The sequence below is a fragment of the Natrix helvetica genome (genome assembly GCF_964273705.1).
Source record: "Natrix helvetica genome assembly, chromosome: 8".
Classification (NCBI taxonomy): Eukaryota; Metazoa; Chordata; class Lepidosauria; order Squamata; family Natricidae; genus Natrix; species Natrix helvetica.
The window spans coordinates 7,278,668-7,386,267 of record NC_138559.1 but is presented as its reverse complement, the minus strand read 5'-3'; the positions used below and the strand labels follow the sequence as shown (position 1 = coordinate 7,386,267).

The 107,600-nt window shown below is 43.2% G+C and overlaps 1 protein-coding gene across 1 annotated transcript; it reads left to right on the top strand.

Moving 5' to 3' along the window:
- Positions 1–2,264: 2,264 nt before the first annotated feature.
- On the top strand, positions 2,265–62,689 carry SFRP1 (secreted frizzled related protein 1). The gene is made up of 3 exons (XM_081960816.1): positions 2,265–3,304; positions 22,586–22,663; positions 61,707–62,689. Exons 1-3 carry the CDS (start codon positions 2,743–2,745, stop codon positions 62,027–62,029), a joined length of 963 nt encoding a protein of 320 aa, XP_081816942.1. The 5' UTR covers positions 2,265–2,742; the 3' UTR covers positions 62,030–62,689.
- The last annotated feature ends 44,911 nt before the right edge of the window (positions 62,690–107,600 follow it).

The following is a 107,600-nucleotide window of genomic DNA, read 5'->3' as shown; positions in this document are numbered from 1 at the left end:
TCCAATTCCTTTAATATATATCCAGCATATAGGTCAAATAAATAAGGGGAGTGTATGAGGCCTTCTTATTGCCTGTTCTATTCTATTCCTATTCCTATTCCTATTCCATTCACTCCACTCCATTCCATTCTTTTTTCATTCCATTCCACTCGACTCCACTCCACTTCCTACTCTATATTCTATTCTGTTCTGTTCTATATTTATTCTACTCTATTGTTATAAAATTCAATTCAATACTTCTCTTCTTCTCTCTTCTCTCCTCCTCCTCTCCTCTCCTCTCTTCTCCTCTTCTATTCCATTTCCTATTGCTATTCCATATTCTATTCTACTCTAATTATACTGTTGTAAATTGGAATGGAATGTCCCATCCCATCCTTATCCTTATCCCTATCTATCCCTTTGCCAATATGGAGCCAGTCTGTCTTGCTGTGTCCATACTGTGGCTTCCTGATTTCGATACTAGTTTCTCAGGAGGACAACGAGATGTTCCCAGGATTCCCATTTTTTTGAACACTGTCTACATCTTGACACAAATGACACAACTGAAGGCCTTTCTATAACAAACAAAGTGTAGAGGAACTTCTCTTTGGTGTATAGCTTGGCTTTTCAGTGTTATCCAGCATCCATCAGCAATGTTGTCTCGTGCTCCTTGGCCTCTTCTAAAACCAGCTGGAACACCTGCCCATCTCTTTCTTTTCCAACAAGCAGGGCCCTCAATCAGCATTGGAGGATCCCAAACACTATTTTGCCGGTCTACGAAATGAAGGATAGTGTGCACTCTTGTTAAGGCTCCTTCTTTTGGGATCGGGCTCCAGCTTGAACCCTTCCAATCTGTGTCCAGAAGGCCAAGATTCGTTTGAACTCAAACCTACATAGAGTTGGGCTTAAACCAGGGGTGAAATCCAGCAGGTTCTGACAGGTTCTGGAGAACTGGTAGCAGAAATTTCGAGTAGTTCAGAGAACCAGTAGTGGAAATTTTGAGTAGTTCGGAGAACCTGCAAATGCTACCTCTGCTGGCCCCAGAGTGGGGTGGGAATGGAGACTTTGCAGTATCCTTCCCCTGCCACGCCCACCAAGCCACACCATGCCCACCACACCATGCCCACCAAACCATGCCCACAGAACCGGTAGTAAAAAAAATTGAATTTCACCATTGGCTTAAACCCAGCTTTAAGGACTCCTCAGAATTTCCTCAGTCAGTTTATATTAGCAGGGAATTCTACTTAGTAAATTAACACCTCTTACTAAGCCCTCATAAGCTTTGTTTTTGGGGTGGGGGGTGGGGGTCTCGGGCTGGCCCATGATTTGCAGCCAGGATTTATGGCTCGGCATGAGGGGTGAAGACAAGCCGTCTTGGCCCATTTACTCTGCCAGAGTGAAGCAAGCAGAGCCCAACTCGGGCGGAGGAGGGTCCTTTCGGAGGAAACTGAGAAGCAACTTGCAGGATGCTCCCACTTTCCCATCTCTCCATCACTGGAGGTTTTTAAGAAGAGTCACTTATCTGAAATAGGATAGGGTCTCCTGCTTGAGCAGGGGGCTGGACTAGAAGACCTCCAAGGTCCCTTCCATCTATTTTGTTCTTTTACATTCTATATTCTATATTCTATTCCTTCCCCTCTTCCCTTCCCCTTCTGAAATAGTATAGGTTCCCCTTCTTGAGCTGGATTGGAACAACTCCAAGTTCTATTCTATTCTATTCTATTCTATTCTATTCTATTCTATTCTATTCTATTCTATTCTTCTTGTTTTGAATAATGAGTGTAACTCTTGTCCTGCAGCAGGTAGGCTACAACTAATTGTCATAGACACCAATGTGGAATGGGAAACAATGTCACTCTGGATTCTAAAATTTGAAATTCTATTCTGTTCCATTCTCCTCTCCTCTCTCTTCCCTTTCCCTTCCCCTTCCCCTTTCCCCTTCCCCTTCCCCTTCCCCTTCCCCTATTCCATCACCCTTCCCTTCCCATTCCAATCAATATTCCTTCTTCTCTTCTCCTTCCCCTTCCCCTATTTCGTTCCCCTTCCCCTTCCATTCCATTCTCTTCCCTTCCCGAAAGGCGCTCCCTGGGCTGACCTCCGAGGCAGCCAGCTGTGGAGGAAGGAAAGAGAGAGCGCGCGGAGTGGGGGGGGGGGAGGTGGGGGGGCAGGCACAACGATCCTCCCCGCGTGCAAACCTCTCTGAAGGAGGAGGAGGAGGAGAGGGTGGGGGGTTTTCTGTGCCATCGGACGCTCCCCAAACCCCACTGCCCACCGCAGGGGGAAAGCGGAGCGGAGCCTCCGCCGGGCTTTTCCTCCCCCTTCCTCACCTCCCCCCCCAGCGCCAAGGGGGGGGGAGGGAGGGGTCCCACGCCGGAGAGGCGATTGGCTAATTGAGTGACACTTGTAGCCCGGGCTGAAGGGAAGGGAGGGAAGGAGGGAGGTCTGAAAAAAAAAGAGTGGGGAGTTTTAAGGCGGTCGCGGATTGGCTGGCGGAGGGGAAAAGGGCTCCGAAACTCCGGGGGAGAAAGTGCGCTTTCGCTCGCTTCGGGATCCGTCGGGCAGGAAAGCTGTGCTGGGCTGCCCCGACCCAAGAGGCAACTAACTTCGAGGCGGCCGGAGGAGGAGAGGACGCTCCGGGCGGGGGTCCCCCGTTTGCTCCCACTGGGGTTCGTGAGGGTCCCCCCTTTTTTGCAGCCCTCCCGAAGAAGCCAGCCGGGCGGAGTGCGGACCCACCGTCCTTTCCACCTCTCCCGTCTTCCCAGCATGGGCATCGCCTTCTACCCGCAAGGTCCCGGCTGGGGCGCCCTGAGGATGCTTTGGGCAGGTTTAGGCATGTTCTCCTTCCTCCTCCTCCTGCCTGGCTTGGCCGGGGCCAACGAGTACGACTACGTCAGCTTCCAGTCGGACATCAGCTCCTACCAAAGCGGGCGCTTCTACACCAAGCCCCCGCAGTGCGTGGCCATCCCACCCGACCTGCGCCTCTGCCACAGCGTGGGCTACGACAAGATGGTCCTGCCCAACCTGCTGGACCACGAGACCATGGCCGAGGTCAAGCAGCAAGCCAGCAGCTGGGTGCCCTTGCTCAACAAGAACTGCCACTTTGGCACTCAGCTCTTCCTCTGCTCCCTCTTTGCCCCCATCTGCTTGGACCGGCCCATCTACCCCTGCCGTTGGCTCTGCGAGGCTGTGCGCGACTCCTGCGAGCCCGTCATGCAGTTCTTTGGCTTCTACTGGCCCGAGATGCTCAAGTGCGACCAGTTCCCCCAGGACGACGTCTGCATTGCCATGACCGCCCCCAACGCTACGGAGGCGCCCAAGCCCCAAGGTAAGCTTGAGTCCCCTAAGACGAAGCATCGGCCTTCCCTTAAGAGTCAACTCAAGAGATGGCCCTGCTGGGAAGCCCAGGTGAGATGCAGCTTCTGGTGGCCAACTTAGAAGCAAAACCCAAGAAGGGCCTTCTGGACGTTGAGGGAGAACCCAAAATATCATGATCCAGCTGGGTCCCCACTGTAGAATGCTGTACTGTAGGTTAATTCTGCCAACTGCCAGGAGTTCAATCTTGACTGGCTGAAGGTTGATTCAGCCTTCCATCCTCCCGAGTTTGGTGAAATGTGGATCCACATTGTTGGGGGCAATAGGCTGACTCTATAAACTGCTTAGAGAGGGCTGTAAAGCACTGTGAAGTGGTATATAAGGCTAAGTGCTATTGCTATCTTCCTTCCTTCCTTCCTTCCTTCCTTCCTTCCTTCCTTCCTTCCTTCCCTCCCTCCCTCCCTCCCTCCCTCCATCCCTGGGTTAAAGTGCTGCATTGCAGGCTAGGAGTTCAAGAGTTCAATCCTGACCAGCTTGCCAGGAGTTCAATCCTGACCGGCTCAAGGTTGACTCAGCCTTCCATCCTTCCAAGGTGGGTAAAATGAGGACCCACATTGTTGGGGGCAATGTGCTGGCTCTGTAAACCGCTTAAAGAGGGCTGTAAACAGTGGTGGAATTCAGGCAGTTCGCACCACTTCGGGAGAAGCGGTGGTTAACTTTCTGAGCAGTTTGGCAAACTGGATGTTGGAATAAATAATTAGGGCAGAGAACTGGTTGTTAAATTACTTGAATTCCATCACTGGCTGTAAAGCGCTGTGAGGCGGTATATAAGTCTAAGTGCTATTGCTATTTTCACTTAAAGGTCTTTAATAATGAACAGAACTGTGATTCTCAACCTTGGAACTTTAAAACACGTGGATTTCAACTCCCAGAATTCCCCAGCCGGATTTTCTTAAATGGGGAATTTGTGTTTTAAAAGTTACTAAGGTTGGGAAACACCAGAATAGGACATTCCTCCAGAGCTTCACCTCTTTCGGATTATTTGCCCTTTAAGTTCCCAGAACTGTCAGCAGCGGTTACATCAAGTTGGTCTAACATCTTCTGAAGCACATCAAAGTGGGAAGGGGGATGGAGAAGACTTTTCTGGATTGAGTAACCCGGTAGCCCACCCATTCTAAATTGAGTTCAGGTGTGAGGTTAAGGAGGGGAGCAGCTAGAGCTGAGTGATTAAGGACAGATTCTGCTTGTTGAGGATTTTAGCATCAGTCCTGGGCATCTGCGAGGCAAAGAAAATTTCTGCTCCAGACTCCAGAAGGCCGATGATGTCAATAGTCATTGCAATCATGGCAGGCATTGCTTAATAGTAACAGGATTAATTGATTTGACTTGGCAGCTTCCTGAGATCTTTGCTGAATGAGTTACATGCAGTTCTGCTCCCCCTAAGCAGGCGGGAGGGAGAGAGAGAGAGAGAGAGTGAGAGAGAAAAGAGCTTCGAAGGAACAATTTCCCACTTCTGCAGCAATGTCTGTGCAGCGATTGAGTCATTTTGGAGTCTTAGTAACTCTTGGGGACCTCTGCAAAGATTTCTCTTCTCTGGCCCCATTGCCGTTTTGTGTGCGTTGCAGCTTCTCCTTGTGTTCTCAGAATGCGAGAGCAAAGCAAAATGAAACAACAAGAACAAGCAACTGATTGTGTGGCCCTTATTTGTTAAAGACAAGGGCCTCTTCACAATTTTGCTCCTTAGACCCAACCACTTAAGCCGTAGGGAAGCATTTAGTTCTGGCTAGCCAGTCTGCTGATCGACACATTGACTTTAATGCTCAACCTGGGCTAACAGTGCATAATTGCTTTGTTTATAACGCCTGCTGTGCCCAGGTGAATCAATCCTATTTAGCATCATGTGATGACCTGGTTTATGCTACATGCTGAAACCCATGGCTGGCTTCCCACAGGATGCTGAACCATAAATGACTCTGATCCTTTGGGAGCCTGGATGTTGGCAAACTCCGCACAATTTATGTGTTTGATTATAGTGTATCTAGTACTTCCTTATGGGTGGCTCAGTGGCTAAGACACTGAGCTTGTCGATCAGAAAGGTCGGCAGTTCGGCGGTTCAAATCCCTAGCGCTGCATAATGGAGTGCGCTCCCGTTACTTGTCCCAGCTTCTAACAACCTAGCAGGTTGAAAGCATGTGAAAATGCAAGTAGAAAAATAGGAACCACCTTTGGTGGGAAGGTAACAGCGTTCCGTGCACCTTCGACATTTAGTCATGCCAGCCACATGACCACGGAGACGTCTTCAGACAGTGCTGGCTCTTCGGCTTTGAAACAGAGATGAGCACCGCCCCCTAGAGTTGGGAATGACTAGCACATATATACGAGGGGAACCTTCACCTTTACCTAATTATTGAATACATGAACAGTGTGGCATCTGGGTATGGTTAGTTTTGATACACAATGATAGTGATAATATTGATAGTATTAGCTACATTAATCATACACACATAATTCTAATCATTATTCTAAGTATCAAAATTAAAATGGTTGACAAGTTGGTATTTGCGCCACCTTGTATATAATCCTTAATCATTTAATTATTCAATATTTTAATACACAATGCTAATAACCATAGTAGTATTGTTTAGGTATATATAACGCAAATATCTTTCAACTTCTGATCTTTACTTCTATATTTTAATTTTAAAGTATTATATAGAAATATGCACAATAATATTTTCCCCCTTTCTAGTTTCTACCTCTGTTTTAATTCTTAATGGGACAGATCTTATATTATTCTATTTCTATCCATCATCTCTTGCCCGTTTTAGTATTTAAATTCTTATTGATTTTTTGGCACACTTCCCATACTCCTCCTTTGGGATTTTGTATCCTCGAGCATCATTCATATTTAATCTAAATATTTCCTCCGTCTCTACCGCTATCTCTCACTGCCAGACCTTCAATGCATCTATCCGTGCCATCCTCACTTCAGGAATGTCTTTCTGTTTATCCAGTTCTATTTTTTGATCTCTTAATATATAATCTGTCTTATCTATTCCATAAGTTTTTATTGTATCTTTCTTCTCCTTGTCTTCGTGTTTCATTTGTTGTTTTATCTGCTCTATCCTTTTGGGTCCTGGGCCTTATTAGAATAGAATAACAGAATGGGAAGGGACCTTGAAGGCCTTTTAGTCCAACCCCCTGCTTAGGCAGGAAACCCTACACCACTTCAGATGAATTGATATCCAACATCTTCTTAAAGACTTCCAGTGTTGGGGCATTCACAACTTCTGGAGGCAAGCTGTTCCACTGATTAATTGTTCTCACTGTCAGGAAATTTCTCCTCAGTTCTAAGTTGCTTCTCTCCTTGATTAGTTCCCACCCATTGCTTCTTGTTCTACCCTCAGGTGCCTTGGAGAATAGTTTGACTCCCTCTTCTTTGTGGCAACCCCTGAGATATTGGAACACTGCTATCATGTCTCCCCTAGTCCTTCTTTCTCTTAAGCTAAACATACCCAGTTCCTACAACCGTTCTTCATATGTTTTAGTCTCCAGTCCCCTAATCATCTTTGTTGCTCTTCTCTGCACTCTTTCTAGAGTCTCCACATCTTTTTTTTACATCTGTGGTGATCAAAACTGGATGCAGTAATCCTGAAGGCAATCCCTAACACCAACTGCTTTTGCAGAGGTTTTATTTGGCTTTTAGCGTGAACAGCTGCTGTTGAGAAACTCCTTCAGTGATTTTGCTGGTTGGTACTTGTAACCATGTTGTACAAAAAATTGAGACTGATTGTAGGATCCTTTCCCAAACAGGTATCATTTTCCCCTTATCTCCTCCAATGTTGACTTGTGCAATTTCAGCCAGCATATCCACTTGTGCTCATTGGGAATTATACGGGAGTTGCAGTTGCAAGACATGGGAGAGAATTGATGTGAAGAAACAGTTGCTGGAACTGGGCAGCAAGCAGTTTTGTATTTGAAATAAGTCCAAGGAAGTCCTTTATGTTCTTGATGCTTGCAATGTTTGTCTGGTTAAGCGTGCATACAAGAGGATATTTAACAAACCAGTTTCTTTAATCTCCCTTTCTCAACACTATTGGGATCATAACAAGACTGAGCAAATATACCAAAATGTTGGAAAGATTTCTTTTTGATTATTTTTATTTTTTAAAATTTTATTGTTTTAATTAAACAGAAAACACACACAAAAAACACTCTTCAATACATCTTCCAGCAAGCATGTCGATTGGTTACAATTAAATTCTGTGCATTACTACAATCATTCTTTATATTTCATTCAAATTGAATTGTACATTTTAAATCAAAAATCTTTATACCGTCAATATACCAACATTCTCATTTAACTATATTTGTTTGAAAGTACTTTTATCTAGAATCATTCCTATTTATATTATAATAAATGTCATAATGGGTTAACTGCCAACAAATAAACATTTTAAAACCGACAGCATTCTATAAGAGCTACCACATTCTACTTATTTATCACCTAGAATTAACTAATTTTTTATTTTTATTTTTATTATTGTTTTTTTCCCCATTCGATTATGGTTTATTTGGGTTTCTTATTTTATCCATAACTATTATTTTTGGATTTTGTTACATTCCTTCATTGATTCTTGTTTCTTTCCTCCATCCACCTATACCATTTATCCCATATCTGATAGAATTTCTTATATAATGTTATGCATTTCTTCTTTTTCTTCTTGTGCCATATCCATTATCGGACATTGGTGATCCTATTTTTATTGACAGTCGCACGAAAAAGTGCTGCTGAGTTTTGTCCCAACCGGTCCCTTAGATTTTGAAGCCATGATGTTTTTCTGCCTGGATCTCCTTTGCCTTCAATCTTTCCTTGGAGGATTAAGGGAAGGATGCCGTATTTTTCCGGGTGTCGCATCACATGTCTGAAATATTCTAATTTTAGTTTTTTGATGGGTTTCCCCCCCCCCCCCCCGGTTCTCCTGAATAGGTGCGAACTGGCTGAATCCTACCACTGCTTCAACTCCATCACTTTGCTCTTTCCAGGCATCCATTAAAAAGCACCCCTAACAGAACCGTTGTTAAGCAGAACTGGATTTGCCCATTGACTTTGCTTGTTGGAAGTGGGCTGGGAAGGTTGCAAATGATGATCAAATGACCTTCGGGCAATGCAACTGTTGTAAAAACACGCCTATTGCCAAGTGGCCGAATGTTGAATATGTCATTGTGTGGCGGCTGCAACAGTTGTAAGTTCAAGGACCGATTGTGAGTCCCTTTTTTTCAGGGCTGTTGTAATTGGAACTATTGCTAAACAAGTGATTGTAAGTTGAGGGCTACCTGCATGCTATTGTAGCAGAAGAGGTGACCATTATGTGTGTGTGTGTGTGTGTGGGGAAACAGCTTTCCCACCCTGACACTCTCAAAAAAGGAGACTTCAATTCCCATAATTCCCTACTAGCATAGACAGAGACCGCCACCACCACCACCTCCCCCTCCTCCTCCTCCTCCTCCTCCTCCTCCTCCTCCTCCTCCTCCTCCTCCTCCTCCTTCTACTACATCCATCATCGGATGTTGGCAATCATGTTGGTGATCCTATTTTTATCAACAGCTGCACAAAAAAGTGCTGCTGAGTTTTGTCCAAATTGGTCCCTTACATTTTGAAGCCGTGATGTTCTTCTTCTGCCTGGACCTTCAATCTTTGCCTTCAATCTTTCCCTGGAGGATTTAAGTGTAGGATGCCATATTTCATATTCATTTCTGATTTTGTCAACCCAACCTATACGTAACAGCTGCCTGTAAATCTACATTTCAAATGCTTCTAGTTTTTCCAAGTGATTTTCTGTCAGAGCCGAACTCTCCACTCCATAGAGCAGGGGTGAAATTCAGCAGGTTCTGAGAGGTTCTGGAGAACTGGTAACGGAAATTTTGAGTAGTTCAGAGAACTGGCAAATACCACCTCTGGCTGGCCGAGTGGGGTTGGAATTGAGATTTTGCAGTATCCTTCCCCCAGGAATGGGAAGGGAATGGGGATTTTGCAGTATCCTTCCCTGGAGTGGGGAGGGAATGGGGATTTTGCAGTATCCTTCCCCTGGAGTGGGGAGGGAATGGGGATTTTGCAGTATCCTTTCCCTGGAGTGGGGAGGGAATGGGGATTTTGCAGTATCCTTTCCCTGGAGTGGGGAGGGAATGGGGATTTTGCAGTATCCTTCCCCTGGAATGGGGTGGCAATGGGGATTTTGCAGTATCCTTCCCCTGGAGTGGGGAGGGAATGGGGATTTTGCAGTATCCTTCCCCTGGAGTGGGGAGGGAATGGGGATTTTGCAGTATCCTTCCCCTGGAGTGGGGAGGGAATGGGGATTTTGCAGTATCCTTTCCCTGGAGTGGGGAGGGAATGGGGATTTTGCAGTATCCTTCCCCTGGAATGGGGTGGCAATGGGGATTTTGCAGTATCCTTCCCCTGGAGTGGGGAGGAAATGGGGATTTTGCAGTATCCTTCCCCTGCCACACCCACCAAGCCATGCCCATAGAACCAGTAATAATAAAAAATTGAATTTCACCACTGCTGTAGAGCAGGATAGAAAAGATCGTGTAGATGCAACATCTGACAAGCCTGATTTTCAATCTCAGGCTTCTGTCATGACTGCAGAAGACCTTTTTCATTTTGAAGAATGCGGTTTGAGTTATCTCTATCCTTGTCTTTATTTAGGGGGTCACATCCCAGTTTTCATGCAAATTAGAACCAAGGGACGTGATCCTTTCCACTTTTTCGAGCGGTACTCCTTCCGAATTCATCGGTGGTAAATGAATGGGTTGTTTGCCGATGACCATGATCTTGGTTTTTGAGCTATTAAGCTTCGGGCCGCATGCTTCAGATATTTCTGTGGATGAGGAGCTGAAGATCGAGCCCAGGACAACCCTTATGCTAATTTCCTTGACCTGGATTTTGACTCCTCAGTTTTACACGCAATTCTTTTTTTAAATCGGCGAGTTGGGAAGAGTGGTTGAAGAGGTCATCTTCACAATCTCGGCCTCTCCGTTTTCCCCATTAGGCATGAAGTCTGTGCATCTTTAAAAAGTTAACGTTCCTTAACTAGCCAAGTTTTCTGAATAAGCTGACATCAGGGTCCAAATGTAAAATAATACCTTAGCACTCAAGTGTTGCCCTCTCCTTAAAGCTTTCCCCCCTCCCTTCTTTGCATTCCATAGTAGAAGGCTGTATTTAGAACTACTGCTATGTCCCCCCCCCCCCAAAAAAAAGCTAATCTCTGGGGAGGAAAAAGTTATTTTCATAACTGCTCCATTCGCTGGAAACCAGGAGTTGATTGACGGGGAGTTTTACTTTGGCTGTTTGTCTCCGCCGTAGAGGCACCAAAATCTCCTTTAAAACAAAACACATGAAAACTTGCACATGTTCCACTCCCTCCTCACTCGTATTGGTTTCAGGTATAAGCTGCCAATTTTTGCAAATCCAGCCCTTTGTGAGAAGGAGATATTTTCTCTGATTAAAATTTTTGGTGCCAAATTAGAACAGGATACGACGAGTAAGGGGATAGTTTGCAAAAGATGGAAAGGAAAGGACTGTCAATAGGCCTCATCCAGCGTGTTTTGTTGGGGAAGAAACAACAACTTGTAGTGTTTTTTGATGGGGAGGCCTACAAGAAATCAGGCCTTTATGGTTTTTTTCCATGGCTTGGATAACATTTGGAGGGCTTTTTTATTGTTGTCATTGAAGGGGCAAGTTATTTATGCCTCAATTTTTTTTGTTTCAGCATCTAGAAGACCAGAAACTAAGTTAGATTATGATCCACTCCCTTTTGGGTGGGAGCATCTCAGGACTTTTCATGGTTGTAGGTTTGAGTGGGAAGTCCTGGACAGCCAGTTATTTATTACTAAAAGGAAACTGGCCTAGTTTATTTTCACTTTTTTAAAAAAAAAAAAAAAGGAGGAGAGGATGAGTTATTCTCCAAACCGCCTAAAAACAGGGCAAGAAATACCAAGTGGAAATTTATCTCAAAGAGAGATCCAACCTAGAATTAAAGGGAAAAAAATCCTGACAGTGAAATCAGTTCAGTGGGATGGCCTGGATTTTAGAAATTGTGAGTGCTCCATCACTGGAGGATTTTAAAAAAGGGACTGGATAGCCATTTGTCTGGAGTGGTATATGGCGGGGCTAAATGAATCAAAAGTTGGAATTAAGATTGCCGGGAGAAATATCAACAACCTCAGAACTGCAGATCATGCCACTCTAATGGCAGAAAGTGAAGAGTAACTAAAGAGCTTCTTGATGCGGGTGAAGGAAGAGAGTGCAAAAGTTGGCTTGAAACTCAACATTAAGAAAATGAAGATCATGGCACCCGGCCCTCTCCATTCCTGGCAAATAGATGGGGAAGAAATGGAGGTAGTGACAGGTTTTATTTTCCTGGGCTCCAAGATCACCGCAGATGGGGACTGCAGCCAAGAAATTAAAAGACATTTGCTCTTGGGGAGGAAAGTTATGGCAAATCTGGACAGCAGACTAAAAAGCAGAGACATCACCCTGCCAACAAAAGTGGGTATAGTCAAGGCTATGATTTTCCCAGTTGCAATGAATGGTTGTGAAAGTTGGACCATAAGAAAGGCTGAGCGCCAAAAAATGGAGGCCTTTGAACTCTGGTGCTGGAGAAGACTCCTGTGAGTCCCTTGGACTGCAATGCCATCCAACCAGTCAGTCCTAGAGGAGATCAACCCTGACTGCTCTTTAGAAGGCCAGATCCTGAAGAGGAAACTCAAACAATTTGGCCACCTAAGGAGAAGGAAGGACTCTGAGGTCAGAGGGCTGTTGACTCCCCTCAAACTGTCTTGTAGAATGGAATGGAATAGAATAGAATAGAATAGAATAGAATAGATATCGGGGGGGGGGAGAATAGAATAGAATAGACATTGGAAAGAAGAATAGAGTAGAGTAGAGTAGAGCAGAGTAGAATAGAATAGAATAGAATAGAATAGATATTGGAAAGAAGAATAGAGTAGAATAGAATAGAATAGATATTGGAAAGAAGAATATAACAGAACAGAACAGAATAGAATAAGAACAGAACAGAAAAAAAAAACAGAACAGAATAGAATTCTTTATTGGCCAAGTGTGATTGGACCTACAAGGAATTTGTCTTCAGTGAATAAACTCTCAGTACACATAAAAGCTACAAGTGATAAATCATGATTAGCGTCATCATCCTAACATAGGATACTAAATAAGCAATCGACATAAATCATACTGGGAAACTAAACAAAACAATATAAATTGTAAAGATACAAGCAACAAAGTTATAGTCATAAATAGAAAAGGAGATAGGCAATAGGAAAGACGAGAAGAAGACTAGTAACACAGTTTTACTAAATAGTCTGACAGTGTTGTGGGAATTAGTTGTTTATATGGGACAAGATACTCCCATATAACACCACTCCTGCGCGAGCTGCACTGGCTGCCTGTGGTTTTTCGGGTGCGTTTCAAGGTGTTGGTTACTATCTTCAAAGCGCTCCATGGCACGGGACCTAGTTACCTGCGGGATCGCATCTCACCTCATACATCCCTGCGACCAATCCGCTCTCACAGGGAGGGACTCCTCCAGGTGCCGTCCACTAAGCAGTGTCAACGGGTGGCGCCCAGGAATAGAGCCTTCTCGGTGATGGGCCCAACCCTCTGGAATGACCTCCGCCCCGATATTAGAACTACCACCGACCTCCGCTCCTTCCGACAGAAGCTTAAGACCCACCTGTTCCAATTAGCTGGCCTAGCTGATTTATAGTCCCATTTTAACCTCCTGGCAAACATCTTATTGGGTAGTTTTTAAGGGTATTTTAATGTATTTTAATGTTTATTTGTATTTTAATTTAAATATTGTACAGTCCACATCCCACCTCCTCCTTTTACCTATTTGTATATTTAAGTATACCCATATTTTGTATTTATACTGTTTTAATATGACTGTACACCGCCCCGAGTCCTGTTTAGGAAAGGGTGCGGTTTATAAATTAAAGTTGTTTATTATTATTATTATTATTATTATTATTATTATTATTATTATTATTATTATTATTATTATTATTATTATCAGAGGGATGGCACAGGGTGAAAACTGTCCTTGTGTCTAGTTGTTCTGGTGTGCAGTGCCCTATAGCGTCGTTTTGAGGGTAGGAGTCTAAGATGTGAGGAGTCTGTAGATATTTTCACAGCCCCCTTTTTGCCTCGTGCAGTGTATAGGTCCTCAATGGAAGGCAGGTTGGTAGCCATTGTTTTTTTTTCAGTTCTGAATCAGGGACGTGTGGTCAGGGGAGGCAGGGGAGGCAGAGCCTCACCTCTCATCATGAAATAATATATAATAATAAATTATAATATATATTTCCTCCCATCCCTTTTACACGGTTCCCGCTAAGCTCCGGTAAGGAGAAGAGCTTTTGGGGAGTGAAGAGGAAGAGGAGGGAGGAGGAGGAGGTGCACGCATGGGGCGATGCCAGCTGGGCAACCGGCGGAGGCAGGAGGGTTCTCGGAAGCGCCAATAACCTTCCTGCCTCTGCTGGACTTCGCGCGCTCCTCGCGACTTCAATAGACGTCCAGAAGTGGCAGGGGCTGTTGGGCTGGAAGCCCAAACCCCATTAGGCACAAAACCCGCTTCTGGATGTATATTGCAGTTGCGAGGAGCGCGCGAAGTCCAGCAGAGGCAGGAAGGTTCTCGTCGTTCCCCAGTCACTTTCATGGCTTTGTCATCAAGACGAAGTCCGGGAGCGCTGACAACATTTCTGCCTCCGCTGGACTTCGTCTTGATGATGTTGCCGCACGCAGCTCCCGGGACGGACGGAGGTAGCCAGAGTGGCGCCGAGGCAGTCCGGCGGGCGGGCGAGTGAATGAGGATCAGGCTGCCTGATCTTCCATCGCTCGCTCGATCACTCTTTCGTCCGCCCGGACCGCCTCGGCACCGCTCTGGAGATCCGGCCACGCCCAGCCACTGTGGCGACGTCATCAAGACAAAGTGGCTTGGAGTCGAAGTGCTTTTCAGTGCTTTTCTGTGCGTTTGGCGTTTAGGTAGATAGCTGGATGTCCTAAACGCCAGACGCTCAGAAAAGCACTGAAAAGCAGATGCTGTTGGGGACTGCGGAGCGCGAACCGGCGGAGCGTGCTCAGGAAGGCGGGGAATGGGATCACGTGTGCTGGAGGCTGAGGCAGCCTCAGCCTCCAGCACACGTGGTCCCATTCCCCGCCTTCCTGATAACGTCACCAGCCTCGCCAGCCATAAATCTCACCGCACATCACTGGTTCTGATTATCCTCTGAAGTCTGTGTCTGTCTTATTGGGTTGCAGAACCAAACCAGATAGTTATGGAGGTGCAGATGACAGACTCAATAATTCCTCTGTAGAACTGAATCAGCAGCTCCTTGGGACAGTTTGAGCTTCCTGAGTTGGCACAGAAAGAACATTCTTTGTTGTGCTTTTTTGATGATGTTTTTGATCTTAGGTGTCCATTTTAAGTCTGGAGATTTGATAGAATCTTGAAGCAGGGGAGTAAGACAGAAATTCCAGATGTAGCACAAACACAAGAACATGGTGGTGATGTTATTGAGCATTAACCTTATGCCAGAAACCTTTATTGAAAAGCAAATAATTAAATGTATATTGAAGTTGCTTATTAATGCCATATTTAGCTTTAGATGCAAAATGTAGACACCACATTGCATCAACATTAATATTTTGGAGATCACAGCTAATGTTGACATAAAGTACTTTATTTCTAAAGATTGAAGTTATTCAAGCATTAGAGTGTTAATAATCTCCAGTCAATATTATGTAAACAGCATCATATCTTTTCAAATACTTTAAATATTTAATAGAGAAAAAGCAATAAAGGTGCAATCCATCAAATGAATAATGCAAAACTATTCCCTAACAAGAACTATTAGCAAACCATTTGTGGGTGGAGCATATACTAATGTAAGAAAATTTTGCTCCTTTAAGAGAATATATTTATCTTAATTATTTAACCAGTGATGCAAATAAAAGCGACCAGAAATTTAAATAAAAGAGAGATAATCAACTGGTGGCCAAGGTCCTTGTAGGGCTGGCAACACAGAATTGAGAGGGCCAGGGTGTGTGTGTGTGTGTGTGAGGGTGGCCAGAGGGGGGCATGGCCATGGTGGGAGTGACATGGGACTTGTGTTGGGGCACCTGTGGTGGCAGGACTTTCCTAAGACCTCCCTCACTCTCATTATAATCTCCTTCCTTCCTTCCTTCCTTCCTTCCTTCCTTCCTTCCTTCCTTCCTTCCTTCCTTCCTTCCTTCCTTCCTTCCTTCTTCTCTTCTCCTCTTTTCTCTTCTCACTCCTGTGAAACTCACAAGTTTTTCACCCACATTTTGCACATATCCTTCCTGGCAGTTTTACAGAAATTTTGTTTCCACATGAAACATAAGGCAGACTTCTGTTTTTCTATTTCATTTTCAGATTGCTTGAGAATGCCTTTTAAAATTTCTTTTGGGTGTTTTGTTTTTGAATGGCCAAGGTTAAACTTGCATTTCCCAATATGAGGATGGGAGTTTTCTTCTGGTATCTTAACGCTGAAAAGTTACCATGTAATAATAAAAATGAGAAATTCTCATTTCCAGGCCCTTCGCCAACTCATCAGTAATTAAGTCCATAGCCTTTGTCCCCAGAATTTCATTAACATTCTCCTTTCATTAAAAAAAACAAACCAACCCTTTCAAAAGTAAATACTTTTCTATCAAATTGGATGAAAAGGGGTTGAAAAACACACAGACGGTTTTTACTGCAAAATGCTGAGGTAAAGTTTGTTCAGCTTTAACATGCCAAGCAGAAAAAATTATGCCATTGAGCTGTGATGTTTGCTTTCCAAAACATTGAACTGTAAGTTAAAGGTAAAGGTTTTCCTCGCACATATGTGCTAGTTGTTCCTGACTTTAGGGGGCGGTGCTCATCTCCATTTCAAAGCTGAAGAGCCAGCACTGTCCGAAGATGTCTCCGTGGTCATGTGGCCTGTCACTGCGTTAATTGTTTGCTAGCTGAACTGATGAGTTACTGCGCAGGTCATAGGCCCTTATCAGCAATGATTTACTGTGCAGGCTTCTTAACACGTTTTCATATACATCACACATTCCAGAGACTTCTTTACTTTTAATCTTCTGTTCATCTGCCAAGGAGGTGGACGATAATTTGCTATTGCCAAAATATAACAATTAGATAGATTTGTTTTATTTCTATTTTCTTATTTTTGTATTAACGCTTGTTTTTAATTAGAACATGTTCTCAGATTTTTTATTTTCGCTTCTTCTGAAGATATGCTGTTTGGAAAGTCATCGATTCTAGACCTCGTTAGCTCAGGGTGAAATTTTTCCCCCTGACATGGCCGGCATAACTAAACACTGAAGATGCTGGAATGCTGTTCCCTTCCCACCAAAGATGGTTCCTATTTTTCTACTTGCATTTTTACGTGCTTTCGAACTGCTAGGTTGGCAGAAGCTGGGACAAGTAATGGGAGCTCACTCCATTACGCAGCACTAGGGATTTGAACCACTGAACTTCCGACCTTTCTGATCAACAAGCTCAGCATCTTAGCCTATGAGGCACCACGTTGAACTGTATTACAATTTTAAAAGAGCCACCAGTTTTCAACTGTCACCATGCAGTTGTTCTCACACATTGAAAACTACTTTCACTCCCCCCCCAGTACAAATAGTTTCCAATATACAACCACTTATTCAAAGTTATGACAGCACTGAAAAAATGTGACTTTCAACCAGTCCTCGCACTTACGACCATGGCAGCATTCTCACAATCATGTGATCAAAGTCGGGTGCTTGGCAAGCCAATATGTATTTATAACGATGGCTGTGTACCGAGTGTGATTACTATCTAGGACTTTCTCAAATTATTTCCAACAAGCAAAATCAACAGGGGGGAAACCAAATTCAGTTAACGACTGCATGAATGCAATGATTTGCATAATAACCATTGCAAAAAACCAGGTTGCAAATTGGGTGTGTCTCATTTAATACTGCATCACTTAGCAATGGAAGTTCGGTTTCCAGTTGTGGTCATAAGTCGAGAACTTTGTGATTTATGCTTTTCTCCCAGTGAAGAATATTTTAACAGATTAACAGAGTTGGAAGGGACCTTGTAGGTCCTCTGGTCCAACCCCCTGTCCAAGCAGGAGACCTGAACAAATGGCAGTCCAGTCTCTCCTTGAAAACCTCCAGTGATGAAACTCCCACAACTTCCGAAGGGAACTTCTGTTCCATGGATTGATTGTTCTCACTGTCAGGAAACTTCTCCTTCTTTCTAGGTTGAATCTCTCCTTGTTCAGTTTCCATCCATTATTCCTTGTCTGGCCTTCAGATGCCTTGGAAAATAGCTTGACCCCCTCCTCTCTGTGGCAGCTCCTCAAATATTCTCTTCACTAGACTAGCCAGGCCCAGTTCCTGCAACCGTCCATCGTATGTTTTAGCCTCCAGTCCCCTCATCATTCTGGTTGCTCTTCTCTGCACTCTCTCTAGAGTCTCCACATCTTTTTTCATCGTGTAGTGACCAAAATCTGGTGCAGAATTCTAGGTGTGGCCTTACCAAGGCTTTATAGCAGGAGTGTCAAACTGACATCATCATGGCAACGTCACGTGACATACCGGAATTTTCCCACCCCCCTTTTGTTAAACTGGGCGGGAACATGGCCAGCATGTGACGCATCCAGCCCATGGGCTTGGAGTTTGGAGGTTGGAGAACCGGTAGCAGAAATTTTGAGTAGTCCGGAGAACGGGCAAATGCCACCTCTGGCTCGCCCCAGAATGGGTTGGGATTGGAGATTTTGCAATATCCTTCCCCTGCCATGTCCACCAAGCCACGCCTACCAAGCCACACCACTCCCATCAAGCCACGCCCACAGAACTGGTAGTAAAAAAATTGAATTTCACCACTGGTCCATCAGCTCATAATAAGCTCCATTACTTCTTAAATCTAATAAGATGGAAGCTGTTCTCCTGTTGTCAAAACGAGTCAAGGAGAGAAGCAACCTAGAACTAAGGAGAAATTTCCTGATAGTTAGAAAGATTAATCAGTGGAACCACTTGCCTCTAGAAGTTGTGGGTGCTCCAACACTGGAGGTTTTAAAGAAGAGATTGGACAACCATTTCTACAGAATGGTATAGGACTGGACTAGAAGACCTCCAAGGTCCCTACCAACTCTGTTATTCCGTCATTTTCTGTTCAGAAGCTCAGTGGGCTAAAAACGTAACAACTATGCTCCTTCTTTGCCCTTTGCTCTCTGTGTGTGGGTTTTTGTGTATGTGTGAGGTTGTGTTAGAGAGAGCATGAGTGAGTGCTTCCTTTCTCACCCCTGGCCTGTAGGATTATAATGCTATCTATAGGATTAGCTGTTACATCTCCACAAAAATGTACTAAATGAAAAAGTAATAAATTTGCCTTCCGCCCTCCTCAACAGGGAGAACATCTATTTATATTTACTTACCGACGTGTGTGTGTGTGTGTGTGTGTGTGTGTGTGTGTGTGTGTGTGTGTTTTCTTTCAATTCCCATCAGCCCAGATCAGCAGAATTTGTGGTCAGGGCTGATGGGAATTGTAATCCAAAGCACCTGGTTGAGGCCAGGCTGGAATGAATGAATACATGAATTTGAAAGAAATTCTTTTTCGAAAGTTGAGACCTTTGTCTGAGTTTTTTTTTAATGGTACAATGATTTCACAATAAAATACCACAGCAAATTCTTCTAGTATTTAATATTTTTTTAATATATGAAATCCATGGATGAATAGTTAAGTAAGCTGTAGGAACAGAGGGTGGAGGAAAGAGAATGGTTAAGCACTATATAACTGGGTTTATACATTGTTCTGAATCATGGATTGTTGTAGTGAAGACAATTAACAAGTGGAACTGCTTGCCTTCAGAAACCTTAGCTGCTCCATCACTGGAGGTTTTTAAGAAGAGACTGGACAGTCACTTATCTAAAATGGTACAGGTTTTCCTGCTTGAGCAGAAGGTTGGACTAGAAGACCTCCAAGGTTCCAGATTCTGTTCCATTACATATTCTATTCTATTCTATTCTATTCTATTCTATTCTATTCTATTCTATTCTTCATCCTACTTCTCTTCTCTTCTCTTCTCTTCTCTTCTCTTCTCTTCTCTTCTCTTCTCTTCTCTTCTCTTCTTTTCTCTTCTCTTCCGTTCCCTTCCCTTCCCTTCCATTCCATTCCATTCCATTCAGTGATGGGTTGCAGGTAGTGCATCTCGGTACAGGCGTACCAGAGCCTGCCCAGAGCACCGGGTACCGTTCCGGTACAGTGCCCCAGAGGGCTCATCCGCCCACCCTCACTCTTTACCTGTTCTTTAAAGCCTTCAGTGCTTCCGCGCAGGTGCATGGCACATACAGCGCCTGTGCGATGCTCCGTTGAGCAGCTGGAGCGTCACGGAGGCTTGCAGAAGCATCGCTGGCACCTATGATGCATGCACGTGCCACATGTGTGTGGCGCGCACTGCGCCCATCCATGTGGGCGATGCCGGACCCGTTCCAACCATACCGGTTAGAATGGGATCCGGAACCCACCACTGCTTCCATTCCATCTCCTATTCTACTCTGCTCTGCTCTACTGAACTCTACTCTAAACTACAATGACTAGGTTAACAACTGTGTTTAAAATGTCATAAAATGGGACACAACTCACTTAACAACTGCGTTGCTTAGCAAGGAAACCTTTGGGCTCAATGGCGATCATAAGACAAGGATTATTTTTATAATTTTACCTACATTATGATTAAGACTCTCCTAAACAGTGTTGGCCTAGAGCAGGAGTGAATAGGTGATGGATGGGCCTGCATCCCCCATCCCAGGGTCTCCTTGGTGCTGCAAGACCACCTTGCTGACTTTCTGCAGCCAAAAATTTGGATTTCAACATCAGACTTTTTGGGGGGGGCTAGGGGTGATTTTAAGGGTGGGAATGGACATTCTTTGCCTCTGAGAGGACCTCCTGCTCCCACCCCTTCTGTGGCCCTTGGGAAGGTTGGGAAGCTGAACTGTGGCTCTTAGTCCAAGTGTACCATTTCACACAAATGGTTGTCCAACCTCTTCTTAAAAACCTCCAGTGTTGGAGCATTCACAATTTCTGGAGGCCAGTAGTTCCATTGGTTAATTGTTCTAACTGTTTCTCCTTAGTTCTGAGTTGCTTCTCTCCTTGATTAGTTTCAACAACAGGACAACAGCTTCCATCCTATTATACTTAACTAGCTGGTAACCCGGCCTAGGCCGGGTATGTATTTACCCCAATCCTGTATAAGAGGGAGCCCCCTTATGGAGTACTGTGAAGCCATTGCCATGGCAACTCCACTGTGTTGTACAGTAGAAGCCATTCTAAGGCACAACAGGCTGTATCTTAACAGAACCTGAATCCAAAATGCACACTATCACTGTCAAAAGTACTGTGACTTGACACTATAGATAGAATTCAGTCCTTTTCATTTTAGCGGTCCAGGCGTTCCAGAGTTATGCTGGCACACACCAATCCACAGACACATGGACAACCCCCCCACATCAAGGGTGTTAGGGGTGACTTACCCCCACAGTATTTGTTTCCAGAGAGTAAGTCATCTGTGTACCAAGTTTGGTTGAAATTGCTTGAGGCATTCCAGAGTTATGCTGGAACACACACACACACACACACACACACAGTCATTTTTATATATATAGATAAAGAATGGAGCTTATTATGAGCTGATGGCCCCACTGTTTTGCTCATCAACTTTCATCTCTCTGTCTCTGTCTTTGTCTCTGTCTCTTTGTTTCTCTCTCTCTCCCCCCCCTCCCTCCCTCCCAGCTACCTACCTAACTACCCATCTATCCATCCATCCTAGCCACCTGCAGACACGCACAAAGAAAGATTCAGATAAGATTCCCATTCTCCACTCAACTCGCTGGAGGCTGATTGCTAAGTTTCAACTAGGAAAGGATGTTTTCTTTGGAACTCCTGCCTAGCCGACCTCATAGCTTCCCACTACATTTCTCATGGCTGACTTCAGGTGCTATGTAAACAGCTTAGGGGGACTGAACAAAGATGAAAGCTAAACACGAATGGGAGTGAGTTGCGGAGAGGGGAAAACTATTCCAGTGTCAAGAGGCAGATGAAAAAAAAAAAAAAGAAAACCTGATTTAGCTTTTGGAATCCTGTTGCTGATCTTGGCAAAGTGCGTAGGAGGGAAGGGAGGTGGCAAGCATCTGGATTTCATAGCTGAAGTTCAACAGAACAAAGATCTCGGTTGTGGATGTGGCTTTTCCAGGTTTCCCGTGAGCCTGAAAGAATTGCGCGTTGGGTAATCTTTTGCAGCCAGTGATTGATCTCAACTGTTGAGAGACCATGTTGTGGGCGCTGTCACGCAATGGCTGTGGGGAAGCCTCCCCCCCGCCCCCGTTTACCAGAGGGCTACACTGTTGGCTGGAACTAGTTACGAAACCCTCATTTTACCTCCGATATTATAAAGGAGGGATTGCATTACAACGTACTTATTAGTTTCCCAAGAGGTCCCTACTCCTATTGGTGTCTTCCTTCCGGGCAGGTGCAACGGCAGTATTGCATTTAAGCTGGACTTCATTAAAGGTAAAAGTAAAGGTTCCACTCGCACAGGTCAGCTGAAAATTTAGGAGGAATGAGTTACTCAGGATCAATCTAATGGCACCTGCAGGAGAGACTTCCCTTAAGGTAAAGGTTCCCCTCGCATATATGTGCTAGTCGTTTCTGACTCTAGGGGCTGGTGCTCATCTCCTTTTCAAAGCCAAAGAACCAGCACTGTCCGAAGACGTCTCCGTGGTCATGTGGCCGGCATGACTAAATGCTGAAGGCGCATGGAATGCTGTTACCTTCCCACCAAAGGTGGTACCTATTTTTCTACTTGCATTTTTACTTGCTTTCGAACTGCTAGGTTGACAGAAGTTGGGACAAGTAAGTGGGAGCTCACTCCATTATGCAGCGCTAGGGATTCGAACTGCCGAACTGCCGGCCTTTCTGATCGACAAGCTCAGCATCTTAGCCACTGAGCCACCAGGGACTTAAGTACAAAATAATGAACTCCACCTTAAATGCAGTGCTCTCATTGCACCTGCCCAGAAGGAAGACACCGATAGGAGCAGGGGGCTCTTGGGAGACGAATGGGCATGACTTATGAGCAGTTAAATGTGGTATATTTGCCTATATGGGCACTTGTTCTTCTTTCATAATGTTGTTACTTTCCCTTGCTTGACGTGTCCTCCTTCTCTTGTCAGGCACTGCGGTGTGTCCCCCTTGTGACAATGAAATGAAGTCGGAGGCCATCCTGGAGCACCTGTGCGCCAGTGAGTTTGGTAAGTAAACCTTTCGTTCCCTTATTTTAACTACCCTTAGAACTGGAAGTTGTCTATGACCCAAAGTAATTGACCCTCCTCTTGCCTGATGTTCTCCAGATGTGCTGGTCCATCAGTCCCAGAAATTCTTCCAGAGTGTAGTTGATGAAGAGTTCCCCAGAGTGGTCTCCTATCCATAAAAACCTCCCTTTTTACAACCCTCTAATCCCTGAGTTTGGAGTAGACTTGGGGAGACTGAATGAAACTGAGTTTACTGGTCAGATGCCCTTCCTGATTCCACGCTGTACTGACCGAAGCATGAAACAATCTCCTTGTCCCGACAAAAAACCCTTTTATTAATTGACTGTGAATTCTGCTCCTTCACAGCCAGCAAAGTTTTTCAAGGGAGGATTTACAGTCACAGACCTTATCTGGCTTGGAGAGCTGACAAGCTGATATCTGCAAAACTTGGCAAGGAGTCTCAGAGAGTCACGGACCAATTAAGCAAACCAATTGTCTCCTGCAAACTCCATTCCCCTTTCGCTCCTCTTTTATTTCCTCTGGGAGGGGCCATTCATCGTCCACCTGTGGCCTTACTCCCAAGTCAACCCCTGTTCTTTAGCTGTTCTCTTTGTCTGGTCATTCTGCGCATGCACACACTGGGAACAGGCTCCAGCTGTTCATCTACCCCACTGATGTCCGTCTCTGAAGGCAGCTGATAACTGGCATATGGCTCTGGCCCCCTCTCTGCCTCCGACACAGAGCCCTCATCAGAGCCTTCCCCAGACTCCAGGACTGGCCCATGTTCCTCCCCAACCTCCTCACTGTCTGAAGGCTGCTGGCGAGCACAACACACACAGAGTGTGCAGCAGATATCTTCTCTTTGTGCCCTAGGAGAGAACATCTGCCACTACCTAGGATTGAACTCTTCACCACTAGGCCATCACGCCGCTCAGTGGTCTCCTATCCATACAATAAGATATATGGATCTCCTTAGCCTCATGAGAATGGAAACAGTATCCCACCATAGTCAGGGACCGTATCTTATAGACTTTGAAGGGTTTTCACAAATCATACTTTATGAAGAAAGAAAACAGTGGCATCTTGTTTGTAAACCCTGCAAATTCCCCCCTCCCCTCAGTTTCCATCCAGAAACAATGGATGGAAACTGAAAGAAGCAACCTGGAATGGAGGAGAAACTTCCTAACAGTGAGGACAATTAACCAGTGGAACAGCTTGCCACCAGAAATTGTGGGCGCTCCATCAATGGAGGTTTCTAAGAAGAGACTCGATAGTCTCTTATCTGAAATGGTGTAGGTTCTCTTGCTTGAGTAGGGGGCTGGACTAAAAGACCTCCAAGGTCCCTTCCAGCTCTATTCTACTCTAACTAGCTCTGCCCCAAATTTGGGAAATTCCAGTCCTACTTCTCTGCCGATGTTACTACTTCATATTCTGCTCTCTGCAAACTTCATTTATCTTTTTCTTGACTCTTCCATCCAGTCACATTTCCAGAGGGGTTATTAAGAACATTTTTTCTTTTGTGCATGAAGGAAACATGATAATCTGTCACATCTGAATTCCTGCCTTTTTTCAAAATATTCTTGGTTCTGGCCAGGGTGAAAAAACAGAAAGGGAAATGAAAACGCATTGCTTTCAAAAAAAGACAGCCTAGCTCTCCATGGAGACTAGAGCAAATAATATTGAGTGTTAAAACCTTGTAAAATGTGGCTTGCCAGATCTTTGCATTCTGAATTCGCTTACCCCGAGAATGTCGATATCCATTGTGAGAACTTGGGGTGTGTATCTGGATGTGGATAAAGACTGTAGCTTAATGTCAGTTTTCAATCCTTTTTTTTTGCCTGAAAAGCTTTTTATTTTTTATTCTTTTATATACCATTGTAAGTATACATTCACATAGTTGTTATTCTTCTTTACATTTGTCGTTCTTATACATATGTTATTCCATTTAATAAGCTTTAATATACAATTTGGCTTGCTTTATTTACCAATACTTCCTTCAGTTGTAACACCTTCTTTTCCCTTTCTTTTCTCCCTCCCTCCCTTCTCTACTTTCCTCCTTCCTTCTCTCCTTCCCCTTCCTTCTTCCCTTACCTCTCCCCTACTCCTATTCTTCCCCTTCTTCCCCTCTCTCTTTCTCTTTCTCTCCCTTCCACCCTCCTCTCCTTACCTCTTTCTTCCTTCCCTCCTCTTCCTCTCATTCTCTCCTCCTCTCTCCCTTTCTTTTTCTGTTGTTATAGGTGTCTCTTTCAAATTTCAGTTTATGTTTCCTTGGGATGGTATTTCCGCAAACCCAAATATACTTTAGTATCATTTCTTATTCCCTTACCTTCTCTAATCTATCCTAACTATGTTCTCCCCCCCCCTTTGTATCTCGCTCTTGAATATATACTTGTATATTTAGTACGTCAGCTTTCAATCCTAAAATCTTTCAGGACAGCAAACATTTGGTAAATATTTGAAGCTGCTAAACTGTACTCCAGATTAATGATGTTAATCTTCAAAACCAAGGAAAGGCTTTCGTGCACTTCAAAGTCTTAACAAATTTAGTGGGGCATAAATTTCATTGCCTACTATTCAGTTTGACCATATATGGAGATAAATGGACGTAGCCATTTGCCCCTCATCCTTTTATGTTAGAATAGGGATGAGCCTTTCCTGCCCACAAAGATGTATGGAGATTCCTGATCCCTTTTTGAGGTATAATTGGACAAATGCTATTTTTTGCCTCTGCTGCACGACGATAGTTGGAATCAAAGTCTTCAATTTCTTCTGGAGACTACTGATTTGCAGAAGGTGGTTGAAAAATCAAACCAAATCACATTTTAGCTTTCCCTGTTTGCTCAGCCATATTTGTTCCTGCATGAAGCCCCTGTTATTATTTTTAATATTTTACTAGCTGATAACCCAGCATTACCCGGGTATTTATTTATCCTAATCCATACATTTGTCCTCAAAAATAATCCCGGGCCAAACGTAATTTCTAATGTTGGATCTTCCCCCTTACCAGAGGGAGCTCCCTTGTGGAGTACCTTGAAACCGTTACCATGGCAACCCCATTGCACTGCACAGTAGAAGCCATTCTACGGCAATACGGTAGAAGCCACTTTAAGGCACAGCAGGCTGTATCTTAACAGAACCCCCCGCCCCGTGAAGGGTGTTAGTGGTGTCTTACCCCCACAGTATTTATCCCCAGAGGGTAAGTCATCTGTGTACCAAGTTTGGTTGAAATTTCTCAAGGCGTTCCATACTTATGCTGGAACACACGCATGCACACACACACGCACACACACGCACGCACGCACACACACACACACACACACACACACACCTACATCTACATCTATTTGAACCTGGGCTGTTTTTACATGTTAGGCAGTTGTATTAGCCACTAAGCCACAAGCTCTCCTCCAGCTGAGCCAAGGAAATAAGTAAGTGTTATGTCAAAGCACCTGGTATCCCCAAATATGGGTGGGAGCAGTCCAGGTTCAAATCCCAGTAAGGGTATGGCTAGCTGATGAGAGCTAAATAGCTTGAAATAGATCTATACTAGTCTCCCTTTATTTATTTATCAGCACAAATGCAACATAAAAAATGGTTTCCTGCCTGGAAGTCTCCTAGGGTGGAGCTGAAAGGCAAAAGGGAAGCAGTATGCTCCCTCCCATATTTGGGCATACCAGGTGCTTTGACATGACATCACACACACACGCGCGCACCAGCCATTATTGAGGTTGATAATTTTGAGGCATAACACACATTTTATGATGTGCTCTCTGTTTCATCATGCACCTCTGCTGTGTCAGGCTAGAATTGGCTCTAGCTTTTCTGATGTGAAAAGTCTTTTCTTCCTCTGACACAAATCTTACCCTATGGACCATCTAAAGTGCCTTGGTAATGCTCTTGATGATATTGCAGCCAGTGGCTATAAGAGACAGAGAAAAGAATGGAAGAGAACATAGATGTCAACAGTCAAGAGGTAGCAGACAAGTCACTTAACAATTCATCTCATAAATGGAACTCGGTCCAAATGAAGAAAGATCTGGAAAAAGATCTCAAAGTACCCAAAGAGATTTGCCCTAAGGGATTCACTGTAATTGAGCTTGGAAAATTCCTAAGATAGTTTCCAATCTTCCATATTTTCCCCAGACGAGTATTAAAGACGTCATATAGAAATCTGTCGAATTCTTGCCACCTTGGTCTTACTCAGTTGTGTTGGGCCTGACAATTTCATTGCATTTAAGTACAATGACAATAAAGAGTATACTTATACATAGTTGGGAATTGTCCCGTTCTTATTGGTCTCTTAGATCTTCTTCAGGCCTGTTTGGTCACTGAGCAACTCTCACTCTTTTCTATTTTTTCTTTGGTTGAAGAGTAGACAGAACACCTGGCTTGTGCAGCTTTTGTGTATATATTAGATGTCATCTTCCATGAGTCTTTATGCCACCTAGGCTCGGGTCGGTCCTGGGGTTCAGGACCCCGGACAGCACCCCGAAATACTGGGTAGCTGGCGAAGTATTTTAATGGATATTCGGGTTAATGTCAGGGTTCCAAATAGCATCAAAAATTAAATCAGAGTCCGAGGCAAAGTATTGCTCAAAGTTCCAATTTATTAAGAGAGCCATGTTCCCACATCTGGGAAAACCCAAATCTGAAAGCTTCCTGATTTTCCCCACCCAGTTGAAAGCTCGAGATCTTGCCCCCACACCCACATGGTCCATCCCATGGTCCAATCTTCCACCCATCCAGTTCCGGTCAGGTGCGGAGGTGCAGAGACAAAGGATGATGACCTTGGCTTTCTAGAAATAATTTTGTTATGGCTTCATAACCTCTAACTCCATACAATCCCCCCTCCCATTTTCCCACAATAGAAAATGCATAGCAGAATAATGGAAAGTGTGGCAAGCCAAAGATCCAAAAGAAAAGATGGATGCAGGCCTGACATTAGAAAGGGTTGGACATGGGACCAAGTCTTATAGGAGATTGATAGTTCCAACCAATCTCACCTCTTCGAAAAGTATTGGAGCTTTCCCTTGGATTTACTAGGCTGGTCCTGTTTGCTATCTGCAGTTCAAGAGATACAGAAGCTCCCAGGATCAACAGTAGAAAGGATTACTGAAGGGGAAGGGGTGATTCATTTGGTCTTTTCTGAAGAACATTATGGAATCCCATAAACCTTAATTTTCATTCCATGTTGGTTTCTTTCTTGACAATTTCTGAATGTTTATGGAGATTCTCAGTCATCCTGGTCACGGTTGTCCCAAAGGTGCTTTTTGAAGAGCAGCTGGACTTTCTGGTTTTTCTTTGAAGACGTTTCACTTCTCATCCAAGAAGCTTCTTCAGCTCTGACAGGATGGTGGGGAATGGAAGGATTTATATTCCTTACAGACAGCGGGTCATTTGCATCCTTTTAGAGGGTCGCTGAGGCCACCTGGAGGTTTCTCTGTGTCCTCAGGGTCACCTGAGTGGTGCAAATGGTTCCTACAGTTTTTCTCTCTGGAAATCCGTTCCTCCTCCCACACCACTCAAAGGGTCTTCATCCCAAATTGTATAGCCAAAAGTCTGTAGAGATTCTCAGTCCTCCAGGTCATGGTTGTCCCAAAGGTGCTTTTTCGGGAGGCAACTGGACTTTCTTGCTTTTCTTTGAAGACGTTTCACTTCTCATCCAAGAAGCTCCTTCAGCTCTGACTGGATGGTGGGGAAATGGAAGGATTTATATTCCTTGCAGACATCTGGTCATCTGCCTCCTTTTAGAGGGTCATTGAGGCCATTTGGAGTTTTTTCTGTGTCCTCAGGGTCACCTGAATGGTGCAAATGGTTCCCGTAGTCTGCATTTTTTCCCCTCTGAAAATCTATTCCTACTCCCACACCATTCCAAGGGTGTTCGTCCCAAATTGCATAGCTAAAAGCCTATATTATCAATCATCCAGGTCACGGTTGTCCCAAAGGTGCTTTTTCAGAAGGCAACTGGACTTTTCTTTTGAAGGCATTTTACTTCTCATCCAAGAAGCTTCTTCAGCTTTGACTGGATGGTGGGAAATGGAAGGATTTATATTCCTTGCAGACAGCTGGTCATTTGCATCCTTTCAGAGGATCCTGGAAGCACTTGGAGGTTTATCTGTGTCTTCAGGGTCACCTGAGAGGTGCAAATGGTTCCTGTTGTCTGCATTTTTTCCTCTGGAAATCCTTTCCTTCTCCCACACCACTCAAAAAGGGTCTTAATCCCAAATTGTATGGCTAAAAGTCTGTAGAGATTCTCCGTCATCCAGGTCACGGTTGTCCCAAAGGTGCTTTTTCAGGAGGCAACTGGACTTTTCTTTTAATGTTGTTTTGCTTCTCATTCAAGAAGCTTCTTCAGCTCTAACAGGATAGTGGGGAATGGAAGGATTTATATTCCTTGCAGACCGCTGGACATTTGCATTCCTTGAGAGAGTCATTGAATATAAATCCTTCCTTTCTTCATCATCCTAGTCAGAGCTGCAGAAGCTTCTTGGATGAGAAGCGAAACACCTTCAAAAGAAAAACTAAGAAAGCCCATTTGCCTCTTGAAAAAAGCACCCTTGGGACAACTGCCCCTCAGATTGCCGAGTTGCAGAAAATCTCAATCATGGGAACTGCCCAACCAATGTCACTCTGAGCATCTTCGGAATGCAAACTCCATCAGGGTCTCAGTTGATCTAAGATGACCCAGACTAATTGAAACAACCCAGAGGAGTCTGGCAGCACTCCTTCTCACTCATCCGTTTTTTATTAAAAGGTGTAAAATTTTATGATCTGAAACTTACTCCCTTTTTTTTAAATAAAAAAAGCAATCTTATCAAAGATTGTAATTACAACAGTCAAAACACATGTTTATAAAGATAGAAAAATCGGGACAGTAAAAAGGGGAGAAGGAAAACAAATAGAAAGAAAAGAAAACAATAGAGCAAAGAAAAAGAAAAAAAGTTGACTTCCAAAGTTTACCTCTTCTTAAATGACAACATACATCTAACTTGTGGCTGCCTGAAGCCTGTACTATTTTTTTTTATTTTTAGTTTTAATCAACAGCCATTTCAAGGTATAAATAAAACTATCAAATAAACCAACTTTCTATTCCTTCTCGCTGTCTTAAATTTTAATCCATCCAAAGAATGAAGTCCATCCAAAATAAGTAGAACTTTTTTTTTCATTTCTTCTTTACTCTTTCTTACAAGATTCTTCAAAGCTTGTAAAAAGTCTCATTCATAAATCCAACAAGGTAAAACTATCCAGATCCCTTTCTTGATTTATTCCCTCTTTTTTAATTCAAGGTTTATTTTTTAATACAAGTTATACATATTATAGGAACAAAGCGTTGTCTGGATCTTTTCTTTTACATCCTCTCATTTACATAGTCCATTTTACACCATAGTTTTGTTTTTACTTGCGGCAAAATTATTCTCTTCCATTATTTTTCATCTTTATAGTTATTTTTTCTTAATACATAAACAATATCTTCAAAGTTACACCAAATTTGCCCCTTCAAAGTTACACCAAATTTTCATTTATTATTTTCTCCATTGGTATATTTTTCTATAAACAACGTACTGTATACCCTCTAATTCAATTTAAACAGAGAGTATTTCTTTCATTTTTTTTCTACAATTAACAATATACTATAATTTTTTTAATTTCTTAATTAGTTACATAACCATAACGATCTTACTACTATTCTCTTTAATCTACTAATGTAACTCTTTTTCCCTTTCTTCCTCTTTTAACCATTTTCTCTTGGGCTCTCAAAGATTCCAAATTTATTTATTTTTATTTCTTCTCCCCCTTTTCCCTAACTTTTTCTTTTTCCTATTTTTGTGGTGATTGTATCTTTTGTTCAGAGTATTTACTTTTATTATTCTAGTAACTTTCCCCAGGGATTTCCCTCTCCTCCTCCTTTCCTTACTGTTTTGTGGTTTCTTTTGGGGGGGGGATCTCCCCCTTTTGTCTGCTTTTTCTTTGTGACTTTAAATCCCAGTGAAATCTTCTATCTGCATTTTATTTTCAATTTTTCTTTCTTCCACTTTATCTTCCTATACCTCATTTGTGCCCTCTTTCACCCCCTATTTCTTGTTCTGTATGTTCCCTTTGATTTTCTAGCTTTTTTTTTAACCAAATAACGTTTCACGCACGCTACTCAGCATCCCAAATAATTCATCATACATCCAAATCTCCATTATGCAAGTTTAACTATTTTAACAGATTTTTAAATTTTTGGGTTATACCACATTTAATTGCAAATTTAGGGTCTTCCAAATTCTATTGCGCAATTTTAGAATTAATTCACTCCAGTCCAAGTTGACGTTTTCTTTCTCTTCCACAGGTATAGATAGTTGCAGTCAAACAATGTTACAAAAACAAATACTCCTTAAAGATTCTCACGGTTTCAAAGTATCTCTTCCTGTAACCAAGTTTGCACTTCACAGCTGCACTCTCACTTTTTTCTTTTTCTTTCATTAGCTGGTGTAGTACTTTCTGTTCACCGCTAGATGGCTCTTTCCAAACCGCAGTACAATCCAACAGCTGACTGTCAATAGCTGTCAAAATGCTTTAAATGCACAAAAAATAAAATAAAACAAGGAGAAAAAGGACTTCCCCCTGGGTTCTTTCTTTGGTTAGTTAATTTCTTCAGTTCCAAACTGCAGAAGACAAAATCCTCTGAGGCTTTGGTACTTTAACCTCCACTGCCTCTTTTTTCTTCAATAAAATTCCCTGCGAGCCAATTAGCCGCTAATTCCGCTCTGGGACCTTTTAAAGATCAAAATCAGTTTTTCTTTTTCTCTGTCAATCACTCACCTGGTTTCTACACTCTGTTCCAACACCGCTCCTTCACAAACAGCTTGATCCGGTTGCCCCAACTTTAAAGCTGTCATTTAAATATGGCTGCTGCCCCCATTGTCAGTTTTGGAGAGCTTTCCTCCAACCTACCAAGGAACTGCTTGTTCCTCTTGGTCATCTGAGGTGCCTCTCCTTCTTCCCCATCCCTCCAAGACGGTTCTGATCCAAAGATCCCCTGACAGCAGTTTGTCTGGCTTGGTTTTCGCGGAGCTCATTGGAGCTCTGCTATTTCCCAACCTGTCTTGTTGCGACGATTCTGGCTTCCCCCCTGAATTATTCCCTCTTAATTATTAAAATTAAGTGCATATAGTCAAGGCTATGGTTTTCCCACTTGCAATGTATGGCTCTGAAAGTTGGACCATAAGAAAGGCTGAGCGCCAAAGAATGGTGGCCTTTGAACTCTGGTGCTGGAGAAGACTCCTGTGAGTCCCTTGGACTGCAAGGCGATCTAACCAGTCAGTCCTAGAGGAGATCAACTCTGACTGCTCTTTAGAAGGCCAGTTCCTGAAGAGGAAACTCAAGTACTTTGGCCACCTAATGAGAAGGAAGGACTCCCTGGAGAAGAGCGTCATGCTGGGAAAGATGGAGGGCAAAAGAAGAAGGGGACGGTCGAGAATGAGGTGGCTGGATGGAGTCACCAAAGCAGCCGGCGTGAGCTTAAATGGACTCCAGAGGATGGCAGAGGACAGGAATGCCTGGAGGAACATTGTCTATGGGGTCGCAATGGGTTGGACACAACTTCACAACTAACAACAACTATTATTATTAAAACATCAGCCAGTTTCTTCTAAGACACGGTATAACATTTTTTCCTGTGTCTTTCTTGTAACTTGCCATTTATAAATCCACCTTCAACTCAGTCTCTATCTTGCAAAGTAAAATGTGTTCCTTTTCCATAACATCTTTTAGACACAGTCTATCTACAGAGCCAGATTGACATTGTTAATAGTAACTTTTGACTTCATTTTTCGAAAAGGTCTTTCAATAATTTAGAATAGAATGTTAGAATATTTTGTACCATTGTATAACTGTTCTCCAGGTATATGAGTTCTCCTTTAATTGAAATCTTTAGTTCCCTCTAGTGTCCCATTTTTAAAATCTTACTATGTTCTTCAAAAAAATTCAATTACAATTACCTGGAGTACTTGTGGGTTATCTCCTATCCTAACTTTGTCCAGAGACTTTTGAAAAGACAGTCTACTCACCAGCTGTTCATTCTTTGCCATGTTGTCAGCTCCATTTTTCATGGAACCATCTCTTCCTGCAGAAGTGACTTATGCCTTCTACTACAAATGCTACAAGACTCTTAATTTTTTGCCATCATAGATTAACATGACTCTCCTCCTCCAAGGCTTAATTGAAGAAGCCTTGCATTATCTCGTCCTCTGTCTCTGTTAACAGTGAACATGCGGGCACTGTTGAGGGTAGAGTCAATTCTTGAATGCCTAGCATATGCCCAACGTTGTCAGCATCTGGAACAGGTTCTGATCTTTCATCTCTGCAGTAAGTGTAGAGTAACTCAGAAGGATGTATATTTGTATGTGTATATGAGTAGAGGGATGCGGTGGCTCAGTGGCTAAGATGCTGAGCCTATCGATCAAAAAGGTCGACAGTTCAGCGATTTGAATCCCTAGCACTGGGTAATGGAGTGAGTTCCCATTGCTTGTCTCAGCTTCTGTCAACCAAGCAGTTCGAAAGAATGTAAAAATGCAAGTAGAAAAAATAGGAACCACCTTTGGTGGGAAGGTAACAGTGTTCCGTGCGCCTTCGGCATTGAGTCATGCCAGCCACATGACCACAGAGACATCTTTGGACAGCGCTGGCTCTTTGGCTTTGAAACGGAGATGAGCACCGGCCCCTAGAGTCGGGAATGACTAGCACAGCAATGGCGAACCTTTTTTGGCTCGTGTGCCATAAGGGGGGAGTGCAAGGGGGTCATGCATGGGCGTACCGCACCCATAATGCAATGCGCGACCCCCCAGTGCGCATGCCCTCATGAGAGGCGCTCCCCCCATTTTTTGCATGCTTTTTTTGCCCTCCCCAGGCGCCAGAGGCTTTATAGGAGCCTGGGGATGTTGAAAACAGCTTCCCCCCCCCCTGATGCCCTCCGGAGGCTTCAGGGACCTTCAGGAGGCTTCCCTGAAGCCTCTGGAGGGCTTAAACAGACCATACGAGCAAACTGGAAGTCCATTCCCAAACTTCCAGTTTGCCCATAGGGCCATTTTTTTGCGCTCCGGAGGGTGCGGGGGAGACTCTTTTCGCCCTCCCCAGGCTCCTATAAAGCCTCTGGAGCCTGGGGAGGGCGAAAAATGGCTTTAAAAAAAGCTGAACTCAGCTGGCCAGCGCGCGCATGTGTGCTGGCCAGCTGACAGGGCAACGCCTCGCGTGCCCTGACAAATTGCTCCGCATGCCATCTGTGGCACGCGTGCCATAGGTTTGCCATACCTGGACTAGTACATACAGTATATACGAGGGTAACCTTTACTTTTATCTTATGAGTATGTGTAGAAATATATATGGTGTTGTAGATACTGCCAATGAATAGGGAAGATTGAGGCCTCACAGTTGCTTATTGGGGCACACAGATTGCTAGTCAATTTGAGAAGAGACAGGCCCCAAAAAGCAGCAAAGCCGGTCAAAAAATAGAGAATGAAGCTAATCCTTAAGGATGATGAAGTGCTTTAAGGGACGTGTCTCAGAGTCCTGCAAACTAGGTGGCATTCAGATATGTGAACTGTAGCTTCTAGAGTTCCCTAGTTGGTGTAAATCTTGCAGGAAATGTTAGACATTGAAATGTGGAGAGAAGCCCAAAGGGTACTTTAGGAGCAAGGAGGAAGGATACAGTTTTGGATTTTGTATCTCAAACACAAAGCTGTCTCAACCTGATCCCGAGAAACAAGAAATTAATTCAACAGGCCATTGGGTTAACACAAAGAGAGGGGGGGGGACAGAGGGAGAGAGAGGGAGGCAGAGAGGCTGAGACAGACAGACAGAGACAGAGACACAGAAAGGTACAGACACACAGACACACACATACAGAGGCAGACACAGACAGACAGACAGACAGAGACAAGAGATACACACAGAGAGAAACAAAGAGAGAGAGAGAGAGAGAGAGAGAGAGAGAGACAGAGACAGAGACAGAGAGAGAGAGACAGAGGGGGAGAGAGACACAGATACATACACACACACAGACACACACACACACAGACTGATAGACAGACAGACAGACAGATAGACACACACACACACACACACACACACACACACAGAGACAGAGAGAGACAGAGACAGAGAGATGGAGAGGGCTTGGGATTAATCCAAAGGAAAACATCAAGAAACATTATCCACTCTTTCATCAAAGTACATTTGACCGGGGCAAGAAGAATATGCAAAGAAAGGGGCAGATTACTTCCTGAAATGAATCAGGAAGGCAAGGTATGATGTAGTTTTCGTGCAATTTCTGCAATTTCTGCAATTTCCTGCAATTGGAGCAAGGAAGAAGATGAACGTTGGGAAGTTCAGCCATTTCCTTGCCTTGATCCAGCTCTCCCTTTTCCATGGAGCTTTGGCACAGCACCTCTCAACTTCAGCACCTTTTAAGCCATTGTGTGGGCTTCAACTCCCAGAATCCCCCCAGCTAGCACGGCTTTTGGAGGACCTGCACGTCGGCAGCCAAGCCATCTGCGGATGGTTTATGTAGGACTTTGGCGAAAGGATCCAAGGAGTCAATTGGCGGACATGGCAGACTAAATACTGGGAGACCTCGTAGGACCCAAGCGCCTGGATTTGCAAGCGAGAGTTTTCCCTTACAATAAGAGCCAAAAGACAGATGCTGTGATTTGATATGTCTCGATCCCAGCCCTGGTGGGAATTTCTGCATTGGCTCATCAAACAAAAGGCAAGACAAATTAAAATACATTTTGCATCCACTTATTCATATATTCAGTCATAGGAGAGTCCTGTTCCTTTTCTTTCCATTGTCTTCGGCTTTGTTTAAAACTTGACCCAACTCTTCCTTCAAATCCAACCCAAATCTGCATCTCAAAAATGTACATTCTTAAACAAATTTTCTCTCCCACATTTTGATGCTTTCTCGGACCTGAAAGCATCAACAACCAAAGGGCAGTCGCTACGGACATCTGGGGGAAACAGGGAAATAAGTATAATCTTTATTGTCATTGTACTTAAGTACAATGAAATTGGTTATGGAAATGTCCCCATGCACAAAGATAGTTATTTGTTTTAGTTATTTATTTAGTTTGCCAAACATGTACAAGACAACATGAATAAGAACACAGGAAATGCGTACAAATAAATGGGAACATTAGGACAGGGACATTAGGCACGCTGGTGCACTTATGCATGCCCCACTACTAGTACAGGGATTGAAGATTGGTCCAGAAACCATAACTCTTTGTATTCTCGCTACTTTGTTTGACATATCCCAGTCTAGTCTGCAGCTCTGGGATTTCCTACAGGAGCCATGGTGCGGCAGTGGTTAGAATGCAGTGTTGCAGGCTAATTCAGCTCACTGTCAGGAGTTCGATCCTGACCTGATCAAGGTTGACTCATCCTTCTTTGGTCGGTAAAATGAGGGCGCAGAGGGTTGGGGGCAAGAGGCTGACTCTGTAAACTGCTTAGAGAGGGCTGTAAAACACTGTGAAGCGGTATGTAAGTCTAAGTGTTATTGCTATCCTTCCTTCCTTCCTTCCTTCCTTCCTTCCTTCCTTCCTTCCTTCCTTCCTTCCTTCCTTCCCTCCCTCTGCCCACTGCCAGCAGTTCGATCCTGACTGGCTCAAGGTTGACTCAGCCTTCCGTCCTTCCAATGTGGGTAAAATCCCTAGCGCCACGTAACGGAGTGAGCTCCAGTTACTTGTCCCAGCTTCTGCCAACCTAACAGTTTGAAAGCATGTAAAAAATACAAGTAGAAAAATAGGGACCACCTTTGGTGGGAAGGTAACAGCATTCCATGCACCTTCGGTGTTTAGCCATGCCGGCCACATGACCACAGAGACGTCTTCGGACAGCCCTGGCTCTTCGGCTTAGAAATGGAGATGAGCACCGCCCCCTAGAGTCAGGAACGACTAGCACATATGTGCGAGGGGAACCTTTACCTTATATTGTAATTCAGAATTGCAGTTCTATATTGATATATTCCCAGGTATCCAGGATTGGCTTTGTGTTGTGTGGATATTTGTTAGCTGCTCCTGCTTAGTTTCATCCATGGGTGCAATGCATGTTGTGCATTCATTCTTTCTAATCCATTCTCGTTTCAGCTGCCATGGGAACCTGTTACTGGCTGGCCTTTGGGAAACTATATAAGTGAAACCATATGGTGTTTTTTGTTGTCGAATAAGCAGCAAGCTTACTGACCATCTTATCCTAGGATCTTGGGATGGGAGGGGGGGGGAGAAAAGGGAAGCAGGGGTCATGAGCACTCGAGCCAGTTGCAAAAATAAATAAATAAGTCTGGTTGTCAAGAGGATGCCTCACAATTACACAGCTCAGAGTTAATGCTGCTCACCCTAGACACATTTACAAGGTTGACGTACTTCATTTGTGTTGAATTATTCAAGAAAGTTTGCAACTCCAGCTTTGAACAATATCAATAATATCAATGTCATTAAGGTAAAGGTTCCCCTAGTACAGGGGTGTCCAAACTTGGCAACTTTAAGACTTATGGACTTCAACCCCCAGAATTCTGGGAGTTGAAGTCCACAAGTCTTAAAGTTGCCAAGTTTGGACACCCCTGCCCTAGTACATGCGTGCTAGTCGTTTCTGACTCTAGGGGGCGGTGCTCATCACCGTTACAAAGCCGAAGAGCCAGCACTGTCCGAAGACGTCTCCGTGGTCATGTGGCCGGCATGACTAAATGCTGAAGGCACATGGAATGCTGTTACCTTCCCACCAAAGGTGGTCCCTATTTTTCTACTTGCATTTTTTATGTGCTTTCAAATTGCTTGGTTGGCAGAAGCTGGGACGAGTAACGGGAGCTCACTCCATTACGCAGCGCTAGGGATTAGAACCGCCCAACGGCCAACCTTTCTGATCGACAAGCTCAGCATCTTAGCCACTGAGCCACTGCGTCCCTTTTATCAATAACCGTACAAACAAATTAAAGAAGGAGCAAGCTGAATTGGTGCAACAGATACGCCAAACAAACAACATCTTGTTTTTTAAAAAAGAGATTATTGCAAAGTTTGTTCCAGGTTTTAAAATTAGCCAACAGTGAAATACCAGAGATGGAAGCAAAATCTAACTGGTGAGAAATCAGATCATATTTGTTGTATCTTTGCAAGCTTGGTTTTCAACTTGGTGTCCTCTTGATTTCATTAAGTTTCACATTTCATTACAGTACCCTTCTAGATAACAACATCAAAACACTGACGCTGTTACCTAGCTGGGTGCTTCCTAAAAGGTTGAGGGGCTCGATGACTTAATGGTTAAAGATCCTGAGCTTGTCAGCTGGAAAAGCAGGCAGCCCATGTTTGAAACCCAAGTGCCGCTGGATGGGGTGAGCTCTTGTTACTTTCCCCAGCTCCTGCCCACCTACCAGTTTGAAACCATGCAAATGTGAGTAGATAAATAGGTACCACTTCGAAGGGAAGATTACAACGTTCTGTGTGCCGTGGTGTACAGTCATGCCGGCCACATGACCATGGAAATTGTCTTCAGACAATGGTGGTTTTCTTGGTCAAGAAATGGAGATGAGCATTGCTCCTAAAATTGACATAACTGAACAGGGAAAACCTTTACTTTTAACGAAATGTCTGCAAGCAAACAGCCAAGCTCAGAGAGCATCCTCTTCTCTTCTCTTCTCTCCTCTCCTCTCCTCTCCTGTCCTCTCTTCTCTTCTCCCCTCCCTTCTCTTCACTTCCCTTCCTTTCCCTCTCTCCTCTCCCGTCTTTTCTATCTTCTCTCTTCTCTTCTCATCTCTCCCCCTCTCCTTTTCCCTCTCTCCCTCCTTCTCACTCTCTTTTTGCTCTCTCCCTCCCCCTCCCTCCTTCTCTCCTTCCCCCTCCCTCTGTCTTCTTTCTCTCTCTTTTCTTTTCTTTTCTCTCTTCCCCTTTCCTTCCCTCTCTCCTTCCTTCCTCCCTCTCTTTTCCCTTCCTCCCTCCCTCCCCCTCCCCCCCCCTCTCCTTCCCTCCATGCCTCCCTCTCTTCTTTCTCTCTTCTCTCTCTCCCTCCTTTCCCCGCTCTCCCTCCCCCTCTTTCTACTTCCCTCCTCTCCTTCCTTCCTTCCCTCCCTCTGTTCTCTCTCTCTCTCTCTTTGTCTCTCCCTCCCTCCCTCCCTCCTTCCCCGCTACAGCTGAAAGAACAGCAACTCCAGAGTAATGTTGCCACTGGGGAAGGCGAGGAGGGGAAGCTTCACCAAGAATGAGTTGGGGATTGAAGCCAAATTATTTCTGTTTGTCAGGATCTGGTGGTGCTTCGCCCGTCTTTGCTTCTAATTGCTGTTGGCCCGAGCCTTTTCCAGACAGGGCTGTTAGGAATTATTCAGCAATTCTGTTCATTGTTTTTCTTTTGATAGCTTCTATTGATTTTTGGTGAGGGGAAGCAGCAGACCCCTGCTTAAGCCATGCATCAGACAATGGGCTTTCTTTCCCCCGCTGTGTTTTTCTCTCCAGCTTTGGCCAGGAGTCATAGTTTTAACAGCGTGCGCTTGCCAAAAACCCAGCATGCGCCTTGCAAATCCGGAAATGCTTCTTTAATTAGTTTAAGGTATCTGAACATTGGTAGTTTGTCATTCGGGGAGTGCAGGTTGCCAGATCCAAGATTAGAAAGTAGAGGCAGTTAATTTGCAGGTCATGGAGCTTTATGTAAGTGGATCTCCAACTTTTCATTGCTGAAAGAGACATGATTTCTCCGCCTGAATTAAAATTGAGAGGCACACTTTCCTTTTGGGGTAGTTGCACACAATGAAGTCCAATCCAAGTGGGGTGGATAGGAGGCCTCCTAATCTAGACATAGGCTGTAAGACTTGTGGACTTCAACATGCTGGCTGGGGTTTTCTGGGAGTTGAGGTCCACAAGTATTAACGTTGCTAAGGTTGGGCACTCCTGGTTTAAACACTACTGAAATTACATGTTATTTGACATGTACCGTATTTTTCTGAGTATAAGACGCATCTTTTTCCCTCAAAAAAGAGGGTGAGAATCTGGGTGCATCTTATACACTAAATACAGCATTTTTGGCCTTCCGAAACCCTGTTCCCCTTTGCAAAAATGGTGGTGCATAGCCTTTAGGAGGCTTCCAGAGTGCTCCTGGGGGCTGGGGAGGGCAACAATGAGTTAAAAAAGGACTGTTTTTTGCTCATTTTTACCCCTCCAGCCCCCGGGTGTACTTTATAAGCCTCCTAAAGGCCATGCATGCCCTTTTTTTGACAAAAAATGGGGCCGTTTTCGCAAAAAACAAGCCATTTTTGGGAGGTCTACAGAGTGCAAAAACTTTTTTTAAAAATTTGCCTCTTCAAAATCTTGGTGCGTCTTATACTCCGAAAAATACGGTATATAAATGTGTTTGTGAGAGTGCGTGTGCACATTATCTAGTTTTCATCTGTTGTCATTTTGTTCTTTTTTTAATCATGGTTAGGTGCCTCAGTAGGGGCCCAGGCCTTTTAGCTAAACCAGGGGTCAGCCACCCACGGCTCTGGAGCCGCATGTGGCTCTTACATCCCTCTGCTGTGGCTCCCTATTGTCAGTCGGCGCCACAATTTTGAGTGAAGCTTCCGGTTGGGAGGGGGAAAAGCACAGCATGCCAGGAGGATACTCTATGGCAAGGGGTGGGTTTTCGCGTCAGCTCCACAATTGATAGGGCTTTTGGTTAGGACAGGTAGTGCTAGGAGACGACTCTATGGTGGGGGAACCAGATTTCTGGTCAGCAGAGGAAAATGGACTCCACACTAGGAGGAGACTCTATGGTGGGGAACCAGACTTCTGGTCAGCAGAGGAAAAAGGACTCCACACTAGGAGGAGACTCTATGGTGGGGGAACCAGACTTCTGGTCAGCAGAGGAAAAAGGATGCCATGCTAGGAGGAGACTCTATGGTGTGGGAACCAGACTTCTGGTCAGCAGAGGAAAAAGGACTCCACACTAGGAGGAGACTCTATGGTGGGGGAACCAGACTTCTGGTCAACAGAGGAAAAAGGATGCCGCGCTAGGAGGAGACTCTATGGTGGGGGAACCAGACTTCTGGTCAGCAGAGGAAAAAGGATGCCGTGCTAGGAGGAGACTCTATGGTGGGGGAACCAGACTTCTGGTCAGCAGAGGAAAAAGGACTCCACACTAGGAGGAGACTCTATGGTGGGGGAACCAGTCTTCTGGTTGGCTCCAGAATTGAACGGGGGATTGGGCCTTTGTGGCTCTTTGAGTGTTTAAGGTTGCCGACCCCTGAGCTAAACAAACATAGGTTTGGAGTTTATCATTCATTGCGTTACAACAACCCAACTGTTGACTTTACCATGTTGGGTGAATCAGGCCATCATAGGATATTGCCAAGAGGCTGTTCTGCTGGGGTACCATGTTGTAGTTAGTTAGCCCAATTTTTAGATGTAGTAGCACTAATTGAGTCTATTGAGATTATCTGGTCCATATAATAGAACCCCCATGTTAACCCATTGTCATACGGTAAACCTTGGATTACCACACTCATAGGAGAGAAAGGCGTTGTCAGGGTCCCAAGTAACAACCCCAACAAAAGAAGACTCTGAGGCTTGAAGTTTGTCAAACTTTCATTTTATTAGAGATGTCCTATTGGCACATCTGGGAAAACCCCAATCTGAAAGTTTCCAGGTTTTCCCACCCAAATGAAAGTCCAAGTCCCTGCCCAGCACCCACGTGTCCATCACATGGTCCAATCAGGCACCATCCCAACTGGAGATGCCTCCCAGTCATGCCACCCCAGGTGCAGGGCAAGATGTCCTTGACTCTCTGAGAAAGGAATGTTATTTTGACTATATTTACCCCACTCCATATAATCCCTGTTTCCAGTTTCCCGCAGCAGTAAATGTGGCAGGTCAAAAGGCCCAAATGTAAAAGATGGCTTCCAGACCTGACAGGAGTGTCCAGATTTTGTCTTCTTGCATCCAAAATATATTAAACTTTGCTCTCGTAAATCAAGAGTTGGTGTCATTTGGTTGGGAAACCTCTTAGCGATGGACCTTCCTTGGAAGGAGGTGTATCTTGAGTTGAGAGATCACATTGTGCTTATTGCAGTCACTGAATACTCTGTTCTGACCTAGGCTTCCTGAGACAGTAAAAATCACATGCTTAGTCCCAAAAACCCTCTTTGTATTTAAACCGCTGTGAATTATGTTCATTCAAAACGTAATGAGTCACAAACAGTTTGTGTGTCAGGCCTGTAATTCTGTTCCTTTTAGGATCTTTGGCCTGCCACATTTTTTTTTTAAAAAAAAAATTCTTATGCTGTTTAATTGGTATAGTAGTTGGGAGGGGAGAATAGAAAGGAGTAGGATTGTGGAATGTATTGTTATGGATTTTCTTAGAAGCTCAAGGTCGTCTTTTGTCTCCGCACCTCGACACCTGGCCGGAAGCAGAGGGATGCCAGCGTGGAAGATGAAGATTGGACCATGTGATGAATTATGGGGTGTGGGGATAGATGATGAACTTTTAACTGGGTGAACCCACAGGATGTACATTAGAGTTGAAATTTCACAGCCTAATGCCAAAATGTCTGTCTTATTAAATTGGAGTTTTAAGGATAACTTTGCCTTGGACAATGATTTAATTCTGCATGATATTTGGAACGCTGACATTGTGAAGAGTCCGACAGAAGTCTTTCAGGGTAAGGCTGATAAGCACCCACCTTTATCTCCCTTGAAATGCTGCCAAAGACCTAATTGCCAATTAATTTTGCAAAGCCAAATGAAGCACAGAGTCAAAACGGAGCTTCAGAGTTTAAACCGACCAGAACGAACAAAATTGCTTCCTGAAAAAGCTCATGTCCATTTGCTCCTCTTTTATGTCTTATGGGAGGGGCCAATCATCTCCAAGTCTTACCCCCGAGTCGCCCCTTTTGTCTTAACTGTTCTTGCCTTCTGGCAGCTCTGCACATGCGCACCCTGGGAACAGGCTCCCCTGTTCCTCTGCCTTGCTGATGTCAGACTCCGGAGGTTCTGGAGGCAGCACGTAACTCCCAGATGGTCCTGGCCACCTCTCTGCCTCCGATGCAGAGCCCTTGTCCAAGCCTTCTCCAGACTCCAGGACTGGCCCATATTCTTCCGAAACCTCCTCACTGTCCGACTGTGCTGCCTGCTCTGCCAACTGCAGGCGGACCACAACATACTCAATCGGGTTGAGTTGTGACTGATGGCCTCCTTTGTTGCATGGAGCCTTTATTTTCTTGGGGTACCACAGCCTTTCTTTTCTGCCTGGATCACTGCTTTCTCTTACTTATGTGTTATATGTCCATGTTGTGGCTCCCCCCCTTTAAATTTCAGTAATATCCTGTCATGTAGGAATGTACATACAGAGATATTTTGCAAAGCAAACTTCTGTTGTACGTCCAGTGATGCCCCAGGAGTTTACTTTGTGGCTTTTCCAACGCAACAGCTGAATTTAAGTCTACAAGAACCAAACGTAATCTCGTGTTGATCCTTTTTTCAGTGAGTGTGGGGAATTGACCGAATTTATTTCGCATTACGAATGCACGAACTATGTGTTTCGCCTCCGAGGAATAGATATGTGCAAGTTAGCAGACTTTTCCTGTGAATTGCAGTCTATTGCGGAAAATACCAACACATGAGTAATCCCAGTCCTCCTACCATCTGCACTGACCATCTTCTCTTTCACAGATTGCTCAAAAGAAGAAGGCATAATATCTACTCACAGTCATCCCCAGGGCAAACTTAACAGTCCATGTGTTGACTTCCATTATTGTAAAAGATTGTCACTGTTTTTCTGGTCTTCCTATCCAAACCTTTTAGTTCTACACTATTCCAGTCCACGAAGCGGTGGCTCAGTGGCTAAGATGCTGAGCTTGTCAATCAGAAAGTTCGGCTCCACATAACGGAGTGAGCTCCCATTCCTTGTCCCAGCTTCTGCCAACCTAGCAGCTGAAAAGCACATTAAAAATACAAGTAGAAAAATAGGAACCACCTTTGGTGGGAAGGTAACAGTGCTCCGTGCACCTTTGGCATTCATTCATGCTGGCCCCGTGACCACGGAGACGTCTTCGGACAGCGCTGGCTCTTTGGCTTTGAAATGGAGATGAGCACCGCCCCCTAGAGTCAGGAACGACTAGCACATTTGTGCGGGGAAACCTTTACCTTTATTCTAGTTCACTATTCTGATGACTGAATTTGCCCAGTTTTTAATAGTCTTGATCAGCGGTGGAATTCCAAATCTTTTCCTACTAGTTCTATGAGAGAGCACTTTGCACATGCTCACAGCACTCAAAAACCGCCGTCGGTGTCAGTGCTGGTGAGCTGAGCTGTTGTTTAGCTCAGCTGCGGCACAACAATCTGCTCTGCTTCACTAATCAGCTGAGCTAAAAAAACAAGGGACTATAGGACAGGGAATGGCGGCGGTGGGAGGGCGGGGCCAGCCAGAGGTGGTATTTGCCGGTTGTCCAAAATACTCAAAATTTCTGCTACCAGTTCGCCAGAACTTGTCCAAAGTGCCTGAATACCACCTTTGGTCTTGATGGTTTTTCCTTCATTGAGTTTGTCTTTAAGAGCTGCTTAACTCTCATGCCTTCACTTCTAACCTTCTTGCCTTCAGTACGCTTGATAATTCAGCTTGAAAATGATCTTCTTCGCTTAGTTTCCTGATTTTATTTCCATAGGGCACCTTGATTTTTTTCAGTTTTCACTATTCCCCCATCCCCGTTTACTAGCGTTGTCTTCAACTTTAGGGGGAAGCCATACAGGAAGACTGTCTTAATTCTTTTGTCACATCTTTAATCAAATGATATCTCCTGGCAGGAGTGTATTTAGGCAAAAAATTATGTCTGGCACTGCACCTAACTTTTAATCTATTCAGACTCGCAACTCGCATGGGTTTCCACCAAGGTAAACAATGTTAACTGGCAGGTAAAATTTATCTGGGGGGGAAGCCAAACCAGCGCAAGGAGAGATTACATTGTTAGGAACGGGAAGGAGTTGGCAGGGCGGGCTTTTGTCTGCCTCCCCTGTTTCCTCTCCTCCTTTGGAGAGTATCCCCAATAATGAGTCAAGTGGATTTTGCACTCAAATCTGATTGTACAAAGGGGGTGCGGTGCGAGAAACTCTGCTTGGTGCCTCTTGGTTTGGCTTATGATGGAAGCCTGGACGCCTCTTTCAGACAAAATATTGAGATAGAATAGAATAACAGAGTTGCAAGGGACTTTGGAGGTCTTCTAGTCCAACCCCCTATTTAGGCAGGAAGCTCTATACCACTTCAGGCAAATGCATATCCAACATCTTCTTTAAAACTTCCAGTGTTGGAGCATTTATGATTTCTAAAGGCAAGTTGTTCCACTGATTAATTGTTCTAACTGTCAGGAAATTTCTCCTTAGTTGCTTCTCTCCTTAATGAGTTTCCATTCATTGCTTTTTGTCCTGCCCTCAGATGCTTTGGAGAATAGCTTGACTCCCTCTTCTTTGTGGCAATCCCTGAGATATTAGAAGACTGCTCTCCTGTCTCCCCTGGTCCTTCTCTTCAGTAGACTAGCCATGCCCAGTTCCTGCAACCGTTCTTCATATGTTTTAGCCTCCAGTCCCCTAATCATCTTTGTTGCTCTTCTCTGCACTCTTTCTAGAGCCTCAACATTTATTTAACATCGTGGCAACCAAAACTGGATGCAAATATTCCAAGTGTGGCCTTACCAAGGCATTATAAAGTGGTATTAACACTTTAAATGATCTTGATTCTATCCCTCTGTTGATGCAGCCTAGAACTGTGTTGATATCCTTGGCTGCTCTTTGAAAGCAGCCATAGCTCTGATGGAAAAGAGAAGCTAGGATATTTTGGATAATATAGGGGAAAAATGCAATGTGACTCTTCAATAAGAATTGCATCCCTTGTAGGATTGTCTTCCCCATTTGAGGGCTTCCAGATGTGCTGGACCACATTTCACATCATTGCTAACCAGCTCAGATCAAGTCAAATTTGCAGGAGATAGCTGATAAAAGGTCAGGATTTGCAGGAGGGTGGCAGGATCAGTTCTTCCTGACTTGAGTACCCCTTCCACAATTTCAAGTGTCCTGTTTCCTAGACTTTTGGTTCACCTACTTTCTTGAGGGACTCGTTGGATAATGGAATAGAATAGAGTAGAATTCTTAATTGGCCAAGTGTGATTGGACACACAACGACTTTGTCTTTGGTGCATATGCTCTCAGTGTGCATAGAAAGATAAGATACATTCATCAAGAATCATAAGGTACAACACTTAATGATAGTCATAGGGTACAAATGAGCAATCAGAAAACAATCAATATCAATATAAATCGTAAGGATACTAGCCACAAAGTTACAGTCCTGCAGTCATAAATGGGAGGAGATGGGTGATAGGAACGATGAGAAGACTTAATAGCAATAGTAATGCAGCCTTAGTGAATAGTTTGACAGTGGTGAGGGAATTAATTGTTTAGCAGAGTGATGGCATTTGGGAAAAAACTGTTCTTGTGTCTAGATGTCTTGGTGTGCAGTGCCCGATAGTGTTGTTTTGAGGGTAGGAGTTGAAACAATTTATGTCCAGGATGCAAGAGGTCTGTAGATACTTTCACAACCCTCTTTTTGCCTCGTGCAGCATACAGGTCCTCAATGGAAGACAGGTTGGCAGCCATTGTTTTTTCTGCCGTTCTAATCATCCTCTGAAGTCTGTGTCTGTCTTGTTGGGCTGGGCATTGGTTTGGTCCTGTGATGCAGCAGTTGGGTAAGACAGTTTCAGAACATGGAAATGAAAGCAAGAGTATGAATTCCTAGGAAGGACCTCAAGGGAATTGGACTGGGAGCCAGAGAAATAATCCTGCGTCAAACAAGGCAGTAGAACCCTTTTTAAATTGAATTGTGCAGCCAAAGAAACAAGGGCCGCTCTCAATATCTCTTCCAACTGGAAAAGGGCTTGGCTGTGTTCATACAACACACTCAACTGTGCCTGTTAAAGAGCAGCAGCAGCATTTGCATAACATGCACATGATATGCAAATTTGATCAGGTTTGGTTGTAGAGTGTTTGTTTTGCTTAGTGATTGGTGCACATCCAGTTTGATTTGTTAGGGCTAAAAGAGTGCACAAATCCAGAAGAATACTATGATTTAGTGCATTAGGTGACTATAACCATCAGTGGTGGGTTCTTAACCTGTTTACTAACGGTTTGCTCATGCTTGCATGTGCGCTCGTGCACAACACATTTGTGCATGCACAGAAGTGCCCAGGTGGATGGGCAGAGCTAGGGGTGGATTCCGGGCACCATTACTACTGGTTCAGTAGTAAAAAAAAAAAAAACTGCTCCACGAACGTGTGTACTTGCATTTAAAACAATCTGCGCATGCGCACAACATTAAAAAAGGAATACAGATTACATTTTTTTCAATGAAGATTGTTCTGCGCATGTGCAGAACAGGAAATCAAGATGGTGCCGCCAAGGATAGAACTGGTATGGTCACCTGTCCACCGGAGTTACTACGTATTTCAGGGGTGTCCAAACTTGGGAACTTTAAGACTTGTGGACTTCAACTCTTAGAATTCACCAGCCAGCATGGCTGGCTGGGGAATTCTGGGAGTTGAAGTCCACAAGTCTTAAAGTTCCCAAGTTTAGACACCCCTGACGTATTTGGCTGAACCGGACTGAATAGGTAGGAACCCACCTCTGGGCGGAGCTTCCTGCTGCCACCACTACCAGTTCGCCCAAACCAGCCTGAACTGGGAGCAACCCACCTCTGATAACCATGATGTGGATTGGTTTGGTGTATAGTGCCATTCTGATATTTGGGAATGTAGCGAAGCCTTGAAACTAATAGTAGATCTGACGGCTTTCAGGCATGGTCCTCCTAGTTCCGTACTCAATTCATTAGATTAGATTAATAGAATTGGAAGGGACCTTGGAGGTCATCCAGTCCAACCCCCTGCCCAAGCAGGAGACCCCACACCACTTCTGACCAATGGCAGTCCAGTCTCTTCTTGAAAGCCTCCAGTGATGAAACTGCCACAACTTCTGAAGGCAACTTCTGTTCCATGGGTTGGTTGTTCTCACTGTCAGAACATTTCTCTTTATTTCCAAGTGGAATCTCTCCTTGATCAGTTTCCATCCATTATTCCTTGCCTGGCCTTCAGGTGCTTTGGAAAATAGTTTGACCCCCCCCTCCCTGTGGCAGAGAGGTCTCAGCCTGAAGAAGAAGCAATGTGTGAAGTCAGTAATTATGAACTTGGATTCTATGTCTAAGTTGTTTGGACATGATGTATAGAGACAAGTGTCTCTGTGTGTTTGATTGAGTGGTGAGGATCAAGTGAAGGAATGCAAGGCAATAGGCCTTGGATAATGCTCGTGTCAGTCCATGCAGGAGGTCTCTGGACATTTCTCCATAAGGACAAGGAGGACTGTGGTATCCTTCCCATGCCATCCTGCTGCAGGAGGAGGAGCCAGAGAGGCTTCGCAGCAAAGGCCAGTGGACATTATAAAGCCAACCAATGTGGCGAAGACCTGATTTCCACAGCAGGAGCATCCCTGAGCAATTATTTTAGGATGTTAGTCACAACATCCTCTTCCTGGAATGAAACTGGCCTCTCAGGCAAGCTGCTATTTTCTGAATCCTTAGCAGATGACTCAGTAACTTTCCCACAATGGGCAAGAGGCTGGTGATTCTTAAACTCTGGATTGTCTCTCTTGAATTGAAAGCATTCAATCCCTAAAAAACAGCTAATTACTTAGGGCAACTTTTGGAAACTTCACAAATGCTTTGGTTAGGGTAGACTTGAGACATCTTGAAGCCTCCTTCTGACCCAAAAATGCGACTTGTTGAGCAGTTCTCCTCTCCAACCATCACTAAAGAACATGCAAACTGACCCATTAAATGTCCAGTGCTTGTAGGTGATGCTGGTTTGTTTTAGGTTCTTCTTTGGGAGTCACATAATCTATTTCTTAAAACATTATTTTGGCGTCTATTGAATTAATAAAACAAAGAGGAAGAAATTAGAAAAGAAAGGAAAAAAGAACACAATATAACAACAAATGTATATATCCTTCTCATTCATATGCGCATTCACACATGTGTGTGCATGAATGGACACTCATATGTATGAAGATTTGTTCGACAATTTCAATATAAATGATATTTCATTGCAAAAAAGAGCCAGCGCTGTCCAAAGACGTCTTCGGGGTCATGTGGCCGGCATGACTAAACGCCAAAGGTGTACGGAACGCTGTTACCTTCCCATCAAAAGTAGTTCCTATTTTTCTACTTGCATTTTCACGTGCTTTCGAACTGCTAGGTTGGTAGAAGCTGGGACAAGTCATGGGAGCTCACTCCATTACGCAATGCTAGGGATTCAAACCACCGAACTGTAGACCTTCTGATTGACAAGCTCAGCGTTTTAGCCCCTGAGTCACTGCGTCCTACTAAGAGCTAAATTTGTTCGTCTTCCCTCCCTGTCTCTTTTTCCCTGCTTGTGTTCCTAGTGAAGAATCTCTGCAGCTTGGTCCTTTTGGAAGAGGGTAAGCAGGAGAAATGTTGGGTGGGGAGAGAAGGTTGTCCTCCATCTACTACAACAGCAACCATAGTTTTGAGATCTTAATTTTGGCCACTGCCCTCCCCTCAGAGGAAAAAGTTTTCATTTTGTTTCTGCCATTCAGCTCAGAAGTTGGTGGACGATTTCTTCTTCTCAGATTTCCAAGGAAGCTGAAAGTGAAATCAATACAAGGTCTTGTTTTCTCTCTCCTTTGACCTGTTGCCTGGAGCCTCCTTATATTACAGATCTAATGGGTCTCCTGGCAGCTTTCTTTCTTTGGGGGGAGGGGGAGGAGGATGAGTGAAATTTGCTCCCCAAAAACATTTCTGTTTTGACTTTTCTCCGGATCCTGTATGAGGGATTTGGGGACTCCTCACATGGCCAATAACCCCAGGTGGCTGTGAGGGCATCACTGGTCAGGAAGAATCTAAGCTGCATTAACAGAGGGATACAATCAAGATCAAGGGAGGTATTTATACCACTCTATAAAGCCTTAGTAGGACCACACCTAAAATACTGCATCCAGTTTTGGTCACCACACTATAAAATACCACTTTATAAGGCCTTGCTCAGGCCACACTTGGAAAATTTGCATTCAGTTCTGGTCGTCATGATGTAAAAAAGACGGTGAGACTCTTAGAAAGAGTGCAGAGAAGAGCCACCAGGATGATTAGGGGACTGGAGGCTAAACATACAATGAACAGTTGCAGGAACCGGGCTTGGCTAGTCTAGTGAAGAGAAGGTCCAGGGGAGACAGGATAGCATCTTCCAATATTTGAGGGGCTGCCACAGAGAGGAGGGGGTCAAGCTATTATCCAAAGTCTTAAAACCATAGTAAGGCCACACCTAGAATCCTGCATCCAGTTTTGGTCACCATACTGTAAAAAAAGATGTTGAGACTCTTAGAAAGAGTGCAGAGAAGAGCAACCAGGATGATGAGGGGATGGAGGCTAAACATACAATGAAGAGTTGCAGGAACTGGGCCTGGCTAGTCTAGTGGAGAGAAGGACCCGGGGAGACAGGAGAGCAGTCTTCCAATATTTGAGGTGCTGCCACAGAGAGGACGGGGGTCAAGCAGAGGTTGGTTGCTGTCGGTTCGGCCTGGATCAGCCGAACCAGTAGTAGTGATGGCGGGAGGCTCTGCCCACCCACCCGGATGCTTTTGCACATGCACAGAAGTGTTGTGCACCCACCCCGAACCGGTCGTAAAATAAAATAGCAACCCATCTCTGGAATCCAGCTATTTTCCAAAGCACCTGAAAGCCAGACAAGGAATAATGGATGGAAACTGAACAAGGAGAGATTCAACCTGGAAATAAGGAGGAATTTTCTGACAATGAGAACCACCAACCCATGAACAGAAGTTGCCTTCGCAAGTTGTGGGAGCTTCATCACTGGAAGCTTTCAAGCAGAGACTGGACTGCCATCTGTCAGAAATGGTGTAGGGTCTGCTTGGGCAGAGGGTTGGACTAGATGACTTACAAGGTCCCTTCCAACTCTGTTAATCTGTAATATCTGTTGAGTCAGTTATGCCATTCCCAAATGCCAAGACTTAAGCGTAGTCTTCTTGGCCCTCCAGATGTTCATTATTAAGCTTGAATCTCTCGCAGCCCCTGCTGGCAGGGCCAAGGCTAATGCTCTAGGACTGGACTTGATTAGCATCCTTACCTCTGCCTTGGGTGGCTTGCCAAGGCTTTCAAATCCAACACAAGCAAATGGGTCATCGGTCACCAAAAAAGAAATTACTTACACTCCTCCTCCGCTGAAAATGCCTCTTTGCTGAAACTCTGCGGCTGGATTTCCACATCAACCTGAACCACAATCTTTCCAGCTCCGTTTTAGCTTAGGCTAACAAGTTGTGTGTGTGTGAGAGACTCTGCCCATGATGTCTTTTGCTTCTTCTCTGTTGTGGGTCCAGGTCTGACTTCGCTTAGGGTTGTGGGCAGCCGGGACACCCACTCATTCATGCCAAAGCGTTGTCTCAGAATGACTTTTTTTCTTTGGAAGAGTTTGACCGTGGAAGAGTTTGACTCATAGCTCTCCAGGTTGCTTCTTCTGATCTTTAGCACAGACGGAACCTGGTAAAGTTTCTCCAGAAGCAGATACATCTCTTTGACTGCCCAGAACAGAGATCATGGTGAGGTGCCATGCTCTTTTTTTGACATACACTTGCACATGTAGTTGTAGTTGGCATTGTCTCATTCTCTCCTCTCTCTCTCCTTCCCTTCCTCCCTTCCTCCTTCTCTCTCTGCTCTCACTCTCCCCCTATTCTCCCCCTCCTTCCCTCTCTCTCCTTCCCTTCCCCTCTTCTCTCTCTCTCTCCTTTCTTTCCTCTCTCCCTCTCTCATCTCCTTCCCTCTCCCTCTTCTATCCCTCCCTCCTTCCCAACCTCCCCATCTCTTCTCTCCCTCCTCTCCCTCTTGCCCCCCTCTCCTTCCTTTCCTCCCTCTTTCCCCCTCTTCTCGCTCCCTCCCCCTCTTCCATCTTCTTCTCTCATCCATCTTCCCCCCTCTTCCATCTTCTTCTCTCAACTCTCTCCCTCCTTCCCTCTCTATCTCTTCTCCCTCCCTCTCTTCTCTATCTCTTCTCTTTCCCTCCTCACTCTTCTCTCCCTCCCTCCCTCCTCTCCCTCTCCCCCTCTCCTTTCCTCCCTCCCTCCCCTATCTCTTCTCTCTCCCCCTCTTCTCTCCCTCCCTCCCTCTCCCTCCCTCCATCCCACCCTTTCCTCTTCTCTCCCTCCCTCCCTCTCTCTCTCTCCTTCCTTTCCTCCCTCCTTCCCTGTCTCTCTTCTCTCCCTCCCCCCCCTCTCTCACACACACAATCACAGACTGAGAATGCCTTTACTACAGAGAGAAAACTGTCAATAGCCTCCAATTTTTAAGATATGGATTTCATTAGTCTGAAGTTTTGAAAACTCCATGGCATTAATACAGTTCCAGTAGCTAGTATTCCTGGATGCCAGCCAGCCTGCCAGCTCTGCCTGAGCACGCAGGCAAGTCCAAAAGAGTTGTTTTGGCCATCCTCTTGCCTCAAGACACCTGTGTCAGGCCTGGAAGCCATCTTTTGCATTGGGCCTTCCTGCCTGCCAATGCTCAATGCTGTGGGGAACTGGGAGGCAGGGTTTATATGGAGTGGGATAGATATGGTCAAAATAACATTCCTTTCTCAGAGAGCCAAGGACATCTTGGCCTTCATCTGGAGTGGCGTGACTGGGAGGCATCTCCAGTTGGGACGATGTCTGATTGGACCATGTGATGGACCTATGGTTGCTGGGCTGGGGCTTGGACTTTGATTTGGGTGGGAAAAACCTGGAAGCTTTCAGATTTGAGTTTTCCCAGATGTGGCAATAGGACATTTTTAATAAAATGGATTTTTAAGGAATTTCCAGCCTTGGAATTTTCTTTCGTTGGGGTGTTACTTGGGACCCTGGAAGCCTGTGAAGATCCCCTGTTGAAATGCTGAAAAAAGTCCCAGGAATGTCCAAAGTGCATTCACAGCAGAAAAAAAAAATGGCCTTGACAAATGTTCTTGTTTGGACTGGAATTGTGAAAAATGGCAGCAATTACAGACTCTTTTCTCTGTGATGGATCATTCCAGGGAGTTAATGATTTTTCATTCTTTGGGTCTTGGTGGACAGGAAACTTCCTTTGGGAGAACTGGGTGTTTATACTGTACATCTGGAGATAGAAAACAGTTTTCTTTTTCTAAGCAAGACGTTGAGGTTGGCGTGGACAGAGCAGGGCTCCTTGTAAGCATCTGGCTCGTCTTTCGTTGGCTTTTGGACCATAGGATTCACAGGAATGTTGGATTGTTCCTCAAACTTACAAATGTGGATTGCAGAAGCAAAGGAGGGATGACTAGAAAGGTCAAAGTTGTGGTATCCCAATGATACCTGTCAATGTAAATGCAGATCCCTCCTTGGCAGTTTTCAATAGGATGGGATGGGATGGGATGGAAGAGAAGAGAAGAGAGAAGAAAAGAGAAAAAGAAAAGAAGAGGAGAAGAGAAGAGAAGAAGAAGCGAAGAGAAGAAGAAGAGAAGAGAAGAGAAGACAAGAAGAAGAGAAGAGAAGAAGAAGAGAGGAGAAGAGAAGAGAAGAGAAGAAGAGAAGAGAAGACAAGAAGAAGAGAAGAGAAGAAGAAGAGAGGAGAAGAGAAGAGAAGAGAAGAAGAGAAGAGAAGACAAGAAGAAGAGAAGAGAAGAGAAGAGACTAGAAGAGACTAGATGTGAATAGAATTCTTTATTGGCCAAGTATGATTGGACACATAAGGGATTTACCTTTGGTGCATATGCTCTCAGTGTACATAAAGAAAAATAAAATAGATACATTCATCAAGTATCATAAGATACAACACGTAGTGATAGTCATAGGCTACTAATAAGCAATCAAATCATATTAGGGAACAAATAAAACAATATAAACTGTAAAGATACAAGCAACATGGTTATAGTCATAAGTGGGAAGAGATAGGTACTAGGAAAGAAGAGAAGAATAGTAGTAATAACAGTCTTAGTAAGTAATATGACAGTGTTGTGGGAATTAGAAACTGAGAGTGCTCCATCACCGCAGGCTTTTAAGAAGAGACCGGACAGCCATTTGCATGAAATGGTGTAGACTCTCCTGCTCATGCAGGGAGTTGGACTAGATTGTTAGGGATGTAACCCTAGGCTTGGCTTGCCAATGAATATAAGCTATGATTACTTTACTGTTACTTTAAATGCTCAGCAGATGTAATTGGCTTGTTACCTCAAGCAGCCATAAGAGGCAGCCAGAATGGTTGTTAGATCTCTCTCTCTCTGTTTTGTTAGATGCTGATCGTGGATACTGTTGATACTGATCGTGAGTTACTGAGTCTTGCTACTGTTAGCTACTTTGTGTGTTAAACTGAGAATATTGATAACTGAATTACTGAACCGTGTATGACCTGGACTGTTAACAGAACTCTGAATACTTCTATATTTCTACATAGTAAACTACTATATTTTTATACTATTCAGTGTCTCTGTATGCTGGTTTGTGCGTGTTATTCCATATCATTCTCATTACGCTTCTCTGCATACTCTCTCTTCTAACGGGGAGCTTAATTACTTAACATAGATGACCTCCAAGGTCCCTTCCAACTCTTGTCATTCTGTGTTCTATGTTCATGTCAACATGCATAGCTTTCTCTTGCTCTCATTCCACCCAGCTGGAAATTTCCTGTACATTATTTTAGGTTGCTGTAAATCAGCAAGTCTGTTGAAGTGGGTGAATAATGGCCTAGATAAGGGAGATGATGGAAGGTTGGACTCCAGAGAAGTAGATAAATGACCACAGGTCTGAATGGGACCTGACCTATTCCATCACTTGTATCCTGGGTCTCACCTGGGAGAAGTTGCTTGAGAACCTGTGTGGGACTGATGGGAAAGTTGGGGTCCAGCAGAAGGAAGAGATTTGTTTTGGCAGCTGCAACTCCAGGCTAAATGCCAATTTCCAATCTGTGTTGATTGGATTGAAACCCTGTCCTGTCTGTCCTAAGATATGAATTGCGGAACGGGCTGCCCGTTCCCCAATTCATATCTTAGGATGGACAGGACAGGGTTTCAATCCAATCAACACAGATTGGAAATTGGCATTTAGCTTGGAGTTGCAGCTGGATATTCCAGGATAAAGTTCCAGTCTCTTTTCCATGGACAGTTACTTAAGGGTCCTTGGTGCCCCCAGTGCTTAACTCTTCTTTGCTCAGCCTAGTAGCCTGCAGATGTATTGTTGGGGCTGTATTTCCCAGAATTCCCAGCTACAATGGCTGAATTCCTACCAGATACTCTAGATCAGGAGTGTCAAACTTGTGTCGTCATGGCGGCATCATGTGACGATCAGGACTTCCCCTCCTTTTGTTAAACTGGGTGGGGACGGAGCTAGCACGTGATGCATCTGGCCCATGGGCCACGGGTTTGACACCCCTACTCTAGATTGAGAAAATAAGGGTCAAAGTCAATGCAGCCAAGCTGAAAATTAGATCAAGTGACTCCTGGAACTTCTCTTGGGAGCCAAAGGAATGGATGGACAGGTGAAATTGGAAGATGCAAAGGAGTCAAATAGGTTAGTGCCAAAGTTGAACTTTTGTAAACTGATCATCATAAATCAATTCAACATATAATTTTCGGTTCAGTTTCAGGAGGAAATATAACTTTCTTCATATTTTCTGCTTTACTTTACTTTACTTTTATTTAATTTATAAACCGCACCCTTTCTCCAAAGAGACTCGGGGCGGTGTACAGTCATTTTTAAAAACACAATATAAATACATATAGATATAGATGGAGGCAGCGGCATACAAACTGTACAATAACAATTAAAATTAAAAATTAGAAATACATTAAAAAAACTACCCCTAGAAAACTACCCCAGAATAAAATAATTGCCAGGAGGATAAAGATGGGACTATAGATGGGCTAGGCCAGCCAATTGGAACAGGTGGGTCTTGAGTTTCTTGCGGAAGGAGCGGAGGTCAGTAGTGGTTCTGATATCGGGGGGGAGGTCATTCCAGAGGGTTGGGCCCATCACAGAGAAGGCTCTACTCCTGGGCGCCGCCCATTGGCATTGCTTAGTGGACGGTACCCGGAGGAGTCCCTCTCTGTGAGAGCGAATTGGTCGCAGGGATGTATGAGGTAGGATGCGATCCCGCAGGTAACTAGGCTAAATCATAATGCAGGAATGAAGCAAATATACCAGAGGTGAGTTTCATATAAGTTTACCACATGCTTGCTTCATGAGCATGCGTGCCTTCCGTATATGTGTGCGGCCTTCTGCGCATGTGGTCGTGCACGTGGCTTGCACGCATGCATGTGGCTTCAAAAACATGGCTAACTAGGACAGCATAGAGCCAGGGTGAGTGGGCAAGCCCACCCATCTGCAGGTCGCCACTACCAGTTCACCCGAACTGGTCTGAACTGTCTGAAAACCGCCTCTGAAAAATACATGTCCCATGATAATGTTGCAGGCTCCAATCTGGATTGGTCACCAAGGCTAGAGGTTTAGTCTTCTGAGCTTTTGGACTCATGATGAATCCCATCCTCAGGGAACCATATAAATATCACACATGACATATAGCCCAACGCACATGCTGCTAGACCAGGGGTGTCCAAACTTTTTGCGAGGAGGGCCAGATTTGGTGAGGTGAAAATGTGTGGGGCCGATCATTCAGCCTGACATTCTTTGAACCCTTAACATTAAATGCGAATTAACTACCGTATTTTTCGGAGTATAAGACGCACCAAGATTTTGAAGAGGCAAATAAAAAAAAAAGTTTTTGCACTCTCCCACGAAAATGGGCCTATTTTTAAAAGGGCATGAATAGCCTTTAAGAGGCTTCTAGAGTGCTCCTGGGGGCTGGGGGGGGCACAGTTGAGCAAAAAATGGCCCGTTTTTTGCTCATTTATGCCCTCCACAGCCCCCAGGAGCACTCTGAAAACCTCCTAAAGGCTATGCACAGCCATTTTGGTGAAGGGGGCAGAGTTTTGGGAGGCAAAAAATGCTGTATTCAGTGTATAAAATGCACCAAGATTTTTACCTTCTTTTTTGAGGGGAAAAAGATGCATCTTTATACTTTGAAAAATACAGTATTTTATGAAAGACTAAACAAATAACTCCAGTGGGGAGAAGAGGCTGCGGGCCACTTGAAATTTGAAAAAGGGCCACATTTGGCCCCGGGCCGCACTTTGGACATGCCTGTGCTAGACAGGAGTTCCCTGTGGATGGGTTCCAGCACGAGTCCGAAAGCTCGGAAAACTAAACCTGAGATCCCGGTGACTGACTCAGAGAGGAGGCCAGGGCCATTTGATAGTTATGTGCTGCCTCCGGAGTCTGACATCAGCGAGGCAGAAGAACAGTGCGAGCCTGTTCCCAGGGTGCGCATGTGCAGAGCTGCCAGAAGGCAAGAACAGTTAAGACAAAAGGGGCGACTTGGGAGTAAGGCTTGGAGATGATTGGCCCCTCCCATGAGACATAAAAGAGGAGCAAACGGACATGAGCCTTTGCAAGAAGCAATTAGTTCATCTAGTCGGTTCAAGCTCTGAGGTCCTGTTTGACTCTGTGCTCCGTTTGGCCTTGCAAAACTAATTGGCAGTTAAGTCTCTGGCAGCGTTTCAAGGGAGATAAAGGTGGATGCTTATCAACATTACCCTGAAAGGCTGTGGCAACCCGAGCAGACATCTGTCAGAATCTTCATAGACTGTTTGTGAATCATTACAGGCTGTGAATGACCATAATTCACAGCCATCTAAATAAAAGAGGGTTTGGGGGACTAAGATTATGATTTATGCTTTCTTAGGAAGCCTAGGTCAGACCAACATGACTGCTTGCATGGCCAACACAGCAGTCAGCTTTCCTACCAAGAGTTGGACGAAGTGCAAATACCTGAGATCTCACCAGCTGTTAGATTATTGAAAAGCATAGACAATACAACCCTAAAGCCTATTGAAGAGGCATCTGGAAAGAGTTGGGAAGCAGACGAAGCCAGGGGGAATGTTGAGGAATTCAGAAGTCTGTTTTAGACCCATTTCAACTATTTGTCTACTATGTGCAAGGATTTCCATTGGACAGTTACAGAATTACCTACTCCATTTTACCTTGAGAATCCACAAATCCAACTTTTCCCCCCTTTCTCAACCAATTTTATTACACTTAAACTAATGAAAATATATAGGCATAAAATGGTGTCAAATACATCATACAATTTTAAAATCAAAGGATGAGAAGCACAGAACTGGGGCCTTTGGCATTCAAAGCAGGTACCACCCCAGTGACTCCCACCTGCTGCTCTGCTCAATCCCCCAAGCTGAAGGAGAATAGCAAATGCTGGAGCAACCAAGCTAACAATGATGTTGGTTTGGATCTTCTCATTTGTGTCCTGTGTCAAAGCTGACTCGCTTTCTTCATTGCCTACATCAGTTTCCAGCTCGCAGTTTGCCAAACAGAAATGGAAGGGGAGGTTTTTGGTAAATTCCTAAGGAGGAATGCATGAGAGCCTATTGCCACCACAGAGGAGATAACCACCAAGGCCAGGTTCTTGGAGCTACCAACTGGCACAGAATGTTTTCTCAAAACAAAACTACTGAGTGTAGTTGGTGGAAAATGACCTGTGGGTGGCCCATGGGTGAAAAGGTTTTTTTGAAACCTATATGGGTTTTTGTGGGAAAATCTCAGAGCTGGCTTTGCTTCTGCTGTACCTAAAAGGATGAAAATATTTTTTTAAAATCTATATGGGTTTTCGTGGGAAAATTTCAGAGCTGACTTTGCTTCTGCTGGGCCTAAATGGATCTTTTGATAAAGTTTTCCTCTTGGTAGTTCCTACATGCCAGGGATTTTTTTGGGGTGTGTATCTGTGGGACAGTTGATATCCTGAATGGGATTCTCAGTTGAAATGCCACCTCTTGCACTTAATGGTATCTTTTGTGTTGGACCGTGATCTTGGTGGTTTGAGGTACGATAGTTACATTTTTAATCCATGGAAGTGATGATCTAGAGATGTAGGCCAACCAAGAGTCATGATTCTTGAGTTTGGTAGCCTTATCAATTGTGAACAATTGAGAAAGAGAGAAGGAAGAAGGGGCACCACTGAAGGATAGGTCTTGCTTCATCTAATTGGGGATAAGTCAAGACTTTGAATCATTTAATCATTCCCATAGAGTAATCTTCTCCCATTTCCATGATCATTTGATTACGGTACAGAGATACCAAGAAATTTTACTAATCTGGATCCTCCTCTCCCCTGCCTTTCCTTTCCTTTTGCTTGTGATCGTCAAATAATCCAAGATATTTTGGCTGCCAGTGGAGGAAACATAAATAACTGAATTATTCAGCCAACAAAAAGATTTGAAGCCTCAAGTATTGACATGCCTCCTACACAGTTATTTCTAAACAAGCTAAATGGATAAGAGGCAACTCAACAGAATGCTTCCTTAGGTCACTGACTGTTCTCAATGTTAGTTAGGAGACTATTTTGAACATCTGGTAAACATGTCTTTTTCACAAGAATATATACTTCCAGTACATAGAACTGCTGGTTAATGAGGCAAACATGTGGTTAGTTAGTTTACTTTATTGTCATTGCACCTCATACCACGAAATTAAATGCCATCTTCAGTGTACATCATACATAAGAAAACTTTAAGAATAAAGCAAAAACATGCATCCTTCACATTGTATATAATTGAATTGAAAACCTCTGATACTGCATTAATATTGCACTATACAACAGAATTCAATATAGTTACTGCCCTGGGATAGAAACTGTTTTTCAGCCTATTTGTCCTTGTTTTTAATTATCCTGTACCGTCTGCCAGATGGTAATAGTTCAAAAGAAAGGGTGCCCAGGATGAGATGGATCTTTAAGAACGTTTGGAACTTTCTTAAGGCAGCGGGAGCTATAAAGCTTTCCCAAGGAGGGGAGAGGACAACCAACGATCTTCTGGGCAATGACGTTGGCCCTCTGGAGCGCTGTTCTATCTGCCACTGTGCAATTGGCAAACCATACACAGGTGCAGTAACTGCTGGTCAGGATTAGAATTTTCCAGGAGATGGGAAACATATCTGGTCATTGTGATTTGGGATATTTCAGCTACATCCTCCATACATTTGGACGGCAGTTCTCTAACTTTCCAATAGTGATTCTACTGAATATTTTTGGAACCAATCAGCACATATGAAGGACCTCAAGGTTATGGAAGGCTGCTTTAGCGGACATACCCTCTGTTTCACAGTAGTAAGAGCATAGATGTGAAAGGGACAACCTAATCTCCAAAGCACCTGAAGACAGGACAAGAAGCAATGGGTGGAAACTAATCAAGGAGAGAAGCAAGCTAGAACTAAGGAGAAATTTCCTGACCGTTGAAACAGTTAATCAGTGGAACAACTTGCCTCCAGGAGTTGTGAATGCCCCAACACTGGAAGTCTTAAAGAAGATGTTGGATAGCCATTCGTCTGAAATGGTGTAGGGTTTCCTCATGAGCAGGAGGCTGGACTAGAAAATCACCAAGATCCCTTCCAACTCTGTTATTCTGTTATTAACATCAGTTAATTCTTTTCCAGCTTACACAGTTTTAAGCTCAACTTCACACACACACAGACATCTATCTATCTATCTATCTATCTATCTATCTATCTATCTATCTATCTATCTATCTATCTATCTATCATCTTTCTATCTATCTATCTATCTATCTATCTATCTATCTATCTATCTATCTATCTATCATCTATCTATCTAGAATATTACTTGATAAGGAATACGTAGATTGTATGAGTGGTTAGAGATAAGAGGTTGAAATCAGATGAAGAAAAATCTATATGAACTAAACATAAAAATGGCCTATAGTTATAAATACGCCAATATATTTAACAGAAGTATAAATAAGCTAATATAAAAAGAAACTTAGGCAAACCCATTCTGTTATACTATTACTATTGCTACCAGTATATGTGTTAATATTATTTACTGTCTTCTTCTTTTTGTTCTTCTTTTGTAAATGATACCGTATTTCTCCCAAAATGAGACAGGGTCTTACTTTCTTTTGACCCTTGAAATAAGCACTTGGCCTTATTTTTGGGGAGGTCTTATTATTTTTTAGGTGCAGGAGATGGCAAGCGTGGTCACCTCATGGCTGCTGCTGTGTTGCAATATTTTCGGGGAGGGCTTATCGTATTTTTTGGAGTTAAGATGCTCCGAAGTATAACTTTTGGGGAGGAAAACGGGGGGAGGGGGGAATCTGCCTCTGCCTCCCAGCAATTTGCCTCCTGCAGCAAACAGTACAGAAGATATACACTGTTTGTGGTGTTACATTTCAGACTATACTTGTACAGATGTTGTTAAAATTGATGTGGCTTTCTGGAAGTATCTATTATTCTGTCCTTTGTAAAAGAAGATACAATAGCACTGGGCCTCTTCAGATCAAGCATTTATTTTAAAAAACTTCTTCATTTCATTAAGTTGTCTAAAACAATAATAAAGCAATCTTTAAAAAATAAGTCTAATAATGTGAACATTCTATAGGCATTTATAGTTATTGACTTACCTCCTTGCAGCAAACAGCAAACAGCTTGTTTCAGTTTAGCCTGATTAGAAGGAAAAAAAAAATCTGCCTCTGCCTCCCAGCAATTTGCCTCTTTGCAGCAAAGAGCAAGTTTCCGTTTAAGCACAATTAGCTGTTTCCAGCTGCAGGATTTGCCATAGCCTATTGCCGCCTCTGCAAACCCCATTTTCTCCATTTGCTGCAAGGAGGTAAATTGCAGGGAGGCAGAGGCCAAAGGATTGGGGCCGGTGGGTGTGCAGGGCTACATTCAGTGTATAAGACGCACCCAATTTTTCACCCTCTTTTGGGGGGGAAAGGTGCATCCTATACTCCAAAAAATACGGTATTTTAACACATGCACTGAAAAGCCCAATTGGGCTTATTATTCGGGGAGTTCTTATTTTTGGGAAAACGGGGAATACCCACTGTATTCAAAATGTTCATGAATAAAAGTAAAAAATTTCTTCTGCCTTCCAGCCCTGAAGATGAAAATCAAGGAGGTGAAGAAAGAAAACGGGGACAAGAAAATCATCCCCAGGAAGAAAAAGGCTCTGAAATTGGGCACCATCAAGAAGAAAGAGTTGAAGAAGCTCGTGTTGTACCTCAAGAATGGGGCAGACTGTCCTTGCCACCAGCTGGACAACCTCAGCCACCAGTTTCTCATCATGGGCCGGAAAGTGAAAACCCAGTATCTGCTGACGGCCATCCACAAGTGGGATAAAAAGAACAAAGAGTTCAAAAAGTTCATGAAGAAGATGAAAGCTCCAGAATGTTCCACATTCCACTCCGTCTTCAAATGATCGGCTGGGGCATCGAGGAAAGGGGACATGTTTTCATTTTTTTTTCATTAATAAAATTTTAATTTTTTTAAATATTTTTTTTATATATATATATATATAACAAATATATATATATATATAACAGGCCCTGAACGTGCACAGACTTGAGTGGATGGTCCACGTAACATGTTGGCTTCTTCAACCTTTGTGGATAACTGATTCTTCTTCTTCTCCATTTGTGCCTTTAGAGTTTTCTCGTGTTCTTCTTGCCTGTTTTCTCTCTTCCTCCCATCCCCAGTTCAAGGGCAGCCATTGGGGAAGGACGAGGGCGGGCAAAGAAGTCAAGATGGCGTCCGTGATCATGTGATCAAAGTCCCGCCTCCTTTTTTGACGTACATTTTGTGCGACATGTTAAAAAAAAGGGGGGTTGGACTTCACTCACATGTTTGCTGCTGATGTTTTTTATTTTCCTGCACCCCTCCCGAGGTCTCTGTCCCAGTTATATCCTCATTAGAGAAGGTTCAAAATATGCAAATATATTTATATACTTTTGGGGGGTTGTGCTCAGATATCTCTACAACCAACTAGAAAAAATCAGCCAACTGCAGCACATCTATTGTAGCTTTCTGTTTTTATATATAAATATATATATATAAACCTGACTTTTTTTAAAAAATAGTATATATCACTTTTCACCTGTTTTTATTTCCCCAAGTCCTGCTTCTTTCTTTTTCCTGGGTTAGTTCCATAAAGATGGTCCGTCTTAGTCAGGGATGGAAGGCATTGTCAGCCTTCCAAATATCATCCAGAATTAAGTCAGAGTTCAAGGCATAGCTTTCATCAAAGTTCCAATTTAATTAGAGAGACATGTTGGTACATCTGTGGAATCCACAGTGGCGGCCTATCCTTAACTTTACCAACTCGGTAATTTTCGTGGCTGCGGCTATGCACTTCCTGCACTTCTGGTCAGGTGCAGAGGTGCAAAGACAAAGGATGACCTTGGGCTTCTAGAAAGGAAAGTTTTATTTTGACAACAACATTCTACTCCTTACTACCCCCCCTCCCAATTCCCTACTAATGAAACAGCATAGTAAAGAAAGAGAGAGAGTGGCAAGCCAAAGATCCTAAAAAGAATATGACTGCGGGCCTGACAGCATGACAATGTCACAATGCTACATAGCCTGTTGGATTGGGCTCCGTAACGATGCCACTGTGTGATAGTGACAGTGATACAAATGACAACGTACAGTAAATCTTCACTTATCTCATTGGTATTTTTTGCAAGGCATAGCCAAGAATGGCCAAAAAAAGACACATCCGTCTATACTGTAGAACAGGGGTATCCAAACTTGGGAACTTTAAGACTTGTGGACTTCAACTCCCAGAATTCCCCAGCCAGCCATGCTGGCTGGGGAATTCTGGGAGTTGAAGTCCACAAGTCTTAAAGTTCCCAAGTTTGGACACCCCTGCTGTAGAAGTGAAAAAAATACAACCCTAGATAGGTTCAACTCAGCTCTGAAGGATGCAGCAAGAAAATTACTAGGACTACCAAAGCCTTCATTTATGTACTGCTGGTGGGTTTTATCCCAAGGAAGGTGTTTTCTTTAGACCCGTGATGGCGAACTTATGGCACGCATGCCAGAGGTGGCAGGCCGAGCCCTCTTTGTGGGCACATGAATCATCACCAGCTGGTCTTCTGGTTTCCGGGGCACACATGCACGCTGGACAACTGATCTTTGTGCGCACCAGAGCTCCGGAAACCCAAAGACCAGCTGGATGATGCACATGTACATGCCAGGAACCCAAAGACCAGCTGGACCATGCGCCTGCAGATGCCGGAAACCCCAAAACCAGCTGGCCAGTGTGTGCATGTGCACCGGCCAGCTAGTCTCTGAGTTTCTGGTGCGCATGCGCATGTGCACGTCTGTGCCAAAAAGATTCGCCATCACTGCTTTCGACAAATGGTATTTCTGCCTATTGAGCAGAAATTGCTAACATGAACCTGTAGGCAGAACCGCTTGAAAATTTGTAGAGATCTGGAGGCAGATCATTTCATGCCTAAATCTTCTTTCTGCACCTCCAATCAATTAAATAAGGGAAGGGGGAGAGGCGGAAAAATTGAGAGGAACATCCAGTTTCTTCAATAACCCAGTAAATAAAAGTGGGAAAAGTCACGTAAGGACAGTTCGCGGGATTGCATTTCAAGAGGTGAATTTTATTGCAGGGCGTTGATGTTTGGAGGTACCTTGGCACAGAGATCTCCTCAGCTGCTTGGCCTATGAACTGTTGAGAGTGTTGATCTGTTGTCCATGTGGGATTTTTTGCCTACGTGAGGGAGGAGTCTAGGTGTAAAGTGACAGGTTGGGTTTCCCCGACTCCATCTTTCTCTTCAATCCATCCTAAACCGAACCTCTGGCTACTCCCATTTGTTTACAATATATTGGTAGATCTAAGAAACTTTTCCCCAAGTTGATCCCAGGTGAATGAATTCCAAAGTGCCTCTGAAACAAAAAATAGCAGAAGTGGAAGCTATTGAAAATTGTGCACAGATTGTGGGGTTTTTTTGTCATACCACAAAAGAGGGTTGAATCCACGTTTTAGAATAGAGCTGGAAGGGACCTTGGAGGTCTTCTAGTCCAGCCCCATGCTCAAGCAGGAGAACCTATGCCATTTCAGATAAGTGACTGTCCAGTCTCTTCTTAAAAACCTCCAGTGATGAAGCACCCATGATTTCTGGAGGCAAGCTGTTCCACTGGTTAATTGTCCTCAGTGTTAGGAAGTTTCTCCTCAATTCCAGGTTGCTTCTCTCTTTGATTAGTTTCCATCAGTTGTTTCTTGTCCTGCCCTCTGGTGCTTTGGAGAATAAGTTGCCCCCCTCTTCTTGGTGGCAGTCCCTCAAGTACTGGAATACTTCTATCATGACACCCTAAATCTTCTTTTCTTTAGACTAGCCAAACCCAAATCCTGCAGCCATTCTTCATACGTTCATAGTTACATTTTTAGATTAAGTAAATTTTGAGGAAGATCAGATTAGAAATAGGAGTTTGAAGGGAAGATATTGCGTTTTTTTTAAAAAAGGAATCCAAGATCATATCAAAAGGTTTATTTACCCACAAATAATCCATATTGACTTCCATAATGGCTGCCCAGAACTTTTAGAAGATTTAAATAAGGGAGGTCTGAAAGAACATCCTACTGAGAATGGCATTGAAAAGCCTGTTCTTTCAATAAAAGAAAATAAGCACAAAATAACAGGGTTGGAAGGGTCATTGAATGTCTTCTAGTCCAACCCATTGCTCAAAGGGAGACCCTATACCATTCTGAACAAGTGGTTCTCGAAGACCTCCAGTGATGGAGCAGCCACAGCTTCTGAAGACAAGGCATTCCACTAGTTGAGTATTCTCACCATTAGGAAATTTCTCCTTAGTTCTAGGTTGCTTCTCTCCTTGCTAAGTTTCCATCTGGTACTTATTGTCCTACTCTCAGGTGCTTTAGAAAATAAATTAAACCCCTTTTCTTTCTGACAGCCTCTCAAGTACTAGAAGACTGCTATTGTGTCACCCCTGGTGCTTCTTTTTGTTAGACTAGACACACAGTACTTAGGTCCCTCAATTGTTCATAGTATGGTTTAGCCTTCAGACCCCTAATCATCTTTGCTACTTTTCTCTGCATTCTAATATTACCAAGAAGCATTCTGAACAGCACTCTTATCAACAACATTAACCATGGGAGGCTGGCAAAGGCTCCCCATATTATCAGTCAGCAGTGGTATCGGCAGTCCATTCCCTAACAGATTAATAGAATTGGAAGGGACCTTGTAAGTCATCTAGTCCAACCCACCATCCAAGCAGGGGACCCTACACCATTTTTGGCAGCTGGCAATCAGTCTCTTCTTGAAAGCCTCCAGGGATGAAGCTCCCACAACTTCCAAAGGCAACTTCTGTTCCTTTGGTTGATAGTTCTCATTGTCAGAAAATTCCTCCTTATTTCTAGGTTGAATCTCTCTTTGGTCAGTTTCCATCCATTATTCCTTGTCTGGCCTTTGGGGGCTTTGGAGAACAGTTGACCCCCTCCTCTTTGTGGCAGCCCCTCAAATACTGGAAGGCTGCTCTCCTGTCTCCCCTGGTCCTTCTCTTCCCTAGACTAGCCATGCCCAGTTTCTGCAACCGTTTATCGTATGTTTTAGATTCTAGTCCCCTAGAAATGGGAGAGGAACGGTTCATGGGCAGGGATCCCTGGTGACCCTGAGACTAATTCTATACAGACTTCAGGCTACTTTCACACAACCCTTTGGTTAGTTTCTGTAATTAATCTGGGTTTGGGGGCTGCATAAGTTGAAAAAAATGGGAGAGGTTGGAAAGAGTAGAGATGGTCAGAAAAATAAAAGATGGATGATCCCACCATCCTTCTTCCTGCCCACTTCTTATCTATCCCCACCTATAGAGTCCCATGACATTTTCAGAAAATGGGGCCCTTGACATAAGCTTACCCAACCTCATCCTGGACTAGATAGGTTAGCAGCAGAAATACAACTCTTGCATAAACTTTCACCCTCTCCAAGATGATCTATCTGGCATGAAGACCTTCCCAGAAATGAACATAATGTGGAAAACGAAGGGATCCCGCAATGCAACCTCAAAATAGGGATATTTCTCATTTGTTATTGCTAGTTGCGAAGTTGTGTCCGACCCTTCACAACCCCATGGACAACATTCCTCCAGGCCTTCTTGTCCTCTACCATCCCTCAGAAACCATTTAAGCTCACGCCGAGTGCTTCAGTGACTCCATCCAGCCACCTCCTTCTCTGTCGTCCTTTTCTTCTTTTGCCCTCCATCGTTCCCAGCATGAGGCTCTTCTCCGGGGAGTCCTTCTTCCTTCTCATTAGGTGGCCAAAGTATTTGAGTTTCCTCTTCAGGATCTGGCCTTCTAAAGAGCAGTCAGGGTTGATCTCCTCTAGGACTGACCGGTTGGATCGCCTTGCAGTCTAAGGGACGTGTAAGAGTCTTCTCTAGCACCACAGTTTAAAGGCCTCCATTCTTTGGCGCTCAGCCTTCCTTATGGTCCAGCTTTCACAGCCATACATTGCAACTGGGAAAACCAAGGAATTCTCATACCTGGCAGTATTTTCATTTTTGCTACAAATGCTGATATTTGGCCATAATTTGATAGAACTGCAGTGAAATTTCACGTGGCTCATGACAGCCATCTCTATTCCAGATGTTTACTTAAGATGTAAAATATTGTGCATTACTATCTTTCAGCCTTATATGGAGTTAGATTATAGAAGGAGCAAGAGCCTTAGTCCTTTCCATGGATGACTCAATCTGAATTTTGTATTTGGCAGTTTGCTTTCGTGCTTGTTTTCTTGGTATTTTTACCCCCCCCCCCCTTGTTTCCATCTGCCTCTTCCTTCGTGGATAATTTTGTGGGTAAGTGTGAGATTATAAATCTTGAGAGATGTGAGTGGACTGGAGTTTGTGCCTTTAAGAAGTTCTGTTCTCTTCTGTTTCCATTTTTTCTGCTGTTAACTGTTTTCTTTAAAGATAGCCAAACCAAAGAAGGAGGGAAATATATCTCGAAGGAATCTTGCATTCTTTTTACATCACTCTGGTATCTTTGCACAAAGTTCTAAAATAACCAGTGGTGAGGTTTTCAAACTCCAAGAGGCCATTGCAGCAAGTTAATTCTTTGCAGGAGGCCACTGATGGCAAAAGTAATAATAATAATAGTAACATAAGCTTTGTTTTCCAGTCCTATTTTGAAATACTGTCAGGTGCTTTCCATCATGGATATTGGGAAAAACAGGAAGTTGGCTCATAATTGTATGCTGAGAAAGAGATGAGTCTGTCCCTCAGCCAACATAACAATTGTTAGATTGGGTAATGGATAGGCACACACAGGCTTAACGGTAACAACAGCTCTTTATTAAGTACAACAAGTGAGAACAATCCAGCGAAGGTTGAGTCTCACAGCAGCCCTTTTATAGGGAGCTGTCAGACCCTTCAACCAATAGGATTAAACCTCTGTTCCCGCTGGAACAGAGGACCGTGGTGGAAACCACTGTAGTTAAGGCAAGTATCTAACAACAATTGTTTGAATTATGTTTTGCTGCCAGATCCTTATTTTTGCCATTTTCTAACTAACTGCCAATGTCGTGTTTCCCAGACAATGACTTCCATTCTTTTCCCCCAAGGACACAATATCCCTTATTTCAAATAAGCCACGATGGATAAAAGTTCGTGCAGATGCGCTCCATCAATGCATTTCCATCTTGTGATTTCGCATCTTTGTGGTGCTTTCCCTCTTAAATATTGAGGTTCTAAAACTTGGCTAAAGCAATGGCTTTCAGACAATGGGGGGGCACTGGATTTGAGGATGTTGTGGGAGATGAGATGACCACAAAAATGCATTTCTGAAAGAACAAGAGAGTCCCTTAACAATTGAAAAGCAAAAAGTCTAGTCCCATCCTCCAAAGCTCTTGCCTTTTGGTGGTGTTGCAATGAAGGTTATTTCCCAATCGATGCTCCATTTTATAAAATTAAGAATGCTTCTTAATTCTTGCTTTCTTTTTACAAAGTTTATTACTACTCTTGTCCACAGTAGACTCACACAACTGCTAGACTAGACTAAAATGGAGTTAGGTAGTAATTGAGCTTAGGTATGGGGATCTATTATTGTTAGTAATCCCTTAAGGCCCTCCAGACCAGGGGTCACCAACCTTTCGGACCTCAGGAACCATTAAATTCATAATTTAAAATCCCGTGGACCACTAACTTGAATTTTTTTTTAAAAAAGGCAAATAGCATTTAGCGCAATATAAATAATGCAAGTAATTTTTCTGCAGACCACCAACATTTTCTTGTGGACCACCGGTGGACCACAGACCACCGGTTGGTGACCACTGCTCCAGACCATCTCAATGTACCAAATGATGGTTTCTTTGGGTATTATGTATTAAGAATACACAGCCAATGTGAGTTGTTCACCAGTTAAAAGTTTAGTGTGTCGGTTGAATAATATGAGTTAGAGTTGCATTTGTTTCAGGTCCAGGGGGAAGGGCCTGTTTTATTGGACAAATTAATCCTCTGCATATTGTCACATATTTGGTTGGGTTCATACAACATGCAGTTCTTTAACCTGCCTGTGAGTCATCTGAGAAAGTTCTTCCAAGTAAAAATGAATGGGATTGCAGCCTTCAGGATTCCAATTTTCCTAAGAGATGCCATTGACAAGAGAGAGTGGTGTAGGAGACTCCTATAGGTCAGGAGGCTGTGAGTTCAATCCTAGGTAGAAGCCAATATTTCTCTCTCTAGGCACAATGACAATGTATCTGCCGAATAAGACTCCGCATTGGCGACAGGAAGGGCATCTGGCCAGTAATCACTGAAAGAAGAAGATGATGATGCCATTGACAAGAGAGGGCAACTGCTTCTGGGATGCCAAACTTGGCCTCCTTCCTTTCCCTGTAGTACAAATATTGGGAAGTCCAAGTCTCCAGCTTACCTGGAAGATGTAATCTCTGACTCCCAGCACTGACTATCAAATGACCTTTGGGCCTTCAGAAGAACAAAACACACACCCCAATCTAATTTCTCCCAGCAAGCCATACAACACCACCAGCATGGCCAGTTCTGATTACTCTTTCTCTCAATTGACTCCTTCTGGTTATTATCTATTAGGGTTTATGGATCTGATTCAAATCATTGATCCAAGTAAGAATGAGGATGTGATCTACTGTCATTCCATCATTTCGGTAAATAGACTAGAAAGAATAGAATTCTTTATTGGCCGAGGGTGATTGGACACACAAGGAATTCATCTTTGGTGCATGTTTCATGCAAAGAGTTTATTTTCCTTGCCCCTATTCTTTGACCAAGTTGCTCTTCCTAAACCACTGCTTCCTGATGACGACAAATGTGGTTTGCTTTAAAATAGCTTTACCTGGCTTGATGGTCTCTAGTTCTCTTGATCCCAGGCCACTCAACGGAGGGTCCCAGCAATGATACCCATTTGAAGGAACCATCTGAACTCTTAAGATGAATCTATGGTTATTTTCCCCCCTGACTTCTGCATGCCCAGATGGAAGTTTTTAATCCTCTTGGCTTCTAAGAAATCATCACCACAATATTTTTGACCCCTTCTGTGGTGTGAAAGTTTGCTTCTGGGGGACACCAAGATGCACAAGATTGAAGGAAGGCTTGGCATACTGAAGGCAAATCAGCCAGATTGTCCAAAGTTGTGGCTAAGGGGTTGACATTTAAAGGGGCACAAAAAGAGGACTTGAAGAGAAAGCTATGCGGGACTCTAACTTGGCATTCAAAGAATCACACTTGTGTCTGCAGAAATCACAGGGGAAAGGAGATACGATTCAACTTATAAAGCGGTAGAGTGCTCTTGCAGATGGGGCTTGACACCTACGGCTTGTGATTTGATTCACTGGTTCACTTCTTTACCATGCCAATAAAAACAACTACACTAGGGGTGAAATTCAAAATTTTTCCCTACTGGAAAAAGCCTCTGTGAGCATGTTTTGGTGGGGCATGGCTTGGTGGTCATGTGACTGCAGAGGTGGGTTCCTACTGGTTCAGATTGGTTTGGCTGAGTAGGTAGTAACTTGGCCTGCCACGCCCCCGAGCCGGTTCTATTGGCAGCACCATGGCTGCCGCCATCTTGTTTTGCATTTTTTCCAGTACTGTGCATGTGCAAAGAGTGTGGGCGGCGTGAACCGACAGTGGCGGCAGCCAGAACCCACCCCTGTGTGACTGGATGGGTGGGCGTGGCACGTCGATGTCACTTTTTTGCCTTAATGACCTACAAAAAGAAGATATACCAATTATTATACACAAAGCAATAAGAGGTACAGAAATTCTTACATAAGAGCAATAAGACTCTTATTGCTCTTATGTAAATATTTGTGTACCTCTTTTATTGTTTTGTGTATAATAATTGGTATATCTTCCTTTTGAATTTCACCCCTGATCTATTCACTTGCTTTCCTGCAACCTGGTGCTTTCCCATTGGTTATTAAACTACATGTCCCAGCATCCTCGTAACCTCGGGATTAACTGGAGTTTCGGTGCGCCTAATAAAGTCGCCAAGAGCTGATAGCTGGATAGGGTTTGTTTTCCTGTTTGATAAGACTCTTATTTGTGATTAAAATGTATATGTATATACATATTATATACATAGGGAAATTAGGGAATTGTGTCTCCAAGACAGTGGTGAAATTCTTTTTTTTTACTACCAGTTCTGTGGGCGTGGCTTGGTGGGCGTGGCAGGGGAAGGATACTGCAAAATCCCCATTCCCTCCCCACTCCTGGGGGAAGGATATTGCAAAATCTCCATTCCCCTGCTCTCTGGGGCCAGCCAGAGATGTTATTTGCCAGTTCTCCGAACTACTCAAAATTTCCGCTACCGGTTCTCCAGAACCTGTCAGAACCGGCTGAATTTCACCCCTGCTCCAAGGGTAGCCAAGTCAGCTGTGGATTGCCACCAATATTTTGGTTCTTTCCTTTAAGTCAGGGATCTCCAAAACTGGCAATTTAAGCTTTGTGGACGTCAACTTCCAGAATTCCCCAGCCAACATGGGAGAGGGCATGGGCAAGGCCCAGCCAGGGGCAATTTTTACCAGCTCGGTGAACCAATTCAAATTGTTCCCACTGCCTCTCCCAAGCGGGAGCCGAGGTGGTTGAATTTCACCCCTGAACTACCCCAGTTTGATGTCAAAGGCATGTTTAGCTGCCAGAAAAGCAACAGAGAGTCTGGATCAAACTTCCTCTTACATTGTGTTGACCCTGGGAAATAAATCCCCTGCTTTTCATTTTCAATTTTTTTAAAAAAAATATATATGCATATTTGTATCGAATTAAAACTACTTATCTGCCGTTTCTGCATAGAGCTTTAGAGGGAGCAAGTCTCTGTGTTTGTTTTTCTAGCGAGTTTCCTCAATTATGTATTCATTTAACTAAAGTTGCTTAATTAACCAGTTCCCTGTATGAATTCTTTTTGGCGGGGGCGGGAAAGTTGGATGACTTGTTCTGGTTTTCTGTCAGAGAATGACATTTTCTATCTCAGGGTTTGTTGTTGTTGTTTTTTTGGACAACCTGCGTGGCCTTTGAAGAGGGAGCGATGTAATCAGCTGTCTCAAAATAAATCTGGACATCAACAGAACCAAATTGAAGGTGGTCAACTCCCTCCCACCAATTTTGTTTAATTAGTTTGAAAAAAGAAAAAAATCTGCAGATGGAGGCTGAGAAAACAGTGAAATAAGGATTAAAGCTTGTGTAGTATTACAAAATCAATTGATCAGATGTGACAATAGCACAGGTGTGTGTGTGTTTGTACCAGCATTTCTCAACTTTGCCAACTTTAAGAAGGGTGGATTTTAACTCCCAGAATTCCCCAGTCAGCAAAAAAAGGTAAAGATAAAGGTTCTCCTCGCACATATGTTCTAGTCGTTCCTAACTCTAGGGGGCAATGCTCATCTCCGTTTCAAAGCCGAAGAGCCAGCACTGTCCGAAGACGTCTCCATGGTCATGTGGCCGGCATGACTCAATGGCGAAGGCGCACAGAACTCTGTTACCTTCCCACCAAAGGTGGTCCCTCTTTTTCTACTGGCATTTTTTACGTGCTTTTGGAGTGCTAGATTGGCAGAAGCTGGTACAAGTAACGGGAGCTCACTCTGTTATGCGGCGCTGGGGATTCGAACTGCCGACCTTTCTGATCAACAAGCTCAAGGTCTTATCCGCTGAGCCACTGCATCCCTTCCAGTCAACATGCAACCATTCAATTAGCAATGGTTCAAAGTTACGGTGCCACTGAAAACAAGTAGGCTTGTCCTCACACTTATGCTACAGCATTCCCACTGGCATAGGATCAAAATTTGGGTGTCTGTCAGCCAGCATAAATGTTTGGATGGTTGCAATCTTCTAGCCCAAGGGTGTCCAAACTTGGGAACTTTTAAGACTTATGGACTTCAACTTCCAGAATTCCCCAGCTGGGAATTCTGGGAGTTGAAGTCCACAAGTCTTAAAAGTTCGAAAGTTTGGACACCCCTGTTCTAGCCAGATCCTAACAGGCCAAGTCAATGAGGGAAGCCAGGTTTGCCTGATGACTTCACTTAATTCACTTAACCAGTGCAGGGATTCACTTAACAACCATGACCAAAAAAAGGGGCTGAAAACTGAGTGTGACTCACCTGTTTGGAAATTCTTGTTGCAGTTGTGATAGTAAATCAAGGATTGCCTTTAGCAGTAGCACTTAGATTGATAAATCGCTTTACAGTACTTTATAGCTGTCTCTAAGCGGTTTACAGAGTCAGCCTCTTTCCCCCCAACAATCTGGGCCCTCATTTTACCCACCTCGGAAGGATGGAAGGCTGAGTCAACCTTGAGCCGGACAGGATCAAACTCCTGACAGTGGGCAGAGTCAGACTGCAATACTGCATTCTAACCACCGCCACCATGGCCCTCCTCACTCACTCACTCCGCATTTAGCAATAGCCCTTAGACTTATATACCACTTCACAGTGCTTTGCAGCCCTCTCTAAGCAGTTTACAGAGTCAGCCTCTTGCCCCAACAACCTGGGTCCTCATTTTACCCACCTCAGAAGAATGGAGGGCTGAGTCAACCCTGAGCCTGGTGAGATTTGAACTGCCGAATTGCAGGCAGCCGGCAGTCAGCAGAAGTAGCCTGCAGTACTGCACTCTAACCACTGCGCCACCGAGACTGTAGTTCATCAGATGCTGCTAAATTGTAATTCCCACCTGCTTTACGATTGGTTAATAAAGGACAAAATTCAGGCACCTGGTTCTTGTGAATGATAGGATGCCCATCATTTCCTCAAAATCATCTCCTGTCTTCAACCACCCATTTAAATAATATTTTTTGCAATGAAAAAAAATGCTGAAATCTCCCTGGAGCACCAAATTTTGCTACATTACAACAAAACCTGTGTGAATTTATTTACAATATTTATAAACTAGCCCTCAATCATTTGTTCTCTGACTGCAGAGGCCAGGGAAACAATGAAAACCAATATATTGCTATTGGTTTAGCACTTAGACTTATACACCACTTCACAGTGCTTTACAGCCCTCTCTGAACGGTTTACAGAGTCAGACTGTAAGGGAGGCAGAAAGGCCGAGTCAACCTTGAGCCAGTCAGGATCAAACTACTGGCAGTAGGCAGAGTCAGTCTGCAATATTGCATTCTAGACATTGTGCCACCACTCAGAAAAAGGCTTGGGCTTTATAAATGTGACATCTGGGCTAAAGAGATGACCCCTCACTGAAAAACAGAACGGCCTTAAGGACTTTTTGGAGAGTCAAAAGTTTAAAGAACTGGGCATCCCTCCAGGGACAGCAAGCTCAAAAGTTGCAAAAGCTACTCTGGAAAAGTCTTGGCTTTTGGCCCACCTATTTCTCCTTTGCTTTCAGAGTAGAAACTTCAGCAAGTCCTTACTGGTTGACTAGATGGACACAATCATTGTCAGCAAGGTGGTTTGGATATTCTCTACTGCCATGCCATAGATCTGTGGTGGCAAACCTATGGCATGCGTGCACGAACTGGCACCTGGAGCCATGTCACCTGGCACGTGCAACATCACCCGCTCCTCTTCCGGGTTTCTGGCGTGCATGCGCACGTGATGATCAGCTGGTTCTTGTGCGTGTGGCAGTGTCAGAAACTGGAAGAGTTGGTCTTCTGTTTTCTGGTGTGAGCATGCACGCCGGCCAGCTGATCGGCATGTGTGCATGCACGCCAATACCTGGATTAATTGGTGGCTGGGTGCGCATGTGTGAGACAGAAACTGGAAGTTCATTTCCAGTGAATGCATGAGCCCTGGGCAGCTCTCTTCCAGGTTGCGGCCCAGACGAGTGTTTGATCCAGGGGTGGGTTCCTGCCAATTCCAACCTCTTCTATAGAAGAGGTTCCACAAATCTACCATGCCGTTTAGAACCTGTTCCAGCATAGCTGGCTGGGGAATTCTGGGAGTTGAAGTCCACAAGTCTTAAAGTTCCCAAGTTTGGACACCCCTGGCTTATTGGATTGGCTCACTGACATGTTTAGCCTCTCGGAAGTATTTTATGTACTGCTTATACAGCAGTTAAAAACAAAGATATAATTGCATATAATATATTTGCATTATGCCCAATAGTTAGACAGCAAGCACAAATCTGTCAATGCAACAAAAAGGCTCGTTTGCTACAAATAGGTGTAAGAGACTGGCAAGGAAACATTTTAAAGAAAGTTGGATTTAACTAACTCATTGTAAGTCTGGCTGGAAATGTAATCTTACGTTCTTTTTTTCAAGGTTATCTCCTATCCCAGACTAGACATTAAAGATCCCCATTTAAAATCCACGTGGTTCTTCTTTGGCAGATCAGCTAGATGGAACTTGACAGTATCAGGCGGGTGGGGGAGAGGTATTTTTAAACGGGGGGGGGGGGGGAATGAAAAGGATTGAAATGTGTTTGAAAGAGTGCATGGACTGCAGACAGATTGGCTGCAGATCCGCTACAGAGCAGACGGACAGCCTGAGAGATAAGGAATGATAAATATAAAAGGGTTTAATAGAGCATCACAGAAAGCACAGGAAACCAGGTGAGCAAAGTTGTAGCAAAATAAATCTTCTAATCCTGCCTAAACAAATTCTAGGTGAAGAATGAGAGGCAAAGCAGAGACATTTTTGATATGTCTAACCTGTTTTTAAGTGGGAGACTGTCTTCAGTTCAAAGCAATCTTCCTTCTGGCCAAGCGTGATCATCGTGACCTTTGAAGCCACAATTGGATATTTGAAATACTTGCATATTTCCTTAAGATCACAGAAGTAGTCATGCCTACGTACAACCACACACAACACATTCCGGGGAAGTTTTTCGGACTCTCTTTTGCTTAATTTTTTTAATTGGTTCCCATATTTTAATCTTGTGCTTTGAGCATTGAATAAAAAGATGATGATAGTAGCAGATATTTCTCTCTCTGAGCAATTAGCTGCACTGAACTCTCCATTGGCAACAGGAAGGGCATCTGGCCAGTAAACACTCAGCTGCATTCAGTTGCCCCAACTCCACCCTGATGTAAGGGATTACGAGGTCGTTAAAAGACTGTGTGTGTGTGTGTGTGAGTGTGTGTGTGTGTATGCATGGGCAGTGGTGGAATTCCAGGGAAAGGATGCTGCAAAATCCACATTCCCTCTCCACTCCAGGAGAAGAATGCTGAAAAATCTCCATTCTCTCCCCACTCCAGGGAAAGGATGCTGTAAAATCTCCATTCTCTCCCCACTCCAGGGGAAGGATGCTGTAGAATCCACATTCCCTCCCCACTCCAGGAGAAGGATGCTGAAAAATCTCCATTCTCTCCCCATTCCAGGGAAAGGATGCTGTAAAATCTCCATTCTCTCCCCACTCCAGGGGAAGGATACTGCAAAATCTCCATTCCCTCCCAAACCCCCAACCTGCTTTCCAGCCCCATTCTCCTGTGTAGGATAACAAAAGGAGACCCAGCCAATCAGCTGGGACTTAGGAGGCAGCAAAAAGATGGGGGCGGGGCCAGCCAGAAATGGTATTTGCTGGTTCTCCAAACTACTCACAATTTTTGCTACCGATTCTCCAGAACTGCTCAGAACTGGCTGAATACCACCTTTGGTTTGTGTGAGTGTGTTTTACTCTGATAGTTGTAGCTGACTTTACAGAGCAATGCTCATCTCTGTTTCTAGGCATTTGAGCCAGCACTGTCTGAAGATGTTTCCATGGCAGACATCATGCCGCAGCTCAGAATATGTGACAAAGCACAGAGGGCGGTTACCTTCCCATCAAAGGGTACTTATTTATCTACTTGCATTTACATGGTTTCAAACTGCTCGGTTGACAGGAGTGGAGGCAAGTGACTGGAGCTCACTCCATCATGCGATGATAGGACTCTAACTGCCGGAACACAGACCTTCTTCAACGTCTTTTAAGCCATTGAGCTACCACGCCTCTACAGGCACTGTAACTACTGAATAATAATCAATGGGACGAACTCCTTTTCAATAGCAGTGAAGAGAAGGTTTTAGTTGGATAAAGAGCACCCAATGCCCATTGCCCATTCTGAAATGTCTTTGACCTTAAAACATTCATTGTAGACTAAACATCTATGCTGATCTTGCTCCCTTTTCCACATTAAAATTTTCGGAGGAATGCCTGTTCTTCAAAGTGTGGTGGTAGGTCTCAAAATACTCCAGAGCCCTTGTACCTTGGCAGAGCGCTCGTTGCCCATAATTGCTCTAACCCCGAGTGTCGGAAAGTTTACAGTAGTTCTCCCTCTCCATTTCCTCCACCAGCCATCTCATTTTCTTGAAATGTTTATTTTATAATGCCAAAAAGAGCTATTAAAGCTTCCTAGGGTTAAAAGTTTGCTAAACACCCTGTCAGTACTACTTCATTTGACAACGCCTCGGTGACAACAGCAGAGACTAAACTTTTCATGTCTCTGAGGACAGTAAGAAATTGGCTCTTCGGTTTTTCTCAGCACCTCTAGTGATGGTCCTAGTTGCTCCACAGTTGGATAGAAGTTTGGAGCCAGAGCGATGGATATCAAAGGGATTCATCCAGCAGACCCAGTACTGGATAAAAGAACAAGGTCACCAAGATGTCTTTTGTGGACACAACTGGTTTTAATTAAATCATTTGATGGGGCTCCAGAGAAGGCTGGATGGATTGCACCTTGAAGGATAACCTTATACTTTGATCTATTATCAACATCTTTGGGCATCAGTTTCTGGGAGATGTTCCTCTAATATAATGTCATAGCCCTGAGATATCTCAACACATCAACACAATTTTAATATTGAGAGGGGACCAGTTTGGGGGACATGATTATATCTAGTTTTGCATCATATTTGTACAGAAGATACATTTGAACAAAGATGGCTGGGTCCTAAGATGGTACTATATCCCTGGAAGAGGCTGAAAAGTCCAGATGCAGTCTGCAAAGGACAATGGGTACCCTATATTGTCAACTTCAAGAAGGGATCACCTTAGTATCCCAGAAATATTTTAGAAGCAGCTGTGCTTTAAGGTAAAGGTAAAGGTTCCTGTCACACACATGTGCTAGTCATTCTCAACTCTAGGGGACAGTGGTCATCTCAGTTTCAAAGCTGAAGAGCCAGTGCTGTCAGAAGACATCCCTGACAGTTAGAACAATTAATCAGTGGAACAACTTGCCTCCAGAAGTCATAAATTCTCCAACACTGGAAGTTTTAAAGAAGATGTTAAATAACCATTTCTCTGAAGTGGTGTAGGGTTTCCTGCCTAAGTAGGGGGTTGGACTAGAAGACTTCCAAGGTCCCTTCCAACTCTGTTATTCTATTCTATTCTATTCTATTCTATTCTATTCTATTCTATTCTAGTCTAGTCTAGTCTAGTCTAGTCTAGTCTAGTATTCTTTATTCTATTCTATTCTATTCTATTCTATTCTATTCTTCTCTTCTCTTCTCTTCTCTTCTCTTCTCTTCTCTTCTCTTCTCTTCTCTTCTCTATTCTATTCTATTCCTGTTCTATTCTACTTCTGTTCCGTTCCGTTCCATTCCATTCCTAGTTCTAGTTCTAGTTCTGTTCTGTTCTGTTCTACTCTACTCTGCTCTATTCTACTCTACTCTATGAAATCAAAATCCCAGTGTCTCCTTTTGGAAGGAGGCTGTACCTTTGTCAGAATTTGAAGCAATGAGACATTGAACATGTGTGTGAGTGCATAAAATTTTTATAGATTCAAAATCAAGTAAAAAAAGATATTAAAATGGCAGAAATTACGAATTACAGGAAAAAGAAGTCGCCCACAAAATTAAAGGGGAAAAAAAAGAAACAGCATTAATAGTCATGTTTTAAACATCTAATATTTCAGTAAAATATCTGTGAAGCAGCCTCAAGAGAGTTTCTGGAATGAGAAAGTCACCCCACCCCAAAGATTTGCATAGCTCTAGTAAGCAATAGCCAGAAACACTAGGAATGACTGTTCAGTGATCTTCCCAACATCTTCAACTCTTTAAGCGGACAAACCAAGTTGCCAGATAATGGCTGGGTGTGTGTGTGTCGGTGGCTCCTTTTGCACACTGTTTTATGCTTCTTTTTTGTTTGTACAAACTTCACATCTTTGCAACACATTACGTTTTTTTACATATCTGTTGTGATTCTCTTATCTATACAAATAAATCTTTTATAACTATAACTTTACATATTTGTCCATTTATATTATTTCATACATTTTTCTCATTCTATATGTAATATTCTATATATTCTATGTATAACAATCTTTACTACGTTTAAGTCGTCTTGTATAATATTTATTTGCTATAGTCTATCTCATATTTCTATCTTTTAATCATTTTTCGGTTTGGTAGTTGTCTATTGATTTGTTGATCTTTCTTCCCTTCTTTTTTGCTTTCCTGCTTCCCCCCCCCCCTTTCCTCTAGCCAATTATACAATACATCCCATACGGAGTAATATTCAGATTCTTCTTTCTCTTTTAGTTCTTTCGTGAGCCTATCCATCTCTGCACATTCCAATATTTGTTTAGTACATTTTCTTCTGTTGGTATATAATTATTTTTCCAGTTTTGTGCGAATGTAATTCTTGCTACCATAATTATGTGCAGAATTAAGTATCTAATTTTTTTTTTCATAATTTCCTTTTATAATTCCTAACAAAAATAATTCAGGTTTTAGTGCAATTTGATGTGTAGTAATCTCCTCTAGCCAATCTTTTATTTTTTTCCCCAATATTTTTTCGCAGATGTGCACGTCCACCACATATGGTAGTATGTTCCATGTTGTTGGTTGCATTTCCAACAGATAGGTGAGCACTCCAGGAACATTTTTGCAATTCTCGCTGGTGGAAGATGCACACCCTTTTAATGAAACTCACCCTGTTGGGCAATGTAAAGCAAGCCCAAGGAACCAAGGAATAGAATGGATCAAGGCACAAAGTCTCCTGTGCGAGAAAGGGATCAGGCTAGATGACCTCTAGGATCTTTTCCAACTCTGTGGTTCTGTAATCCCAGATCAATTAATCAGAGGATCAGCTTGCCTCCAGAGGTTTGTGAGTGCTTCATCCCTGGAGGTTTTCAAAAATGAACTGGACAGCCATTGGTCTGAAATGGCAATAGGGTCAGCTGCTTGAGCAGGAGGGGGGCTGGACTAGATGACCTCTGAAATCCCTTCCAACTTTTTATTCTGTAATCCAAGATCAATTTTGTCCAAAATGACTAATTGAGATGACCATATTTACCAATAAGCAGACGTCCAATGGGGCAACACAGTCTAGAAATTCGTACTGTGTCATTTTAGCAGCTTGCAAAGTCTCCCTTTGAATTATTTTTATCGTCAGTCCTTGATGATTTGCTGAAATGCTTTGGACAGAAATTCTGGGCCAGAGCGTTCCGGTGAGATGCAGACACACGTGACTCCTTTCGCTGCCAATTTTCTTATTGACTGAATTTCAATCCCTTTCAGTTGATAGCAAAAATCATTCTCATTCTAATTAGATACGTAGATGCCTTCAGAGTTTATTGAGGCATTGTCCAAAATATTGGGGGAAGTCAACGCCTGACAGCAGAGGAATGCTCTCTCTCTCTTTTTTGAAACAAAAAAAAAAACAGAAACAAAAGTCTGCTCTACTCCATTCTAGAAATTCAAGCTTCTTTTTCTTCCCACAAGGGTTGACACATTGCATTAATTAAAGTTTTCTTAAGCCTTATTCAATTCAATTAATGATTGAATAACCACATCTGATTAAGCTTGCACAAGGCATCAAGCCATAGCCTATAGTTCCCAAACCACAGAGGCTGGCTTCCTAGAACATACTAAAATGTAACCAATGATGCTTAAGATGAATTAGGCTATCATCTCTCGGCTGCAAAAAATTGAAATTCGTTTTAATTCAATCAAACATTTAGCGGATCAATGAAGTGAAATAAACCAGGGCAAAAGTTGTCATGAATGCTCTTTGAAATGTAACCCCTCCCCATGTCCTACTCCAGTGTTGAGTGACCCCAACTGAGAAAGAACCTGCCCTCTTTTTTCTATTCAACATGAATAAAAGATAAAGGTTTCCCTTGCACATATGTGCTAGTTGTTCTCAGCTCTAGGGGGCGCTGCTCATCTCCATTTCAAAGCCGAAGAGCCAGGGCTGTCCGAAGACGTCTCCATGGTCATGTGGCCGGCATGACTGAATGCCAAAGGCGCACAGAACGCTGTTCCCTTTCCCACCAAAGGTGGTTCCTATTTTTCCGCTTGCATTTTACATGCTTTCGAACTGCTAGGTTGGCAGTTCAGACAAGCTGAGCTTGTCAATCAGAAAGGTCGGCAGTTCGGTGGTTCGAATCCCTAGCACCGCGTAATGGAGTGAGCTCCCGTTACTTGTCCCAGCTTCTGCCAACCTGGTAGTTCAACATGAATGCAACCCTATTATTTAGTAGGGGAAAAAAATCTTACATTGACTAGTATGCCAATTATTCCAAATTCTAACAGAAAATTTGGTGTCCTAATGGGAATGGTTCAGGAAACTCCAACCAAAATCAACCAGGAAGATTAACATCCTGTAATGGTTTATAATCCCATGGATAATTTAACTAAGATTTCAGAATATTGGATTTAGTAGCTAGGATGTAAAGTATTTATCTACTACTAGATAAAGTAGAAAAATGTGGGTTAGACAGCATCACCACCAGATGGATTCGTAACTGGCTGACCAACCGCACTCAACGTGTAGTTCTCAATGGAACTGCATCTACATGGAGGGAAGTATGCAGTGGAGTACCCCAAGGCTCTGTTTTAGGCCCAGTACTCTTCAACATCTTCATCAATGATTTGGATGAGGGAATAAATGGGGAACTCATCAAATTTGCAGATGATACCAAGCTGGCAGGAATAGCCAACACTCCAGAAGATAGGCTTAAGATACAGAAGGATCTTGACAAACTTGAACATTGGGCACTATCTAATAAAATGAAATTCAATGGTGAAAAGAGTAAGGTTCTACATTTAGACAAGAAAAACGAAATGCACAGGTACAGTATAGGTGGTACCTTGCTCGATAGTAGTAACTGTGAGAGGGATCTTGGAGTCCTAGTGGACAACCATTTAAATAGGAGCCAGCCATGTGCAACAGCTGCCAAAAAAGCCAACACAGTTTAGGCTACATAAACAGAGGGATAGAATCAAGATCATGTGAAGGGTTAATACCACTTTATAAGGCCTTGGTAAGGCCACACTTGGAATAGTGCATTCAGTTTTGATCGCCATGATGTAGAAAAGATGTGGAGACTCTAGAAAGAGTGCAGAGAAGAGCAACAAAGATGATTAGGGGACTGGAGGCTAAAACATATAAAGAATGATTGCAGGAACTCGCTATGTCTAGTCTGGTGAAAAGAAGGACTAGGGGAGACATGATAGCATTGTTCCAATATCTCAGGGGTTGCCACAAAGAAGAGGGAGTCAAACTATTCTCCAAAGCACCTGAGGGTAGGACAAGAAGCAATGGGTGGAAACTAATCAAGGAGAGAAGCAACTTAGAACTGAGGAGAAATTTCCTGACAGTGAGAACAATTAATCAGTGGAACAGAAATTGCCTCCAGAAGTTGTGAATGCCCCAACACTGGAAGTCTTTAAGAAGATGTTGGATAGCCATTTGTCTGAAATGGTATAGGGTTTCTTGTCCAGGCAGGGGGTTAGACTAGAAGACCTCCAAGGTCCCTTTCAATTCTGTTATTGTATTATTGTATACAAAAGGTACTGTCTGGGATATTCTGAAGTCCACATATCTTAAAATGGCTAAGGCTGGGAAACCTGATCTAGACCAAGACCCTGTTTAATGCAAGGATTCATTGAACCATCTCCAATTGTTGACAGGCGCTTGCAAAAGATGTGCACGCATGCATGGGGGGATGGGGGGGTCACGTACGCATGCATGGGAGGATGGGGGGGGGTCACATACGCATGCATGGGGGACAGAGGGTAGTGGAGGTTCATGTGTGCATGTGCTGGGCAGTGGGTTCATGGAGGGGTTGCATGCGGGGGGTCATGCATGCATGCACAGAGGGGTGGGGGGAGCACAGAGGGTCACACATGCATGCACGGGGGGGCACAGGGGGGTCACACACACATTGCATTATAATTTCATGTGCGTGCACGCACTGTTGCACACACCTGCACTTTCGGCATACAACAACACAATGGTTAGCCATCACCCCAATAGGATATTGAATGTAGTAGATGGAACAGTAAAATATACAATAGGCCAGAACACACAGTTGTCATTTATTTAGAGAGTGCTGACTCAGGCATGATGCAGTCTGCACTATGATTGGTTGTTGTATGCATGAAGGGGGAGTTTCCCTCCCCCCTGCCGCCTTTTTCTTCTCTGTGTTGTGCATACTGTTTAATTTACCTCATGATACCTCATGACATAGGTATCATATAGAATTTGATTCTATTCTATTCCATTCCATTCCATTCCATGCCATTCTATTCTGTATTCCTATTCCATTCCATTCTTTAATTCTATTCTATTCTATTCCATTCCTTTCCATTCCATCCCATTGTCATCTGGAAAGATCACAAATGGTGATCATACAACCCCGGATGCCGCAACCATTTACAAAACTACATGTTGAAATGCCAAATGCCCTGATTGTGATCACGTGACTGCAGGGATGCTTCGATGGTCATAAATCAAATGGAAATAAATCACTTTTTAACACCATCATAATCAGCGTTCCATGCATCTTCGGCATTTAGTCATGCCGGCCACATGAGCACAGAGACGTCTTCGGACAGCGCTGGCTCTTCGGTTTGAAACCGAGATGAGCACCACCACCTAGAGTCGGGAATGACTAGCACATACGTATTTGCGAGGGGAACTTTTACCTTTACCTTTATTATCATCCATAATTAATTTACATGGAAAAAATAATACAAGAAGGAAAAGTTTGTTTTGGTTCTCTTTTTCCTGAGCAGAAACAAGAAATTGTGAATGCCCCAACACTGGAAGTCTTTAAGGAGATGTTGGATAGCCATTTGTTTGAAACGGTATAGGGTTTCCTGCCTAGGCAGGGGGTTGGACTAGAAGACCTCCAAGGTCCCTTCTAACTCTGTTATTGTATTGCATTAAATTAAACTCCTGGAGAAGGATTCCCCTAAATGCTGAAGGGAAATGAAACAGCACAGAGGAACAAAATAGTTTAGGGTCATTAGAAAAAACACCACCATTTCTGGTTTTCTTTTCAAACAAAGCACCCTTTCCCATATTTAACAATCAAACTTTGGTTTTTTTCGTGGCAAAAGAAGCAACCAAGAGAAAGAGAAAGAGGCAAGACTGGCCCTGGAAGGAGGGTGAAATATGGCTTAGCAAAGGTCAAGGTATCAAACTGACATCTTTTTCCCATTAGTGTCCTACTTCTCCACAGTGACAAAGCGATGTTAGCTTTAGAGGTCTATATTAACATGTGCAAAAGAAACAAAACCTGAGAGCTACCACCCAGCAAGTTGTGTGTCACAGCCAGACAACAATGGCCCCAGGCAACTGAGTGATGTGAGAGGAGCCTCTTGTCCTAAATTATGTGGGGGGCTTCAGACCTCCACCCCCCCTCCCAAAAAAACTTCCCAAAGCTGTAGATTTCTTTTGGGGCAAGAGCAGAAATCTCCGAGGGCCGCCTAAATGTTGTTGTAGGTCTCGTCCTCCAGACCACATGCCTCCAACATCCAGTAAAAAAATTAATTTCTAAAAAAATTAAATGTACTGGAGGAGGAATCACAGCAGCCTTGGGATTTCTCTTTCGCTCGATGTACAAGAAAAATGTTCTAAATTCCCAAGTCCTGGAATTTGAGAAATGTTTACTTCCATTTTTAACTTGGAGTATGCCGGTTCCAAACTGTAGCCAACCAATTAAAGATTAGGTTGCAACTCTAAGATGTACTTAATGTAAAACGGAAACAAACGGAATAGCTGCACTCAAGATCTGGCCAGAATTTTATTTTTCTTTTCAACCCAATTCAAAATTCTTACCCAAGATTGTAGTCCATTGGAATGCATTAAATTAAGAGAAAGGGAGAAAGATTTACTACTAAGACATTATAATTATCAAAAGAGCTTATTTTTGGAAGAGCGAAAATTAGATTTTCCGGAGCAGTTAATTAAACTCTAAAAACATTAAGCTCATTTCCACTAACTTAAATAATTTACGGGTTCGGATAACATCTTTTACACAGAGTACTAGGATATGAATAGGCAAATTTATCTACTAGGAGCAAGGTCGGTGACTTATTTTCCCCAAGCTCAACTTTGTACCATGTTCATACCGGCATCATTTGTCCACTTTAATACTGGTTGCAGATGAAATATGAAAACTGATACATGTTTCCACATGCATTTCTCCAAATACAGTGATTTTTCTATGTATTTGCCGTAACATTCATTTATTTATTTATTAAATTTATATGTTGTCCATCTCACTATCAAGCGATTGGGCAGGGTAAAGGTAAAGGTTCCCCTCTCACATATGTGCCAGTTGTTCCTGACTCTAGCGGGCGGTGCTCATCTCTGTTTCAAAGCCAAAGAGCCAGCGCTGTCTGAAGACGTGTGGCCGGCAGGACTAAATGCCAGTTGGACGGAACGCTGTTACCTTCCCACCAAAAATGGTTCCTATTTTTCTACTTGCATTTTTACATGCTTTTGAACTGCTAGGTTGGCAGAAGGTGGGACAAGTAATGGGAGCTCACTCCGTTACACGGTGCTAGGGATTCGAACTGCCAAACTGCTGACCTTTCTGATCGACAAGCTCAGCATCTTAGCCACTGAGCCACTGCGTTCCTTAGGGGAAGGTTACAATGTCATAAATACTTACTTACTTACTTACTTACTTACTTATGTATGTATGTATGTATGTATGTATGTATGTATGTATTTATGTATTATTTATTTATTTATTTATTTATTTATTATTTATTTATTTACTTACTTACTTACTTACTTACTTACTTACTTACTTACTTACTTACTTACTTATTTATTTATTTATTTATTTATTTATTTATTTATTGCAAGTGTTTTTTCTCCAGCACAAGACATTTAATGCAACTCCCAGAATCCTTTAGTCAACATGCTGGGGAATTCTGGGAATTGAAGTTCACATATGTTCAGAGTTCCAAGTTCAGAAAAAAAAACCTGGGTTATATGAATTACCAAACTGGGGACCAATTTCATAAACTCACAGAAGTAAGTTTTAAGTTGGAGGAGACATATTTTTTTCAACAGAGTTTATCCTTTAGGCATAAAGTTTTGCTTTGTGATCAATTTGGGAGCCAAGATAATTGGATTCTCAATCACAGCTTTTCCTGAAATCACTTTACCTATTTTGTAATTATTATTAAATGGAAAGAGAAATGGAAATAAGCAGGTCTACATTCTGTGCTCTTGAAGCTGCAAAAAATAAATCTGGACAGCTAAAGTTTTTTGTTTTTTGTTTAAAGAGGCAAAGCAACTACTCCTATATTAGTTACTTCCACTCCAAGCTGTTTCCTCCTGTCCCAGAATCCTCAGTTCCTTCCATCAATCAAACCAGAGTCATCATCAGTCACCAGCATCCTGTCAGCACATGATGAAATTGCAAATGAATAGCGTTCAGTCAAAGCTGTAAAACAGGAAATTGAAAGAAAGAAAATTACAAGGGGGAAAATCATTTTATTTCATTATGGAGTAAAGACATCTGTCATCGCCGCTTGTTTGAACTTTTTGAACTTTTTTGATTGGAAAAATATTTTTTTATACCTTGACATTTTTTTCCAGCCCTTTCTCTCTTTCATGCTGTCTCCCTCTCCTTCTTTCCTTCCCTCTGTTCTGGAAGGATTCTTGCAGGCTGAAGCAACATCTATCCCTGGAGAAAGGCCTAAACTGGAACTGGCACTGAATTTAAATGTTGTCTGAAAAGGCTTAGCCATAACCTGCAAATGCAGGAAATTCCTGTTTGGGCTACAGCGAGGATGGAGAACAAGAATTGTATTTGGATGTTTGAAGAGTTGAAACCATCATGCTTTCTACTAGTTCATGTGGTATCTCTGTGGCATCCAAAGACACTTCTGTAGTCCACACACTAAAGTTGCTTTGCTTTGCAATGTACTGTATTTTTCGGAGTATAAGACGCACCTTCCCCCCCTAAAAGACGGTGAAAATAAAGGTGCATCTTATACACTGTATGTAGCCCCACCCACCCAGCAGCTGCAACCCTCAGCCTCTGTCCCCCAGCAGTTTACCTCCTTGCAGCAAACAGGGACTTGCGGAAGCTGCAATAGGCTATAATAATCACCCCAGCCTGAAACAGCTGATGATCAGGAGAAATTGAAAGTGAAACTTGCTGTTTGCTCCACGTGGCAAATTGCTGGGAGGCAGATTTTTTTTCTTGTGCTAATCAGGCTGTTTGCTGCAAGGAGATAAGTCAATAATTATACATTCCTATAGAATGTTCAAATTATTACACTTATTTTTAAAGACTGCTTTATTATTGTTCTAGACAGCTTAACAGAATGAAGAAGTTTTTAAAATAAATGCTTGATCTGAAGAGACCCCATGCTACTGTATCTTCTTTTAAATAGCAGAGAATAACTATACTTCCAGAAAGCACATCAATTTTAACAGCATCTGTACAAGTATAGTCTGAAATGTAACACTACAAACAGTGTATATTGTCTGTACTGTTTGCTGTTTGTTGCAAGGAGGCAAAATGCTGGGAGGCAGATTTTTTTCCATTGTTTTCCTCCCCAAAAGCTAGAGCATCTTATACTCTGAAAAATACAGTATCTTCTTTCTACTTATTCATTCTTCTTCTACATTCCTACAAGAACATTTTCCAAAAAAAAAGTCAGGTGGGGCAAGGAAACCCCTGGGCACCAAGGAAGCTATTTAGGGCACTTTGTTGCTTATAGAACCATGTTACTTATCCCTGCAGAAGACTGAAGTACTAATGGCAGCCTTGTTGGTTTGTCCATCTTCCCAAGCTTTCTAGTTACTGTGAATAAAATACATGAATGATGAACAGGAAGTTTGAACTAGTGATGGCAAATAATGCAGGTTAGTTTGTGTAATTAAAGTGGAATAAAATATGGATTAAAAATATAAGAATGAAGACGTGGCATAAAAGGGACAGTTGGAAACTCGCTTAAAGGGACAGGGAAATGTCATCAGCCTTCAACCACAACATGTTCCAGTAAAAGTCCCTATGTCAGAAGTCCAAAACCACAAGGTTCAAATAAAGTTCGTTAATGACACGTAGCCCTTACCTGTAACAAAAGGAGAAGTAAGACCCCCATCTCCTTATAGGGCTTTTTCCCCAAGGTAACCAATAAGAAATGAGTTAAGTGTTTCCGTGTTACACGGTCTTTGAGAATGTATAAGAATGCGTGCTTCGATAATAAAGATTGTTCAGAATTTCCAATGCTAGCTGTGTGCTTGCTTTCTGAACCTGGCTGCCAAATAAACTTTTCATGTATCCTGAGAAGTCTAAGCCTGTCATTTTCTGCAACCTAATAGTGTAACAGAGTTGGAAGGAACTGTGGAGCAGTGGTGGGTTGCTCTTACCGTCGCTACTGGTACACTGCTCATGGGGCTGTGCATCCTGTTTGTGCATATGCGCTACTTGCGCATGCACAATCCACCACCCCTGCGACACCCAGCTGGTTGTTGGGGATCACACGGGTGCCGCACACTGTGCACATGTACGCAATTGGGCGGTTGCTTTAAAAACAGATATAGAACATGGGCGGGTGGGTGGGTCAAACGAGCCACCATACAGGTGGTGCTCGTCAGCTACTCCTGGCTACTACTGGTACGGCTGTACTGGACCGTACCCAGAGGAGCCCAACACTGCTGTGGAGGCAGGGCCGGATTTTCCTATAGGCTAACTAGGCTTCAGCCTAGGGCCTCAAGATCAAGAGGGGCCTTTTATTTTTATTTATTATCCGTGCCACATTTTTTATAAAGGTTAGTACCAATTACAACATGTTTCATTTAATATATTGATATATATCACAGTAATGATGTATTTTATTATCTCTCGTGTAATTTACAAACTTAAAAATGGGAGGTGAAAGGGCCCCATAAGTGGAATAGCCTAGGGCCTCTTTTCATCTAAATCCGGCCCTGCGTTGAGGTCATCTAGTCCAACCTCCTGCTCAGGGAGGAGACCTTGGCTGTCCAGACAAATGGCTGTCCAATCTCTCCTTGAAAACCTCCAGTGATGGAGCACCCACAACTTCTGGTGGCAAGCCGTTCCGCTGATTCATAGAATAACCAATATTGATAAAAAGCCTAAGCATATTTATTTATTTATTCAAAAGGCATTTGATGAGGTGAGTTGCTGCCGATGAAAACTTATGCCTTTGAATAAAATTCTTCAAGATGGAAAAGAACGAGGCCCATCTCCTCGCTTCCTTCCTTCCTTTTGAATGCTACCAAGATCCAACGTGTGTTGTTTCTTGCTTCTTTCCCTCCGAGAAGAACCCCCCCCCCCGAAACCTGACTATGCAAAGTTGCCTGAGCCTGCGAGCAATTCTTCTGTGTCATCTGACCGAGTGCCACTGAGTGCTCCAATGTTTTCTTCCCCTTGGAAGAAAAAGCCCGCCCCAGTGGCACCACTGTGAGTAACCACATCTGTGCTGGGATGTGTTAAAATCCCCCAAGAAAAGGGGGAAAAATACATTCCTGGTTCAGGCATCCTCTGTTACAACACCATGGTCAAATCTGAGTAGAATTCAACCACACTCTAATTGCCATCCATTCCTCCTTAATTTACCCCCAAGGTCTTCATAAACAGGAAGAACAAAAAAGGAACAAATGGTTTGGAAGGATACAAGTTCAGTCCTAATGACATACAGTCATGCCTAAAAGGTGGGTCATGCCCACAACCAGTTTGCACACTTTTTTTTTGCACAAAAAAAGGGGAAACTCTGACCGGAGCGAAACCTGTTACCCATTTTTAAATTGCTCCTTGGGCAGGCAAAATAAAAAATGTCCTGAGGTGAGGATGAGAGAAAGACTTGAAGCCCCAACAACATCAAGTGAGGTACTAATACCACTCAATAAAGCCCTAGTAAGACCACACCTAGAATACTGCATCTAGTTTTGGTCACCACACTATAAAAAAAGATGCTGAGACTCTAGAAAGATGCAGAGAAGAGCAACCAAGAGGATTAGGGGACTGGAGGCTAAAACATGTCATGAACGGTTGCATGAAATGGGCAGAGCTAGTCTAGTGAAGAGAAGGACCAGGGGAGACAGGAGAGCAGTCTTCCAAAATCTGAGGGGCTGCCACAGAGAGGAGGGGGTCCAAGCTATTTCCCTAAGCACTTGAAGGCCAGACAAGGAACAATGGATGGAGAGATTCAGCCTGGAAACAAGGAGGAATTTTCTGACAGGGAGAACAATCAACCAATGGACAACTTCTGAAGTTGCCTTCAGAAGTTCATCCCTGGAGGCTTTCAAGAAGAGACTGGACTGCCATCTGTCAGAAATGGTGTAGGCTCTCCTGCTTGTAGACCTCTCCTACAAGGTCCCTTCCAACTCTGTTAATCTGTAACAGCCAGAAAATAAGATTTAGGCAGATCCGAGTGATCAGGAAGCCGTGTTTACACTTTCTCACCTGCTGTTTCCTCTCACAATGCTTTTGAAGAGGATTGAACTCACCCTTCAGGAAGGCCTGGTCTGTCTGCTGTAGGAGCGTCTCTCTATTGAGAAATTTAAGCTCTCATTTCCTGTTTTGTAGTTGTTTTTTCAACTCTTTGGCTTAGCAATGAAGCGGATTTCGAATGTATGAGTGTGTTCTCTTTAATCATTTCCAAATGTCTTCTTTTAAGGGCATCAGTGTCAATGCAACGCAAGTAGATACAAACTCAAGGTAAACCGCTCCAAACTCGATTGCAGAAAATACGACTGTCAGACCTGCAAGCCATCTTTTCCTTTTTTGGGAGTTTGTCACACTTTCTGTTATTCTACTATGCATTTTCTATTGTGGGAAAATGGGAGGGGGGATCATATGGAGTTGGGTGATATGTAGCCATAACAACATTCTTTCTAGGAAGCCAAGGCTATCCTTTGTCTCTACACCTGGCCAGAAGTGGATGGGTGGAAGCTACCAGCATGGCAGTGGAAGATTGGACCATGTGATGGACTTGTGGGTGTAGGGGCAGGATCTTGCACTTACAGCTGGGTGGGAAAACTTGGAAGCTTTCAGATTCGGATTTTCCCAGATGTCCCAACATGGCTCTCTTAATAAATTGGAACTTTGAGGAATCTTTTGCCTTGGACTCTGATTTACTTTTAGATGCTATTTGGAACCTTGACAACGACTTCCGCAACAGAGTGGTCAATGCCTGGAATGCTCTACCCGACTCTGTTGTTACATCCTCAAACCCTCATAACTTTAACCTTAAACTATCTACCGTGGACCTCATCCCATTCCTAAGAGGTCCGTAAAGGGGGCGTGCATAAGCGCACCAGTGTGCCTACCGTCCCTCTCCTACCGTCCCCATTTACTTGTATTCATTTCCTTCATTCATGTCCATGTTTGTACTTATACCTGTTATGTCGTACATATTTGACAAACTAAACAAAACAAAACAAAATAAATAAATAAAAGTACTGGTAGCACACAAGTAAGCCTTCACTTTCTGTCAAACTGTTCCTTTTCACTTTAAAATATTTTAAAATATTTTAAATTATTGATTTTGCAGCCAGAAATATTCTTGTTGAGGATTTAACCTGAAAAATACAGTAAGGGGAATGCATGTTTAATTATTCATATATTAACTGCAGCTAGAATTGCATTTGCACAACATTGCAAAAGTGAAGCGATCCCCACAGATGAGGATGTGATCAGGAAAATATCAGAATGGGCAGAAATGAATAGATTAATGCTTGCAATTAAGGAGAAAGAACAAAGTGAATATTAGATGACACGGGACTTATTTTATCAATGGTTAGATAACAAAAATGGAGGTTAGATACAGGGAAATAAAAGAAAAAGATTAGTGAAATAAAGAAGATATGTTAAGAGAGAGAAGTAAATATTATGGTTACAGTAGAACCTCTCGTCACAACCATAACTTTGGTTGCAAACCGATTTGGTCCTGACCTGAATCTAATTTCGGAAATTTGGCGCTTACAAAAAAAATGGTGTGGAAGCAGAAATCGGCTGTGGGGAAAAAATGTGATTTTTTTTGGTCATAGTCAAAAGCATTCGTGACCAGAGGTTCTACTGTATTATGTTTAATATTATCATTTTAATATTATAGAATTAATGCAAGTAATGGGAGCTCACCCTTCTAATTCTACTTATTACTGCTGTAAAAAATATTAGAAGCCACTTCTTGATGTAGCTTCTCCTTTTCTCCTTATTGCATTTTTAACTTTTTCTTTTATTTCCCTCCTTCCTTTTCATCTTCCCTGTTCTGTTGCAGCTTGTACAATTAGTCCTTATTATTGCTATTAGATTTTCAATACAACTATATTTTATGAAAGGATACGAAATCTAAGATTTCTTATCATCTTCCTCAAGACAGCCTGGGCTCTGAATGATTGACTGGAGCACAGCCTGTTTTTTACTTCTTGAGAGAATTATACAATAAGTCCCTGTTTATTACTCTTTTTTTTTAACAAGCAAGCAAGGGCCTTTTCATCAATCCTCTTACACATTTTCGTTATTACAACATTGACTCATCCAGTGTTTTGGCCACTCTTTTGGAAAAAGTTCCATTTCCAGACAAGGCCGGCCTTTGTTTCTCTCCATATTTCTGATGCATGGATGAAGGAGCTTCTCTGACAGGTGGTCCTTCCATCAGAATGCTGGGCTCCATCCAGTTGTTGTTTTTCCTTACCTGAACAGGTCAGCTGGGAAATCTAGGTGGAATGAATTACTCGGGATCAATCTAATGGCACCTACAGGAGAGACTTTCCTTAAGGTAAAGGTAAAGGTTCCCCTCACACATCTGTGCTAGTCGTTCCCGACCCTAGGGGGCGGTGCTCATCTCCATTTGAAAGCTAAAGAGCCTGCACTGTCTGAAGACATGTCTGTTGCATTTTTACGTGCTTTCGAACTGCTAGGTTGGCAGAAGCTGGGACAAGGAACGGGAGCTCATTCCATTACACGGCGCTAGGGATTCGAACCACTGAACTGCCGACCTTCCAATCGACATGCTCAGTTTCTTAACCACTGAGCCACCACATCCCCTACTTCCTTTAACAATAAACTAAAGAACTATACAGATGTTTTTCAGTACAGATAGTCCTTGATTGATGACCGTAGAGTTTCTATTGTACACTATGTGTCAATTTTGTAACTTTTGCACTTTGTCTCGAGGCTCGTAAATTAATTAGATCGCCTTCTGGGAACTACACACTATGACAGTCATAAGTCAAGGCAACTATGAGACCAACCCAATTTTTACAATATTTTTTGCACCAGTTGACATCTATTTGAAGTTACAATCGCCAAAACATCTTAGGGAGGTATTTACTCAAGTGGGATTTGAACAGCTTAACACAATAGTCAGATATGGGAGATTCCACTCTGTACCCTACAATGAGCATCTCTGCATTTGCGGAGCGGCAGAGGTAGAAGGCCTGGCTCACATCCTATTTGATGGTTGCTTGTATAAGCGGGTGAGAAACAGGGACCTTGGTCTATATACCAAACGAAGGACCCATTGGGATCCCCCTATCAAAACAACTTATTTTATGTGCGCCCAGAACTGGTTTGGTTGACATCTGCATAAGTGATTGGGGTAGATTGCAGGGGTGACCCCGAAATATAATTTTATCATATTTTATCTATATCTTAAATTATTGCATTCTATTCCAATTTCGTTTTAGACTGTATTTTATTCCAATTCCATTTTAAATCGTATTTTATTCCAATTCCATTTTGAATTTTATTTTATCAAATTCCATTTGAAATTGCTTTTATCAAATTTTAAATTGGGAACGACTAGCACATGTGTGCAAGGGAAACCTTTACCTTTACTTTTAGTCTAGTGAAAAGAAGGACTAGGATGACATGATGGCAGTGTCCAATATCTCAGGGATTGCCGTAAAGAAGGAGGAGTCAATCTAATTCCCAAAGCACCAGAAGGCAGGACAAGAAATAATGGATGGAAATTAATCAAGGAGAGAAGCAACCTAGAACTAAGGAGAAATTTCCTGACAGTAAGAACAATGAACCAGTGGAATAACTTGCCTCCAGAAGTTGTGGTGCTCCATCACGAGAGACTTTTCAGAAGAGACTGGATAACCACTTGTCTGGAATAGTATAGGGTCTCCTGCTTGAGTAAGGGGTTGGACTAGAAGACCTTCAAGGTCCCTTCCAACTCTTTTATTCTGCTATTCTGACATCCAATGCAGCACCTCAGTTAAATTCTGTTTACAATTTTTATCTGAAGCCGAATAAGACTGTGCAAATCAGATTTCTCAAAAAGATAGCATAGTAGGGCATGCCCTGCTGATTTTATCTTGATATATTTCATCACCATGACATTTTGAAATAGTCCACTCCCCCCCCCCCCCTTTAAGACAGAGAATCAGGAAAGAGAAAAGGGTAACATACTAGTTTCTGGCTTGCCCAACAGGATTTTTTATATAAAGGTAAAGGTTCCCCTCGCACATCTGTGCTAGTCGTTCCCGACTCTAGGGGGTGGTACTCATCTCCATTTCAAAGCCGAAGAGCCAGGGCTGTCTGAAGACTTCTCCGTAGTGACGTGCAGTCAGGTGAGGCAAGTGAGGCACAGCCTCACCGCTCTCATCATGAAAAGAAAAAAAAATGTAAAAGGAAAAAGCAGAGCTGGTTGCTGCCTCACCGTGGATGACTCTGCTTAACTGTTAAAAAAAGCCTCTAAAAAAGCGCCCTCTATTATGAGGCAGGAGAACTGCATGCCTCCTCTAGTTTGACTTTAGGAGTTTTATGATCACTCGAGCAGAGTTAAGCAAGGGTTAAAAGCCTAAAAATTCCTGACGTAGTTGAGGCAGCAGTTCTCCTGCCTCATAGTAGAGGGTGCTTTTTTAGATGCTTTTTTTAACAGTTAAGCAGAGTCATCCACGGAAGCCAGGCAAAGAGCCATGCTGTAGCACACACACTTTCCCCCAGCCTCTTTCTTTTGGAAGACTCGGATCGGCTCCCCTCTGGCTTCTCTGCCTCTCCTCTTACCCCAGCCTGCCAGCAGGAAGTGAGTGGGTGGGCTTTATTACATTCCAGGCATTTCCCATCCAGACAGCAGGCTGCATTTGCAATGGTGGAGGCATTTGGGAAAGGCAGCGGGGGAATGGGGGGGATGGCAGAGGAGCTGTTTTCAAGCCACTGGAAAAGATATCCAATCCAACTTTTGTGTGTGTGTGTGTGTGTGTGTTTCTTTGAGAGGGAGTGAGAGAGGGAAGGGGGTAAGAGAGATAGTCCAATCCAACTTCTCTCTCTGTGTGTGTTTGTTTGTTTGAGAGAGGGGGAGGAAAGGAGAGAGAAACAAATGCTGTCGTTTTAAATTGGAACTGAGCATGCCTGGCTGTGGAATTCTGGGAATTGAAGTCCACAAGTCTAAAAATATTTGAAACCCACCACTGTGTCAGTGCCTCACCAGCCATAAACCTCACCGCACATCACTGCCGTAGTCATGTAACTGGCATGACTAAATACCAAAGGCGCACAGAACGCTGTTATCTTCCCACCAAAGGTGGTTCCTATTTTTCTACTTGCATTTTTACCTGCTTTCGAACTGCTAGGTTGGCAGAAGCTGGGACAAGTAACGGGAGCTCACTCCGTTATGCAGCGCTAGGGATTCAAACCGCCAAACTGCCAACCTTTTGATCGACAAGCTCGGTATCTTCAATTCAATTCAATTTATTTGATTTCTAGATCGCCCCCTCTCCCCAAAGGGACTTTTGGCCACTTGCCACTGCATCCCTTACTTTTTATATAGCACTATATTTTTTATATAGCACTTTGCAATCCATTAATTATTCCATCTCCAAAAAAAAATATTTTTAGTAGAAAATCAACTAAAAGGAGAAAAGGTGCATCTTATACTCCAAAAAATACGGTAGCTCTTCGAAATCTTAGTGCATCTTATACACCGGTGCATCTTATAGTCTGAAAAATATGGTAATCAGTGGAATAACTTGCCTCCAGAAGTTGTAAAATGCTCCAACACTGGAAGTTTTAAAGAAGATGTTGGATATCCATTGGTCTGAAATGCTTTAGGGTTTCCTGCCTAAGCAGGGGGGTTGGACTAGAAGACCTCCAAGGTCCCTTCCAACACTGTTATTTTATTCTATTCTATTCCCCCCCAACAATCTGGGTTCTTATTTTAACAACCTTGGAAGGATGGAAGACTGAGCCAATCTTGAACCTGTCAGGATGGAAGGAATTGAACTCCTGGCAGTTCAATAAATTTTCAGCCCAGACTTGGAATCCGGAGAGCTGAGTTTTTTTTATGGTGTGACAGGACCAGCCCAGAAGGGATAGCATCCGCATAAGAGAGAACAAGCAGTGTAAAAGCTGGGGGCTTGACAATGTTCAATGAATTAATTAAAAAGATGGAAAATGAGAAAGTGAACAAAGCAAAAGAGCAACGTTTGGCAAAAGATCTCTGATAATCAAGGCTTTTAAAGAGGGAATAAATCTCCTTGACCGTTTGGCAAAAGATCTCTGATAATCAAGGCATTTAAAGAGGGAATAAATCTCTTTGGCTGGCTTCTTGTCTCAATGTCTCCCCTCAGGCAACTGCTCCATTTCTGGCACATTCTTCAAATCTGCTGCATTCGTTCTGTGTTATCTGTTGCAATCTATGAAGTGTCAGAAAAGCCACTGGATCAGAAAGGCCTTTGCAAGTCTGGGAAAAGCATAGTAGCCACCTGATTCTACTTATTGCATCCAGTTTGCTTTTTTTGGGGGGGGGGAGGGGGGTAAGAATCCATCTTAAGTACCTTTGAAGCTGTGCAGAGCCCCTGAGTCTAACCTTGTGCTAAATCTGCCTCTTTCTAACAATTCTCTTGCTGGACGTTCTCTTTCTAACAATCAATCTGCGGAACAGCTGGTCTCTGGAAGTTGTAGGCGCTCCATCACTGGAGGCTTTTAAGAAATGACTGGGAAGTTATTTGATATGGAACGATGTAGGATCTTCTGCTTGAGCAGGGGGTTGGACTAGAAGACCTCTAAGATCCTGACCAACTCTGTGATTCTGAATGCTCTGTTAGTTTCAAGGAGCACGAGAGTTTCTTTACAATTGATCTTGGGAATAGGATAGGATAGAATGGGAATACAATATAATAGAATGGAATAGGATAGGATAGGATAGGATAGGATAGGATAGGATAGGACAGGACAGGACAGGACAGGACAGGACAGAACAGAACAGAATGGGAATAGAATAGGAAACAGAACAGAACAGAATAGAATAGAATGGAAATAGAATAGAATGAAATAGGATAGGATGGGATAGGATAGGATAAGATAGGATAGAATAGAATAGAATAGAATTAGAATTAGAATGGGAATAGAATGGGAATAGAATGGAAATATAATAGAATGCAAACGAATGGCATAGGATAGGATAGGATAGGATAGGATAGGATAGGATAGAATAGAATAGAATGGAAATAGAATGGAGTAGAGTAGAGCACAGTAAGGTAGAATAGAATAGAATAGAATAGAATAACAGAGTTGGAAGGGGACTTTGGAGGTCTTCGGGGAGAGGGGCGGTCTATAAATCTAATAAAACTTAAACTTAAACTCAAGCAGGAGAACCTATACTATTTCAGATAAGTGGCTGTCAATTTCTGGATGCTTGGTTGGTGACCTGGGGTGGGGGGAGGAGGAGAGAGAGAGAGAGAGAGAGAGAGAGAGAGAGAGAGAGAGAGAGAGAGAGAGAGAGAGAGAGAGAGAGAGAGAGAGAAGATGGATTAAAAGCAAGGACTTTGACTGGGTTTCATAAAGAATTATATTTAATTTTATTTTCAATACTGTAAAGGGAATATAAACATGCAAATAATTTCATTTAATTAAATTACCTTAGAACCTGGAACTGGCTACTAAACAGTAACTAAATCATTTAGAAACAATTTTCTAAATTTAAGCAGGGTAGGACAATTATAAGTGTGTCTGCAAAACAAATCATGGGTTTTATTTCCAGCAAAGTAGGATGTTCCAGTAAAATGTGATTTGACAAAAATGGGCACAATATTCATGGACTCGGAAACATTTCTCAGCACAAAGATTCTTTGGAAAAATAGCCATTTGGGACTACAGGGAGGTTACTACCCCAACAATACATACAAGAGACCCTTTGCAACACAGCTGTTCCCCCCTGTCGCTGTTCTACTTACCTTTGCAGAAAAGGCTTCTTAGCACCTGCGGTCCGCATGTGCATGAAGCGCGCAAGGATGCACGAAGCAAACCGGTAGAAGTCTTCAGAGCATTTCACTCCTGGATCCAACCTAGAATTAAGAAGAAATTCTAGTGAGAACACTTAATCCAGGGGTGTCCAAACTTGGCAACTTTAAGACTTGTGGACTTCAACTCCCAGAATTCCCCAGCCAGCAGAGCTGGCTGGGGAATTCTCAGAGTTGAAGTCCACAAGTCTTAAAGTTGCCAAGTTTGGACACCCCTGACTTAATCAGTGGAACAGCTTAACTCCTGAAGTTGTGGGTGCTCCATCATTGAAGGTGTTTCAATCAGAATAGAGCTGGAAGGGACCTTGTAGGTCTTCCAGCCCAACCCCCTGCTCAAGTAGGAGACCCTAGACCAGGGGTGTCCAAACTTGGCAACTTTATGACTTATGGACTTCAACTCCCAGAATTCCCCAGCCAGGGAATTCTGGGAGTTGATGTCCACAAGTCTTAAAGTTGCCAAGTTTGGACACCCCTGCCCTAGACCATTTCAGAAAAGTGACTGTCCAGTCTCTTCTTAAAAACCTCCAGTGATGACGTATGAAGGCAAGCTGTTCCTTTGGTTAATTGTCCTCCCTGTTAGAAAATTTCTTCTTAATTCCAGGTTGCTTCTTTCCTTGATTGGTTTCCATCCATTGTTTCTGGTCCTGCCTTCTGGTGCTTTGGAAAATAATTTGACCCCCTCCTCTTTGGGGCAGCCCCTCAAATCCTGGAATACTGCTATCATGTTCCTCCTTGTCCTTCTTTGGTCTAGACCAGTGGTCGGCAAGCCGCGGCTCACGAGCCACATGCGGCTCTTTTCACACTTTAATGTGGCTCTTCTGTGTGCCGGGCGCCCGCTCCCCTCCCTCCTCTCGGGCACTTCAAAACAAGCGCCTCTTTCCCTTTTTTCTTTTCGACCCACAATGATTAGGGAGGATCCTGAAGTCGGGCGGGGACGAGAAGCGAGGAGGCAGAAAAAGAAACGGAGGCTAAGGAGCTTCCCCCCCGCCTCCTCCCAACAAAAATCTAACCGGGGAGCCGGGCGGGCAGTAGCAAATTAGCCGATCACGCCGCGTGATCAGCTAATTTGCTACTGCCCGCCAGCTCCCTGATAAGATTTTTGCGGGGGGGGGGGAGAAGCTCCTTGGCCTCCGTCTCTTTTTCTCCCTCCTCGTTTCCTGGGGCTCCACCAATGGGGGAGCAAGGCCCGCCCAGCGCCAGGCTTTAGGCTAACACAGAGGTCTGCAAAGTTGGCTGTTTTAAGACTGGTGGACTTCAATTCTCAGAATTCTGGGAGTTGAAGTCCACCAGTCTTAAGAGCCAATTTTGCAGATCCCTGCCTGGGCTAATATGATTGATGCCCTTGGTGGACTTCAATTCTCAGAATTCTGGGAGTTGAAGTCCACAAGTCTTCAAGCTGTCAGGTTTGAAGACCCTGGTTTTTTTTCTAAAGAGTTAGGGGTGCAAGGGTCTTGCAACTTGACAGCTTTAAGACTTGCATGCTTCAATGCCAGAGTTTCTGAGCCAACATGGCTGGAGGAGGAATTCTGGGAGTTGAAGTCCACAAGTTTTAAAGCTGTCAGGTTTGAAGACCCCTTGGGGTTTTTTTCCTAAAGGGTTAGGGATGCAAGGATCTTGTAACTTGACAACTTTAAGACTTGCGTGCTTCAAATGCCAGAGTTTATTGAAACTAAAAACAGTGTACCATCCTATGTATTTTCGGTTTTAAAAATGTGGCTCTCAAAATAAATTTCAATCGTGGTTTTGGCGAGATTTGGCTCAGTTGAAAAAAAAGGTTGCCCACCACTGGTCTAGACTAACCAAACTCAAATCCTGCAGCTGCTCCTCATAATGTTTTAGTCTTCAGGCGTTTAATCATCTTAGTTGCTCCTCTTTGCAATTTTTGCAAAGTCTCAACAACTTTTTTGTGATGTGGCGACCAAAACTGGATGCAGTATTCCAGGTGTAGCTTTACTAAGGCTTTATAAAGTGGCATGAATACTTTATGTGGTTTTTTCCCCATATGAAGTATTAATACCACTTTGTGAAGCACATGTAGAACTCCTGAGATGATGAATAAAGGGAGGTGTGCACCGCTTGTTATTCTATAGAGTAGATTAAGGGAATTGTAAGGAACATTGAACATGTTATTTAAAGACAATTAAGGGTAAGCTAAGTCAAGGTATGGAAAAATGGAGAGGGAACATGAAATATACCAACAATGGGAAATTATTGAGATTATAAAGACAGAACTACAAATCTGGGTTTGTGTAAGGATGCATAATTATATAAATATAATGATGAGAATAGCTGGGAATTGTAACCAAGTCTACATCTTGGCCAAAAATAAGCTAGGTGGGTGGGTGTGTTTAAAAATACAATTACTATATATGTATACTTTTTTCTCTCTTTTAAAAAAGAAGGAGGAAGGTATATGTTAAAATTAAATATCTATATTGAAAAAGAATTATAAATACCATCAACATAAAATGGAGCTCGCTCAGAGGATGAAATACGCCAAGTAAATGAGATGAAGAGTGTGAAGTAGAGGAGAAAGGTAAGGGAAGAAGAGAGGGATAGGAGAGAGGGCAAGGAGGGGGAAGAGGAGGAGAGAAAGAAGGAGTGGAAAGGAGAGAGAGGAGAAGGAGAGAGGAAGGGGAAGTAGAGAAGAGAAGGATGACAGAGGGAAGAAAGGAAGTAGGGTGGAGGAGGAGAGAGGGAGAAGAAAGTAATGGATAAGGTTCAAATATGGTGTACGGAGAGCAGAAGAGCAAATAATTGTTTTGGGGAGTTGATGGTATGACGAATTGATGTAAACATTTAATAATATAATGTGATGTGGCATGTGGGTCATGTAATAGTATACATGTGGTTATTTGTTATGAAAATGAAAAAATAAAGCACTTTATATATAAATCAGGGGTGTCCAAACTTGGGAACTTTAAGACTTGTGGACTTCAACTCCCAGAATTCCCCAGCCAGCTGGCTGGGGAATTCTGGGAGTTGAAGTCCACAAGTCTTAAAGTTCCCAAGTTTGGACACCCCTGATATAAATACTTCACGTGATTTTGGTTCTATGCCTCCGTTTATACAATCAAGGATTGTATAAGCTTTTTTGGGCTGCTACCTCCTGTTTAAGTGGTTGTTCACTAAGACTCCAAGGTCTCTCTCACAGACACTTCTTTTTAGCCAGGTTTCTTCTAATCTGTACTTTTAAGAAGATATTGGACAGCCTTTGTCCAGAATGGCAGAGGGGTCTCCTGCTTGAGCAAGGGGTTGGACTAGAGGACCTCCAAGATCCCTTCCAACTCTGTTATTCTAAATTGACATATAGGGGAGGGGGACATCTCCATAGACTCCTTGCCAGCCAGCTTCCAGAAACTTCTAGCAACTGTTGGAAGAGGGACAACCTTGATTTGATGCAAACCAGGCACTTGAGTTTGGAATGTCCGATCGAATGAAAAAGAAAGTGGGCCATTCTAGTGTGGAAACATTATTTTAATGTCTAGCAAAAGATCTGCAGCTTACCATCCGTCTTAATCATTCATCACTCTCTTTCTTTTCTTTCCAGAAGGGGGTTGGGACAGGGCAAACGGGTGGGTGGGTGGCTGGGCAGGTAAGTCTGAAAGCTGAAAACACAGCCCCACTACACCATGGAAGCCATTATTCCATGTATATTTACACCAAGTGAATCAGAGGCCTGAAATGGAAAGAGGACGGAGGCTTTAGCTGATCCATTTCACAAAGCTTGTTCAGTGGACCTTATCTGTGCCAAAACAACCTTCCCCCCCAAAAAACTAAACATACTTGGGCCGTAGCGGTGATTAAATCCAGATCCATGTTTGTACAGGGAGGAGGAAAACCAACTGACAAGTTAAAACAACCATGGCAAGAAAAGGAGCTGTTTCCCTCAAAGCACCAGAGATGCAGCCTGAGGGAGATTTCATCTTGCAACCCAGAAAGATGATCTACGCAGCTGGTGTGTGTTTCTGCGTACATGTGTGTGCATGTGAGCGGACTCTCCTGGCCACGGCTATTTTTAATGGCTGCAAACAGAGGCCTGCCAAACATCAAGCGTGCTTCCAAGGTGGCTTTTTCTATCAGTGCTTAAAAACTTCACACATGAAAAAGTAGAGAGACTGGACAAAAAAATAAGGGCCCTTTGCTGAAGCCTTCTTCTCCAGGCGCAATGAGGGGGCAAATGTCACAGTTGCAGGAGAGCAAATGCTGGGTGTATCTGGAATGTTTCAGAAAGCAAAGTCTACAATTTGCAGATTTATTTATTTGTTTGACCTCTACTCTGACACAATCTTATGCTTTCTCAGCATCTCCCATATTATCTCTCTCTATAAAAATGACTCTGTATGTGTGTGTGTTTTCCAGCATACCTCTGGAATACCTCAAGCAATTTCAACCAAACTTGGTACACAGATGACTTACTCTTGGGAAACAAATACTGTGGGGGTAAGACATCCCTAACACATTCTCTCTCTGTGTGTGTGTGTGTGTGTGTGTGTGTGTGTGTGTGTGTGTGTGTGTGCACATGTTCCAGCAAAACTCCTGGGCTACTGAAATGAAAAGGACTGAATTATATGTATAGTGTCAAGTCACAGTACTTTTGACAGTGGTAATGTGCATTTTGGATTCAAGTTCTGTTAAGATACAGCTTGTTGTGTCTTAAAATGGCTTCTACTGTAGAACACAGTGGAGTTGCCATGCTAACGGCTTCACAGTACTCCACAAGGAGGCTCCCGCTAATACAGGATTGGGATAAATACACAACGCTACCCTGGGTTATCAGCTAGTATAATATAAAAAATCATTCTTGGCAAGATAATAGAAAACATCAGAAAGAAGAACAAAAACAAACCAGAAAGCAAAAAGAAAATAAAGGAAAATAAATAAAAGGGGATGTGGTTCTTAAACTAGGAGAATACCTTCTGAAATAACTCAGGTGCTTTGGAGAATAGCTTGACTCCCTCTTCTTTGTGGCAGCCTCTGAGACATCGGAAGACTACTATCATATCTCCCCTAGTCCTTCTTTTCATTAAACTAGACATCCCCAGTTCCTGCAACCGTTCTTCCTATGTTTTAGCCGCCAGTCCCCTAATCATCTTTGTTGCTCTTCTCTGCACTCTTTCTAGAGTCTCAACGTGTTTTTTACATCGTGGTGACCAGAACTGAATGCAGTATTCCAAGTGTGGCCTTACCAAGGCATTATAAAGCTGTATTAACACTTCACGTGATCTTGATTCTATCCCTCTGTTTATGCAGCCTAGAACTGTGTTGGCTTTTTTGGCAGCTGCTGCACATGGCTGGCTCCTATTTAAATGGTTGTTAAATGGCATCTCAAGCAGCCTTCCAAAAGTCAGCTATATTTTGCAATAATGAAGCAAGTTAAATGGAAGCCAGCATGCTGGCTGGGGAATTCTGGGAGTTGGAGCCCATCTTCAAGTGGTCAAAGTTGAGACACTGCTTTAGATACAAAAGGAATCGGGTTTAGGCAGTATGTTTCTTGGTCTTTGCATACCAAGGTTGGGATGGACTGGTAGCTGCCAAGTAAGTGCAGTGAACAGTATTGATTTTCTAAGAAATGTCCTCCTCCAATTTCCTTCAGCTTCTGCTCTCTCTTTTTTTAAAAAAACCATTTTGCTAAAGTGCTTCTTTGGAAAATTCATTTTCTCTCTAGCTTCTAAAACAGAATATTTATATAATCTGACATAAATTACAACACAACCCCTCTTCTTTGCAGTGATTATGCAGCCTGTAATTTACATTTAAAATTCTTCCTTGCATGCTAGGGGAGAGGGACGTGAGCTCTGTGCTTTGTCTGCCTTTTGCTCTTATTCAGAAAGATGTGGAGGAAATCTCAGTTCCTGCAGGAGCCCCAGTTATATTGGAAGTTTATCCAAATTCATATCGTCACCAGACATCCATAGACTAAGGTAATTCATCTCTAAAATCCACTTATTGGAAAAAAAGAAAAGGAAAGGATGGGGGAAATAGAAAAGAATAACAAAGTTGGAAGGGACCTTGGAGGTCTTCTAGTTCAACCCCCTGCATAGGCAAGAAACCCTACACCACTTCAGACAAATGGTTATCCAATCTCTTCTTTAAAACTTCCAGTCCAGTTGGAGCATTCACAACTTCTGTAGGCAAGTTGTTCCACTGATTAATTGTTCTAACTGTCAGGACATTTCTCCTTAGTTCCAAGTTGCTTCTCTCCTTGATTGGTTTCCACCCATTGCTTCTTGTCCTGCCCTCAGGTGCTTTGGAGAATAGTTTGACTCCCTCTTCTTTGTGGCAAACCCTGAGATATTGGAAGACTGCTATCATGTCTCCCCTAGTCCTTCTTTCTCTTAAGCTAAACATACCCAGTTCCTGCAACCGTTCTTCATATGTTTTAGCCTCCAGTCCCCTAATCCTCTTTGTTGCTCTTCTCTGCACTCTTTCTAGAGTCTCCACATCTTTTTTACATCGTGGTGACCAAAACTGAATGCCATAATCCAAGTGTGGCCTTACCAAGGCATTATAAAGTGGTATCAACACTTCACATGATCTTGATTCTATCCCTCTGTTTATGCAGCCTAGAACTGTGTTGGCTTTTTGGGCAGCTGCTACACACTGCTGGCTCATATTTAAATGGTTGTCCACTAGGAGATGTCCCTTGATGTGAGTGACATCAAGCTGGCCATGCCCACTCAGTCAAATGACCACCTAGCCATGCCCACTTAGCCAGCCATTAGGCAGATCATATTAGTGGTCCGCGGGATTTAAAATTATTAATTTAGTGGTCCCTGAGGTCCAAAAGTTTGGGGACTCTTTGTCTAGGGTCTCTGGCTTGAGCAGGGGGTTGGACTGGTGTGATTTCTGTCACAACCCAGAATCTGACTACCTTTTCAAGACTAACCCATATGGAGAGCCCTGTAATTGATGGACTTTATCTTGTATTTTCATGCTTGAGTTTAAGGATTGAATGCATCCATACAATAAAATATATTAAAACTGTTAAGGCAGTAACAAAAGGACAGACTGGTTCCTGAGAAAATGAACATTCAGAATCCATTATTGCATAGGAGAACATGTCTGGATTCTTGATTTTCAGGAAGAGGGCAGCGTTTGTAGTGTGTCCAAAGTTTTTTTCATTAAAAGGGGAGGATTTGGATTATTTCTCAAAGAGCAGCAATAAATACACCTGACACATACATGGCCAAAAATCAGTCCTGTCGACACCATTTGATCCCCTTCCTAATCTTTGATATGATGTTTATCCCTCCCACCTATGACATTGTTCTTCAGCCAGATGTGGAGCTCAACCAGCTGTAGCTCCCCTCAGAAAAACCAAAGCCAACCCCAGACCAAATGGTGGGGTCAATAGTTATTAAGGTTCTTCTCTGCTCCACTTCCAGTTCTTTCGTTCTTTAGTGCAATGTTTCTCAACCTTAACAACTTCAAGATGTGTAGACCTCAACTTCCCCAAATTCTCCTGGGCTACTGCTGTAGCTTTTGCGGAGAGAAGAAGAAAAACTATTCTATGTAGGATTGATCACACAGCCCAGGTTTTGGGTTCTGCAACTGAAATTATGTTTCCTCCAGAATTTATTTTTTTATCACTAATTTTACTGAAGTAATAAACATAGTAATAACTAATACAAAGTGAACTGGAAGAAACAAATGGTGCAGAAAAAGAAATGGAAAAAAGGGAAAAGCAACAAAGACCCTAATAAAGAAGTATTTTTCAGAGTATAAGACATACATTTGTGTGTGCTTTATATACCGAATGTAGCCCCACAACCTGCCAGCCCCCTCCCTTTGCCTCTGCCTCCCAGCAATTTGCCTCCTTGCAGCAAACAGCAAACACCCTGATTAGCACAAGCAGCGGATTGTCGGTTGAATTGGCCTCCGACAATCAGCTGTTTCAGGCTGCAGGGATTGCCATTGCCTATTGCTGTCTCCATGCACCCCATTTTTGTCCTCCATATCTGATTTTTGGCCCCTGTGAATCCCATTTTCAGCCTCTGCATGCCCCATTTTCTCCCCATTCGAGCTCCGTGTCCTGGAATGAGCAGAAAATGGGGTGTGCAGAGGTGGCAATAGGCTATGGCAATCCCTGCAGCCTGACAATAGGCCCGACAATCAGCTGCTTGTGCTAATCAGGCTGTACTGAAACTGAAACGGGCTGTTTGCTGTTTGCTGCAAGGAGGCAATTTGCTGGGAGGCAGAAGCAGATTTTTTTTCTTGTTTTCCTCCCCAAAAGCTAGGTGTGTCTTATACTTCAGAGTGTCTTATACTCCAAAAAATATGGTAGTTTCCAACTTTCATCCTTCATAAGGTAGTATACTACCTTTTCATCCTTTTTTAAAGTTAAATAATTCTTCTTCCCATAGTCTATTTTTTATAACCAATTCAGAAATCATCTTTTCAATCCTAGTTGGGCAAAAAGTCCAATAGGACTTACCAGAAATATCAAACAGTTGTATTCCTGATCAAAAAAACCAACTTTATATTCCTTGTTTTTGCTCTACACAATCTTGAATTTTAAATCATTCTATGGCATTGTAGGATTTGAACTTTCCTCACGCTTCAGCATTTAAAAAGGAGTCCTCTAAGCTTTCACTGATCTAATTTGTAAATGCAATAAGGAGGCATCATCCAAGATTTGTTGTCACAATGTATCTATTTTCACATCTTTTTTTATTTGCCTTTTTAATTCTCATTAGGGTAATCACAATTTTGCTGCCTTCATACTCTATAATGCCTATGTTAGCTAAAAGTTTTTATTTTATTTTTTGACATCATCTTCTAAAAAGCTTATCCTTTCTGAGATATTAGTTATTCATATGTCAGCCCATATTTTAAAAAAAAAACTCTTTAAGATAAGCAAAATGTATAGCCAGTCCCTCTCAATTCCTGGCAAACAGATGGGGAAGAAATGGAGGTAGTGACAGATTTTATTTTCCTGGACTCCAAGATCACCGCAGATGGGGCAGCCAAGAAATTAAAAGAAGCTTGCTCCTGGGGAGGAAAGTGATGGCAATTCTAGACAACAGACTGAAAAGCAGAGATATCACCCTACCAACAAAAGTGCACATATTCAAGGCTATGGTTTTCCCAGTTGCAGTGAAAGTTGGACTATAAGGAAGGCTGAGTGCCAAAGAATGGAG

Excerpts from the sequence above, each read along its gene's own strand:
- SFRP1 (XM_081960816.1), top strand. The coding sequence starts at position 2,743 with ATGGGCATCGCCTTCTACCCGCAAGGTCCCGGCTGGGGCGCCCTGAGG. Across the intron at positions 3,305-22,585 it reads GGAGGCGCCCAAGCCCCAAG|GCACTGCGGTGTGTCCCCCT; the intron begins GTAAGCTTGAGT and ends TTCTCTTGTCAG. Across the intron at positions 22,664-61,706 it reads CCTGTGCGCCAGTGAGTTTG|CCCTGAAGATGAAAATCAAG; the intron begins GTAAGTAAACCT and ends TCTGCCTTCCAG.